We start from the raw sequence: 144179 nt of genomic DNA, 5'->3' as shown, positions 1-144179 counted from the left end.
AAATAGGGGATAGTTTTATTGCATTTTTATAATGTTATTATTTTTTTTACTACTAATGGCGGCGATCAGCGATTTTTTTCGTGACTGCGACATTATGGCGGACAATTTTGACACATTTTTGGGACCATTGTCATTTTCACAGCAAAAAGTGCTATAAAAATGCATTGGCCCAGATTCAAGAAGCAATTGCGCCCGTGTAACCATAGGTTACACGGCGCAATTGCTTACTTGCTCCGGTATAACGAGTGCTCCTGATTCAGGAACATCGCTACGCCGACTGCAGCCTAAAATCTGCGCGGCATAAGGCTCTTATGCCACGCAGATTTTAGGCTGCATTCTAGCGAAGACCGCTAGGGGGCGCTCCCATTGTGATCTGTGTATAGTATGCAAATTGCATACTAACACCGATTCACAAACTTGCGCGGGCCCTGCGTACGCAAATTACGTAATTTGCGTACGTCGGGTTTCGCGTAACGTTACACATCCTAATAGCAGGCGCAGCCAATGCTATAGGATGGGCACGTTCCCGCGTCGCGACGTTCAAATTTTACGTCGTTTGCGTAAGTGGATCGTGAATGGCGCTGGACGCCATTCACGTTCACTTAGAGGCAAATGACGTCCTTGCGACGTCATTTGCCGCAATGCACGTCGGGAAAGTTTCCCGACGGAGCATGCGCTCTCCGCTCGGCGCGGGAGCGCGCCTAATTTAAATGATTCCCGCCCCCGGCGGGATCATTTAAATTGCGCTCGCTTACGCCGGGCAATTTTGCCGGCGCGCCCTCGCAAGTCACGGAGCTACTGCTCCGTGAATCGAGGGCAGCGGCGCTAATTTGCACGGGCGCAGGGCAAAATCGTTGCCCTGTGCCCGCGCAAATTAGGAGCAAATCTACCTGAATCTGGGCCATTGTGAATACTGTACTTGCCTCTCTGATTTACGTCGGCGTATTTGAGATGCGCTACGCCGGTATAAAGATGCGCCAATCTACCTGAATCTACCCCTATATTTTTTGGCGTTTGCTACTGCTTGAACCCTGGCGCCATCTCATGGTCAAAAAGAGGAGCTACACCACACATATCTGTGCCCCTACCCTGCAGCATAATCAGGATTGACTTCCAGGACTTGGGACTGTCCCAACCAGTCCTATTAAGGCAGTCAGCCTTCTCAGGACACCAGCGACAACCTCCGACAACTTTCCTAGCGGGTTCCCTTTAAGAAAAGCACAATTGAATTGAACATAATGGGATGTGATGATCAGGGCAGGACTTAGGGTGGTGGGGGCCCCTGGGCTTGAGTGTTGAAGGGGCCCCCTGGAGCCGAGAATTGGGGGGGATCGAAGTTGTTGAGCGGGGGGGGGGCGAATTGAAGTTGTTGAGCGGGGGGGGAGCGCATTAAAGTTGTTGAGCGGGGGGGGATTTTGCAGTTGTTGAGGGGGGGAGTGCCTCTCACCTGTGCCAACAGCCGGGGCCACAGACTGTCATTAGCCCGGCTCTCGGCTATCTTCCCTTCAGCAGCCACAGTCCTCCACACACCGCTCCGGTTCCTCCTGCTTCCGTGCTGCCTCCTCTTGCAGTGCGGGAAAATTAACCCTTTTGCGGGACTGCGGGAAGAAGCTGTCTGTGCGGGAAAGTCCCACAGAATCCGTGCGTGTTGGGAGGTATGCGCAGGGCCGCCATCAGGAATTTTGGGGCCCCTTGCACAGCTTAAGGCATGGGCCCCCTGAAGCAGAGAACCTAGGGGGGTGGGGGTGCTGCCGCCTGAAATTGAGAAGCGTGGGGGCTGCCGCAAATTGAGAAGCGGGGGGGCCTTTACAAAAAAAAGAAGAAATAAAGAAGAAAACAAATATATATAAATATATGTAGCCATCCGGGGCCCTGGGGATCTCTGGGCCTTTTAATAAAAATAAAAAATAAACCTCTGGGCCCTTTAATAATAAAAAAAAAACATTTATAAAAAATACATAAAAAAAGGGAGGTTGCCAAACCCGGGGGCCCTGGGGACCTCTGGGCCCCTGGGAACCTCTGGGCCTTTTAATAAAAAATAAAAAAATAAACAAAAATAAAAAAATAAACATTTATAAAAAAAATAAAAAAGGGGGGGTTGCCACATGGGGCCCTGGGGACCTCTGAGCCCTTTAATAAAAAAAAATATATATATATATATATATATAAAAAAAATTAATTTTTTTTATAAAAAAATAAAAAAGGTGGGTTGCCATCCGGGGGCCCTGGAGACCCCTGGGCCCTTTAATAATAATAATAAAATATATATATATATATATATATATATATATATATATATATATATATATATATATATATATATATATATATATATATATATATATATATATATATTATATATATATAAAAATAAAAAATATATAAAAAAAACATTTTTTTACAAAAAATAAATAAAAAAAAGGGGGGTTGCCGTCCGGGGCCCTGGGGGCCTCCGGACCCCTAAAAAAAAAAAAAAAAAAAAAATTTTTTTTTTTTTTTTTTTTTTAAAGGGGGCCCCCTATTGGGTGGGGCCCCTGGGCTTGAGCCCAGTCAAGGCCAATGGTAAGTCCGGCCCTGGTGATGATGTATCATTTGTGTCACACGTTTATTACAATAATGGAAATGTTTTAAAAAAAGATTATTATTATTTTTTAAATCTGCTCTCCGGCAGACAATTCTTTGTGTTATTCAACAATCAGCGCAGGAGTGCGTCCTCCACCTCCTCGCCATTCAGCGCGGTTGGGGGGGGGGGGCAAATAATCAAATCTCTTTTTTAGAAGTGGCAGAGATTCGATAAATATTCATCGGCTCTAATTATTCTGACGAGAGACAAAGGCGCCTTACAGATGTAAATGGAGAGATTACACTACAAGTGAGTCACTTCGCGGGCCGCCGCTAAATCCAGAGATTTCAGGAATTATTTTTACGGAATCACGCAGCCCAGACACTTGTGAAAACATGGAGGGGGGGGAAGGTGGGGGGTTGTTTGGACAGGAAGACTTCATTCTCTGCCCGGCTGTTGTTATATAATACAGAAGTGCCAGAGCGACCGCGTTGCCCTATTAGATATAAAGCAATAAGGAGATCGAAGGTTAGTGACGCGCTGATTTCTACTGTTGTCTGCAGCCTTGGAGGCTCCCCCAGATCAGCTCCATAGGACATCTCCTGCCAGGATGACCGATGTGTTCTAAAGACTTAGGGGCGACTTCAGTGGCGGCTGGTGCTCAAAATTGCGGCTGGCGCAAACAAACTGAAAAATTCTGGAAAAAAAAAAAAAACATCCTCACTGTGCCCATCAAATGCAGCCACTGTGCCCTTCAAAAGCAGCCACTGTGCCCTTCAAACGCAGCCACTGTGCCCTTCAAACGCAGCCACTGTGCCATCAAACACAGCCACTGTGCCCTTCAAACGCAGCCACTGTGCCATCAAACACAGCCACTGTGCCCCAAATGCTGCCACTGTGCCCCAAGTGCTGCCACTGTGCCACAAATGTTGCCACTGTGCCCATTAAATGCTACCACTGTGCCCCAAATGTTGCCACTGTGTCCATTAAATGCTGCCACTGTGCCCCAAGTGCTGCCACTGTGCCCCAAATGTTACCACTGTGCCCATTAAATGCTGCCACTGTGCCACAAGTGCTGCCACTGTGTCCCAAGTGCTGCCACTGTGCCACACATGTTGCCAATGTGCCCCAAGTGCTGCCACTGTGCCCAGGTGCTGCCACTGCGCCACAAATGTTGCCACTGTGCTCATTAAATGCTGCCACTGTGCCCATTAAATGCTGCCACTGTGCCCCAAGTGCTGCCACTGTGCCTATTATATGCTGCCACTGTGCCACAAGTGATGCCACTGTGCCACAAATGTTGCCACTGTGCCCATTTAATGCTGCCACTGTGCCCCAAGTGCTGCCACTATGCCACAAATGTTGCCACTGTGCCCATTAAATGCTGCCACTGTGCCCCCCGCCTGCCATCTGCCTGGCCCTTACTTTGTCTCGGGTGGGCAGTGGTGTCCGGTGTCCTCCATTTCTTCCTCGATGTCTGTTCTCCCGCCCCCCTCCTCTCATCCTCTCCTATGATTTGACGCCGCCTGTCGTTTCAGCCAATCAGGTGACAGGTAACACAGACCTGGTGCACCTGATTGGCTAAGAGGCGGGTCAGTGTTAGCAAAGCGAATACCTTTGCTTTGCTAACACACAGCTGAGTAAACAGCGAGCGCATAGCCAGGGGCGGACTGACCATTGAGTCACTCGGGTACTGCCCGAGGGCCCCATGCCACTAGGGGGCCCCATCAGGGTTGCCAGGCTCAGTAAAACCAGGGACAGTATGTAAAAATCTATGTTTTTTTTAGATCTGTCCCTGATATGTCCGAAACCCAGAGGCGTTGCTAGGGGGGTGCGGGGGGTGCGGTCCGCCCCGGGTGACACCCGCTAGAGGGGTGACACCATCCCGATTTAAAAAAATAATATTTTTTTTTAGCTGACATGTGGGGGGGGGGCGGCTCCCCCGCGTGACTGCAGCGATGAGCGCCGCGGTACAAGAGGAGGGGGGTTGCGGGGTGACACCACAGCACCATCCATCCCCTCCTCTCACAGCCACGGGCTGTTAGCGGTGGTCGGCAGTTGGCACACAGGCACAGCCCCCTCCTCTCTGTTTGTGTGTACAGAGGGGGAGGGGCCAAGGGGACCTTCTGTCCATGTGCCGTGGCGCTGCCTGCGATGATCTGAGGTACTGAATGGGGAGGGGGGGTGTTTGCACCTGAGGGGATTTCACTGAAGGGGTGGGGGGTGTACTGAGGGGGGATTTGCACTGAGGGGGGGTTGCACTAAGGGGGGGGTGTCTGCACTGAGGGGGGGTCTGTGTAACATGCAGGGGTCCAGAGGTGCAGGTGACTGTGTAATGTAAAAGGGGTGCAGTGATGCAGGCGGCTGTGTAATGTAAAAGGGGTCCAGAGGTGCAGGGTGCTGTGCAATGTAAAAGGGTCCAGAGATGCAGGGTGCTATGAGATGTAAAGGGGTCCAGTGATGCAGGGTGCTGTGTAATGTAAAGGGGTCCAGTGATGCAGGGTGCTGTGTAATGTAAAGGGGTCCAGAGATGCAGGGTGCTGTGTAATGTAAAGGGGTCCAGTGATGCAGGGTACTGTGTAATTTTAAAGGGGTCCAGTGATGCAGGGGGCTGTGCAATGTAAAGTGGTCCAGAGGTGCAGGTGGCTGTGTAATGTAAAGGGGTCCAGAGGTGCAGTTGTGGAGAGGGGTACACAGTAGTAACAAAAAGATATTGAAGGATGCAGAGGTATGCAGGGGGCACAGTGGGGTGTTTTTACATTTTAACGTGGGGGGTGCCAGATATTGGATCCGCCCCGGGTGCCAAATGCTCTAGGTACGCCCCTGCCGAAACCGACATGCTTTTGATGTGAAAATCCCGAGATTCTTCCTGAACCATACCAGACCACATACCTTCAGAATACTTTGTCGGGGGGGGGGGGGGGTCTGTGTCCTGGGCCATGCAAAGGGGTCACAGCATCAACCTTGTTTGAGTTACTGTGCATGAAACTGAAAAAGGCGTAAGTGGGACCAACCCTGAAAGGGAGCACCATTTGGGCTTTCACCTATAATTTGCAGGGATTGGGGTTGTAAATGGGCAGCCCATGCAGATTTAGGCTGCATTCACACCAATCCATAAAGTGGGCATAATGGGCCTTCAAGGCAAATTTAGAGATGGGGACTGGGGAGGACCAACCCATAAAGTGGGTGTAATGGGTGGTTCCTACATATTTACAAGCTGGCTCTGGGTGAGACCAACCAATAAAGTTGGCATAATGGGTGTTCAGCCCATAATTAGAGATGTGGCCTGGGGAGGACCCCATAAAGTGGGTGTAATAGGTGGGGCCAACCAGTAATGTGGGGTTAATGGGTGGTCCCTAGGCATGTGCAATTTTTTAAGTTACGAATACGTTTTCCATCATTTTTCGTTATTTTAGTTGATTCGTTAACATACGAATGAACGAATGGTTTAGCGCAATTAATAACGAATAACGATATTTTCAAAATAACGAATATGGAAAACAACGAAGATACGAAAGAAGAACGAAACGAAAACATAGAAACAACGAAAATACCGAACCCAAAAAAAAAAAAAATTACGAAAAACAAAATGAACGAAAATGCAAACTTACTAATATTCGAAGACCGAAAAGAAAACGAAATGCCGAACAAGGAATAAAAAACGAAAATCAAAACTAACGAAAAATAAATTACGGATCTTCGGAAAACGGAAATGAAAACAACGAAAATACGAAATAATGTAAATTAGCTTTCGTTAGTACTGAAATATTTCTGGACGTTGACCAATAGCCACTGAGCGCTGTCCCTTTCCTCTGAAGAGGTTTGTTCCTTCCCCCAATAAGCTTCTTTCTCATTACCTCCTGGCTCCTTGTGTCTTTTTCTGTGTTAGACTGCAGTGCATCTCATTTCTAGATTTGTATTTGTAATATCTGACATATTTTAGTTTTCTTCTACGTCAGACTTCATTCTAGACAGGGTGTGTGTGCTAACTAAGACAGTCAAGTCAATCACAGTAAAGTACGAATTACAAAATTACGACGAGTAGTGTGTCGAATAAACGTAAAATGTATTCTAACAGAATTACGAATGCAATAAAATCTGCAAAAGTACGTTTTTACAATCAAAGGAAATTAGACATGAAAATACGAATGATCATAAAGCAACGAAAATATATTTCTTATGAAAATACGAACGCGGCATGATGGAAAATATAATGTAAATACGAATAGCAAAACAACGAAAATTAAACCAACGTAAAAACGAAGGAACGAATAAAATCATTTTAAAAATACGAACGCGGCAGAATACAAAATATAACGAAAATACGAATCTCGATTCAACAAAAAATAAACTAACAGAAAAAAACGGAAACGGAAAAAAGAGTGTTACGAAAATACTAAAGAGTACGAATACGATAACTAACGTCTTACGAAATTACGACTCGTTACGAATCACGATAAACGAACAGAAACGAAACAGAAATAAACGAAAATTTTTGCTGTGCACATGTCTAGCACTGGTCCCTGCATATTTAGAGACTGGGCTTTGGTGGGACCAGCCCGCAAAGTGATACTTCATATTGCCATCGCACACGTTCTTGGATAAGCTCTCAAAGTTTGGGTCCTGCAGCAACAACCAGCTGGATACTGGATACACATGCCTGACTGAAACTTTTCACTCTTCTTATGTTGTAATAATGAAATAAACTATCCGTTTTGGACGTTACTTTGTGTCGATCCATGGTGCGCTGGCAAATATCAGCTCGCAAAGTGGGAGCGGTTTGGGCACATCAAATGCAAAACGTGGGCGGGGTTAGCGGTGTCTTGGTATCTAGGACCACATTGTTGGATATTACGTGGATTATGAGGGGTTATTGAAAATGTAGGAGTGAATGGATCATACAAAGCTGAGTGGGAAGACCCACAACCCAAGAACAGAATCAGAAATTAAGCCAGGGAGATCTCTATATCCAATCCCACTGGGCTCCGCCTATCACTTTTCCATGGACTGGCCCTTTAAGGCCCTGAATTATGTGTTGCTGCTAGATCAGTATGAGGAATAAAGAATAAATACCTCCCAACGATTAAATATATAAAGTCTTGTTCTATTGTCAATGTGCTTCTATAACAGCGACCCCAAGGCAGTAACGGGCTGGTTATAATGGGTAATGAGCGTCTCTTTTCTCTAATACTGTTACCACTCGCCGACCACCGAACAAACATTTACGTTGGCAGAATGGCACGGACAGGCAAACGGGCGTACACATACGTCCCTTTAACCACTTAAGACCCGAATCCTTTAGGCAGCTAAAGGACCCAGCCAGTTTTTGCGATTCGGCACTGCGTCGCTTTAACTGACGATTGCGCGGTCGTGCGACGTGGCTCCCAAACAAAATTGGCGTCCTTTTTTCCCCACAAATAGAGCTTTCTTTTGGTGGTATTTGATCATCTCTGCGGTTTTAATTTTTTTGCTCTATAAACAAAAATAGAGCGACAATTTTGAAAAAAATGCAATATTTTTAACTTTTTGCTATAATAAATATCCCCCCAAAAAATATAAATAAAAAAAAAAAAAATCCTCAGTTTAGGCCGATACGTATTCTTCTACCTGTTTTTGGTAAAAAAAAACGCAATAAGCGTTTATTGATTGGTTTGCGCCAAATTTAAAGCGTCTACAAAATAGGGGATAGTTTTATTGCATTTTTATAAAAAATATTTTTTTTTTACTACTATTGGCGGCGATCAGCGATTTTTTTCGTGACTGCGACATTATGGCGGACACATCGGACAATTTTGACACATTTTTGGGACCATTGTGATTTTCACAGCAAAAAATGCATTGTTTACTGTGAAAATGACAATTGCAGTTTGGGAGTTAACCACTAGGGGGCGCTGAAGGGGTTAAGTGTGACCTCATATGTGTTTCTAACTGTAGGGGGGTGTGGCTGTAGGTGTGACGTCATTGATCGTGCTTCCCTATAAAAAGGAACACACGATCGATGACGGCGCCAGAGTCAAGAACGGGGAAGCTGTGTTTACACACAGCTCTCCCTGTTCTTCAGCTCCGGGGACCGATCGCGGGACTCCAGCGGCGATCGGGTCCGCAGGTCCCGCGGTCACGGAGCTTCGGACCGGGTCACGCGCGTGCCCGTGACCCACGGCTGGGCACTTAAAGAGGACGTACAGGTATGTGCATGTGCCCAGCCGTGCCATTCTGCCGACGTATATGTGCAGGAGGCGGTCCTTAAGTGGTTAAAATTGCCGTTGTGTGGAGCGCGCATGCCGCCGGCGCCCCTCCTGCGAGCTCCATGATCGTGCCCGCGGGACCCCCGGATTCGATGTCCACCGGTGTCCCACGATTGTGTGTCACGAAGCTGCAGAACGGGGGGATACCTGTGTAAACAAGACATCTCCCTGTTCTGCCCAGTGACAGGACACTGATCGTCTGTTCCCTGTCATTGGGAGCAGTGATCAGTGTCGTGTCACAGTAAGCCCCGCCCCCACACAGTTAGAATCACTCCCTAGGACACACTTAACCCCTTCATCACCCCCTAGTGGTTAACCCCTTCACTGACGGTCACATTTATACAGTAATCAGTGAATTATTATAGCACTGATTGCTGTATAAATGTCATTGGTCCCAAAATAGCGCCAAAAGTGTCCGATGTGTCCGCCGTAATGTCACGATAAAAATCGCAGATCGCCGCCATTGCTAATAAAAAATATATATATTAATAAAAATGCCATAAAACCATCCCCTATTTTGTAAACGCTATAACTTTTGCACAAACCAATCAATAAACGCTTACCGCGATTTTTATTTTTTTTACCAAAAATATGTAGAAGAATACGTATCGGCCTAAACTGAGGGAAAAAAATAAATATATATATATTTTTGGGGGATATATATTATAGCAAAAAGTAAAAAATATTGCATTTTTTTTTTCAAAATTATTGCTCTATTTTTGTTTATAGCGCAAAAAATAAAAACCGCAAAGGTGATCAAATACCACCAAAAGAAAGTTGTGGGGAAAAAAAGGACGCCAATTTTGTTTCGGGTACCACATGGCACGACCGCGCAATTGTCAGTTAAAGCGGCGGAGTGCCGAAATCTCAAAGAAGTGCTCCGGTCTTTGGGCAGCCAAATGTTCCGGGGCTGAAGTTATATGCAACTGCTAGATGTTGTCTGTGATATATATACAGTGTAATGTTTCATGTGTCCAGCAGGGGCCGCTGTGCTGCACTTTCAGTGCCTGTCTTGGAAATCTCCGTAAAGTGTAACAGGCGTGCAGTATCCATGTGATCCAGCAGATGGCAGTCTCGGATTCCCGGAAGATGGAACGGTTCATGCAGTTTCTCGGACATCCAGCAGGTGGCGCTCTCCTCCCTCCCTGGTTCCCGCTCGGACTCCGGGCCGCGTCCCTAGTAACAGGCGGCGGGAGAGGAGAGGAGGGAGCCGGGAGGACAGTGCGCAGGCGCTGGGGAGAGACCGAGGAGAGACGGAGATGGAGGAGGCGGAAGGAGCAGAGGAGGTGAGAGATATACAATATAACAAAGTGTATAGAGAGGGGATACAATGTATCAGTGTGTATAGGGGGGAAAATGTATACATACAGCCTGTGATTATGTATATATGACTCATGAGGGGTGTACAGTGTATACATGTGTGTGTGTGTATATGGGGGAGAGATACAATGTATTCCTCTATAGGAGACATATACAGTACATCAATGTGTATATGGGGGAGGGGAGAGATACAAGCAGTGTCTACTTCTCTGTATATAGTGTTCTTCTATGAGGGTCTTCCAGGAGTCCTTCTATGAGGGTCTTCCAGGAGTCCTTCTATGAGGGTCTTCCAGGAGTCCTTCTATGAGTCCTTCTATGAGGGTCTTCCAGGAGGGTCTTCTATGAGGGTCTTCCAGGAGTCCTTCTATGAGGGTCTTCCAGGAGTCCTTCTATGAGGGTCTTCCAGGAGTCCTTCTATGAGGGTCTTCCAGGACTCCTTCTATGAGGGTCTTCCAGGACTCCTTCTATGAGGGTCTTCCAGGACTCCTTCTATGAGGGTCTTCCAGGACTCCTTCTATGAGGGTCTTCCAGGACTCCTTCTATGAGGGTCTTCCAGGAGTCCTTCTACGAGGGTCTTCCGTGACTCCTTCTACGAGGGTCTTCCGTGACTCCTTCTACGAGGGTCTTCCGTGACTCCTTCTACGAGGGTCTTCCAGGACTCCTTCTACGAGGGTCTTCCAGGACTCCTTCTACGAGGGTCTTCCAGGACTCCTTCTACGAGGGTCTTCCAGGACTCCTTCTACGAGGGTCTTCCAGGACTCCTTCTACGAGGGTCTTCCAGGACTCCTTCTACGAGGGTCTTCCAGGACTCCTTCTACGAGGGTCTTCCAGGAGTGCCTTCTACGAGGGTCTTCCAGGAGTGCCTTCTATGAGGGTCTTCCAGGAGTGGCCTTCTACGAGGGTCTTCCAGGAGTGGCCCTTCTACGAGGGTCTTCCAGGAGTGGCCCTTCTACGAGGGTCTTCCAGGAGTGGTCCTTCTACGAGGGTCTTCCAGGAGTGGCCCTTCTACGAGGGTCTTCCAGGAGTGGCCCTTCTACGAGGGTCTTCCAGGAGTGGCCCTTCTACGAGGGTCTTCCAGGAGTGGCCCTTCTACGAGGGTCTTCCAGGAGTGGCCCTTCTACGAGGGTCTTCCAGGAGTGGCCTTCTACGAGGGTCTTCCAGGAGTGGCCTTCTACGAGGGTCTTCCAGGAGTGGCCTTCCACGCGGGTCTTCCAGGAGTGGCCTTCCGCGAGGGTCTTCCAGGAGTGCCTTCTATGAGGGTCTTCCAGAAGTGCCATCTATGAGGGTCTTCCAGGAGTGGCATCTATGAGGGGCGTAACATAGGCAGGCTAGTTTCTAATCAGGACTCCAAAAGAATGCAAACATGTAATGAAAACATTATCAGTGCCGTGTGCAATACATGGGCAAAGCAGACAAAACGGTTTTATACAGAATTTACTATTTCTTTTACAAGGGCCTTCTACAGACTCTCACAAAAGTAAGTACACCCCTCACATTTCTGTACATATTTTCTTCTATCTTTTCATGTGACAACACTGAAGAAATGACACTTTGCTACAATGTTGTGTAGCAGTGGCGGCTGGTGCTCAAAATTTTTGGGGGGGGGCAAAGGAAAAAAAAAATTGCAGTCTCACTGTTACATGCCATCAAACGCAGCCACTGTGCCATCAATTTGCACCACTGTGCCATGCCATTAAACGCAGCCACTGTGCCATACATTGTCACCACTGTGCCATGCCATTAAACGCAGCCACTGTGCCATACATTGTCACCACTGTGCCATGCCATTAAACGCAGCCACTGTGCCATACATTGTCACCACTGTGCCATGCAATTAAACGCAGCCACTGTGCCATCCATTGTCACCACTGTGCCATCCATTGTCGCCACTGTGCCATGCCATTAAACGCAGCCACTGTGCCATCCATTGTCACCACTGTGCCATACATTGTCACCACTGTGCCATGCCATTAAACGCAGCCACTGTGCCCTTTAATGGTCGCCGCTGTGCCAATTGTCCCCACTGTGCCCTGTAAATTGCTTTCTTCCCCCCCCCCGCCCGGCACTTACCTTACTGGTTTTAGGCATCCACGTCCCACAATGTCTTCTCCCGCCCTCGATGACTGACAGGCGTCTCAGCCTATTAGGTTACCGGTAGCCAGAACTGGCCAACCTGATTGGCTGAGACGCCTGTCATTTTATTCAAGGGGCGTACAGTCTGTGCGCTCCGAGAATAAGCTTCCGGGACCCGAGGGCTGTATTGGGAAAGCCTATCAGAGCTGTTGGCTTTGATAGACATTTCCCTACAGCCAACCAGCTGGCGTTATTCAGATGGCCGGACATTGAGCGCCGACCATCTGAATAACAGCGGCGAAAATAACATAGATTTGTGCAATGCATTGATCTATGTTATTAGACTCAGTGGCGGTGAGAGCCAGAGGGGGCGGCGCTCCAGCGCCCCCTTATGGACGAACCGCCACTGTTGTGTAGTGAGTGTACAGCTTGTATAACAGTGTAAATTTGCTGTCCCCTCAAAATAACTCAACACACAGCCAATAATGTCTAAACTGCTGGCAACAAAAGTTGGTACACCCCTAGGTGAAAATGTCCACATTGGGCCCAATTAGCCATTTTCACCCCCGGTGTCATGTGACTCGTTAGTGTTACAAGGTCTCAGGGGTAAATGGGGTGCAGGTGTGTTAAATGTGGTGTTATCGCTCTCACTCTCTCATACCGGTCACTGGAGGTTCAACATGGCACCTCATGGCAAAGAACTCTCTGGGGATCAGATTTTTTTATTTTTTTTGCTCTACATAAAGATGGCCGAGGCTATAAGAAGATTGCCAAGACCCTGAAACTGAGCTGCAGCACGGTGGCCAAGACCATCCAGCGGTATAACAGGACGGGTTCCCCTCAGAACAGGCCTCGCCATGGTCCACCGAAGAAGTTGCGGTCACGTGCTCAGCGTCATATCCAGAGGTTGTCTTTGGGAAATAGATGTATGAGTGCTGCCAGCATTGCAGCAGAGGGTGAAGGGGTGGGGGGGTCAGCCTGACAGTGTTTAGACCATACGCTGCACATTGTCTGGGGCTGCATGAGTGCTGCCTGCACTGGGGAACCATGAAGTACTGTGACATACTGAAGCAGAGCATGATCCCCCTCCCTTTAGAGACTGGGCCGCAGGGTAGTATTCCAACATGATAATGACCCCAAACACACCTCTAAGATGACCACTGCCTTGCTAAAGAAGCTGAGAGTAAAGGTGATGGACTGGCCAAGCATGTCTCCAGATCTTAACCCTATTGAGCATCTGTGCGGCTCCTCAAAGGGAAGGTGGAGGAGCGCAAGATCTCTAACATCCACCAGCACTGTGATGTCATCATGGAGGAGTGGAAGAGGACTCCAGTGACAACCTGTGAGGCTCTTGTGAACTCCATGCCTAAGAAGAGGGTTAAGGCAGCGCTGGAAAATAATGGCGGCCACACAAAATATTGACACTTTGGGCCAAATTTGGACATTTTCACTTAGGGGTGTACTGACTTTTGTTGCCAGCGGTTTAGACATTAATGGTTGTGTGTTGAGTTATTTTGAGGGGACAGCAAATTTACACCGTTATACAAGCTGTACACTCACTACACAACATTGGGGTAGATTCAGGTACCTTTGCGCTTTTTTTACAGAGGCGCAGGGCAACGTTTTTGCCCTGCGCCCCCACAAATTTTCTGCGCTGCCCTCGATTCACGGAGCAGTAGCTACGTAAATTGCGTGGGTGCTCCGGCAAAATGCCCGGCGTAAGCGCGCGCAATTTAAATGATCCCGTAGGGGGCGGGAATCATTTTAATTAGGCGCGTTCCCGCGACCATCGTAGAGCGCATGCTCCGTCTGGAAACTTTCCCGACGTGCATTGCGGCAGATGACGTCGCAAGGACGTCATTTGCTTCAAAGTGAACCTGAATGGCGTCCAGCGCCATTCACAAATTACGCAAACTACGTAAAATTCAAATTTCGCGACGCGGGAACGACGGGTATACGTAACATTGGCTGCCCCTGCTAATAGCAGGGGCAGCCTTACGCGAAAACCGCCGTACGCAAACGACGTAAACTGCGTACGCAGGGCTCGCGCAACGTTGTGAATCGGCGTTAGTATGCAATTTGCATACTATACGCTGAGCACAACGGGAACGCCACCTAGCGGCCATCGCAAGAATGCAGCCTAAGATATGCGGGCATAGGAGCCTTTTGCTGGCACTATTTAAGGCTGCAGTCGGCGTAACGAGGTTCCTGAATCAGGAGCATTCGTTATGCCGGCGCAAGTAAGCAATTGCGCTGCGTAACTGCTCTTTGAATCCAGGTTAGTGTAGATACAAAGTGTAATTTCTTCAGTGTTGTCACATGAAAAGATAGAAGAAAATATGTAAAGAAATGTGAGGGGTGTACTGACTTTTGTGAGATACTGTATGAGGATCTTTCTATGATTGTAGATGTGATATGATGTGTATATGATGTGTATGGCAGTGATAGGACAGTGAGATCAGAGTACATTGCACCCCTCTGACAGTTTGGGGCGTCCCCATGCTGTGACCTCATAGGGTGAGAGTATTGGTAGGGGGCGGGTCTGAGGAGTCGTACATACAGATGATCCCTGTACACGGCGCGCGTTGTTTGTCCTCCGATGGAAGCCATTGTTGGTGATTAGCACACAGGAGTGTTTGCTTTGTGTCTAATCTCCGGTTGTTTTCCTCCTCTGCCTGTTAATTAACCTGCAGGGACATCTGAACGGTGCTGTCCACAGGGGCCTCATCGGGGCCGGCCTCCTGTTCATGCCGTATCCCGGCGACCAGCCTCATTGTTCCCATTTCCAGGAAGCGCAGAGATTTCTGCCTGAGATACGTGAACCCCTTTCTTTTTAAAGGAAACCTGTGCTAAGGGAAGACGTGGTTGATGATTATTATTTTATTTTTAATTTTTTACAACTCGGTTAATCTGGCTGTCATGCTGATCCAGTGGCTTCATGAAAGCAGAACTACAGCTTGCCCTCCCCCACCCCTGATCTATTTGAAAACGAAAAAAACATAATGTACTTATTACCTGGAGTCTTAGGAAGCCCCAGTGATGTCATGAGGCCTTCATCTTCTCCCTTGGTGACAATGACAATCCTTCCTCTTCTTCCTCTGTGTCGGTGACGATCTTTCCTCTTCTTCCTCTGTGTCGGTCTTTCCTCTTCTTCCTCTGTGTCGGTCTTTCCTCTTCTTCCTCTGTGTCGGTCTTTCCTCTTCTTCCTCTGTGTCGGTCTTTCCTCTTCTTCCTCGGTGTCGGTCTTTCCTCTTCTTCCTTGGTGTCGGTCTTTCCTCTTCTTCCTCGGTGGCGGTCTTTCCTCTTCTTCCTCGGTGGCGGTCTTTCCTCTTGTTCCTCGGTGGCGGTCTTTCCTCTTCTTCCTCTGTGTCGGTCTTTCCTCTTCTTCCTCTGTGTCGGTCTTTCCTCTTCTTCCTCTGTGTCGGTCTTTCCTCTTCTTCCTCTGTGTCGGTCTTTCCTCTTCTTCCTCGGTGTCGGTCTTTCCTCTTCTTCCTTGGTGTCGGTCTTTCCTCTTCTTCCTCGGTGGCGGTCTTTCCTCTTCTTCCTCGGTGGCGGTCTTTCCTCTTCTTCCTCGGTGGCGGTCTTTCCTCTTCTTCCTCGGTGGCGGTCTTTCCTCTTCTTCCTCGGTGGCGGTCTTTCCTCTTCTTCCTCGGTGGCGGTCTTTCCTCTTCTTCCTCTGTGGCGGTCTTTCCTCTTCTTCCTCTGTGTCGGTCTTTCCTCTTCTTCCTCGGTGGCGGTCTTTCCTCTTCTTCCTTGGTGGCGGTCTTTCCTCTTCTTCCTTGGTGTCGGTCTTTCCTCTTCTTCCTCGGTGGCGGTCTTTCCTCTTCTTCCTCGGTGGCGGTCTTTCCTCTTCTTCCTCGGTGGCGGTCTTTCCTCTTCTTCCTCGGTGGCGGTCTTTCCTCTTCTTCCTCGGTGGCGGTCTTTCCTCTTCTTCCTCGGTGGCGGTCTTTCCTCTTCTTCCTCGGTGGCGGTCTTTCCTCTTCTTCCTCGGTGGCGGTCTTTCCTCTTCTTCCTCGGTGGCGGTCTTTCCTCTTCTTCCTCGGTGGCGGTCTTTCCTCTTCTTCCTCTGTGTCGGTCTTTCCTCTTCTTCCTCTGTGTCGGTCTTTCCTCTTCTTCCTCTGTGTCGGTCTTTCCTCTTCTTCCTCGGTGGCGGTCTTTCCTCTTCTTCCTTGGTGTCGGTCTTTCCTCTTCTTCCTTGGTGTCGGTCTTTCCTCTTCTTCCTCGGTGGCGGTCTTTCCTCTTCTTCCTCGGTGGCGGTCTTTCCTCTTCTTCCTCGGTGGCGGTCTTTCCTCTTCTTCCTCGGTGGCGGTCTTTCCTCTTCTTCCTCGGTGGCGGTCTTTCCTCTTCTTCCTCGGTGGCGGTCTTTCCTCTTCTTCCTCGGTGGCGGTCTTTCCTCTTCTTCCTCGGTGGCGGTCTTTCCTCTTCTTCCTCGGTGGCGGTCTTTCCTCTTCTTCCTCGGTGGCGGTCTTTCCTCTTCTTCCTCGGTGTCGGTCTTTCCTCTTCTTCCTCTGTGTCGGTCTTTCCTCTTCTTCCTCTGTGTCGGTCTTTCCTCTTCTTCCTCGGTGGCGGTCTTTCCTCTTCTTCCTTGGTGTCGGTCTTTCCTCTTCTTCCTTGGTGTCGGTCTTTCCTCTTCTTCCTCGGTGGCGGTCTTTCCTCTTCTTCCTCGGTGGCGGTCTTTCCTCTTCTTCCTCGGTGGCGGTCTTTCCTCTTCTTCCTCGGTGGCGGTCTTTCCTCTTCTTCCTCGGTGGCGGTCTTTCCTCTTCTTCCTCGGTGGCGGTCTTTCCTCTTCTTCCTCGGTGGCGGTCTTTCCTCTTGTTCCTCGGTGGCGGTCTTTCCTCTTCTTCCTCGGTGGCGGTCTTTCCTCTTCTTCCTCGGTGGCGGTCTTTCCTCTTCTTCCTCGGTGGCGGTCTTTCCTCTTCTTCCTCGGTGGCGGTCTTTCCTCTTCTTCCTCGGTGGCGGTCTTTCCTCTTCTTCCTCGGTGACGGTCTTTCCTCTTCTTCCTCGGTGTCGGTCTTTCCTCTTCTTCCTCGGTGTCGGTCTTTCCTCTTCTTCCTCGGTGTCGGTCTTTCCTCTTCTTCCTCGGTGACGGTCTTTCCTCTTCTTCCTCGGTGACGGTCTTTCCTCTTCTTCCCCGGTGTCGGTCTTTCCTCTTCTTCCTCTGTGTCGGTCTTTCCTCTTCTTCCTCTGTGTCGGTCTTTCCTCTTCTTCCTCGGTGGGGGTCTTTCCTCTTCTTCCTCGGTGGGGGTCTTTCCTCTTCTTCCTCGGTGGCGGTCTTTCCTCTTCTTCCTCGGTGGCGGTCTTTCCTCTTCTTCCTCGGTGGCGGTCTTTCCTCTTCTTCCTCGGTGGCGGTCTTTCCTCTTCTTCCTCGGTGGCGGTCTTTCCTCTTCTTCCTCGGTGGCGGTCTTTCCTCTTCTTCCTCGGTGGCGGTCTTTCCTCTTCTTCCTCGGTGGCGGTCTTTCCTCTTCTTCCTCTGTGTCGGTCTTTCCTCTTCTTCCTCGGTGTCGGTCTTTCCTCTTCTTCCTCGGTGTCGGTCTTTCCTCTTCTTCCTCGGTGGGGGTCTTTCCTCTTCTTCCTCGGTGGGGGTCTTTCCTCTTCTTCCTCGGTGGGGGTCTTTCCTCTTCTTCCTCGGTGGGGGTCTTTCCTCTTCTTCCTCGGTGGCGGTCTTTCCTCTTCTTCCTCGGTGGCGGTCTTTCCTCTTCTTCCTCGGTGGCGGTCTTTCCTCTTCTTCCTCGGTGGCGGTCTTTCCTCTTCTTCCTCGGTGGCGGTCTTTCCTCTTCTTCCTCGGTGGCGGTCTTTCCTCTTCTTCCTCGGTGGCGGTCTTTCCTCTTCTTCCTCGGTGGCGGTCTTTCCTCTTCTTCCTCGGTGGCGGTCTTTCCTCTTCTTCCGCGGTGGCGGTTTTTCCTCTTCTTCCGCGGTGGCGGTCTTTCCTCTTCTCTCTCGGGGATAGTTTTCCCCGGGTGGCAGTCCTTCTTCTTCTCCCTCAGGTGGCAGGCCTTCCTCTTTTTCCTTGGAGTTGATCACAGTCCTTCCTCAGTGGTGGTTCTTCCTCTTGGGTGAGCTGCACATGCAATGTCATCTGAATGGTGCTCTGTTCAGCTGTTCAGGAGGTCTGTGATCCTAGGCTGCTGTAGTGATGATGCCCCCCCCCCCCCCCCCCCGCCAGGCAGCCAGGACTCAAACGGAGGAGTGATATTCAGCCCAGAATACAAGGATACAAGGTCCACTGGACATCGGAACATGGAGTCTGTTGGAGACACTACCAGGAATAGGATCCAAGGAAGTGAGCCAATGAGGAGATAGCGGGAGAGGGGGCGAGCCGGGGCATTGTGTCTTATGATCACATAGAGTGGGGCTCTGGAGCGAGCATACATCAGTGCCCCCAGAGCAAGGAACACCAGCGGGGGACCCAACAAGAGGAGGATCGGGGCTGGACATAGTTTGCAAAATTGTATAGCAAACTATATTGTCTGTGTAGCAAAAAAAACAAGACCCACTGGTGATTAACCACTTCCCACCCGGCCACTGCACATATACGGCCGGGTGGACGCTTCCTCATTCTGACTGGACGTTCAGGAACGTCTCTCAGAAGGAGGGGCATTGCGCGCGTGCACGATGCGCTCGTGTCACCCAGACACGGCGCATCTCCGTTAGGCAGGAGGGCTCTCTGACTGGCCCTCCTGATCACATGACGGCCGTGTCCAATCACAGCCATCATGTGACATAAATACAGAGGGCCAGATTCTCAAAAGAATTACGCCGGTGTATCTACAGATACACCGGCGTAATTCGAAAATCCCGCCGGCGTATCATTGTTTTGTATTCTCAAAACAAGATACGCCGGAATTCGGCTAGGATCCAACTGGTGTAAGTCACTTACACCGTCGGATCCTAAATGCAATACTACGCTGGCCGCTAGGTGGCTTTTACGTCGATTTCAGCGTCGCATATGCAAATGAGCCGATACGTCGATTCCCGAACGTTTTTGCGCCGCTTCGCCGTAGTTTGCACGCCGCCGCAAATTACGGAGCAAGTGCTTTGAGAATACGCCACTTGCTCCACTAAGTTGCGACGGCGTAGTGTAAATAGCTTACGCTACGCCGGAATCTACGTGAATCTGGCCCAGAGTCGGTTGCTAGGCGATTGGCTCTCCTCTCTTCACATGGAAGTTGTCAGTGAGGAGAGAAGAGCGGATCTCTGCAGCCGCGGCTGGTGATCAGGGAGTATGAGCTTTCTTTTTTCTTTTTTTTTTTTTACAGCTTTTTGCACACTGATCACCAACCTAGTGTCCCAAAAACAATGTAAAGATACAAAGTCCCCAAAATAGTGTCCCCAAGACACTATCCCCACACACATGTCCCCACACAGTGTAACAGTAAAATCACATGTCTCAATGATCACCTGCGCACATCTGTACATGATCACCTGCGCACATCTGTCTGCGATCACACAAACCAATTATTATACACTTAACAGGATTTTTTTTTTTTTTTACCAAAGAAATGTAGCAGAATACATTTTGTCTTAAATTTATGTCAAAATTGGATTTTATTGGATTTCTTTTAAACTAGAATAAAGAAAATATTGTGTCCCCCCCCCCCCCCCCCCCAAATTTTGGCTCTTTTTTTCGCTTATAACGCAAAAAATAAAAATCAGGAGTTGTGAACAAATACCACCAAAAGAAAGCTCTTTGTGAGAATTTTTGTTCATAAAAATGTCATTTGGGTACAGTGTTGCATGACCGCGCAATTGTCATTGAAAGTGCGAGAGCGATGAAAGCTGAAAATTGGCCTGGGAAGGAAGGGGGCGACAGTGCCCAGTATTATTGTGGTTAAAAGTAAATCAACACTGATAACTGGAGCACTCCCACCAGTGCCGCCAATCAGTGTCACCTATCAGTGCCTCCTCATCAGTGTCACCTATCAGTGCTGTCTATCAATTCCCAATCAGTGCTTCCACATCCGTGCCTCCTCATCAGTGCTGCCAATTGGTGTAATCTATCAGTGCTCATCAGTGTCACCTATCAGTAGTGTCCATTAGTGCCTCCTCATCAGTGTCACCTATCAGTAGTGTCCATCTGTGCCTCCTCATCAGTGTCACCTATCAGTAGTGTCCATCTGTGCCTCCTCATCAGTGTCACCTATCAGTAGTGTCCATTAGTGCCTCCTCATCAGTGTCACCTATCAGTAGTGTCCATCTGTGCCTCCTCATCAGTGTCACCTATCAGTAGTGCCCATCTGTGCCTCCTCATCAGTGTCACCTATCAGTAGTGTCCATTAGTGCCTCCTCATCAGTGTCACCTATCAGTAGTGTCCATTAGTGCCTCCTCATCAGTGTCACCTATCAGTAGTGTCCATTAGTGCCTCCTCATCAGTGTCACCTATCAGTAGTGCCCATCTGTGCCTCCTCATCAGTGTCACCTATCAGTAGTGCCCATTAGTGCCTCCTCATCAGTGTCACCTATCAGTAGTGTCCATCTGTGCCTCCTCATCAGTGTCACCTATCAGTAGTGTCCATCTGTGCCTCCTCATCAGTGTCACCTATCGGTAGTGCCCATCAGTGCTGCCTATCAATTCCCAATCGGTGCCTCCTCATCAGTGCTCACCAGTGCAGCCTCATCAGCGCACATCAGTGAAGTAGAAAAATGACCTGTTTTCAAAATTCGTTTTTTTTTTTTTTTTCCGTTTGTGTAGCAAAAAAACCCCCCAGTGGTGAGTAACTACCACCAAAAGAAAGCTCTATTTGTGTGGAAAAAAATGATAAAAATGTCACAATATGCCCATATGTCCCATTTTTACCGTATTGAGTACTGTAGGTACATGGGACTCCATTTCCAACGGGCAACTCCAAAAGTTGTGTCATCCCACCTCAATGGCCATCGGCGTTCCTCAATGCAAAGCTCTGAGAGCCAATCTACCTTTTGCTTACCTCTTCTCCTATGCAGCCAGCGAGTTGAGGGGCTGAAAATTACTTCTCACCAGACAGAGAGACGGGGCCTCTAGTAATTTGGGGGGCCCTCCGCAGCTTTGCGGGGCCCTAAGCGGCTTGCATAGTGAGTTTATAGGGCGGATCGGCCCTGGCTGTCAGCCTTGCAATGCATCATGGGACTTGTAGTTTTGCAGCAGCTGGAGGGCCGCAGGTTGGGCACCCATGCTCCTAGTAGTACTGGAGGACCCCCAGCATCAGATAACTGAGGCTTTTCTAATATCATTCCTTTTTTTTTTTTTTTTTTAAGTTGACATCCGGTTTTCGAGTTTCTCACACTTTCCCCATCTGTCATGCTCTACCTCGAAAACATATACAAAAAAAGTTATTAATGATTTGCTCTTTGACATCGTCGGCGCTGCAGCACCGCAGCACCGCCTGCCTCTTGTGTTCTCCCCAATGACTCATTAGCGATATTTGATTAAAACTCTGAAAGACTCTTGGCAGCTGATGCTTCTGTTTTCCTATCATAGAAGGAGACGGTTATGTCATACAGAAAAAGAAAACGGCCCCTCGTCGTCGTTTTTTTTCACCGCTCCTTACGCTAACGAGCGTCTAAGAATAGCCGCACAAAAGGCGAGATGATCGGATTCTGACACGGACCGCGCTGATTGTAGGACACTTGACTGAAGAAAAAAAATAATAAAGTATGGAGATGGCTTTTCAATTAAAATCTGTTTTGATGACACCGGCGGCGGCGCTGACGTCACCCGGGCTTTTGTCTTTTTTGATTTTTGACATTCGCTTTTTTTATGTAATCCTTAGACGATTAGGCGCTGGGAATTGCGGCGGTCTCTTGTGTTCTAATCAATACGTCGGATCCGGTGAGAAGTACTCGCCACCGACTTCCTGTTGTTTTTTGCAGATTAATGTAATCCACTTGTTCAAAAAAAAAAACGTTCTGCATCAAGGGTGTAATGCCCGCGGAGATGCCAGGCGTGGCGGGGGGTAATTCCCTAATGAATGGCACTTGTAAACTTTTCATAGTTTGTGTTTTTTTTTTTTCCTTTCATCGAAAGATTTGCCACTTCAATACCAGACACTTACCCCCCTTCCTGCCCAGGCCAATTTTCAGCTTTCAGCGCTGTCGCTGTTTAAATGACAATTGCGCGGTCGTGCTACGCTGTACCCAAACAGAATTTTTAGCATTTTGTTGCCACAAATAGAGCTTTCTTTTGGGGGTATTTGATCACCTCTGCGGTTCTTATTTTTTGCTAAACAAATAAAAAAAAAGACCAAAAATTTGGAAAAAATAAATATTTTTTCTTTTGTTTACGTTTTTTTGTAAATTTTGAAAATAAGTACGTTTTCTCCTTCACTGATGGGCACTAATAAGGCTGCACTGACAGTGGCGGCTGGTGCTCAAAATTTTTGGGGGGGGCACAAACGAAAAAAAAAAAAAAACAATTGCCGCCTCACTGTGCCATGCCATCAAACGCAGCCACTGTGCCATGCCCTCAAACGCAGCCACTGTGCCATGCCATCAAACGCAGCCACTGTGCCATGCCATCAAACGCAGCCACTGTGCCATGCCATCAAACGCAGCCACTGTGCCATGCCATCAAACGCAGCCACTGTGCCATCAATTGTCACCACTGTGCCATGCCATCAATTGTCGCACTGTGCCCTTTGTTACCACTGTGCCCTTTAATTGTCGCCACTGTGCCCTTTAATTGTCGCCACTGTGCCCTTTAATTGTCGCCACTGTGCCCTTTAATTGATGCCACTGTGCCCTTTAATTGATGCCACTGTGCCCTTTAATTGATGCCACTGTGCCCTTTAATTGATGCCGCTGTGCCCATTGATGCCACTGTGCCCATTGTCGCCGCTGTGCCCTGTAAAAAGCCCCCCCCGCCCGGCACTTACCTTTCTGGGGGTCAGCTATCCTCCTTCCACGTCCCTCAATGTCTTCTCCCGCCCTCGATGATGCTTCAGTCAATCAGGTTACCGGTAAACCAGAACCGGTGAACCTGATTGGCTGCCTCTTGTGTTCTCCCCAATGACTCATTAGCGATATTTGATTAAAACTCTGAAAGACTCTTGGCAGCTGATGCTTCTGTTTTCCTATCATAGAAGGAGACGGTTATGTCATACAGAAAAAGAAAACGGCCCCTCGTCGTCGTTTTTTTTTCACCGCTCCTTACGCTAACGAGCGTCTAAGAATAGCCGCACAAAAGGCGAGATGATCGGATTCTGACACGGACCGCGCTGATTGTAGGACACTTGACTGAAGAAAAAAAATAATAAAGTATGGAGATGGCTTTTCAATTAAAATCTGTTTTGATGACACCGGCGGCGGCGCTGACGTCACCCGGGCTTTTGTCTTTTTTGATTTTTGACATTCGCTTTTTTTATGTAATCCTTAGACGATTAGGCGCTGGGAATTGCGGCGGTCTCTTGTGTTCTAATCAATACGTCGGATCCGGTGAGAAGTACTCGCCACCGACTTCCTGTTGTTTTTTGCAGATTAATGTAATCCACTTGTTCAAAAAAAAAAACGTTCTGCATCAAGGGTGTAATGCCCGCGGAGATGCCAGGCGTGGCGGGGGGTAATTCCCTAATGAATGGCACTTGTAAACTTTTCATAGTTTGTGTTTTTTTTTTTTTCCTTTCATCGAAAGATTTGCCACTTCAATACCAGACACTTACCCCCCTTCCTGCCCAGGCCAATTTTCAGCTTTCAGCGCTGTCGCTGTTTAAATGACAATTGCGCGGTCGTGCTACGCTGTACCCAAACAGAATTTTTAGCATTTTGTTGCCACAAATAGAGCTTTCTTTTGGGGGTATTTGATCACCTCTGCGGTTCTTATTTTTTGCTAAACAAATAAAAAAAAAGACCAAAAATTTGGAAAAAATATTTATTTTTTCTTTTGTTTACGTTTTTTTGTAAATTTTGAAAATAAGTACGTTTTCTCCTTCACTGATGGGCACTAATAAGGCTGCACTGACAGTGGCGGCTGGTGCTCAAAATTTTTGGGGGGGGCACAAACGAAAAAAAAAAAAAACAATTGCCGCCTCACTGTGCCATGCCATCAAACGCAGCCACTGTGCCATGCCATCAAACGCAGCCACTGTGCCATGCCATCAAACGCAGCCACTGTGCCATGCCATCAAACGCAGCCACTGTGCCATGCCATCAAACGCAGCCACTGTGCCATGCCATCAAACGCAGCCACTGTGCCATCAATTGTCACCACTGTGCCATGCCATCAATTGTCGCACTGTGCCCTTTGTTACCACTGTGCCCTTTAATTGTCGCCACTGTGCCCTTTAATTGTCGCCACTGTGCCCTTTAATTGTCGCCACTGTGCCCTTTAATTGATGCCACTGTGCCCTTTAATTGATGCCACTGTGCCCTTTAATTGATGCCACTGTGCCCTTTAATTGATGCCGCTGTGCCCATTGATGCCACTGTGCCCATTGTCGCCGCTGTGCCCTGTAAAAAGCCCCCCCCGCCCGGCACTTACCTTTCTGGGGGTCAGCTATCCTCCTTCCACGTCCCTCAATGTCTTCTCCCGCCCTCGATGATGCTTCAGTCAATCAGGTTACCGGTAAACCAGAACCGGTGAACCTGATTGGCTGAGACGCCTGTCAGTCTTATCCAAGGAACGCACCGCCGGTACGTCCCAAAGATAAGCATTTGGAAGCCCATGGGCTGTACTTGTGTACACTTCCCCACAGCCAACCAGCTGCTGTTATTCAGGTGGGTGGCGCTCACCATCCGGCCATCTGAATAGTGGGCGGCAGCGGCGAAAATACATAGATTCATGCAATGCATGAATCTATGTATTTCAGTGGCTGTGCGAGAGCCAGAGGGGGCGGCGCCCTCTATGGACGAACCACTACTGTGCACTGATATGCAGCACTAATGGGCATTGATAGGCGGCACTCATGGGTAGCACTGGTTGGCACTGATGGGCGACACTGATGGGCACTAAAAGGCTGCACTGATGTGTACTTATGGGTGGCACTGATAGGCGGCACTGATATGCCTCACTGATAGATGGCACCGATTGTCATCCCTTGTGGCACTAGCACGCATTGTGGGTGGGCACTGATTGGCAGTTGATTGGCAGCTGCTTGAGTACAAACTGGCATTTCCCTAGTGATCTAGGGGGGCATACTTGGTGGTCCAGTGTGGATGGCCATCTCTGCTTCCCTGCTGGGCTGGCATCCTAGGGGGGGCTGCGCTGATAAACAATCTGAGCACTTCCCCCCTCCCCGTGAGGAGAGCAGCTGATCGACTCTCCTCTATTCGCGTCTGTCGGACGCGAGTGAGGAGAAGCCGATCAACAGCTCTTCCTGTTTTTATCGTGATCAGCCGTGATTGGACCCGGCTGATCACGTGGTAAAGAGCCCCCGATGGAGGGTCTTTACCGAGATCTGTGTCAGACCGATCGCCACGTTGTGCGCCCCTATGGGCGCGCAGCGGCTGTTGTCCTGCTGGACGTCATATGACGGCCAGTCAGGATAACGCAACGACTGCCCGCTGCCCGGCCATCATTTTGCTATAGACCGGGTGGTAAGTGGTTATTTAACCTCTTGCCTATCTGGGACTTTTACCCCCTTCCTGCCCAGGCCATTTTTCAGCTTTCAGCGCTGTCGCACTTTGACAATTGCGCAGTCATGCAACACTGTACCCAAACTGAAATGTTTTATAATTTTATTCACACAAATGGAGCTTTCTTTTGGTGCTATTTAATCGTTGCTGTTTTTTTTTTTACTAAAACAAAAGAAAAAAGACTGAAAATGTTGAAAATAACGTTTTTTTTTAGTTTCCATCTGTAAATTTTGTGAATAAGTAATTTTTCTCCTTCACTGATGGGCGCTGATGAGGCTGCACTTATGGGCGCTGATGAGGAGGCACTAATAGGTGGCACGGATAGGCGGCACTGATGAGCAGGCACTGAAAGGCAGCAGTGACTGGTGGCTTACTCCGCATGGTGATTGGCCTCATTTAAAGTCCCGCTGACCAAACCCTCTTTTTTTCGGTGTCACTGATGGGCACTGATTGGTGGCACTGGGGGTCTTTAATAGAATCAGGGTACTGATGATCAGTGCCCTGATTACATGTCTGGGTGTTGCCTGCGAGGAGATGCAGCTGATCGGCTCTCCTCACCACACACTCTGTCAGTGTGAGGCGATGAGAGCCGATCACCGGCACTTCCGCATTTACATGTGACCGGCTGCGATTGGACACAACCGATCACATGATTAAAGAGCTGCGTGTTCGGCTCTTTACAGAGATCGGGGTCGCGCTGTTTCCTAGCACCACGGGGTGGGGACGATCGCTGCACGCCCATGTAGTGCGCGTGAGTGTGGCCGTTCTGGGTGCCGTTATATGACGTCCACCCAGAACGAGATTCGCACTGTCCCTCCGTTATTTGACGTTAAGTGGGCGGGAAGTGGTTAAAGTGGTTGTACTTCCATGTGCTGCCCCCCCCCCCCACCTGAGCCCTAGCTCGATCCATCGATGCGCATATTTATTTATTATGCGCAAACCAATCAAAATATATATATATTTTTTTTTTTTGTGAGCTGGCACCATCTGGTGGTGAGCCGTTGGTATTACAAGTTGAACAGCAATTCTAATGTCATTTTTCACTATTTTCACTGACATCTTCTTCCCTCCAATTAGAACCCCCAAACAGTATATATACATTTTTTATCCTAACACCCTAGAGAATAGAATGGCAATCGTTGCAATACTTTCTGTCACGCCGTATTTGCGCAGCGGTCTTGCAAGCGCACTTTTTTGGGGAAAAAAATTACACTTTTTTTAATAAAAAAATAAGACAACAGTAAAATTATCCCCATTTTTTTTTAATATTATGAAAGATAATGTTACGCCGAGTAAATTCATACCCAACATGTCACGCTTCAAAATTGCGTCCGCTCGTGGAATGGCGTCAAACTTTTTTACCCTTTAAAATCTCCATAGGCGACGTTTTAAAAAAATCTACAGGTTGCATGTTTTGAGTTACAGAGGAGGTCTAGGGCTAGAATTATTGCTCTCGCTATACTAATCGCGGCGATACCTCACATGTGTGGTTTGAACCCCGTTTACATATGCGGGCGCTGCTCGCGTATGTGTTCGCTTCTGCGCGCGAGCTCGTCGGGAGGGGGCGCGTTTTCTGGCTCCTAACTTTTTTAGCTGGCTCCTAGATTCCAAGCAAATTTGTCAACCACTGATATAATATATATTTAGCAAAAAGTAAAAAATATTGTTTTTTTTATTTTATGTTTTAAAATTGTCCGTTTTTTTTTTATTTTTTTATTTTTATAAAGCAAAAAATAAAAACCGCAGAGGTGATCAAATTTCACCAAAAGAAAGCTCTATTTTGGGGTAAGGAAGGACGTCAATTTTGTTTGGGTACAGCGGCGCACGACCGCGCAATTGTCAGTTAAAACGACGCAGTGCCGAATTGTAAAAAATGGCCTGGTCAGGAAGGGGGTAAATCCTTTCGGGGCTGAAGTATTTAATAAAGTTGGGTATTTTTGAAGTGTAGCTGCCTGGATTTTTTGGGATTTTATACCAGGACTAAGAGAGGGTGTAATCTCCCTAATGGAGACACGGACAGGAAAATTAACCCGACAGGGGTTCTAACCCCTCTCCACTCAATCCCAAAAAAAAAAAAGAAAAAGCTTTTCCTTTTTGTTATACTTTAGTGTTTGTTTTTTGACTGTAGCAGACTGCAAACAAATATAACAAAAATGTAGAAATTGTGTTGTCGGGAAGTGTACAGTGCATTCTTTATCCTATTAACGCCTGTGATCCTTTCAGGTGACAGAGATGTGGTACCAGCTTCCAGCAGAGGAGGACGGCAGCACCTTCTTTCCCACGCTGAGTGAGACAGGGATGCGAGGAGAGCAGACTTCATTCCCCAGCATGGAGGAAGGAACCATCCAATCGGAAGCCGATCTGCAGAGCAGGATCCCTGGGGGCCGGACGCTCCCTTTACAACTCGGTACAGACTTCTTACTGCACAAAGCTGCAGCCATGACTGTCCGGTGCGGTTAGTGCGTGACATCTTCACCACGCAGCGACCGCACCGTGACTTCACATTTGTGCAGGTTGTATTTCAGAACCCCCAAAAGGGGCTCCCAAAATAACTCAACAACTTTTGGGTGGTTATATAATTGTGGTATTATTATATAGGAGGTGTGACGGTAGTAGAAAATATCCCCGTCAAGCATTCCCTTCTTCCCATAAAAGACCACACATGAGCCAAAGCTTAATGCTGGAACAAGACACACTTTATTGGCAGCATGCTGCTAGTTATATACAGTTTACAAGCTAATCATCAATCGAAGAACAATGAAATCTCCACCCCCTTTCCACACACTGGGCTCCCATACAGATTATAGGTAGACACTTTGGAGCCGACCCTGACAAGGCACATTTCTTTAGATAATGACATCAGTGAAGTTAATTACTACAACGAAGCAATCAGAATAATTAACATGAGCCAATTATCTAATCATTTAGCCTGACGATACAATACACATCTCTTAAGGGTAAACACAGGTCTTCTTCACACACACAATAGATCAATTACCCTTTAGAATAGAGAGCTGGCTGGGGATGGGACATTAACATTTCAACAGTCTGTTATGCAGAGGAATGAGTCATTCGGGTCCCCATGAAATCACCTTCTACACATAACACACAGACATTAAAATAGCAGGGAGAGAATTAAACTGAAGCATATAGGCAATTGCATAAAAGTCCTTCACAGGAGGTATGACACTGTGTTAATGAGTGGCGGTAAAGTCCACTGTATTTTACTTGCAATCCTTTGAAGGCAGATTTAGCAGGCTTTGCACACTGCTTCTGGTTTAGTCTTTAGCCGATTGGCACTCAGTCCCGTTGTGCAGGACTGCAGTGGGTGGTGGTGGGTACATGGAAACAGATGGAGGAGGGAGGACCTCTGACCTTCCCTTTAGTCTTGCACAGTTGTACAGACCGTTCCTGGACTGAAATTGCTCACTTTGATTCCCACTGGAGACCAGTGGCGGCTGGTGCTCAACATTTTTGAAAGGGGCGCAAACAAACTGAAAAAAAAAAAAACATCAAACGCTGCCACTGTGCCCATCAAACGCTGCCACTGTGCCCATCAAACGCTGCCAGTGTTTGCGCCGTCAAACGCAGCCAGTGTGCGCCATCTGTTTGCCCCATCAAATGCTGTCTGTGTGCCCCCCCCCCCCCCATTGCCCAGCACTTACCTGTCTCGGGTCATGGCACTGTCCTCTGAGTCATCGATGTCTTCTCCCGTCCTCTTCCATCTTCTGCTATTGATTGATTGATTTTTGAGCTTAGTTAGGCGCCAAATGCCCACTGTGAAGACACAGTGATTCTGTGGCGCTGTGATTGGATGCCTTATAGGCGTCCAATCACAGCGCCTGTCGCTTCAGCCAATCAGGTGACGGGTAACCAGACCCGGTGCACCTGCATTTGGCTGAGTGGCGGGTCAGTGTTAGGGAAGCGATTGTATTTGCGTCCTTAACACAGCACTGTGTAAACGGCGAACGCACAGCAGTGCGCCCGCTGCTTACCATTTTGGAAGCCTTTGGCTCTAATCGTGTACTTCGAAAACACACCCGCCGCTGTAATTCATATGCCCGGCGCCCGACAAGTGGTCGGGCACATAAATAGGGGGCGGCAGCAGTGACAATAGATAGATTCATGCAATTGGTAATAGAGCAGTGTAGGAGAGAGGAGGCGGCGCTCCTGCGCCCTCTATGGACACACCGCCACTGCTGGAGACCACCTATGAGTACCCATCAGTGCTGCATATAAGCATGGCCATAGCTAGACAATTTAGCACCCTAGGCAAAACCAGCTACTTGCACCCCCCAGCCCCCCCATCAGCAATGATAAATCTGTGAAGAAATATAGGAGATAAAATAAACTCCCCTGAAGGAACAGGCTTACCAGTCCAACTGCACCATCCAGGGAAAGGGAAAAAGGGTAGTACCACCAGTGCCACTACAAGGCCAAATGACCTACCAAACCACCATATATACTCCCCACGGGAAAGAACGCACCTCCTCCACCCGGTGCGCAGTGCTCACCCGGATCAAGACCCACCGCAGAACCAATGACCGCTGTTGCCATCTTAAAAGAGGGCTGGGCGGCGGCATACCAAGCTCCAGACATTGGAGCCAACAGGGAGTGTGTGACAACCTGTCTACATGACCCCCAAGACCCAGGCAGCCAAAAAATAAAAATATACAACGATGTAAATGAGCACTACTACAAATGCGCAAACTGTTGGCGCTGTATAAATCCTGTATAATAATCTAACAAAAAAGGTCTGTATGCAGGCTCTTTATGGCTTTAGCACCACACAATATTATTTTTCTACATCCCTTCAAAGTGATGAATTTTCAAACTTGTCTGAACGCTCACATAAAAGGGGGCGGAGAACTGAAGCTACACTCTGCAGAGCTCCGTGTGGAGAGTTCTGAGAGCTGATTGGAGGGAAGAGACACACCTCTTCACACAGGAACAGAGCTGTAGCTGTCAATCAGCTGGAGGTCCCTCCCCTGGCACCATTTTTCTCTTGGTGTCAGGAAAACTTGTCATAAGTGACTCATGCTGATAGCAGAGGAAGGAGGCAGTGAAGAGAAATTATACTTTGTGCTTCTAATTGAGACAAGTACATACTATTGAGGGATATGCTTTGTTCATATTTCTTGTGTGAGGTTTACAACCGCTTTAAGACAACATAAAGTGACCCAGCCTTACCTGACAATAGAAGTAATCATTTCTATTTTCTAACTTTCCTTTATTGCAGACTTCCAGGACAGCCGTTTGTCCCCGTGCCTCCCTCTTCTCACCTCCGGATCTATTCCGGGACACAAGTTTTTTGAAGACACTTTGTTCCAGCAGACAGAAACTGAATTTGCTTCACTCAGGTACGGCTCTTGGCATTATACATGTTTTATTGCTTTGATTTCTTCTCAGGAACTGAAAGCCATTGCGAAATTAGAGCACAAGTTTTCGTCAATGCTTATAGCCATTCTACAAAGTTAAAATGCTAAAAACTATTCATAGTACGTATGTGTTCTTTAGTGTTTTCCAGCCAGTGACCATGCTGTTTTTCTCTCACCAGGGCTTCCCTGGACATGTCTGAATTTCCAGGCCCTGGATCTATGTCTTTGCAAATGACTGACGCATTAAGACTGGCCAGTAAAGAAGTGTTGATGGTCCATGAGGAAGACACCTTGTCCTCAACACAGCATTATCAAAAGAGTCCTGATGGACACCTTGACTTGAGTAGTCCTGATGGACACCTTGACTTGAGTAGCGATCAGTACCTGTCAGAACATCCTCTGAATGTTAGTCACGGGGAAAAAGAAGATGACACCATCACAGAGAACGTTCATTCTGATTCGGGAGTCTTGAAGACGATGGGCCAGCCTTCTGTTGAGGACCTCATGGCAGAAGATGGCGCTTTTCTGGGTAGCAATGTCCCAGCCCCCGTGTTGTTAGAGCTTCTAGAGAAAGAAGTTGGTCTGTCAGCTGGCAGTGGTTCGTCTTCTAGACGTTCTTCACAAACTGTTTCCACCAGCGAGGCTGACAATATTGACGTTCTATCACAAGAACCTAGAGAGGACAAAGTCGGCATTCTCAAGCCTCAAGCTCGAACAAAAACTCCAACCGGACTAAACTTGGAAGAAGAAACATTCAGAGATTCGAGTGAAATACATTTTGATGACCCCGAGTTGGAGAAAGCCAATCTCAGTGTACCTGGTCACTTAGACCAGTCTGGTATTACCTTACGGCAATCTTCTCCGGGGCTCAGAGATGAACTTCAGAAGCAGCTGTGCGTTGAGATCCAACAAGAGAGAAAAAAGAGGGAGATGTCCAAATTTCATAAGAGCAGGATTGACAGCAGTCCATCTTCACAGAATGCACTTGATTTCCCTGAGAACGTCACAAAGCCTTCCTTTAGTGGAGAAGATACAGTGGAAGAGCAGCTAAGGGGCGAGTTCACTAGGTCCTCCCATTGTATAGAACGTGGCCATAAAGAGACGGACTTGTCTCAGGCTGTAAACACCCCCATAGATGAGGCTTCTTTTATCGGGCGCCTAGCTTATCCCATCTCGCAGTCGACCCCCGGAACTTTTTCTATGAATCGGAAACAACTTTCCGGCAGAATCCAGCAAATAAAAGCCAAGCTCACAGGATCTGACATGTCTTTAAATGAAGAGCCAAATAGCAGTTCTTCAAACCCTAATGTGGCCTCTAGTGGGGTACACCAATCCGTTCAGAGCAGCCAGGGTTATCCCGAGAGCAGTGATTCTCAAAGGTCACCATCGCCCCAAAGAAAAAAAATCCAATCCTTGCCTAGCTTGAATTACATCGAAAAGGTCGGATCTTGGAACACAAACCAATCATTCGACACATTGGTCCTACGTGGTTTAACTGGTGTGTCTCCTAAAAAGCTGGCTTATAATGCCGTGGCAGATTCTTTGAACCGCATGTTGTCCAAACAAACTGACAGCAGCACATCGAAGAAAGGACTGGATGCCTCAATCAAAGGCACATCTTCAATGACGAACTTGAACGTAGAACATATAGAGTCTTCCAGTGCCTCTAAGTTGACTCGGTCTCAATCATACAACTCTGTGATAACTGCAGTGGGAGGAAACCAGGCTTCGAAGAGAACAGAGGAGAACATAGATCCTGTGGCTGAAGAAGGAGAAGAGGCAGCCAAGTTAAGCACCGTACAACCCTTTGAATCTCTACGAACACACACGATTCTAAGCCGAGATAATTCTGGGAATGAGACCAAGCACCCCAACAAGGGGGCAAGTATGGGAAAGAATGATACAGCTCACAGTCCTCCTGACTATGTTGAACATCTAGAAAAATCAAACCATGAACGAGAGAAAAGGCTTGATGAATCCAGCAGACCTCTGAATAAGAGCCTGATTATGATGGAACATTTTAGCGACGTCTCTCTTGACCAGGAATTTTCAGGAAGCTCTCATACGAGTGATCATCTTGGAGATGTCCTCCAGGATTCTGTAGGATCTTCAGTACTAGGAATGAGCCACCACCAAGGAGAACCTTTAATGCAAGTGTGGTCAGGAGAAGGAGCAACTCGGGAGAAGGAGTGGTCAGGAGAAGGAGCAACTCGGGAGAAGGAGTGGTCAGGAGAAGGAGCAACTCGGGAGAAGGAGTGGTCAGGAGAAGGAGCAACTTGGGAGAAGGAGTGGTCAGGAGAAGAAGCAACTCGGGAGAAGGAGTGGTCAGGAGAAGGAGCAACTCCTGAGAAGGAGTGGTCAGGAGAAGAGGCAACACCAGAGGACGAGTTCAACATTGAAGAAAGAATTCCTGTAAGTTTTATTGCTTCCTTGTTTATTTTACTTGTATTTTATCTCGCCATTAATACTAGGAGATGTTATTATATTTCTATAGTCGCCAAAGTTTTCGAGGGTATGCTAGCAGAAGGGTTTGGGACTTTAAATGAGGCAGATGATCAATAATCAAATACAAAAGGTTATTCAAATCAAATAAAAACGTTTAGCACATTACAAAAATGGAAAAGTGTTGGAAGCACTTTCATGTGTGTATGTGTGTATATATATATATATATATATATATATATATATATATATATATATATATATATATATATATATATATATAGTAGGGGGTTAGCTCGGTAGCGGGGTGTGTGACCCCCTGGATGGGTTCACTACACACTGAATTTATACAGAAAGGCAGTCAAAGACGGTTGAAAACAAAGATATTCTTCCATCTTGCTGGAAACAAGTGCAAGCATCCAAACAGCATAAACAAAATCAAACATAAAACAAACCCTGGCAACTTGGGGCGTCTACCTTCACCACACAGGAACCTATCTATGGAGTCTGGCACAGCCTAGTGCTGGGCAGACACTGCTGGTCCTACAGCAGAAAACAATAGTCTCTTTTTGATTTTTATCACACAGAAAGATCAACAGCACCTCACCTCTTCAGAAGTATTTCTGCTAGGGCTGGGGAAATGAAAGATTAATTCCTCGATTAATCTTTAATTTTTTTGATCGATCAAAATTCTTGACGTCACCGGACAGCCTGGACAGTGAGACTTACCCTGCTGGATGCGAGCAAACTGCACCCATTGGATTGAGGTACCTTTGCATCTGTGGAGCAGGAGGATGCATCAGGCTCCATCAGAGGAAGGGGGCAAAAATTACACTCTCGCTCGCTCGCTCGCTCGCTCTCTCGCTCTCTCGCTCTCGCTCTCTCTCTCGCTCTCTCTCTCTCTCGCTCTCTCTCTCTCTCTCGCTCTCTCTCTCTCTCTCTCTCGATTAAAAATTTCCTTTTTCAAAAAAAGGAAAGGGCATTCATTGTTGTTGCTATCAGAGTGCACATGTCAGTATGTTGTGGTCTGCAACTGTAATACCATGTGCATGTACATATTCAAATAATTACACAAAAAGAAGACACCATAAATCGTGAATAAAAAACATTTTTATTGTGTGGATTTGTAGTAGGGTCACCAAAATGACTGAAACTTTTATTTTTTTTTAGAAAAAAATACAAAAATATTGAGACACATATATATTTATATGTAGTGTACAAGACACAACAAAATACAAACAGTGCAAATTTGCTAGATGAGAAGTGCTACAGTGCTTCCTAAAAAAGACTGATTAGTAGTCATGATATTGCTTTGTTATTATTTTTTTAATATCCTTCTGCTGTCTTGAGTAATGGCAGTCTCAGAATGGCCATGAGACAGCCGCTGGCCACCCCTCCACAGCTTATCGCTCCAATGATCATGGAGGATCAGAAGAGTTGAGATGCTGACTGTCAGGCAGCATCTCTCCACTTGGGTAGGGGGTGAACAGACCTTGTTCGGTGGGCATTTTTACAGTGCAGAGACGCCAGCAAACAGCTGCTCCCCACCAAGGTAAACAAAATATAAATAATTTTTGGGGAAAAAAAATGAAAAAAATATGAAAAATTAGAGAAGAATCTCTAGAACATGTGCACATTTTTTTAATCAAATTTTTTTAATATAAATCCGCACTAATATGCATTGTTATCCATAAAACAGCTGTTTGAAGATGCTTCCATAATAAGATTTTGTTACTGTTATAAAACATTAGAATACCGCACATTGCAAAATGCCCAACATAAAACATCCTAACGATGAAAACAAAACTAGACAATATTTAACATGTCCACACATTCCTTCAGATAGCGGTGAGTTAACTTTGCATGTCTTCAATAAATGCACCAAATTTCTGCAGGTGAACACTGAGCTTGGCTGCAGTATCACTATCCAGCATATGACCTAATACAGGGATCGACAAATCCCGGGCGCCAGGTCGCCATGGCGACTAGAAATAGTGTCCTGGCGGCTTGGCTTGGAAGGTGGGGAAAAAAAAAAGTTTTATTTTTTTTTGTGAGCTGGCGCCATCTGGTGGTGAGCCGTTGGTATTACAAGTTATTACCACCAGATGTGTGAGCTGGCGCCATCTGGTGGTGGCCGTTGGTATTACAAGTTAAGCATTACAAGTTAAACAGCAATTCTAATGTAATTTTTCACTATTTTCACTGCCATCTTCTTCCCTCTAATTAGAACCCCCAAACATTATATATATTTTTTATCCTAACACCCTAGAGAATAAAATGGCGATCGTTGCAATACTTTCTGTCACGCCGTATTTGCGCAGCGGTCTTACAAGCGCACTATTTTGGGAAAAAAATTACACTTTTTTTAATTAAAAAATAAGACAACTGTAAAGTTATCCCCATTTTTTTTAATATTGTGAAAGATAATGTTACGCCAAGTAAATTCATACCCAACATGTCACGCTTCAAAATTGCGTCCGGTCGTGGAATGTCGACAAACTTTTACCCTTTAAAATCTCCATAGGCGACGTTTAAAAAAATCTACAGGTTGCATGTTTTGAGTTACAGAGGAGGTCTAGGGCTAGAATTATTGCTCTCGCTCTACCAATCGCGGCGATACCTCACGTGTGGTTTGAACACCGTTTACATATGCGGGCGCTGCTCGCGTATGTGTTCGCTTCTGCGTGCAAGCTCGTCGGGACGGGGTGCGTTTTCTGGCTCCAAACTTTTTTAGCTGGCTCCTAGATTCCAAGCAAATTTGTCAACCCCTGACCTAATGAAACAAATAATCAAATTTATTAATGGTATATAACATAATATATATTAAAATAAAAAAAATATTGATCAACATCTCTACAGCGAACATAAGAGTACACCACATTTGATTTGCAGGGCGTTCATTTCACACAGGTAGAATTCTTAAATACTGTTGATAGACCATATAATATAAAAAAGGTGTTTATTCTCAGCATTATTAGTATTACATTGGTAAACAGATACGGGTTCTATGCTATGCAGATAGCATGTACAAATTTATCTATGTCCAACAAAACATGTATATTTATTCAATAGTATGCGTGTTGCCAGCTGTTATGATATAAGAATAGTACCTGTGGGTAATGACCGCACTGTCTATAGCTCAGATTCAAAGTTCAATAACATTAAACATGTTTTTTAATTTTATGTATTTCTTGGTGAGATACTTACGAGTGCTTGACACTGCATTTCTTGATACCTCTTCTGATCCCGTGTCAACTCTGGTATCACTGCATTGGATTTCTTGTTCAGTGATATCAATGTCAAAGTCCAGTACAAATAGGATGGTCAATATCCTTGTGGAATCTGGGTTCGTCGTAGTCCTCTTCATCTTGTATGTTCTGTGTGTCTAAACAAACACAAAAATAATTACCGTATTTATCGGCGTATACCGCGCACTTTTTTCCCCTCAAAATAAGGGGAAAATCGTGGGTGCGCGCTATACCCCGATACCCACTTCCCGCGCTCAGTTTGAATGCCTGCGCCGACATATACCGAGTGCAGTACACTCGGCTACATTCGGCTAGGCTCGGCTTCGCTCGTGCTCGAGCATGGCCGAATGTAGCCGAGTGTACTGCACGACGGTATATGTCGGCGCAGGCATTCAAACTGAGCGCCGGAAGCCGCGATTCGACGGGTAACAACGCGGGGCGACACCACCGAAGCCGCAGACGGACGCCGGACCCGACGAGGAGAACACCACCGAAGCCGCAGATGGACGCCGGACCCGACGAGGAGGACACCACCGAAGCCGCAGACGGACGCTGGACCCGACGAGGAGGACACCACCGAAGCCGCAGACGGACGCTGGACCGACGAGGAGAACACCACCAAAGCCGCAGATGGACGCAGGACCTGACGAGGAGAACACCACCGAAGCTGCAGACGGAAGCCGGACCCGACGAGGAGAACACCACCGAAGCCGCAGATGGACGCCGGACCCAACAAGGAGGACACCACCGAAGCCACAGACGGACGCTGGACCCGACGAGGAGAACACCACCGAAGCCGCAGACGGACGAAGGACCCGACGAGGCCGCCGATGGACGCCGCGCAAGACACCAAAACTAAGTACTAAAAAAAAAAAAATTCTAGGAATGCGGGTCCACATTAGGGGTGCGCGCTATACGCCGGAGCGCGTAATTCCCCCCGATAAATACGGTAACGTCTAGCATATACTATGTAGTCAGGTCCTGTGCTACAACTACAATTGATGGGTGCTGGTGGTGAGGCTGCATTGATGGGCACTGGTGAGGCTAAATTGATGGGCGCTTTATTCATAATAAGGGCTATAAATAGGCAGGGTAAAGGTGGTGGAGTTTGGGAACGAGCCAAGGGGGGCAGCAAAATGAGGTTTTGCCTAGGATGTCAAATATCCTTGCATCAGCCCTGCATGTAGTGTACCAGAAACACTTCACATAATTGCATACATTTCATAAGACCACATTTTAACACCGGCCTCATTTTGGTTAGTGATTAATAAGTACATTGCAATTTACCTGCATCATTAGGATTCTGTGCTTGAGTAGTTGAACTACCAGGCATCTGTTGATCAGACTGAAGAACTACTGTCTTTTCCTTGTTGTTTGGATCTACTGTAGACTCCTCTGATTCAGAAGTACTGGATATTTTTTTCATGAAGATTGCTCGCTTCTTGGCCTTTTTACCTTAGAAATAAATAAATATCTATTATAAATATGAAAGTAATAATTAGTAATATTAGTATAGCATTATAAATTAGTGCATGGTGTATAATAGAAAAGCATGTATTTATTATTATTACTTACCGTATTTATCGGCGTACACCGTGCACTTTTTTCCCCTTATGAAGTAAGGGGAAAATCGTGGGTGCGCGATATACGCCGATACCCGCTTCCCGCGCTCAGTTTGAATGCCTGCGCCGACATATACCGAGTGCAGTACACTTGGCTACATTCGGCCAGGCTCGTGCTCACGCATAAACGTCACAGAGCGTGAGCACGAGCGAAGCCGAGCCTGGCTGAATGTAGCCGAGTGTACTGCACGACGGTATATGTCGGCGCAGGCATTCAAACTGAGCGTGGGAAGCGGCGATTCGACGGGTAACAGCGCGGAAGGACACCACCGAAGCCGCAGACGGACGCCGGACCCAACGAGGACGACACCACCGAAGCCGCAGGCCAACGCCGCACCCGACGAGGAGGACACCACCGAAAGCCGCGGACGGACGCTGGACCGACGAGGCCAACGATGGACACCGCGCAAGACACCAAAACTGTAAGTACTAAAATGTTTTTTTTTTTTACAGGAATGCCGGTCCACATTAGGGGTGCGCCCTATACGCCGGAGCGCGCAATACCCCGATAAATACGGTACTTTTTATGATTATCTTTTGGATTTCATCAAGTTGTTGATGCTCCCTGTGTTTAAGATCTGACCACCTCTTTCATACTTGATCTTTGGAACGTTCAATTCCATGCTTTTGTGAAATAACAGCAATGACCTTTTCCAGTATCTTGTCCTTTCTATAGTTTGGCCTATCATCGTTTTCCAATTTGCCATCATAATCCATTTTCTCAAAGATGCGCACAAGGTCGATCATTTCTTCTCTTTTCATAGGTGTGGCTTTCGTTTTCTTCCTATTGGCCTTTTTTGTTTCTTGGCTGTTGCTCTCTCTATCACCCATGCTGTGGCTTAACATGCGGAGCAGCGGCGGAACTAATGTGTCGCAGTTCTTGGCCGTGACGTCTACGCAGGACAGCACTGCTGAAAAAAGAGGTGGAGGCACGCATGTGCACTAAACAGTAAACACAATTTTACTGTACGGCCTGCTGGAAAAATGTTGTTCCCGCGCGCAGAAATTTCTTTGTGACGATTATTCTCACGAGGTGTAGGGCGTGCTGTAGAAACAACTCGTTCACGTGGACAGGAAAGTTTAAAGATTATTCTCACGAGGATCCTATGCATCCGGAAAATAATTGGATTTAAATCCCAGGTGGACTGTGGAAACAACAGCTGGTGAGATATTAGGAAAATTCGTAGAGTGAATGGTTTGAACTTTGCTAAAATATGTTTTGTATTTTTTTTTTTCAGAGTGATGACAGATAAATTTTACTTCACGGATTTCCTACCGCAGTTTATAGACATGTATAGGGAAATGCCATGTCTATGGAAGACTAAAACCAAAGAATATTCTGACAGAAATAAAAAGCATGAGGCCTATGTAAAGCTGGCTGAGCTATGCACTGCAGTAAATCCACATGCAAATGTGAAGTACCGTATTTATCGGCGTATACCACGCACTTTTTTGCCCTGAAAATCAGGGCAAAATCATGGTGCGCGGTATACGCCGATACCGCTTTCCCGCGCCGAGTTTGAATACTGCGCCGACATTTACGGAGCGCAGTACACTCGTGTATTGTCGGGCAGTCTCGGCTCCTCTCGCGCTGACGTCCTGTACGTACAGGACGTCAGCGCGAGAGTAGCCGAGCCTTCCCCGACAATACACGAGTGTACTGCGCTCTGTATATGTCGGTGCAGTATTCAAACTCGGCGCGGGGAGGGACGCCGCAGAAGGACGCCGGACCCGACGAAGAGGACACCCGAAGCCGCAGACGGACGCCGGACCCGACGAGACCGCCTATTGCGCCGCGCAAGACACCAAAACTGTAAGTACAAAACAACTTTTTTCCACAGGAATTCGGGGAAACTTTAGGGGTGCGCGCTATACCCCAATAAATACGGTATGTAAAATCTAAAATAGAAAATTTAAGAACAGTTTTTAAAAAAGAACTCAACAAAATAAAAGAATCACAAAAGTCAGGAGTAGGTGCTGATGATGTTTATGTTCCAAGACTGTGGTATTATGACAGTCTTCTTTTTCTGACTGATCAGACTGAGATGAGAAGCTCCATCAATACATTGAATTTAAATGGTGAAGAAGATGAGGATTTTGATCCAGATGCATCGCCATTGATCCCAGTAAGCATTTATTTCTTAATTGCATCTCTTTACTGGCTAATTATAACTGTTATTTATTAGTTATTCCCTATTTAGTAGAGAAAGTGGAGAACGAACCGCTGAACAATATCACTAATTAGAATCATAATTACACAATTTTTTTTACACTTTATATTAATAATTTTTTCATGTTTTTTTAGGAAAGCTCTACCAACAATTCTGTGACTACATCTCCCACAAGACTGTCACAAAGCAGGCCCCGTAAACGTAAAAATATTGAGGACTCCACAAATAAATTCTTAGCACAGGCTACAGCTGCTCTGCAATCCAAAACGGATGACTGTGATGCCTGTGGAATTGTTACTGCAAACAAGCTAAGGAAGATGTCAGAGGAGCAACGTCGGTTCTTTGAACCTTTATTGGTCCAACTACTCAATAAAGGCGTCAAGGGAGAACTTAACATAAATACATTTATTGGAGAACATCCTACAACAACGATGTTCCATACTCCTCAGCATCGTGCCACTCCTTCCACATCCTATCCTCAACAGCAGCAGGGTACCCCACCAACAACCCATCATCAACAACATCAAGCTACGCCATGGTCTTATCCTACATCTGATAGAGCTGTGTCCTCATGGGGTTCAGATTTCCAGTTCACTAACCTTTAGTTTTTTTTTTTTTTTTTTTATTTGTTCATCGCCTGTTTAGAAAGAATGCTCTGTCCCTAAAGCATTGTTTAGTGAGTGAAAAACGTATATAGCGCTGCACATGCGAACTAAATCGCCTCTGGGCGCTTGTTTGACCATTTCTCCTTTGACCTCAAAAGAGATGGGCTTTGATCTTTCTCCTAAAGGCCAAGTGGTTCTCCTCCAACCGAATGGAGGTTGGTAAAGTGTTCCAAAGATGAGGGCCTTGGACAGAAATTCTTCTTTCTCCTTTTGGACTTGTATCTGGTTTTGGGGATTTGGAGTGGATTTTGGTTGGAGGATCGCAGCGCGCGATTGGGGTTATATGCCTTTAGTTTTTCGCATAGATATTTGGGAGCATTTCCCAAGATACATTTATGCGTCAGACAGAGTGCTTTGAAGGTGATTCTGTCTTTCACTGGCAGCCAGTGAAGGCTTCTCAGTAAGGGGGAGATATATTCCCAAGGTTTTTTCCCAGTCACAAGACGCGCGGCCGTATTCTGAATGGCCTGCAGGCGAGTGATTTGGTACTTTGAGAGTCAGAGGTAAACGGCATTTGCATAGTCAAGTCTGGAGTTGACAATTGTTCCCACCATGACTGCTATGTCTTCTTTGGGGATAAATTGAATAAGTCTGCGTAGTAGGCGCAGCAGATGATGGGATCCGCTGACTACTGACCCTAATTGTGCATCCATTGTCATGTAGGTGTCAAAGATGACTCCGAGACTTTTCACTTGGTGCTAGGGGTGAGATTTTTCCCAGAATGGGTGGAGGTATCCATGGTGTTGCTGGTTGATTCTTTCGATTGGCGTGAAACAATTTAGGCCCGTAAACTATTTCTATAGAGCCTTGTTATTTGAATATTAACAGTTGGATTTTCATGAATCCTTAAAAATTAATTTGGAGGATAGTGTTTGACTATTTCAACCTGAAGTATATGTGTTTTGTTATATTCGAGAATGTAAGTAATAAACCATTTCTCGAATGTTACATCATGTGAGTGCTTGTTTTATTTATGATCTGCAAGAAACAGTTGACATGGATGTGTATGCAAATCCCAATAGATCTGCATTTTTTTTTTAAAACTCAAAGAAGCCTGTGTGTCACCAAAATAATATATTCAAAAAGATGGTAACATACTCATGCTCATCAAAATAAGTACCATTACATAACACATGTTTATCTGCTTAAAATTATCTGCATGCAACTATATGTCATCCTGCCAGTCCACCGCACCGCTACCAACAAAGTAATTCATGTAATTGATTCTGTTTTGCCTAGCAGCTTGTGTTGATAATCTCGGTGAGTGTAACGTTACGCCGGAAATGATTTGAGAGTTAGGATCTCAACTGCGGAGACTTACTCAGTTTCGGACCCAGGTTTCACTCTCTTGTGGCAGAGAGTTTGGAATCCTACCATTACAGTCTCAGTCAAGAAACATGGCGCATATTCCTTCATAGGCGCCAGTGAAACTCAAACAAATAAGTATAAAGTCCAGGTAGGGCAGTTCACAGGATAGGAATGCATAACAACATCAGGGTACTTGCGATACTGAAGTTGATGATGCAGGCATAAGGTCAGGCTCCAAGGGTCCAGACGGTATGGTGTGAAGTAGGCAGTGGAGACTCCTGGTCCAGGTCAGGAAGCTGAAGTTCAGAGCAGTGCGTCTGGATAGCCAACCGACAGAGGCATTGTCTCAGCCAAAATAAAGGAACACTTCCTGGTTAGTGCTAGGAGCTTAAATAGGCCACCCAGCAGCTTAACAGGAAGGCACAGGCTAATTAGAAAGAAGGAGTAACTATAGTTGAACTTCGAGTGAGAGACTCTTCAGGAAGAAGTTTGGGAAGGAAGTAACGAATGAGAGTTAACTGGGAAAGAAGCACAATTGTATTTAGTGCAAAATTGTTCGGGAGACATTACAGTGAGAATTTCCAATTGGTGTCAGGATATCTGGGAGATCACGTAGATCTGTTCGGGCAGAAGAAGTTGAAGGAAATTCCAATCTTTCTGTATCTGATCCTGTATTTGCTCCAAATAGATACATACTTTGTTGCATTACGTCACAGGAAATTGTGAGGGATGCAACAACAAAGCACTACCTTGATCTATTTTAGTTACAGTTAAATTAATAGTGGTAAGGAAAATGCGGAATCTGTTAGCCAGGATGCCAAGAGCATTTTCCACTAGTCTGCGAGCCCCTTGAGAGTCGGTAATTGTAAAATTCTTTGTTCTCTAGTTAAATTTCGAAAAGGAAAAGGCTTCAGAAGATGCTCTCCCAGAAGCAAATGCATCATCTGCGAGAAACGCAAAGTTTTTAGGTTTTCAAAGCGTTTCCTGGGATATCTTTTAACCACTTAAGCCCCAGACCAATATGCTGCTAAATGCCCAAAGGCGTTTTTACAATTCGGCACTGCGTCGCTTTAACAGACAATAGCCGCGCTCGTACGAACGTGGCTCCCAAACAAAATTGGTGTCCTTTTTCCCCAAAATAGAGCTTTCTTTGGTGGTATTTGATCACCTCTGTGGTTTTTATTTTTTGCGCTATAAACAAAAATAGAGCGACAATTTAAAAAAAAAATCAATATTTTTTACTTTTTGCTGTAATAAATATCCCCCAAAAACATATATATAAAAAAAAAAATTCCCTCAGTTTAGGCCGATACGTATTCTTCTACCTATTTTTTGGTAAAAAAAAAATTGCAATAAGCGTTTATCGCTTGGTTTGCGCAAAATTTATAGTGTTTACAAAATAGGGGATAGTTTTATTGCTTTTTATAAAAAAAAAATGTTTTACTACTATTGGCGGCGATCAGCGATTTTTTTCGTGACTGCGACATTATGGCGGACACTTCGGACAATTTTGACACAGTTTTGGGACCATTGTCATTTTCACAGCAAAAATGCATTTAAATTGCATTGTTTATTGTGAAAATGACAGTTGCAGTTTGGGAGTTAACCACAGGGGGCGCTGTAGGAGTTAGGGTTCACCTAGTGTGTGTTTACAACTGTAGGGGGGTGTGGCTGTAGGACTGACATCATCGATCGAGTCTCCCTATAAAATGGATGACTCGATCGATGCAGCCGCCACAGTGAAGGACGGGGAAGCCGTGTTACATACGGCTCTCCCCGTTCTTCAGCTCCGGGGACCGATCGCGACGGAGCGGCTATAAACGAATAGCCGCGCGTCCTCCGGATCGCTCCCCGCAGGAATCCGACCGCCGCGTGTACGGGGGGGGGGGTCCCGATCGGACCCACGTCTAGCAGGGACGTACAGGTACGCCAACGTGCCATTCTGCTGGACGTATATGTACATGCGGCGGTCCGGGAAGTGGTTAAATGGTGTTATTATTACCTTAATGTACTCCTTCTGAATGACCTTGATGATTGCGCAGCAGGTCTCGGGGATTATCCTTCCTAGAGATTGAGAGGATATTCCGGTACTGTATTTCAGATCCTGTAGGCTTCTTCCTGTTGCTAAGAACCTCAGAGTGGCAATGAGTCTTTGCTCAGCAGTTATGGAGTCACGCATAATTGTGTCTTGTTTTCTAATATGTGGAGCAACCACAGATAATAGCTTTTGAAAACAGGCATCAGACATCCTCAAGTAGTTCTTGTAGTCATCTGGATTGTTCTCTTTCAACTCTCGAATTAGTTGCATATGTGAATATTGATCCCTGTTCTGCAGCCACTGTTTGGTCCACATTCTTTGTTTTCTTTTTTTTTTTTTTTGGTGATATTTATGGATGACCAAAACACCAAGTCCAATAATGCAAGTTTTGGACCTCTGTCCCTCATCCATTTTGATCAAAATCGACGTTCGTGAACACACTATGAACGTTCGTTGATGCTTCTACCTCTATAATTTGTGGATATTTTCGTGCCGATATTTCGGTTTTGATGCCGTTCATAACTACAACGGGTTGCGTCGGAATTTTTCGTGCTTGGCGGAAAGGTGGGGCTACAAGGTCACACGCACACTACATCACATCCACTTGTGCGTGACGCGTCAACAACTAGTATTACATCGATTGCTCTTTGAATGATTTTTTTCGAGGGTTAATGTTTGCAACGATTTGGACGAACGACCGTGTTTCGTAGTCGGGTGGTCTAGCGATCGGCCGATTTTTCTATTCGTGTATTTTCGCACTTTATAAAGAGTTGCAATGCAAGGAGATCGGCTAAAAGTAGTTGAATCTGTATGTGTGTTATAATTAATCAAAATTAGTCGATTAATCGATTAAAAAAAAAACGATTAATTGAACATGAAAATTGTAATCAGTAACAGCCCTAATTTCTGCTACTGCTCTCCTTCACTCAGCCTCAGGATGCAGCATCAGTAGTAATCTCTGGATTACTTATAGAGGCCTTAATTGCCTCATTCAGAACAGCTGAAGTTTTCCAACGCCCTTAAAACCTTTCTGGCTACTTCTGCAGCCGACACCCGATAATAATTGGTGTATTGTCTAAACAAGGCAGAAATGTATCTCCCATCTGTGACAACACCCACAGATTTACCTGACTTCCTGTCACAATCCTATCTATCTATCAATCTATCTATCTATCTATCTATCTATCTATCTATCTATCTATCTATCTATATCCTTGCTATGGTAGATACAATGTGTATGCTTGCATCTTGTTTAACATAGTAGGTGTATGATACTTTATACATTGGCGTATCATACTGGGGTGATATGTGGTGGTCATGTGTTTGCAACCTATATAGCTTGACGCGTTTTGTGGTTCAAACCGCTTATCGGGAGCGGATGCCTTGGTATGTCTAAAAAGAACATATTGGTAAGTCGGGTATAATGGCATGGAAAACCACAGGGAATTTTTAAACAAAGGGGAGAGGGGTGTCCAATCCCAGTCACTTACATAACATGCGGATGGGAAAAATGTGCGGCATGATGGAATGGAGACTGCTGGATTGTCTCTCATGGGAACTGAGGTGGCAAAAACCGATGCACAAGCGAACACGCACACAATGTCCCTAAGAAGGGGGCCACGTCAATTCCCTATGGATTCCTACAATGGCTACAAGATAGAAAGTTATTTGCTGCAAGGTCTAGCAATGGGCATAAAAGGGATATTACACTTTGTGCAAGTCTTGGAGCTTCCACCATGGGACATATCCTCTTCTTCCTGCAAGCTGTGCCCGGACCAGTGTCTGGCTTTTAAAACTAACAAGGGTCAGGTTTTTGCCCTTTCTTTTTCAGAGGCTGTTTGTGTTCTTGGTATGGGGGTCACCCATGTAACTCTCCTACACGAGGTCATTGTCTGAAACTTGTGGATTTATCCTGCAAGGAACTCTTTCTGATTTTGCATAAGAACAAGGTGGTCTTGAATCCCAGGGCTTCCTTCTGTCCTATGGCATTTTCTGCCTTTCCCCTCAACCATGACGTTGGTCTCCCACCCCTCTGTCCAGCTTAGTTCACCAAAAGGAAATTTCCCTCCATTGTCTGGAATGTGGTTCAGGCTGTCTATTCTATCTTTCAGCCATGCTACTTTTAAGAAAAACTGATTTGTCATCCTGAATGGACCCCCAAAGGATACACAGGCTTCTCGTTCCACCATCTCTAAGTTGCTTAGGTAGACCCTCATCTCTAAGTTGCTTAGGTAGACCCTCATCTCTAAGTTGCTTAGGTAGACCCTCATCTCTAAGTTTCTTAGGTAGACCCTCATCTCTAAGTTTCTTAGGTAGACCCTCATCTCTAAGTGGCTTAGGTAGACCCTCATCTCTAAGTTTCTTAGGTAGACCCTCATCTCTAAGTTTCTTAGGTAGACCCTCATCTCTAAGTTGCTTGGTAGACCCTCATCTCTAAGTTGCTTAGGTAGACCCTCATCTCTAAGTTGCTTAGGTAGACCCTCATCTCTAAGTTGCTTAGGTAGACCCTCATCTCTAAGTTGCTTAGGTAGACCCTCATCAAGGATCGGGTTCCACCCTTTCCTGCCAAGGTGCACTCTGCTAGATCTGGAGTGCTTCTTGAACTGCAAACAGTATAACACGAAGATTTCAGACTTCCTGTGTCCCTCAATGGACTCCAAGAAAAGGATTTTACAGTGAATACAAAAATCCTGTATATCTTACTTTTGATGAAGTGTGGCAGTATTGGAACCTCTTCTCAGGCTTTCTTGTTGTCGGTGCCCCATAAGGGAGATTTTTCACACACTATCCTGGTGATCTCTGTCCAAAATTTAGATCGAAGCCCCTGAAGCCATCCTCATCTCCCCCCTCCGGCCACAGACATCTCTCCGGAAGGTTACTTCCGGGTATCGCCGCTCTGGCGCTGTGATTGGATGGAGCGGCGATACCCGGAAGTAACCTTCCGGAGAGATGTCTGTGGCCGGAGGGGGAGCCGCTCATGCGCGCGGGAGAAACGGCTATTCTCAGTGCGCCTTTGTGGCATGGATACATTCTTTGTGGCAAATATCTGCTAAACCATGTAGGTTTAGGAGATATTGCAAACACCTACCTTTAACCACTTAAGGACCGCCTCCTGCACATTTACGTCGGCAGAATGGCACGGCTGGGCACATGCACGTGCAGGTACGTCCTGTGCTAGTACCCAGCCGTGGGTCGCGGGTGCGCGCCCGCGACCCGGTCCGAACCCCTGGGACCCGATCGCCGCTGGAGTCCCGCGATCGGTCCCCAGAGCTGAAGAACGGGGAGAGCTGTGTGTAAACGCAGCTTCCCCGTTCTTCACTGTGGCGGCGTCATTGATCGTGTGTTCCCTTTTATAGGAATACACAATCAATGACGTCACACTACAGCCACACCCCCCTACAGTTAGAAACACATATTAGGTCATACATAACCCCTTCAGCGGGGCTTGTGGGTTAACTCCCAAACTGCAATTGTCATTTTTACAGTAAACAATGCATTTTTTTGCTGTGAAAATGACAATGGTCCCAAAAATGTGTCAAAATTGTCCGAAGTGTCTCAGTCACGGAAAAAATTGCTGATCGCCGCAATTAGCAGTAAAAATTTTTTTTTTATAAAATGCAATAAACTATCCCCTATTTTGTAAACGCTATAAATTTTGCGCAAACCAAACGATAAACGCTATTGTGATTTTTTTTTTTTTTTACCAAAAATATGTAGAAGAATACGTATCGGCCTCAACTGAGGAAAGAAAATGTTTTTTATATATTTTTGGGGGATATTTATTATAGCAAAAAGGTAAAAAAATATTGAATTTTTTTCAAAATTGTCGCTCTATTTTTGTTTATAGTGCAAAAAATAAAAACCGCAGATGTGATCATATACCACCAAAAGAAAGCTCTATTTGTGGGGGAAAAAAAGGACGCCAATTTTGTTTGCGAGCCACGTCGCACGACCGCGCAATTGTCTGTTAAATCGACGCAGTGCCGAATCGCAAAACCGGGCCGGGTCCTTTAGCTGCCTAAAGGTCCGGTCTTAAGTGGTTAATCTAGGCTTACCTGTAGGTAAAACAGGTCAGAGAGGGTTTCTACCGCTTACAAAGGGTTTAAAACACAGAGGTATCCATATTTTCAGTGAGCGGTCCTGTTTACGATAATGGTGGTCTCTGCAGCGGATTCGCTGAAGATCACCGTTATCGGCGGCGGGAGAGGGTTTACATTCTATCACCCGGTAAGTCAACTGGTACTTCTTGATGAGAGCACATCCAGGCAGCAATACGTATCTCCTCTGTTATTTGGGAGAATGCTAGCTTTGACTTAAAGGGGTCGTAAACCTTTTGTGTTTTTTCACCTTAATCCATCCTTTGCATTAAGGTGAAAAAACACCTTGCAGTGTCCGGCCCCCCCCAGCCGCTCCGTTTTCCTTACCTGAGCCCTGAATTTGCGTGGCCGTGATCCCGCGTCGCTCTCTCCCTCCGGAGCCGTCGGTAGTGGCTGGAGGCGATCGGGTCTTGTGTCCTGTTAGGTATGGATAAGAGTGAGGGCAAGATGGCCCTTACCTGACTCCATACCATACCTTCTAAAGTGACATTTTTTTTGTTGTCATTTTTTCAAATGACAACTTTTTTTTTTTTTATTGCATTTAAAGTCCAAATATGAGATGTGAGGTCTTTTTGAACCCCCAGAATCTCATATTTAAGAGGACCTGTCATGCTTTTTTCTATTACAAGGGATGTTTACATTCCTTGTAATAGAAATAAAAGCGACTCAAATTTATTTATAAAAAAAAAAAAAATGTTTTAAACTCAAAATAAATAAGAAAAAAAAAGCGCCCCGTCCCGACGAGCTCACGCGCAGAAGCGAACGCATACGTGAGCAGTGCCTGCATATAAAAACGGTGTGTTCAAACCACATGTGAGGTATCGCCACGATCGTTAGAGCGAGAGCAATAATTCTAGCCCTAGACCTCCTCTGTAACTCAAAACATGTAACCTGTAGAATTTTTTTTTTTAACCACTTAAGGACCGGACCAATATGCTGCTAAATGACCCAAGGGGTTTTTACAATTCGGCACTGCGTCGCTTTAACAGACAATTGCGCGGTCGTGCGACGTGGCTCCCAAACAAAATTGGCGTCCTTTTTTTCCCACAAATAGAGCTTTCTTTTGGTGGTATTTGATCACCTCTGCGGTTTTTATTTTTTGCGCTATAAACAAAAATAGAGCGACAATTTTGAAAAAAATGCAATATTTTTTACTTTTTGCTATAATAAATATCCCCCAAAAATATATATAAAAAACATTTTTTCCTCAGTTTAGGCCGATACGTATTCTTCTACCTATTTTTGGTAAAAAAATCGCAATAAGCGTTTATCGATTGGTTTGCGCAAAATTTATAGCGTTTACAAAATAAGTATAGTTGTATTATTTTTTTTTTACTACTAATGGCGGGGATCAGCGATTTTTTTCGTTGACTGCGACATTATGGCGGACACTTCGGAAAATTTTGACCATTTTTTGGGACCATTTTCACAGCAAAAAAATGCATTTAAATTGCATTGTTTATTGTGAAAATGACAGTTGCAGTTTGGGAGGTTAACCACAGGGGGCGCTGTAGGAGTTAGGGTTCACTTGTGTGTGTTTACAACTGTAGGGGGGTGTGGCTGTAGGAGTGAGTCATCGATCAATCGTCGCCTATGGGATTTTTAAAGGTTTAAAGGGAAAAGTTTGTCGCCATTCCATGAGCGGCGCAACTTTGAAGCGTGACATGTTGGGTATCAATTTACTCGGTTGTAACATTATCTTTCACAATAAAAAAATAAATTGGGCTATCTTTACTGTTGTCCTATTTTTAATTAAAAAAAGTGCACTTGTAAGACCGCTGCGCAAATACGGTGTGACAAAAAGTATTGCAATGACCGCCATTTTATTCTCTAGGTTGTTAGAAAAAAATGGATAATGTTTGGGGGTTTTAAGTAATTTTCGAGCAAAAAAAAATGTTTTTAACTTGTCTGAAAAACAGGCTCGGTCCTTAACCTCTTGACGACCGAGGACGTCCCTGGGACGACGTCCTCGGCTTTGTGCGGTGATATCTGAATGATGGGTGCAGCTACAGGTATCATACAGATATCACCGTCTTCAGCCGCCGATTCTGTGCACAATAAGAACGATCAAATCGGCAGTTCCGCCGCTTGATCGTTCTTATAGGCAGCGGGAGGGGACGTCCCCCCTCCCGCCGCCATCCAGTGCTTCTCCGGGCTCTCCCGGAGAGTGACGTTATGACGTCACTCCCGGTACACGGAAGTAAACAAAGCCGCAATCGCGGCTGTCGGCATGTGATCGGTGATTTTTTTTTCCCACCGATTTCATGCTTGTAAGCCTGGAGGAGAGATGTGGGGTCTTATTGACCCCGCATCTCTCCCATAAAGAGGACCTGTCACACTGATTCCTATTACAAGGGATGTTTACATTCCTTTTAATTGGAATAAAGTGATATAAAAAAAAAGGTAAAAAAAGTGTAAAAAATAAAAAAAATTAAGTAAAATAAAATTAAAGGGGTGGTTCACCCTAAAAACTACTTTTTTTGTTATTACAATGGCCCCCCACATTACAATACGATTAAGGCTCTTATTATTTTTTTGAAGCTGTACATACCTTTGTACAGCATATATTCACCCGTTGCGAGTCCCGCGGGAGTGGGCGTTCCTCACATGTCTGTGATTGACATTTTGACCAAAAACGAGCTCCCCCCGTCGCGTAAGCCGCGTCACGGTTGGCGAAAGGAGCCGAGGGGGAGCTCGTTTTTGGTCAAATTGTCAATCACAGACATGTGAGGAAACGCCCACTCCCGCGGGACTCGCAACCCGGATGCACGGGTGAATATGCTGTACTAAGGTATGTACAGCATGAAAAAAATAATAAGAGCCTTAATCGGATTGTAATGTGGGGGGCCATTGTAATAAAAAAAAGTAGTTTTTAGGGTGAACCACCCCTTTTTAAATGTTTTTTATTTATTTTTTCAAACACGCCCCTGTCCCGTAATCTCGCGCGCAGAAGCGAACACACATGCAGGTCCCGCCCACATATGTAAACGCCGTTCAACCCCACATGTGAGGTATTGTCGCGTGTGGTTAGAGTGTGTGCAACAATTCTAGCACCAGACCTCCTCTGTAACTTGAAAATAGTAACCTGTAAAGTGGTTAAGTGGTTGAAATAACTCTCCTACATTTAAAAAAAAAAATTCGAATGTTGAATGAAGTTACTATTTACCGTATTTATCGGGGTATTGCGCGCTTCGGGCATATAGCGCGCACCCCTAAAGTGGACCTGAATTACTGTAAAAAAAGATTTTAGTACTTACAGTTATGGTGTCTTGCGCGGCGGCCTCGTCGGGCTCGGCGTCCGTCTGCTGCCTTCGGGTGTCCTCTTCGTCGGGTCCGGCGTCCTTCTGCGGCGTCCTCCCCGCTCGATCCCTGCTTTCCCGCGCCGAGTTTGAATACTGCGCCGGCATATACCGAGCGCAGTACACTCGTGTATAGTCGGGCAGGCTCGGCTACTCTCGCGCTCACATCCAGGACGTGAGCGCGAGAGGAGCCGAGCCTGCCCGACTATACACGAGTGTACTGCGCTCGGTATATGCCGACGCAGTATTCAAACTCGGCGCGGGTATCGGCGTATACGCGCACCCTCGATTTTTCAGGGCAAAAAAGTGCGCGGTATACGCCGATAAATACGGTATGTAACAGCATTGCTGTAAAAGTGATGGTGACCAGCTAACTATAATTATGGATTTTATTTATTTTCTCAGACGTATCTCCGGAATCTTGGCATTAATAGTCACCCACAACTATTCTCATGCCGTTCAATCCTAAAGGACAATCGGGGACCTGAATTCTCCCCTTCAGACCTGAGGACTATCAAAAGTTCAAATGCAACGCCAAACCGCAGCATGGAGCTGTCGGAAGGTAAACGGAGAGGCCTCACTACAATGATGTGTGTGTGTGTGTGTGTGTGTGTGTGTGTGTGCGCACATTTGTGTAACTGAACATTTCACTGTGATCTTGTTTTGCAGCAGTGCAGTGTTTTTTACATTCTATCACCCGAGTAAGTCAATTGGTACTTCTTGATGAGAGCACATCCGGGCAGCAAACACGTATCTCCTCTGTTAGGCTCCATGCACACAGAGCTGATAAACTGCAGTTTTTTGGCGTTTTTGGCGTTTTTTTTTTATAAAAAAGCCCATAAACTGAACTCTATGGCCCGGATTCAGAAAGAAGTTACGCTGGCGTATCTATTGATATGCCGCGTAACTTCTAGGATGCGCCGGCGTATCTTTTTTCTGTATTCATGAAAACAAGATACGCCGGAATTTTGCTAAGATCCGACTGGCGTAAGCCTCTTACGCCGTCGTATCTTGGTTGCATATTTACGCTGGCCGCTAGGTGGCGCTTCCGTAGATTTACGCAAGGAATATGCAAATTTAGGTAGATACGCCGATTCACAAACGTACGTACGCCGCATTTTTTTACGTCGTTTACGTAAGGCTTTTCGGCGTATAGTTACCACTCATAAAGCAGGGGTAAGTCATGTTGGGTATGGACGTCGGAAACGTACGAACAGCGTCGTATTTTACGTAAGTCGTCCGTGAATGGGGCTGTACGTAAGTTACGGTCACGTCGAAAGCATTGACTATATGCGGCGTAATTGGAGCATGCGCACTGGGATACGTCCACGAACGGCGCATGCGCCGTTCGAAAACCGCGTCAATTACGTGGGGTCATGATAGTTTAAAGCGGGATTCCACCCGCAATTTTTTTTTTTTTTAAAGGTCAGCAGCTACTAACAGTGTAGGATGCTGACTTTTAATAAGGACACTTACCTTGTCCTACGTGCCCGCGCTGATGGCCCCCCCGATTGCCGATCCCACGACTGATGCAGGTCCCGCGCCGCCATTCACACTAGGGGAAACAGGCAGTGAAGCCTTACGGCTTCACTGCCCATTTCCTCTACGCCTGTGTGAGTCTCGTGCCGGCTTGTGAATGGTCGGCTGCTCTCTGAAGAACACACACAGTTCCCAGAAAGCAGCGCGCCCCATTCACAAGGAGAAGGAGAAGAAGAAAACATTCCGCGGTGCCGAAGAGGCAGATTACGGGACTTCCGCATTGCAACAGGTATTTCGGGTGAGTATAATTTTTATTTTTTTTTTCACTTTTTTTTATTAAATTTTTTTTAGGAATTTTGGCCAAATGTTGTTTTCTGGGTGGAAACTCCGCTTTTTAACATAAAACACACCCAACTACCAGCCAAATTTGAATTAGGCGGGCTTACGCCGACACATTTACACTACGCCGCCGTAACTTAGGCGCAAGTTCTTTCTGAATACAGAACTTGCACCCTAAGGTACGGCGGCGTAGTGTATCTGAGATACGCTACGCCCGCCGATAGATACGATAATGTATCTGAATCTGCCCTATGTTAGCCTATGTGCACACATGGGCGTTTTTTAGTGTTACTGAGCATTGGCGTTTATTGGCTTTTTTCTGAACGCCCGAAATTTGCGTTCAAAGTGCAATAATTTGGATAAAAAAAAACTTGGCGCCAGCGTTTCTTAGCATTTTTTTTATCCATTGAAAAAAAAGAAAAAACGTTACACTGAAAAATTGCTAATAAAAGCTATTGCAAAAATGCAAAAAAACGTTTGAAAGGCTCCCTACAAAGCTACTGGCGTTTTTTTTTTATAGCTTTTTTTTTTTTTTTAGCTTCTGTGGGCATATTTTGCTTATTTGGAGAATGCTAGCTTTGACTTTAAGGGTCGTAATCCTTTGTGTTTTTTTCACCTTAATGCATCCTTTGCATTAAGGTGAAAAAACTCCTTGCAGCTGTCCGGCCCCCCCCCAGCCGCCTCCGTTTTCCTTACCTGAGCCCCGAATTTGCGTGGACGTGATCCCTGCGTCGCTCTCTCCACGGCTTCTTGGCTCCTCATCCGGATAGATTGATGGCAGCGCAGCCATTGGCTCCCACTGCTGTCAATTAAATCCAATGATGCAGGGGAGGGACTGAGTCATTCACTCAGCGGCCTGTGGACGCCAGAGGTGTATGACACAGGAGCGCGCCCGCTACGGTAACCCCCTCGGTAGAGTAGCTTCCCCAGAGGGGGGCTATCGCGGGGAAGGAAGCCGCGAGCAGTGCCGATCCTGACCTCCCTGGGCCCTAAGCCAAAATTGCATGTCACATTAAAGTTGCAGAGAGCGGGGGTGGGGGGGGGGGGGGGCGCTGCCGGCAGCAGTGACGGGGGGGGGTGTTCTGCTGATCGGGGGGTGCTGGCTTCTACCTCTGTTCCCATGCAGCCAGCGAGTTGAGAAGCAGGGTGAGGGGCCCTGGCTGCGAGAGCTCTCCCTGTTCTTCAGCTCCGGGGACCGATTGCGGGACTCCAGCAGCGATCTGGTCCCACGGTCACAGAGCTTCGAACTGGGTCGCGGGCGCGCGCCTACGACTGGGCACTTAAGAGGACGTACCTGTACGTGCTTGTGACCAGCCGTGCCATTCTGCCGATGTATATGTGCAGGAGGCGGTCCTTAAGCGGTTAAACTAGCTGCTAGCAGGCTTCAACAGGCTTTAAAGTGGTTGTAAACCCATTACAACCACTTTAACCTACAGGTAAGCCTAGATTAAGGCTTTACCTGTAGGTGCAAGAAATATCTCCCAGACCTAAAATGTTTAGGAGATATTTGCAGAAAATAGCGGCACCGATGCCTACAGCGCATGTGCACCGAGTGACGTTTCTAACGCCGTTAGTGGCGCAGGAGTGACTTCATCGCTGCTCCGGCCAGTCACAGCGCCGGAGCCGCGCTACCCGGAATACACTCCGTCTTGCAGGGTGTTTTTTATTTTTTAAGAGAGGGTTTACTTCCTCTTTAAGTAGTGCTGAAACCTGCTAGCAGCTTGTTTAACGTGGCAATGAGCACTCCCATTGGGGTCTGTGTCAATATTAGAAAACTGGAGCTAAATGGTACTTTTAAAAGCTTCAACAATGCTTGCTGAAAGCTCTGCACATGCTTTGTCAAAGCTCACTCTACACTGCTCTTATACAAGCTGAAGTTCATGAGAAACAAGCCTTACGGGCAAGAGAAAGCAAATCCACTTTCACGCCCGGTCAATAGTAAATTGACATCCGGAAAGTGGTTCTGTAATCCTGACTGGTCGTCCATTGACGTCCTGCAGGATTAAATGCCGGCGGGGGCGCGCATCGCGGCGATCGTGATGCGGGGTGTCAGGCTGCGGAGGCTCTTTACCACGTGATCAGCCGTGTCCAATCACGGCTAATCACGATGTAAACAGGAAGAGCCGTTGATCGGCTGACAGACGCGAGTAGAGGAGAGCCGATCGGCGGCTCTCCTGACAGGGGGGGTTCACGCTGATTGTTTATCAGTGCAGCTCCCCCTCGGATGCCCACACTGGACCACCAGGGAGGGCCCCCTGGTGCCCAATAGAAATAATCGGCAAAAAAAATAACACTAAAAATTAAAAAAATCTATGCCAATCAGTGCCCACAAATTGGCACTGACTGGCTACATGGGCACTGACTGAAGTGATGCCCAGCAGTGCCACTTCTCAGTGTCCATCAGTGCCACCTCGGTGCCCATCTATGCCCAGTGCCCACCTATCAGTTCCCATCTGTGCCACCCATAAGTACCCATCAGTGCCGCCTATGAGTGCCCACCAGTGCCGCCTATCACTGCCCACCAGTGCCGCCTCATCGGTGCCCATCAGTGCCACCTCATCGGTGCCCATCAGTGCCGCCATATCAGTGCCCGTAATTGAAGAAGGAAACTTATTTACAAAAAAGTTAACAGAAAAAAATTAAAACTTATAGCTAAATTCAGAAAGACTTAGGCTGGCGTAAGTCTGAATCTGCGCCAACGCTAATTTAAGCGTATTCTGGTAACCAGATACGCTTAAATTAGGCTTAGATACGAGCGGCGTAAGTGTCTTACATCGTCGTATCCTAAAGTGTAATTTTTAGGCTGACCGCTAGGTGGCGCTTCCATTGCGGTCGACGTATAATATGTAAATCACTAGATACGCCTATTCACGAACGTACGCCCAGCCGACGCAGTACAGATACGCCGTTTACGTAACGCATCATCAGGCCTAAAGTTATTCCATCAAATAGCTGGAATAGTAATGTTAAGTATGGCCGTCGTTCCCGCATCGAAATTCGAAAATGTTACGTCGTTTGCGTAAGTCGACCGTGAATAGGGATTTACGTCCACATCTAAACCAATAGGACCGTGCGGCGTACTTGGCCGCAATGTACACGGACGGCGCATGCGCCTTTCCAAAAAAACTTCAATCACGTCAGGTCAACCCAAATTAACATAAAACACGCCCCCTCAGCCTATTTTGAATTAGGCGCGCTTGCGCCCACCGCATTTACGCTACGCCGCCGTAACTTAGCAGGCAAGTACTTTGTGAATCATGTACTTGCCTCGCTAACTTGCGGCGGCGTAGTGTAAACACGATACACTACGCCGCCGCAAAGTTAAGGCGGGCTTTCTGAATCCAGCTATTAATTTTTTTCAAAATTTTCGGTCTTTTTTTTTAGTTGTTGCGCAAAAAATAAAAATCGCAGAGGTGATCAAATACCACCAAAAGAAAGCTCTATTTGTGGGAAAAAAAGGACATCAATTTTATTTGGGTAGCGGAGCTGGCAGGACGGGCTGGTGGGCATCAGTATGCTTCCCCCCTAAAAGTGCTGCCTGGTACCCATGGTACCACCTGGTCCCATCATAGGGCCGGCCCTGATCCTATTGTACTGGACTTTGACATTGATATCACTGAATAAGAAATCCAATGCAGTGATACCAGAGTTGACACGGGATCAGAAGAGGTATCAAGAGATGCAGTGTCAAGCACTCGTAAGTATCTCACCAAGAAATAAATAAAATTAAAAAACATGTTTAATGTTATTGAACTTTGAATCTGAGCTATAGACAGTGCGGTCATTACCCACAGGTACTATTCAGGTACAGTGTAGCATGACCGCGCAATTGTCATTCGCTGAAAGCTGAAAATTGGCTTGAGCAGGAAGGTGCGTAAGTGCCTGGTATGGAAGTGGTTAAACTTTGCAAAATCAACTTTTACTGCATGAGTCAAAAAAGAAACAAAAACTTTACCCAATGAACCATAAACAAAATAAATTCAACTGTACCTAAACAAAATTTTGCATGTTTAGTCCGTATCTGACCAAAGAATGTTCTCTTCTTCTAAACTTCTGTCGTCTTCTTGTTTCAGGTGAATCACAAAATGGAGCAAACATCTCGCAGTCCAGTCTCTATTCACCACGTCACCACCAGCGTCTCTATTCCGATGGGGGTCCGAGGTTGGGCCAGGGTCTCCCTCTAACCCACTGAACTTTCTCCTCAGTTCAGCTCCAGGTCTACAAACGACAGACCAATCACCAGGATGATACAGCCACACGGGGCATTAGTGGTAATCCAGAAGTCTACTCTGTCCAGGAGTTGGGACGGTGAGAGAAGGCAGGGGTCACCTGATGCTGAGGGATTTGAATGAGCTTGGCGCCACCCCGTCAAGTTTTACATGACATTCTAGAGGTGGCCGAGACTCAACGCGCGTTGAACAGATAATCGAACAGTTTGAGTCTGCTGGCCCTGAGGTCGGTCAGGCTAATTTGAACACCTCAACCTTGGTTCTTTGTCAAGTTCTTGGAAAAAGCCACATCACATGGACTCCACCAACGACTCCTTCGTTGGGTCTAAAACCTCTCAAAGAGATCCGAAAACTTCTGGAAGAAGCAGATGATGTCAATCTTGACAGGACCACCTCTGATTTCAACACAAAGTCTTCATTGAGGGATCCATCCATCACCTCTCCAGCAATGAGCCAGAGTTTCCGAGACTCTTTAAAGTCTGGTGCTTCAAACAGCAGGTCTGCAAGGTCCGCTGGATCTGCAGTTAAATAACCTGTCATTGGGGCACTTCATTTAAACAGCAGCGTGACAAGTGACAACTTTCTATATAATAGATCTTCTGCCAAGGCTGACTTGAAACTGGAAGGATCCCATTGCTGGCTTTTACTTGAAGGACATTTCTAAAGATGGGCTGCACCTGCCTGCACCGTTAGTCTCCACCAACATGGCCGTTCGGAACCAGAAGGCTCTAGTGAAGCAAACGGCAATCAGAATGGCGCCAGCTAGTGGCCACCTCCAGGATAGCCGCGCAAGGAGAACGGTTAATTTGCGGGAAGGACTACGCAGCGAACAGCTTTTAAAGTAGCGTTACAAGAGCCGTCGGGGTTTGAAGCAGGTGTTAGATGTGACGGGGTCTAGTAACCTGAGGAGCACTGGAGAAGAGAGCAACGCAAGCAGTGGAGACACTTTGGCTGCCCAGGTCAGGAGTCTACTGAAGAGTGGTAAAGTGAGGAGCACAGGAGAAGAGAGTGATGCAAGCAGTGGAGACACTTTGGCTGCCCAGGTCAGGAGTCTACTGAAGAATGGTAAAGTGAGGAGCACAGGAGAAGAGAGTGACGCAAGCAGTGGAGACTCTTTAGCTGGCCAGGTGAAGAGTCTACTGAAGAGTGGTTAAACCAAGGAGCACAGGAGAAGAGAGTGATGCCAGCAGTGGAGACTCTCTAGCTGCCCGGGTCAAGAGTCTGCTGTAAGAGTAATACTTTGTCATCCACATCTCAGGTCAGACAGACAGCAGAGGATGAGAACCAGAGAAGCCGTGGTAAGTACAGACCATATTATGAGCTGTAGTGCAGTCTTTGCTGAACATTGTCAGGCCTTGTGCCACCATCATGACCTTTGTCTGGTATAAGTACCATTATATGCATAAGTGCAGCGCTTAGAAATAATATATATATAAAGACAAATGAACACATTAAGTATTATACAGGGGGGGGGAGGGTGGAGTGAGAATGCAATCAAAGAAGAAAGTCCATATTCCCCAAGTATCCCTGCAAACAGTGCGTCGCTAGGGGGTGGCTTCTGGGGCTATAGCCCAAGTCTCTGCTGGGGTCCCCAACCACCGGTCCGCGGCTGGGCCTCATGACAGGGCCGGAGAGCCGGCGGGCAGAACGAGAGAGCCAACCAGCAGATAGCATGGGAAAGGAGGCAGGCAGCACTGGAGAGCCGGCTGCGGCGGGTGGACGAGAGAACAGAGAGATGAGATTACGCCCGTCCTGCATCACCCGTTGTTTTGCCCTCACTCTGCAGCTGCGGGCAGCAGAGAAATTACATCATTTCTCATTGCCCGCCCTCTCTCTTGGGACCCTGATGTAAGTAGGGAGGCTCTCTGGGGACCCTGATGTAAGTAGGGAGGCTCTCTGGGGACCCTAATGTAAGTAGGGAGGCTCTCTGGGTACCCTGTTGTAAGTAGGGAGGCTCTCTGGGTACCCTGTTGTAAGTAGGGAGGGCTCTCTGGGGACCCTGATGTAAGTAGGGAGGCTCTCTGGGGACCCTGATGTAAGTAGGGAGGCTCTCTGGGGGACCCTGATGTAAGTAGGGAGGCTCTCTGGGGACCCTGATGTAAGTAGGGAGGCTCTCTGGGACCCTGATGTAAGTGGGGAGGCTCTCTGGGGACCCTGATGTAAGTGGGGAGGCTCTCTGGGGACCTGATGTAAGTGGGGGAGGCTCTCTGGGGACCCTGATGTAAGTGGGGAGGCTCTCTGGGGACCCTGATGTAAGTAGGGAGGCTCTGTGGGGACCCTGATTGTAAGTAGGGAGGGCTCTGTGGGGACCCTGATGTAAGTAGGGAGGCTCTGTGGGGACCCTGATGTAAGTAGGGAGGCTCTGTGGGGACCCTGATGTAAGTAGGGAGGCTCTCTGGGGACCCTAATGTAAGTAGGGAGGATCTCTGGGGACACGCAAGGTACCTTACTGAAAAACATGTGATCATGGAGGAGGATATGGTCATACAGCGCTCTGAACATGCAGCTGTTAAGCCCCCCAAAAGACCTTTGAATAGGTGACACGATCGTGCTTCAGAGATCCAGGAAAAATTGATCGTATAGAATGAAGAAACTCTCATAGTGTTAGAAAGCCAATTCCCAAATTTACTAAAAACATACCAGAATGCACACCTACATTGTCATGAATGTAAAAAAGCGAGCATCAATACCATTCCATCAGCCACTGTCTCTTTTGGTAAGCCACTTCTGGGTGTCGGCATGCGGGATGACATCACTTCTGCTGGCCCAACCCAACATGTTTTGTCACAGCAGCCTTCATCAGGGGGAGTGGTCTAAGTACCACCTGTGCTCGCAGGTCTAAAAGGTGGCTGCGATCAGCCACTAAAAAATGGATTGAGTAACCCGCTATGGATCTGGTGCCCCTAACCTGTGGTGCAACAGCCCCATGCAGCCCTTTGGTACTTAGTGTGCAGCTATTAGGCCTCGGCATTCTACCTTACTCAGACCTGATCAGCAAAGAGTGTACTGCTCATGTCCTTTTTCTCTTTCTATAGTTTTTCCTATCACCAAATTTATTTTATTACCAAATTCACCATGCAGTCTGATAAAGAAAGACCTGAGAATGACTGACAGATTACCTGTTGCCCTATCGCATGGTCACTCCAGCAGATGATACGCTGGAGATGCCGGCCTCTTGTATTCCCCCGCTCGATCGGCGTCTGACGTCACCGGATCGAGCAGGGATGAAAATCGTCACTGCGCGTGCGCCAGTGACATGAACCCCCCAGCCAGCCTACAGGACCCAGAAGACATTGCGGGCAAAGGAGAGCGGAGGTGCCCAATATCGTAACAAGGCCGGCAGGTGGTCAGTATTCGCTCCATAAGACGCATAGGCATTTCCCCTCCTTTTTTTGGGGGAAAAAAGTGCGTTGTATGGAGGTGAAAAATATGGTATATCACCATAACATGCAAACATAGTGTAGCCTATACCATAGAGCAGGCGGTTGTCCCTGACCTCACCAAAGGGCCACACATAATTTTCATATATGCAATACTTGAGAGGACTGTCAAAAACTGCAGAGCTAATAGAGGAAATGAGGGTCAGAGAGTGTGGACATTGGATACATTGTTGGCTGGGATGGTGCAGAAAAAATACAAAACTGGGAACATCTTACTTGAGGCTAGTAGAGATCAATGCTATTACCTTAATCAGTGTTCCCTCTACAGACTGCTGAAGTTCGAAGGCTGCACATTGTATACCAAATAGCTGCATGCGGCCCTTAGGCCGCAGGTAGGCACCAGGGCCATAGAGCCAGTAGTGGCCTCAAGTGGTTCTGACATCACCAAACATATATTTCATGCTACAAAACAGTTTCACAGCCTGAAACTATTCTGCAGCTGGAAATACACCTTTTGTGACATCAGGGACCATCACTAAGGCTACTACTGGCTCTATGGTATAGAGTACACAAGTAGCTTATGCCTGATAGCACAAGGGGTACTTGGACAAGACGCAGGAATCGCCCCATCAAATATTTTGGCCCAAAAGCAATTACCTCTCGATTTTTTTCAGTGTTTAGGTCCTTTGGGGAAATAAAGGCCACATTTAGGATTCCTACCACTCCGTCTACGTAAAGGAGAAGTCCAGCCAAAGCTTCTCCTATGGATCATGGAAGTGCAATTCGTTTTGCCCCCCTGTGACCTAGAGAGCAGACAGAAGTCCGCACTCTGCTGATGTCACAGAAATCAGTCCAGGCACCGCGTCATTCCGACAACGGAGTTTTGGATCCACCAGGGTGCCTGGACTAATTGCCGTCTCAGCCTCTCAGCGAGGCTATGGCTCAAATACAAGTTCCCATTTTGTTAACTGCAGTCTCTGTTTTGATAATGGAAGAGACCACTCTTCAGAACTGAACTCAATCCTCTCCATTGTGTCCCCAGGCTCTGTGAAGTTGAAATTGGCTGGTCAGCCCACTCCAACAGATGGTGATCTCAGTGAAGAGGACCGCAGGCGAATTGAGGAGATCAAGAGAGAGCTGCTGGATCATGCAAAGGGAGCAGAGAAGGTGAGGGGGTCACACTATGGGGCCATGATAGGTCATTGTTGGCAGGGAAGAGTTGGGCTTTAGCTAAGACAGAGGAGGAACTCTGGTAAAGGGAAAGTATTGCTTTGATGGGAGGGTGGGCACGGTTCTGCAGACCACGTATGAGACAGGAGGTCATGGAGCGTGCTTGGTCACTGGTTAAGGAGGGGATAACAGATCACCTCTAAAATGGAAGGCATGACTTTTCTGGCCACTTATGATGAGAGGCGGTGAGTTCTAACAGGCCGGTTATGGAAAGGAGTGGCTCTTACAGGTTAAGTCAGCCTTTCTCAACCTTTTTAACACGGAGGACCTCTTGAAATAACTTTCAGGTCTTAGGCAACTCCTGACATAGTTTCTATTTCCACAACTCGGGTGACGGCATGGTGATCAGTAATAAGAATGCTCATTACATCTGTGGTCAGTGGAAAGAATGACCCTTGCATTGGTGGACAGTGGAAAAAATGTCCCTTACATTGGTGGTCAGTGAAAGAATGCCCCTTACATTGGTGGTCAGTGGAAATAATGCCCCTTACATTGGTGGCCAGTGGGAAGAATGCCCTTACATTGGTGGCCAGTGGAAAGAATGCCCCTTACATTGGTGATCAGTGGGAAGAATGTCCCTTACATTGGTGATCAGTGGGAAGAATGTTCCTTACATTGGTGATCAGTGAGAAGAATGTCCCTTACATTGGTGGTCAGTGGGAAGAATGTTCCTTACATTGGTGATAAGTGAGAGAATGTTCCTTACATTGGTGATCAGTGGGAAGAATGTCCCTTACATTGGTGATCAGTGGGAAGAATGTCCCTTACATTGGTGATCAGTGAGAAGAATGTTCCTTACATTGGTGATCAGTGAGAAGAATGTCCCTTACATTGGTGATCAGTGGAAAGAATGTCCCTTACATTGGTGGCCAGTGGAAAGAATGCCCCTTACATTGGTGATCAGTGGGAAGAATGCCCCTTACATTGGTGATCAGTGGGAAGAATGTTCCTTACATTGGTGATCAGTGAGAAGAATGTTCCTTACATTGGTGATCAGTGAGAAGAATGTTCCTTACATTGGTGATCAGTGGGAAGAATGTCCCTTACATTGGTGATCAGTGGGAAGAATGCTCCTTACATTGGTGATCAGTGAGAAGAATGTTCCTTACATTGGTGATCAGTGGGAAGAATGTCCCTTACATTGGTGATCAGTGAGAAGAATGTCCCTTACATTGGTGATCAGTGAGAAGAATGTCCCTTACATTGGTGATCAGTGGGAAGAATGTCCCTTACATTGGTGATCAGTGGGAAGAATGTTCCTTACATTGGTGATCAGTGAGAAGAATGCTCCTTACATTGGTGATCAGTGAGAAGAATGTCCCTTACATTGGTGATCAGTGAGAAGAATGGTCCTTACATTGGTGATCAGTGGGAAGAATGTTCCTTACATTGGTGATCAGTGGGAAGAATGTCCCTTACATTGGTGATCAGTGGGAAGAATGTCCCTTACATTGGTGATCAGTGAGAAGAATGCTCCTTACATTGGTGATCAGTGAGAAGAATGTCCCTTACATTGGTGATCAGTGAGAAGAATGGTCCTTACATTGGTGATCAGTGGGAAGAATGTTCCTTACATTGGTGATCAGTGGGAAGAATGTTCCTTACATTGGTGATCAGTGGGAAGAATGTCCCTTACATTGGTGATCAGTGGAAGAATGTCCCTTACATTGGTGATCAGTGGGAAGAATGTCCCTTACATTGGTGATCAGTGGGAAGAATGTTCCTTACATTGGTGATCAGTGAGAAGAATGTCCCTTACATTGGTGATCAGTGGGAAGAATGCTCCTTACATTGGTGATCAGTGGGAAGAATGTTCCTTACATTGGTGATCAGTGGAAGAATGTCCCTTACATTGGTGATCAGTGGGAAGAATGTCCCTTACATTGGTGATCAGTGAGAAGAATGTTCCTTACATTGGTGATCAGTGAGAAGAATGTTCCTTACATTGGTGATCAGTGAGAAGAATGTCCCTTACATTGGTGATCAGTGGGAAGAATGTTCCTTACATTGGTGATCAGTGAGAAGAATGTTCCTTACATTGGTGATCAGTGAGAAGAATGTTCCTTACATTGGTGATCAGTGGGAAGAATGCTCCTTACATTGGTGATCAGTGGGAAGAATGCTCCTTACATTGGTGATCAGTGAGAAGAATGTCCCTTACATTGGTGATCAGTGGGAAGAATGTCCCTTACATTGGTGATCAGTGGGAAGAATGCTCCTTACATTGGTGATCACTGGGAAGAATGCTCCTTACATTGGTGATCAGTGAGAAGAATGTCCCTTACATTGGTGATCAGTGAGAAGAATGCTCCTTACATTGGTGATCAGTGAGAAGAATGCTCCTTACATTGGTGATCAGTGGGAAGAATGCTCCTTACATTGGTGATCAGTGAGAAGAATGTCCCTTACATTGGTGATCAGTGGGAAGAATGCTCCTTACATTGGTGATCAGTGGGAATAATGCTCCTTACATTGGTGATCAGTGGGAAGAATGTCCCTTACATTGGTGATCAGTGGGAAGAATGTTCCTTACATTGGTGATCAGTGAGAAGAATGTTCCTTACATTGGTGATCAGTGGGAAGAATGTCCCTTACATTGGTGATCAGTGAGAAGAATGTCCCTTACATTGGTGATCAGTGGGAAGAATGCTCCTTACATTGGTGATCAGTGAGAAGAATGCTCCTTACATTGGTGATCAGTGGGAAGAATGTTCCTTACATTGGTGATCAGTGAGAAGAATGTCCCTTACATTGGTGATCAGTGGGAAGAATGTTCCTTACATTGGTGATCAGTGGGAAGAATGTCCCTTACATTGGTGATCAGTGGGAAGAATGTTCCTTACATTGGTGATCAGTGGGAAGAATGTCCCTTACATGGTGATCAGTGGGAAGAATGTTCCTTACATTGGTGATCAGTGGGAAGAATGTCCCTTACATTGGTGATCAGTGGGAAGAATGCTCCTTACATTGGTGATCAGTGGGAAGAATGCTCCTTACATTGGTGATCAGTGAGAAGAATGCTCCTTACATTGGTGATCAGTGGGAAGAATGCTCCTTACATTGGTGATCAGTGGGAAGAATGTCCCTTACATTGGTGATCAGTGAGAAGAATGTCCCTTACATTGGTGATCAGTGAGAAGAATGTTCCTTATATTGGTGATCAGTGGGAAGAATGTCCCTTACATTGGTGATCAGTGGGAAGAATGTCCCTTACATTGGTGATCAGTGGGAAGAATGCTCCTTACATTGGTGATCAGTGGGAAGAATGCTCCTTACATTGGTGATCAGTGAGAAGAATGCTCCTTACATTGGTGATCAGTGGGAAGAATGCTCCTTACATTGGTGATCAGTGGGAAGAATGTCCCTTACATTGGTGATCAGTGAGAAGAATGTCCCTTACATTGGTGATCAGTGAGAAGAATGTTCCTTATATTGGTGATCAGTGGGAAGAATGTCCCTTACATTGGACAGATGGAAGAATGCTCCTTACATTGGTGATCAGTGGGAAGATTGCTCCTTACATTGGTGATCAGTGAGAAGAATGCTCCTTACATTGGTGATCAGTGGGAAGAATGCTCCTTACATTGGTGATCAGTGGGAAGAATGTCCCTTACATTGGTGATCAGTGAGAAGAATGTCCCTTACATTGGTGATCAGTGAGAAGAATGTTCCTTATATTGGTGATCAGTGGGAAGAATGTTCCTTACATTGGTGATCAGTGGGAAGAATGTTCCTTACATTGGTGATCAGTGGGAAGAATGTTCCTTACATTGGTGATCAGTGAGAAGAATGTCCCTTACATTGGTGATCAGTGAGAAGAATGTCCCTTACATTGGTGATCAGTGGGAAGAATATTCCTTACATTTGTGATCAGTGGGAAGAATGCCCCTTACATTGGTGGTCAGTGGAAAGACTGACCTTACAGTGCCTCAGCTGTCTGGTTTTCTAAACCAGACAGCTGTGTGAAAAAGGTGCAGTCCATCAAAAATGAAGCATGATAGAAGACCACCGATGGCTTTAGAGGGTGTGGCTCGTCGGGGTCAGTTGGGCGCACGGCTGGTTGCTAGAAAATTGCTTGGCTTTATTGATTATTGATCCTTATCAGTTCCAGGTAAGAAAATATTAATCTAACATTATTTGGTGATATTCACACTTCCTTGAGCATTCTTGGCACTGTATTTCGCTGTTTTCTGGCCTCTTCCATCTCGCCACCCATGTGGCATCACCCTTACTAATGTGTTTCTAACTGATCAATGCAGCAGAGAGCTGAAGGCTGAGCAGAGCACAGGTAAGACCATGGTGTGACGTGGAGGCATGTCTCTTGTGTGACCCCCCCTCCCTGTAAATGACATTACAGTCCGCCCTGGTGACACAACTTAGAGAGTTGACACATAACCCAGATGATGGTTCCTTCTGATATTCCTTCCAGCCCTGTTGCTAATTCACTCACTATCAGTATAGGAAGAAATATTGTAGTTGTGGAATGCCCCGTATCACATAGGCAGTGATAGCAAAATCGGTAGGCAAGTGTATAAGAAATCTTTACTGTTGCAGCCAATATTCAGAATTAACATTACTAAAATAAAGATTTGCTCTTGTGGGATCAGAAAGGAATTTCTGCTGTTCCATGATTGTATATTATACCAAACTGTCAGGTGTCTTATCAGTTGTAAAAATGAATTGGCATATAAAGGTCCTATCCTCCAAAAGCACTGTGCTAAACTGATGACAGCAAACAAATAACATCCCAGTCTAGATACGCTATATTGTCAAAAGTATTGGGACACCTGCCTTTACATGAACTTTAGTCCGTAGGGTTCAATTTTGAGTTGGCTCCGCCCCTTTGCAGCTATAACATCTTCAACTCTTTTGGGAAGGCTGTCCACAAGGTTTAGAAGAGTTGAAGCTGTTATAGCTGCAAAGGGCGGAGCCAACTCAAAATTGAACCCTACGGACTAAGACTGGGATGCCGTTAAAATTTGTGTGTAAAGGCAGGCGTCCCAATACTTTTGACAATATAGTGTAGTTGTGGCTTTTTTTAATCTGATCACATTGATAGACTTGTACTGAGCTGGAAGTAGAGCTGCACGATTCTGGTCAAAATGGGAATCACGATTCTTTTGCTTAGACTAAAGATCACGATTCTCAAAAACTGAATGCCAGAACCCCCCCCCCCCCCAAATAAATAAATAAACCTGTGATTTATCTGAAAATATGAATATATAAAAAATAGACCAGTGATATGTCTATAATGTTAAAGACCATATAACTCCTATGAAAAAAGCAGAATCAAACTTTTTTCTGCTTTTTTCATAGGAGTTATATGGTCTTTAACATTATAGACATATCACTGATCTCTTTTTTATACATCAGAAGCAGTACCGCCAGCAACCATTGGGTAGCGCATGGACACACACAGTTGTACAGAACTGTGAGAAAGATTAATACATCAGAAGCAGTACCGCCAGCAACCACTGGGTGGCGCATGGATACACACTACAGTTGTACAGATCTGCAAGAGAAGCCCAGGCATCCATCCAGCGGTGCAGGCTGCTGACGTCGGTCCTGATATCGGCGCCATTTGCGTTCCACGCTGGTTACCTGGAACCGGCCATGAAACAGAAGAATCGCGGGTCATCCCGCGGGGAGATCGCGGGTGGGGAGAATCGAGATCGCGATTCTCTCCGCGATTAATTGTGCAGCTCTAGCTGGAAGTCTATTGTATATCTAACAGTGAAATAAATGTGGATTCCTGCAATGTCTTGGGATGCCGTTCCTCAGCGATTACCTTGTTTGATGTGTGTGCAACGTGTGATCCCAGCATTTTGCATGGTGAGTGTGCAGTGTGATCTCTGGTCCTCTTCTTTTTTTTTTTTTTTTTTTTTTATGGTGCCCCTGCATGTATGTTTGGTTTAAAAGTCTCTCTACTCCAGACCTTTCCAGTGCTTTTATGGTTCTCCATTTTCACTAGTGAAGTATAGTGGTCACGGGAACCAACAAGAATCCGTCCATAACTCTTTCTCCTGTATGGTAAATTCTGATTGGTTGCTGGGAGTTGCATTGTTTAAAAATTGTGACCACATCGTGTCTCATATTGAAAGGGTAGGATAAAGGTTCATGGATAATGATATCCAGGGTTGTACACATCTGGGCGCCTGCCCGGTAATGTCATTCTTCCGGTGATTCCTTCTTCAGAGTTATATTTGCGCTGGGGGGGGGGGGGGGATTGCTATTTATGGCCCCATGTTGGGGAGGCTCCTCCCATTTCCTGTGATATCATTGTGACAGGAAGTGAGGGGGAAATCTCCAACTAAGGAAACATAGACTGGAAACAACCTGCCGGAGTTAGAACCTTTCCCTGTGCTATCAACACAATAACATCAAAAACTTGGCCAGAGTTCTAATTTAATGCTTGAAATGCCCTGGCACTGCCCCAACCCCTATCATGTTTGTCTGTGTTGGAAAGTTTGCTCCTAATATAATGTAAAGAGAATTTTAAATAAAATAAAAATATATATTTTTTTATATATATATATATATATATATATATATATATATATATATATATATATATATATATATATATATATATATATATATATATATATATATATATATATATATATATATATATATTGTACTTAAAACGTAACTGTGTGGGGAGGAGGGCTGTTGACCACCAAGTATGCACATTTTGGACCACTTACCTCACTCGGTGCCCTCCTCCCATGATGTGAAGTCCAGGCTCAAGTCACTGCTCAATTCGCTGCCATCTCCTTTGCCACTGCTTGTGGGTCCCACAACATTCATCTTCCTCCATTGGTCAGCCACTCATGATGTAAACTTGTGAACAGGAGTTACATCGTCCCCGGAAACCTGGGTCCATTCTCAGTATCTTAAGGATGACCTTAATGAGACAAGACCATACACTGCATGGCATCTAACACACATCGGTCAAATGTGTATGGATCCCAGACCATCACAACTAGGTGAACCCATTCCAAAACCATGGCCATTAATGGAGTTGGCCCCACCTTTTTGTGTCTGTAACGGAATGACCCGGGACACCCAGAGACTTTGTGACGATGGGGGATACTCCTGTGTCAGCGTCACTGATAACTCTTGGGTCTGAGTCCACCCTGTGCCCTTTGGGCATGGGGTGGCAAGTGAATCATAATTCATGTATTACATGAGATTTGACATCACTGATAGTTCGTATTGCAGGATTTTGAGATACTGCAAGATGTTGGCCCAACCAGTCAATAGTGACTCATTCTATAATTAGCCCTGACTAGTCATGCTAATTGAGTCAGGGCCTGGAAGACATTTCATTGTCCTTGTGTAAAGGTGTTGTAACGGACAGGTGTTAATCCAGGTCTGCTCCCGGACCTCTAATTATATATGCTAAATACTGTTTATGTGTGGAATATACTTGTTGGAGAAAGAACATCTGTCTGGGGATGTGGATTAGAAAGAGAGCATTGTGTGATGGTGTTTTGTTTGTAATGCTGTTAATGAAGGAATGTTTAGTAATTAGCCTTAGTGTGTGGGTGGGGAGTTGATTGTTCCTTTAATGCCTTGTACTGTATATAAGCTGAGAAGAAACCATTAAATTGTCTTGATTTGAAACCAGAGAACATGGAGCAAGTCTCGTTATTCTGGGAAATGGGAGGCCTGCTGGTTTGTCTGTGTGTCAGATGAGCTGTCGTAGTTGATGGAAGGTCGTAAACGGTGGCGACCGTTACAGTGTCTTTAACACGTTTACCATGAGATTTTGGAGGGTTTCTGTGGGAATTTGTTCCCATTCAGTCATGAAATGGGATGTTGGATGAGAAGACTTGAATTGTAATTGGCATTCCAGTTCTTCCTAAGACCCCTATTCACACCTGAGCCATTGGAAGCACTTTGACACTCAACATCAAGAGTCGCACATATTTGGCCCTATTGACTTCAATGGATGCTCATACAAATGCGTGTAATATGGGTTTTTTTCCTCTCCTCCTGGTAACTAGCATTGCATCAGCAAAAACAAAAACTCCCAAGCCTGAAAATGTACAAAAGCACAATTTTTTTTTCCAAAATTATTTGAAAATATTCACACTCAAGTGTTGTTGGGGCTAGTAGTGTTCAGTACGGTTGTGGTCTGGGCTGTGTGAAGGCCACTTGAGTCCCTCCGCATCAAACTCCTCAAATTATTTCCTTATGGAGCTGGCTTTCTGCACAGGGGCACAGTCACATTTGACATCCCATACCAAATCCCTTAGATTTTGGTATGGCTTCCTACAGTATAACAGCCCCCACCTTTTGGGGGAATCTCTAGGAATTTGTGAGATCAGGCATGTTTGATGAGAATGCCTGGCTCACAATCAATGTTCTAATTCATGGGTCTTCAAACTACGGCCCTCCAGTTGTTCAGGAACTACAATTCCCATCATGCCTAGTCATGTCTGTGAATGTCAGTGTGTTACAATGCCTCATGGGATGTGTAGATCTACAACAGCTGGAGGGCCGTAGTTTGAGGATCCCTGTTCTAATTCATTCAGGAAGTAATCTGTGGGGTTGAAATCAGGGCTGTGTGAAGGCCACTTGAGTTCTTCTACACCAAACTTATAAAACTATGTCTTTATGGAGCTGAATTTGTGCACAGGGGCACAGTCACATTGGACATCCCATTCCAAATCCATGGGTAGTCACATGTCCCTCCTAATAACGGCATCCAGGTCTCTAGGGGGAGATTCCACAAGATTTTTCTTTTGGGGGGGGGGGGGTGTTTGTGCCCATTTGTGAAGTCAGGTGCTGATGGGAGAAGACCTGGTTCACAATCTGTTCCAATTCATCCTGAAACTAGTCAGTAGGGTTTAGGTCAGGACTGTCAGCTGTGTGAAGGCCACTTGAGTTTCTCCACACCAAACTTATCAAACCATGTCTTTATGGAGCTGGATTGGTGCACATGGGAACAGTTACATTGGATATCCCATTCCAAATCCATTGGGTATTATTATGGCCTCCTATACCTGCCTTCATTCCTCTGGGAAGACTTTCCACAAGATTTTGGAGGATATCTCTGGGAATTTGTGTCCATTTGTGCAGTCATGTTTGATTAGAAGACCTGGCTCACAATCTGTGTTCCAATTCATCCCCAAAGTAGTCAGTAAGGCTGAGGTCAGGGCTCTGTGTTCTGTAGTTTTGAGGTCAGGCCTCTGTGTTCTGTAGGGTTGAAGTCAGGGCTCTGTGTTCTGTAGGTTTCAGGTCAGGCCTCTGTGTTCAGTCGGGTTGAGGTCAGGCCTCTGTGTTCTGTAGGTTTGAGGTCAGGCCTCTGTGTTCAGTCGGGTTGAGGTCAGGCCTCTGTGTTCAGTCGGGTTGAGGTTAGGGTTGAGGTCAGGCCTCTGTGTTCAGTCGGGTTGAGGTTAGGGTTGAGGTCAGGCCTCTGTGTTCAGTCGGGTTGAGGTCAGGGCTCTGTGTTTAGTAGGGTTGAGGTTAGGGTTGAGGTCAGGGCTTTGTGTTTAGTAGGGTTGAGGTTAGGGTTGAGGTCAGGGCTTTGTGTTCAGTAGGGTTGAGGTCAGGGCTCTGTGTTCAGTCGGGTTGAGGTTAGGGTTGAAGTCAGGGCTCTGTGTTCAGTCGGGTTGAGGTCAGGGCTCTGTGTTCAGTCGGGTTGAGGTCAGGCCTCTGTGTTCAGTCTGGTTGAGGTCAGGCCTCTGTGTTCAGTCGGGTTGAGGTCAGGGCTCTGTGTTCAGTCGGGTTGAGGTCAGGCCTTTGTGCAGGCCATTTGAGTTCCTCTGCACCAAACTCATCAACCCATGTATTTATGGAGCTGGCACAGTCATGCTGGAACAGAGAAAAGGGGTCTTCATCAGGCTGTTACTACAAGGTTGGAAAAGCACAGTTGTCTAAAATGTCTTTGTATACTGTAGACTTATCGGTACCCTTTAATGGAAACACCCAGACTCAGTCATTTGGAGGGTGTCCACATATTTCTGACCATATACCAAAGAAAGGTGTGATGGTTGGGTATCAACAATTTTTTTTGGTTTGGCCATTCAGTGTACAGTTTATTCCATTCCCGAAGATGGAGAATTAAAGGGAAATCGGATTAGGATCTTCGTCTATGCCCCAATTTCCTTGGATCTGAACCTCGTCATGATGTAATATATCCATGTCTTCAGATTTTAGCGAATCGGGTCCATGCAGTATTTACTCCGAACCCGATGATTGCACAAAGCTCTTTTTATTTTTCGCTCTGTTTGTAGTAGAAGTTCATTGACAGGAAACGGATTGCAACGTTCTTTGTAGTTGAAGTGACCCTGATATTTTCTGCCTGACGCTCACCATTTTTCTTTGTATCCTCAAGGTGAATACATTTTATTTTTATTTTTTTCTTATTTCTGGATCCGGCACCCATGAAAGGCCTTGCATCCTCCACCACGCTTCCGACAACAATGCTTCATTTCAGGCTGAGCGCTCCCTGACCTCGACTCCCCGGAAGTGTTGTTATTAATAGCCGGTCCATTCATAGTGCTCCCTTTTATCTCTACATTCTTATTTGTACGATGAGCACAGAATCAAAAGCCTTTTTGTTGGTATGATATTTATACCTGGCGATGCGAAAATAGGCAGCGAATGAAACGGAGCGGAAAAGGAGCCGGGCGTAGGCGGCTTCGGTGGAAGCCATGTTTATGAAGAAACGTCTGGCCTTCAAATGTCATCAGATCCAGTAAACAAGATAAAATTGACACTTTTTATCTATAAATATATAGGTGAATAGGAAGAAACGAGAATAATTCGATAAAAGGAGGCTTCGACCAATGGGGGACTGTCAGAATCCTGTTAGTTGGTAGCCCCACCGAAACCAGCCCCACCAGACCGGAATGTGTTCTGAAAAAGGAACAACTTCCTGTCCACTTAACCACTTCAGCCCCAGACCATTTGGCTGGCCAAAGTCCAGAGCACCTTTTGCGATTCGGCACTGCGTCGCTTTAACTGACATTTGCGCGGTCGTGTGACGTGGCTCCCAAACAAAATTGGGGTCCTTTTTTTCCCCACAAATAGAGCTTTCTTTTGGTGGTATTTGGTCACCTCTGCGGTTTTTATTTTTTGTGCTATAAACAAAAAAAGAGCAACAATTTTGAAAAAAGCTATATTTTCTTTGACTTTTTGCTATAATAAATATCTCCAAAAAATATTGGGCTAGATTCAGAGACAGTTACGCCGGCGTATCAGTAGATACGCCGTCGTAACTCTGAATCTACGCCGTTGTACATTTAAGAGTATTCTGGAAACCAGATACGCTTAAATTAGGATAAGATACGAGCGGCGTAAGTCTCCTACGCCGTCGTATCTTAGGGTGCATATTTACGCTGGCCGCTAGGTGGCGCTTCTGTCGATTTCAGAGTATAATATGCAAATGAGCTGGATACGCCGATTCAGAAACGTACGTGCGCCCGGCGGATTTTTTTTACGTCGTTCGCTTAAGGCTTTTTTCCGGCCTAACGTTACTCCTGCTATATGAGGCATAGCCAATGTTAAGTATGGACGTCGGGACAGCGTCGAATTTTGCGTCGTTTGCGTAAGTTGTTCGCGAATAGGGCTTTGTGTAAATTACGTTCACGTCGAAAGCATTGACTATTTGCGACGTGATTAGGAGCATGCGCACTGGGATACGTTCACGGACGGCGCATGCGCCGTTCGTGAGAAGCGTCATTTACGTGGGGTCATGTTTTATTTACATAAAGCACGCCCACCTCTTGACAATTTGAATTCGGCGCGCTTACGCCGGCAGATTTACGCTACGCCGCCGCAACTTACGGAGCAAGTGCTTTGTGAATACTGCACTTGCCTCTCTAAATTGTGGCGGCGTAGCTACGCCCGCACAAATTTACGTCGCCCTACCTGAATCTAGCCCATAGTTTAGGCCGATACGTATTCTACTACATCGGTGGTTCTCAACCTGTCTAGTGCCGTGATCCCTTGATAAATTTTCCCCAGTTGTGGGGACCCCTAACGGTAAAATTATTTTCCTATCGTGGGTTGTCAGCACCCAAGGTAAGACAAGTAATTTGCGCCCCTAACCCACGGACATTTAGCGCTCCCTGAGTCCCTTCCACTCGTACAATATTACGAGTATGTTCCTCTCTTAAGCCTCATTCAAACGATCAGATTTTGTCTGAAGGGCGTTGGCCGTGAACTTGTTCTGCATACAGACTGCAGAACTTTTTTAGTCAACATTTACAAAACCACATGGTTTTTCTGCTCTTTAGCGCCACCCTTTGGGCAACTTCTGCTAATGTTGTCTTATGCTTAGCATTGGTTCGGAGCATGCGTGTTTGTACTTTGGATTTTAGTCAGACGGACTTGTGGACACACGATCGGATAATCAGACGGAACACATTTGTTGTCGGACAATTTGAGAGCATGACCATCCAACATTTGTTGTCGGAAATTCCAACAACAGTTATGCGCTGGAGCGTACAAACGGTCGAATTATCCGTCAATACCCTTCCATCACACAATTGTTGTCGGAATATCCGATCGTGTGTACGAGGCTTTGGAATTAATTATACAAAATGTTTATGGTGGAACCTACAAGTGATATATGGATACAATAAAGATCCTTATCCTTGTGGTAAAGCTTTGTGAATTGAGGCTTTTGCCTTAGTGGGGTAGATTCAGTAACATTTGCGCAGTTTTTTTGTAGGCGCAGGGCACCGTTTTTGCCCTGCGCCCCCGCAAATTTTCTGTGCTACCCTCGATTCACGGAGCAGTAGCTCCGTAAATTGCGTGGGCGCTCCGGCAAAATGTACGGCGTAAGCGCGCGCAATTTAAAATCATTTAAATTAGGCGCGTTCCCGCGCCAAGCGTAGTGCGCATGCTCCGTCGGGAAACTTTCCCGACGTGTATTGCGGTAAATGACTTCGCAAGGACGTCATTTGCTTCAAAGTGAACGTGAATGGCGTCCAGCGCCATTCAGGATTCACTTACGCAAACGACGTAAGTTTCAAATTTCGCAGGCGCAATTGCTTTTTGAATCTGGGCCAATGTGTATAAAGAATTGAGTCATTACCACATGACTTCCAAATCTGGGATTCCAGCAACAGCTCCACTCCAGGTGCTTCATATCACACTGAGCTACAGGGATGGACTGGCCATTGGGACTACAGGGAGTTTCCCGGTGGGCCGGCTTCAGTGACAGCGGACCGCCGCCCCCCTCCGCTCCTCTGTCTCTCCCTTCCGCAGCGCTCACGAGGGGGGAACAAAGAAGCAGGGGGAGGAGCAGGGGGGACGACAGAGGAGCATGGGGGAGGGGACAGACAGCTGACTCAACAGCTATGGCCTGGGAGTTTCTCACTTCTGCCTAATCTTGTCCCATAAGGGGGGGCACCAAACTGATTCTTTGCCCCGGGTGAAATAATGTCTAGCTTCCCCACTGGTACTGCCTATAAGAGTACCAGCTGTTCTACTCTAATAAAGTAGAACAGCTAGTGGCTAGTGAAGGGGGAGAGGGGGCTTGGGGGGGGGGGGGGGGTTCGGGAGTTGTCCGGCCACCATGGGAGAGACCTGTCAAAGTCGGCCAGTCTGGATGAAGTCCAGGGCCAAATTTTTGTCCCAGTCCAGCCCTGCTGAGCTATGTGTCCAGCTACTGTTAATTTAATTTCTCTGTTAACCACTTAAGGACCGCCTCATGTAAATATACGTCAGCAGAATGGCACGGACAGGCACATGCACGTACCTGTACGTCCTCTGCTTGACGTGGGTCGGGGGTCCGATCGGGACCCCCCCTGCTACATGCGGCGGTCGGTAAGCCTCGGGGAGCGATCCGGGACGACGGCGCGGCTATTCGTTTATAGCCGCCCCGTCGCGATCGCTCCCCGGAGCTGAAGAACGGGGAGAGCCGTATGTAAACACGGCTTCCCCGTGCTTCACTATGGCGGCGCATCGATCGAGTGATCCTTTTTATTAGGGAGACTCGATCGATGACGTCAGTCCTACAGCCACACCCCCCTACAGTTGTAAACACACACTAGGTGAACCCTAACTCCTACAGCGCCCCCTGTGTTTAACTCCCAAACTGCAACTGTCATTTTCACAATAAAGAATGCAATTTAAATGCATTTTTTGCTGTGAAAATGACAATGGTCCCAAAAATGTGTCAAAATTGTCCGAAGTGTCCGCCATAATGTCGCAGTCACGAAAAAAGTCGCTGATCGCCGCCATTAGTAGTAAAAAAAATAAAAATGCAATAAAACCACCCCCTATTTTGTAAACGCTATAAATTTTGCGCAAACCAACCGATAAACGATTATTGCGATTTTTTTTTTACCAAAAATAGGTAGAAGAATACGTATCGGCCTAAACTGAGGAAATTTTTTTTTTTTATATATATGTTTTTGGGGGATATTTAATATAGCAAAAAGTAAAAAATATTGAATTTTTTTCAAAATTGACGCTTTATTTTTGTTTATAGCGCAAAAAATAAAAACCGCAGAGGTGATCAAATACCACCAAAAGAAAGCTCTATTTGTGGGGAAAAAAGGACGCCAATTTTGTTTGGGAGCCACATCGCACGACCGCACAATTGTCTGTTAAAGCGACGCAGTCCCGAACTGTAAAAACCCCTTGTGTCTTTAGGCAGCATATTGGTCCGGGGCTTAAGTGGTTAAGCCAGCCATAGATGGTTTTGAATATCTGCCGGTTCACAGCAGCAGAGACCGGCGGAGATTCGAACCATCTATGGGCAGGCTGATTGTACCCAAATCGATCAACTTGGGTGCAACCAGCATGTTAAATTTGTCATGCGATTTTATTGCCAGCGGCTATAGGAGCTGGCAAAAATCAATGTGCATTCCTCCCCGCAGGAATGGCTTCCTGATGCCCCCCCCCTGCTGGGAGAATACAATAGTGGGAGGCATGCCCCCATCAACACTGACTGTGTTTGTCTATGGCTGGCTTTAGACAGTCTCTGTAATGCCTAGTACACACGATCGGTTTTCCCGGCGGTCTAAAGACCGCCAGGAAAACTGAGGGGGGAACCGGCTCGGTCCCTTTTCCCCTGTACACACGGCCAGTTTTCCCAACAGGAAAACTGCCAGGAGAATTTGGGTCGGGAAAACCGGCTCTGTGTAAGCTCCCTCCCAGTGTTTCCCATAGGAAAACTGCAAGAAAAAAACGCAGCGATTCGCGGTGAGAAAAAAGAGAACATGCTCTCATTTTTTATTCCGCAGTTTTCCTGTCGAGAAAACTGCCAAGGAGCATACACATGTCCAGTTTTCCCGGCCAAAGGAAAACACAGCAGTTTTCCAGATGGCAAAAACGATTGTGTGTACTAGGCATTAGAATTCTATTCCTGTTTGTAGGGCAGTTCAAGCCTAATAACGTGATATAAAGATTAGATATTAATCTGTGATCCACTTTCTCCCAAAGACCACTAATCGGGGGCGTTGCTAGGTCTGCAAAAGATCTAGAGCCCATAGCAGCGGTCGCCAACCTTTTTGCGGACCGGGGGGGGGGGGGTGCACGCCGGTGGTAAGCAATTTTTTGCGGGCAATGACTGGTGTTGGTGCTTCAATCATCACGGCCGCACTTCCAACATTAAAGAGGCCCGGCTGTGAGGGGGGAAGAGCAGGGATGCAGGGCGGGGTGAGAGAGATGATACCATCCCTGCTCTTTCACCCGTTGGCTTCTCTCATTCAGCCCGCCTGCTCGCCGCCTGGCTGCAAAGAGGCCTTGGCTTGCTGGTTAGGCAGGGACCCCTGCGGTAAGAGACTCTGGGCTATGGGCCCCAGATTCGGGGCTATAGCCCCAATAGCCACCCCCTAGCGACGCCACTGCAACTAATTAATCATTATTCTTTATAAGGGAGTCTAATGCTGCTGTAAAGAGGACGTTTTTTCAGGATGAGATGGAAAGGAATTATATGATATACCCGGATAAAGAGAAGTATTATACATGACATTAGGATCAGTCCAATTTTTGCGAATTGATGCTGTGGTTTGTAGCATGCATTGAACATACATTTTAGCAAGACTATTTAGGTATACAAGTAATCACATTTGCTTTTTTTTTTTTTTTACAGAGTCGCCAACACTCAACTTTCGAGCCTGGTCCTTCAAGAGGCAGTGAACACTTTAGATTGCAGCTGACCCCATCGCCTCAACTTGACCAATACCATGTCACAGATGCTCAGGACTCATCAGAGGACCACATAATTCCACTACCTGCATCTACCAGGTGTGGATCTTCTGATGTCCATCCAAGCTCTATGACTGTTGGGAATATTAAAGCCGTGGCAACTGTTACCTTACAGTCTGATGAGCCTACGTTGATCTCCAGTCAACTTCAACAAGGTTTAATACCAGACCTTCACACTCCATTAGCTGATAGATCTGCTTCTGATCTGGACAAAAAAACTGCATATGCCAATAAATATGGAGAAGAGGCCACAAAACCAATAGCTTCTATCACATTTTCCTCACGAAAGCGTTCCTCCCCTCTCCCTACTTCTACCAGACTTGAAACTGCTGAATTGTCATCTGCTACAAGACATTTTGACTATGCTAAGTCACTTGCTGACCCATACGACAAAGACAGGCCACGTGCTGACCCATACGACAAAGACCGGTCATGTGCTGACCCATATGACAAAGACAGGTCACGTTCTGACCCATACAACAAAGATCGGTCATATGCAGACCCATACGACAAAGACAGGCCACGTGCTGACCCATTCGACAAAGACCGGTCATGTGCTGACCCATATGACAAAGACAGGTCACGTTCTGACTCATATAACAAAGATTGGTCATGTGCTGACCCATACGACAAGGGCAGGTCAGGTGCTGACCCATACGACAAAGACCAGTCATGTGCTGACCCATATGACAAAGACAGGTCGCGTGCTGACCCGTACGACAAAGACAGGTCGCGTGCTGACCAGTACGACAAAGACAGGTCGCGTGCTGACCCGTACGACAAAGACAGGTCGCGTGCTGACCCGTACGACAAAGACAGGTCGCGTGCTGACCCGTACGACAAAGACAGGTCGCTTGCTGACCCGTACGACAAAGACAGGTCGCGTGCTGACCCATACGACAAAGACTGGTCATGTGCTGACCCATATGACAAAGACAGGTCGCGTGCTGACCCGTACGACAAAGACAGGTCGCGTGCTGACCCGTACGACAAAGACAGGTCGCGTGCTGACCCGTACGACAAAGACAGGTCGCGTGCTGACCCGTACGACAAAGACAGGTCGCGTGCTGACCCGTACTACCAAGACGGGTCACGTGCTGACCCATACTACCAAGACAAGCTACATGCTGACCCATACTACAGCTATAAGCCACGTGCTGACCCATATGACAAAGACAAGTTACAAACAGACCCATACTACAAAGATAAGCCAGGTGCTGACCCACATGACAAAGGCAGGCCACGCGTTGACCCATACTACAAAGACGGGCCTCCTGCTGACCAATACGACAAAGACAAGTCACAAGCAGACCCATACTACAAAGAAAAGCCATGTGCTGACCCATACGAAAAAGAAAAGCCACATGTTGACCCACAATATAAAGAAAAACAACTTGCTGACCTTCTTTACAAAGACCATCAACCTTCTGAAACCAGCAGATCAAATTGTATCCAATGTCCATCGCCAATGCACAATATGATGCCTCAAAATCCCACCATTTTAAATCTTACCGATAACGGTGGAGTTCCTAGTCAGAGCAAAACTGTTGTTTCTGAACACAGAGGACAGTCGGAGGTATTTAAACCAGATCCCTCATCAATGGTGGTCAGAAACTCTTCAATGAATGAGGACAGTTTTGTTCCACCAGTTGCAAGACCAAGTAAGCCTATAGGTCTTCAGGAGGATATTGCTGGTCCTAGCCTCAGTGCCTTAGTAGCAGGACGTCCAATGATTGAACTACCTCCGCAAATATTGAATGTTAGTACAAAGGAATGGAATATTTATCCAGAACCAATTTTTACTGCAAAGATTCAAAGAGATGGAACTCATGAATTCCCTTCACAGGAATTAAAAACAGAACCAACTTCTCCAACCCGGAAGGCTCTTTCCTGCATCCGAGTGACCATCTCTCCAAAAGAAGACCTGAATATATCTTCTGTAATGATGGCAACAGGGACAGGTGATGATGCACAGACGTTTAGATCATCATCTGCAATGGCAAAGAACGAGCATGTCTCAAGTCATGGCCTGGCATCTGTCCCAGGCAGTCCCTACTTCCTACATTCTCCTCCTAGCGCAAGTCAAGGAGAGGGTAGAAGCAACAGTGAAGGTAATGTCTACATGGAAGATAAAGAGAACATTCCAGACAAAACAGCCACGAAGAAGCAAAGACAAGTGCCATTGTATGATGCCACTACACAGATAACAACAGAAAGTCCAGAGAAGACCACCTTTTCTGCCGAGATTTACATTGATGGTTCATTGAAAGAAGCCTCCAGCTCTACTGTCGTACAGACCCAGAAGACTCCAGAGGGGCGGTCACGCACCCCTTTCTTCTCAATTTCCCGAGCAACTGGTGAGCAAGATCTTATTACACGTTATAACGACTTGTGTGATAGATTCATGGTGCTTAATGGATTACATTGATTATTACCTTTTCCAGTATTTGTAATAGGGTTGTCCCGATACCATTTTTTTTTTATGACCGAGTACAAGTACTGATACTTTTTTTCATGTACTCGCCAATACCGATACTTTTTTTAAATGTGTCCCCAAATGCAGCCATGTCCCCCCACATATGCAGCCATGTCCCCCCACATATGCAGCCATGTCCCCCCACATATGCAGCCATGTCCCCCCACATATGCAGCCATGTCCCCCCACATATTGCAGCCATGTCCCCCCACATATTGCAGCCATGTCCCCCCACATATTGCAGCCATGTCCCCCCACATATTGCAGCCATGTCCCCCCACATATTGCAGCCATGTCCCCCCACATATTGCAGCCATGTCCCCCCACATATTGCAGCCATGTCCCCCCACATATTGCAGCATGTCCCCCCCCCATATATCCAGCCATGTCCCCCCACATATATCCAGCCATGTCCCCCCACATATATGCAGCCATGTCCCCCCACATATATGCAGCCATGTCCCCCCACATATATCCAGCCATGTCCCCCCACATATATCCAGCCATGTCCCCCCACATATATCCAGCCATGTCCCCCCCACATATATCCAGCCATGTCCCCCCACATATATGCAGCCATGTCCCCCATATATGCAGCCATGTCCCCCATACCTAGATGATACCGCCGCTGCCACGTTAATCAGCGTGCAGAGAACATTACAGCTTTCGTTTGAATAGCGTGTATAGACACTCCCCCTTGCTCGGGATTGGACAGATCACCATAAGGACCAGGAATTTATACCAAGCCAGCAGAGCTTGTTAGAGTGCAGGAGCTCTGTGGCTTATTGCAGATTGTGAGGGGAGACCCCGTGGAACCCAGAATCCCTTGGAAAGGTTGGGAAACCCTTGTTTCAGCTCCCCATACACCTCTTATGTCTAAGTCACTCTGTGCCATTCTGGCACAGGGTGACTGAGAAAATATATCTGGATTACTTAAAATGGCACAATAAAGCCCTGTACACACGATCGGTTTGTCTGATAAAAACGGACCGATGGACTGTTTTCATCAGACAAACCGATCGTGTGTGGGCCCCATCGGTTTGTTTTCCATCGGTGAAAAAAAAATAGAACATGTTTTAAAATTTTCCTATGGCTAAAAAAAACGATAGAAAAAAACGAACGTCTGTGTGGAAGTCCATTGGTCAAAAATCCATGCATGCTCAGAATAAAGTCGACGCATGCTCGGAAGCGTTGAACTTAATTTTTCTCAGCACGTCGTGGTGTTTTACGTAACCGCGTTTGGACACGGTCGGATTTTTGACCGATGGTGTGTAGTCAAGACTGATGAAAGTCGGCTTCATCGGATATCCGCCCAAAAAAATCCATCGGATTAGATTCCATCAGATATCCGATCGTGTGTACAGGGCTTAATATTTATCCACAATATGTCCCAGGATATATGTAAAGACTATTCTTGGTTTGATTCTAAACTCAACATGTTAATTGAGAGAGCTGATCACATTGACCTTTGTACAATGTAGGAGACAAACCGACTCCTACTGGAGCTCCTGCTATTGTGGGAAGGTGTCCTGCGTTTATACTTATGATAATGTATAATCTACTGTGTGAAGCTTAGTGACAACGAGTCTGATCTGTAGTGAAATCCTGACGGTTACGGAGTCACATCGGCTGCTTTAAGGGATTAGTTAATTGGCTCATGTTAATTTATGTTTCTGGTTACAGGTGTATTGTTAGAGTAATATGAGCAGGAGGGCGGAACCTCCTCTTCTACTGTATATAAGACTTGTATTTTGGTTCTAATAAGCAGTCCATGTTCAGCAATCAAGCAAGTATCGTCTTTTTTGTAGTTGTCAGCGGTTGGAATATCTGATATCTATATTCAGACTGGGAGGAAGTGGTATATGACAAAAGCACTCAAGCGGAGTTTCGTTACACAGATGTTAAACTGGAAGTAAACCCTCCTATTGTTTTCAGCCAAGGAAGCTGCCATCTTGGCTTCTGTTTAATCTTCAACTGCTATGATGCTGCACATGTGATCAGTTATGACACCAGTCATTGGATGGTTTGACAGTTTGGTTGAGAGCACATCCAATGGGACAGTTGCATTCCTGGCATGTGCCGCAAATGTATCGTTTTTTTTTTTTTAAAGCGGGATTCCACCCGCAATTTTTTTTTTTTTTAAAAGTCAGCAGCTACTAACAGTGTAGCTGCTGACTTTTAATAAGGACACTTACCTTGTCCTACTTGCCGGCGTTGATGGCCCCCCGATGCCGATCCCACGACTGATGCAGGTCCCGCGCCGCCATTCACACTAGAGGAAACAGGCAGTGAAGCCTTACAGCTTCACTGCCCATTTCCTACTGCGCCTGTGTGAGTCTCGTGCCGGCTTGTGAATGGGCGGCTGCTCTCTGAGAACACACACAGTTCCCAGAAAGCAGCGCGCCCCATTCACTAAGAGAAGAAGAAAGCACACCGCAGTGCTGAAGAGGCAGATTACGGACTTCCACATAGCAACAGGTATTTCGGGTGAGTATAAAAAAAAAATTTTTCACTTTTTTTTTATTTCATTTTTTTAGGACTTTTGGCCAAATGTTGTTTTCCTGGGTGGAACTCTGCTTTAACTCTTAAATCTATGGGTTTACTTCCACTTTAAGTGGTGAATGAAGGGTGGTAGCAATGGTGTCATCAATGTTAATTAAAATACAGACCTTCTCCAGGCAGAAGCTATTGTAAACAGATGTGAGACTACCTTGTCACACTTTATATGGGCAGCAGTAATGGTGCTGTCAGATATCCAGACCTGTCACTCCATGTGGGATCCTTTGGACATGTTATCTGCCTCCCGTTAATGCACTTTAAGTCACTTGTCCATTGCTGGATGGGAGCCAGATTTGGTGTATTGTGCTCTTCAATGTATTTGTTTTATGTATATTATGTTGTCTTCTTCTCTCTGTAGATCAGCCTTTGTTGCTGCCATACAGACCACCTGGAAGCCCAGAATTGTTCTATACACCAGCTATGAATGGCGGTTCTAGGATGTCTCCCGTCAGCACTATTGAGAGCTCCCACCCAGGTAGAACTTTTATTTTTATTTTATTTTTTTGCCTAGTTATTTATCTTTTTCTTCCAGACCCTGCGTTCTACTTTTAAACTCATGTGGCCAAACAATTTTTGCCAATTTTCCATTGTTTTACTTGCAGCTTTCAGAGTTTGTAAAAGACCGCCCACCCAACCATAAATTTACAGAAAGCATAGGACAAGTAGAAAAAAAAGAAGGTGCTACTGATTCTTTAGGTCCCACTATAATTGTGTAAATCTTTTTGCCAAAAAATGCACTAAAATCCAATAAAAATAATTCCTGGCAAATTCCTACTAAATCTATAAGCTAAAACTGTATTGAGGTAATAAAAAACAAATGTTTCTAATTTTTTTTTTCTTTTTTTAATCGCATTCTGTTTAATGTAAATACAAAATGACGTAAATTTTAAATTGCACCTTTTTCCGAAACTGAGAAAATCGAAGGTACGCAAAATGTAAATAAGTAAATCGCTCTAAAAATCTGGAGGCTATTATTTTTTCACTTACAGCTTTCGGAGTTTGTAAAAGACCCCCCAAACCATACATATTCTGAGCAGACGACCTCTATAATAAAAAAGGAGCTACTGATTTTTTTTTAGGTCCTGCAAAGATTCATCAAAACAATATTTTCCAAAAAAAAAAACACTATTGGCTAGATTCACGTACCTGTGCCTAACGTTAGGCAGGCGTAGCGTATCTCATATACGCTACGTCGCCGTAAGTTAGAGAGGCAAGTGCTGTATTCACAAAGCACTTGCGTCCTAAGTTACGGTGGCGTAGCGTAAATCGGCCGGCGTAAGCGCGCCTAATTCAAATTGTTAAGAGGTGGGTGTGTTTTATGATAATGAATCGTGACCCGACGTGATTGACACTTTGAACGAACGGCGCATGCGCCGTCCGTGGACGTATCCCAGTGCGCATGCGTCGGATAGAATGCCTAAGATACGTCGAACACTGCTTACGACGTGAACGTAACTTACGCACAGCCCTATTCGCGTACGACTTACGCAAACGACGTAAAAAGATACGCTTGTTCCCGACGTCCATACTTTGCATGGGATGCGCCACCTAGAGACCAGCTTTATCTTTACGCCGGTGTATGTCTTACGTAAACGGCGTAACTAATTGCGACGGGCGTAAGTACATTCGTGAATTGGCGTATCTTGCTCATTTGCAGATTCGACGCAGAAAAACTACGGAAGCGCCACCTAGCGGCCAGCGTAAATATGCACCCTAAGATACGACGGCGTAGGAGACTTGCGCCGCTCGTATCTTAGCCTAATTTAAGCGTATCTGGTTTCCAGAATACACTTAAATTTATGACGGCGCAGATTCAGAGTTACAACGGCGTATCTACTGATACGCCGACGTAACTCTTTGTGAATCTGCCTATATAATCGTTATTATCAGCCACAAACACAGCAAAACTTAAAAAAAAAATCCTGCTAAATTCCTACAAAAATCTAGAAGATAAAACTGTATTGAATTAATAAAAAAAAATTATATATATATATATATATATATATATATATATATATATATATATATATATATATATATTTGTAAATGTAAAATTGTAAAAATGTTTTCCTTTTTTTTTGCAAAATGATGAAAAGTAAAGGTACGCAAAACGAAATTTGGAGTTTGGCTTTCGCGCATGCATTGTGCTAATACCCAATTACTGCAATGGTGTACGTTGTGATAAAATGATACAGCCGTAAATTTTCTTGCAACACAGTGTTACAATGTTCGGCCTGTTTTAGACCTCTCATTCACACGGCCACAAAGGGTTTATTTCTGGGCCCAGGAGTCAATGGAATTTGTTTTTGAGCTGTGAGAAGCAGCTTGAGCAAATCAATGACAGGCTGACAGACATTGTGACTGCACACGTGTAACCGAACTTCCAAGCGGTCACATTCATATAGAGATTTATGAGCAGTACAATCTGCGTCCAGCATGTGAGATTGCATGCATACAGCCGCAGTCTCTCTCCACCTGTCGTTGTACTATTTTCCCCAAAAATATTGCGTTTGTAAGACCGCTGCGCAAATACGGTGTGACATAAAGTATTGCAATGACCGCCATTTTATTCTCTAGGGTTTCTTAAAATATATATAATTTTTGGGGGTTCTAATTACTTTTCTAGCAAAAAATATTTTAACTTGTAAACAACAAGTGTAAAAAATAGGCGTGGTAAAGCTGTAGTAAATAGCGGTAAAAACAGATGAAATTTGTAGCTTAATTTAATGATAATTAAACAATTCTGCTGATGTGTAAAAGGATGATGATCTTCCCTCCTCCTATTCCTCCTCCTCTTCCTCCTCTTCCTCCTCCTCTTCCTCCCGCAGGCTCCAATGATGCCGTTTCACCAAAGTTCCCAGCCGAAGTTTTGGGCTCCGCCGCAGAGAAGATCTCTGACACCTCCATCCCCCACCACAGTGATGGCATCTACAGCAAGGATCAAAGTCCGAAGACCGCATGGGAGGAGCGTGCAACAGAGAAGAGGAAGACGCCGGTCACAGGTGGGAGGGACTGTATATATCAAAGCTTCTACTATGTATCAAAAATATGTTAACCACTTCAGCCCCGGAATGTTTTACCCCCTTATTGACAAGGCCATTTTTTTACGATACGGAACTGCGTTACTTTAAGGGCCCTTTCACACTGGGGCATTTTTCAAGCGCTTTAGCGTTAAAAAAAGCGCCTGTAAAACGCCTGAAAGAAGCTGCATCTGCAATCCCAATGTAAAAAGCTCGAGTGCTTTCACACTAAAGCGCCTGAAAAACACCCCAGTGTGAAAGTGGTCTTAGCGTTAAAAAAAGCGCCTGAAAGAAGCTGTATCTGCAATCCCAATGTGAAAGCCTGAGTGCTTTCACACTGAGGCGCTGAGCTGGCAGGGCGTCAAAAAAAGTCCTGCATGCAGCTTCTTTGCAGCGCTTTAGGAGCGGTTAATACACCGCTCCTAAAGCCCCCTTCCCATTGAGGAAGCTTTTTTTAATGCCAAAGCGCCTGAAAAGCGCCTCAGTGTGAAAGGGGTCTTAGCAGCGCTTTACCAGCGTTTTTCGGGCGCTGGCAGTGTGAAAGGCCTCTGAAAGCACTTGGGCTTTCACATTGGGATTGCAGATGAGGCTTCTTTCAGGCGCTTTACAGGCTTTTTTTAAACGCCAAAGCGCCTAAAAAACGCCCGAAAAACGCCCCAGTGTGAAAGGGGTCTAACTGACAGTTGGTAAAATATCAGGGTTCTAAACAGACCCCCTGTTGTCCCACATTTGAGACGGAGAAAGGGACATACAGTGGATTCATCAGTCCCTTTCTCTGCAGCCTCAACTGCACTTGACAGTGAATGAATAGGAAGTGCTCTAAAGGCTTCCTGTTCATTTACAAACTGAAGCAGGGTAAACAGTTTACTATGCTTCAGTGATGAATGGACACAGGAGCCATCGATACTGATTGCTCACACTGTGTTCATTCAGGAAAGGAAGGGGCCGGTAAATATGACATTTCCACTCCCTAATCCTCCCAGCACTTTCCCTGACTTGTTCATTTCCCCGGCTGCAGGAGATTAGCAGGATGGAGATGCAACAAAAGATGTAACAAAACATCTTTGGGACATTGACATAGCGTTATCCATATTGTGTATGCATAGAACAGACTTTCTACAGATACCTCTGATACTGATATATCAGAAGAAAGGTCCTAATAGACAATACTAGTTCCCCAAAATGAGCCTTAGCCGGCACTATCTGTGGGCCAGGCCCCTGTTAAAATTAGACCATGGCCTCAATAGGCACATTTCGGGCAATATGGGCATTAGGAAGGAAGAAAAAATCCTTGACGGCCGCACACCGTTGAAGGCATCATTATTGATATCTTGTATAGCAGATGAAATCCAATACAGTCACTTCATGTTGCATAAAAACAGGAACAGCTACTGACGCGTTTCACACCGTATGAAGGTGCTTGATCATAGCTGTGATTAAGCACCTTCATACGGTGTGAAACGCGTCAGTGCTTTTCCTGTTTTCTGTAACATGAAGTGATTGTATTGGATTTCATCTGCTACACAAGATATCAATAAAGATGCCTTCAACGGTGTGCGGCCGTCCAGGACTTTTTTCTTCCTTCCTAGTTCGTTGCAGAGCCAGCACCTGTAAGTTCCTAAAAGGGCGTGTGCTTTAGAGCAGTGGTCATCAACCCTGCCCTACAGGGCCCACTAACAGGCCAGGTTTTATGTATTACCATGGGGAGATGCTGTTATATCCTCTGTGTTGTGAGGGACACAAGACTCTGGTCTGGAACAATGGATGTTTATTCAGTACAGGCTGTACACTGCAACATGCATCTCAGGACAATACATATCTCTGCTTTCTACATGTGGTCTCTCTAAGATGGCTACTATGCCCCTTGACCCTTGTCATCACTGCTGGGTGGAGCCAGCCTTAAAGTGCCAGTACATGTGAAACCCTTCAGGTATAACACCTTCAGTCTAGAATACTGCAATCACTGAGCAGCAAATGATATCACCTGTCATGTATTTCGGTTATCTTGCAAACCTGGCCTGTTAGTGGGCCCTGTAGGGCAGGGTTGATGACCACTGCTTTAGAGGACTGGGGCTTAGACTGGGGCTTAGAACGGCAATCCTTCAGCATAGTGGTGTAGTGGTTAGCACTTTCACCTAGCAGCAAAAGGGTCGCTGGTTCAAATCCCAACCACGACACCATCTGCCTGGAGTTTGCATGTTCTCCCTGTTCCTGCGTGGGCTTCCTCCGGATACTCCAGTTTTTTCCCACACTCCAAAGTCATGCTGGTAGGTTAATCAGATCCTGTCTATAAATTGGCCCTAGTATGTATGTGTGTGTGTGTGTTAGCGAGTCGGGACCCTTCGGGGTAAGACCGCGCTATATCAAGATACCTCTCAACCCAACTCAACTATCAATATGGGCATATTGGATTCCAGGTGACCAACTCTTAAATGTTTGAAGTTCAATAATGAAATTGTCCAACAGTTGCAGAAATGTTTTTGTTCTTTTTATACACATTTAGGACCATTTCACGATGACAATAAAGCATCATACTGCAGTCTCCAGCACAAAGTCTCCCGTCCTGAGCCAGTATCAAAAGACTTTCAGAGAGAGAGAAAAGACCCGCGTTCAGCACGGGAGGACGAGGAGTTTTTTCCATTGAAACCGGAGGTTGATTTTGCTCCAGCACAACAGTCAAGTATGGGATCACTAAAGAAAACTGGCCATCATGACATCACTGATTATCCTAGAAGACGAGACCAGCAGGAACAGACACGTGGCACTCCACTTCATTCACCCAATGGCAGTTGGGACTTCAAAGTTGGTGTGAGAGAAAAACACGTGCGGTATGAAGATCGTAGCTTCTCTAGTGATCAACCCACCAATCCCACCAAGAGTTTCCAAAAGACAGAGTCCACGCTAAGTCAAAGCGCCATCTCCAACCACAGCCTAGATGACCTCTGGGCACGATATACCGACCGGCGGAGAAGCCATTTGTCAGAATCGAATAACAATCTGGAGGTCTCCCTGGTTGAGCGGCTGGACCGTCTCGCTAGACTTCTACAGAATCCAAAGCCATACTCGGCTACAAAAGATGACAAGGATGGAGAACAAGTCCTAAAGGTCAACAAGAAAGACCATGAGAAAAGTCGAGAGACCAGAAAAGAAGAGAGGGAGAAATTCTATCTTCGAAAATTTGGAGTTGATGCTCGGCCAGTTAATGGGACTTCAGAAAACCAAGATGGCTCCGTAAGCCGGTTATCGGAGAGCGCTTCTTCTGAGAGGGTTCTTCGTGGTGACTCGTATTCTGATTTCTCCTCTGAGGTAAGGAGTAGTGCCACAGAAGAGAGCGCCGGTGGGTCAGAAGCTGCCACTCAAACAGATAGTGCATCAACGTTTACCACCAATAGTACCATATCCACTATAGACACTGTCAGACTCATCAATGCTTTCGGACCAGAGAGGGTTCGACCTTCTTCAAAGCTCTCACGGCTATACAACACTATCGACCTCCAGAAGAAACGCTCAGAAGGGACCTCGAAAAAAGCCAGCCGGTTGTCTGCAAGTCGGGGACACTCCACGATGGAGATAAAAGATCTTCATAAAAGCCTCAATAAGGTAGGTGCAACTTGGTTTCCTACATATTTTGTTCCCTCATTACACTTTATCTATAAACTAACTTTTCTTGTTTGCTCCCTTTTTGGTTCTGCCAGAAAGCCAGTTGGCGGATAACTTTTTGTAGTGAGCTTGACAGAGATGTACTTACCGTATAAGCTGACCCGAATATAAGCCGAGGCACCTAATTTTACCACAAAAACCTGGGAAAACGTATTGGCTCGAGTATAAGCCTAGGGTGTCCATCTGCATGCCTCACTGTGCCCGTGCCTCACTGTGCCCGTGCCTCACTGTGCCCATGCCTCACTGTGTCCGTGACTAGACTTACGTATGGGAGTATATAGAAGGGGTGCCCGACTTTGAAAAATCGGTGCTCCTCGGCCGTAGGTCCCCCAGACAGCAACTTTACACACTTGTAGAGGAGAACAGGGGCTACATGTGTGCCAAGTTTGGGGTACCAGGTCCCCAAATTCCAGGAGATCAGGCGCAAAAATGTGACCCGAGTATAAGCCGAGGGGGGCATTTTCAGCACACAAAAAATGTGCTGAAAAACTCAGCTTATACTCGAGTATATACGGTAAATCTCAAAGATTCAGCCCTGCCCAGTTCACCTAAGTGGTCTGCAGAATCACCAAAAAAAGATGGCGAGGATAAATGTTCCAATGGGGGGCACCTGTCCAAGAGGGGGATTCCTCTTCTCTTGCGAGAAAATTCCTCCAACTTCCTGTTGTGTCTCCAGGACAGGAAGTAAAATACTTTTTTCATAAAAACCAGAACAAAATGCTGGTTATGGTATCAGGCCAAAAGGGAGCAAATAAGAGAAGTTCATTGTTGGTTTATATGGGCTTTAACCCTTGGAACTCGGGTGCCATGGGACAGAGGACAGGTTCTCTTACCTATGTTGCTTTTTAGGGGTTTAGATCAGTCATTCTCAACAAGGGCTCCTCTAGAATAGGGGTATTGAATTAAAAATCATAGAGGTCCAGTCAGTAAATATTTTTTCTAGTAGGGGTCTGGATCTCCTATTTGTGCTAATACTCGTCCCTCCTTCACGTCACAGTCCCTCCATTTACATCACAGCCACCTATACAATACAGGCCCCTCTTTACATTGCTTCCCCCTCACAGCCTCCTCTGCATCACAGCCTATAGGGCCCCCAACTTTTGTATCACAGTCCCTTACTTTGCATCAGTCTCCCCCCTTTAGATCACAGTCCCCCCTTTGCATCAGTTTCTCCTCTTCAAATCACAGTCCCCCCTTTGCGTCAGTCTCCTTTCTTTAGATTACAGTCCCCCCTTTGCGTCAGTCTCTCCCCTCTTTAGATCACAGTCCCCCCTTTTGCGTCAGTCTCTCCCCTCTTCAGATCACAGTCCCCCCCCCCCCTTTGCGTCGGTCTCCTTTCTTTAGATCACAGTCCCCCCTTTGCGTCAGTCTCTCCCCTCTTTAGATAACAGTCCCCCTTTGCGTCAGTCTCCTTTCTTTAGATCACAGTTCCCCCATTGCATCCGAAACCTTGTGGACGGCCTTCCCAGAAGAATTGAAGCTGTTATAGCTGCAAAGGGTGGGCAAATTTAATATTGAACCCTACGGACTAAGACTGGGATGTAATTAAAGTTCATATGTGTGTAAAGGCAGGTGTCCCAATACTTTTGGTAATATAGTGTGCTTTATGTATGTATGCATGTTATATATAGGGTTGTCCCGATACCGATACTAGTATCGGTATCGGGACCGATACCAAGCATTTCCCCGAGTACTTGTACTCTGGGAAAATGCTCCGATACTTTACCCGATACCTGACTTTCCCTGTATCCTGCTCTCCCCCTCCATGCTCCGTGTCCTCCCTCCGTGCTCTGTGTCACCCTCCATGTCCTCCTTCGCCCCCTCTGTCAGGATGGAGAGCGGCGGTAGGAGCCGCTAAATCCGGCTCCTACCTTTTCCGAATGAACAGAGTCTGTGATCACTGACTCTGTCCAGTCATGTAACTGAAACATCGTAACCCGTGTTTACAATGCTTCAGCTTATGAATGGAGAGAAGCCTCTGTCTCCTGTCCATTCATTTTCAGTGCAGCTGAGAAAGGGACTGGGGAATCTGTGTCCTTGGTCCCTTTCTCTGTCTCAAAGGGGAGATGTCAGAGGTCTGTTAAGACCCCTGATATCTCACCAAAGCCCCCCAACAGGGCAAAAAAAAAAATTGCAATAAATGATAAAAAAAAAAAAAATTGTAAAAAAAATGTAAATAAAAAAAAAAAAAAAACACTGACGCCATCCACTCCCCCCCATCCCCCTAAAAAAAAGAAAAGAAAACATTGTAAAAAAAAAAAATTATTAAAAAATACTGACACATGTGCCACTGTCACATGACATAAAAAAATATATATCGGTAATTGGTATCGGCGAGTACTTGATATAACGTATCGGTACTTGTACTCGGTCTTAAAAAAGTGGTATCGGGACAACCCTAGTTATTTTTTTATATATCTATATATATATATATATATATATACATATATATACTCTCATGTATATGTAAATCTCCATACATTGTCTATATACATATAGGTGGAGATTTACTAAAGCTGGAATCTTCAGAATCTGGTTTGGCTGTGCATGGGAGCCAATCGGCTTCTAACTTCAGCTTGTTCAATAAGCTTTGACAATAAAACCTGGAAGTTTATTGGCTACCATGCAGACCTGCACCAGATTTTGCACTCTCCAGTTTTAGTAAATCAACCCCATAGTCATAGGTGTGCGCAGCCTATTGCATTAGGGTGTGCACCCCAAAGCTCCAACACATATGCATTTTGCATATTTACCGGCCTCTTCCCCACACTCCATTCTGAAACAATTGGAGGAAGGGGGAGCCAGGGAGCACACAAGGGGACCCGGGCAACAGGAAGAAGACTAATAGGGACGGGGGGGGGTGGAAGGGCATATATCGGTTCCTATCCCCTGTATATTCCTACTGTGGCAGCTGAATGTCGACCAGAGGGAGAGGAGGAGAGAAGCCTACTTTCGGCTGCTGCAGGAGGAAAATACAGATCAGTTCCACTAAGTTTCAACCCCAACGCTTTTCCTGTCCAGGTTATGAGGGTTGGCAAGGAAATATTGTGTCAATATGTACACAGTTATTAATTTATACTTTTTTGGAGCCCCTAATGCAGTGGTTTGGCCCCCAAGACACGGCTGTTTTATGTGTGAACCCCGTAAATCTATTTGACCTCCCTATCCATTTGGTCTGGTGCTCCTTCTGTTGGTTTAGGCTTTGAGAGACTCTCCAGGGGACCATTGGGGGGGGGGGATTATGGGGGCAGTTGCCTTGTTTCATGTCTAACCTGAGCCAGCGAGCTCTTTGATTATTTTGCCTTTACCACTTTGCATTAATAAGTATTGGAGACTCAGCTCCTCATGGGTGTGTCCTGTGGGGATCTCCTTTATTCAGTCATGGATATCCCTTGTGTTTTTTGTCTCACAGATGGCAGATACAGACTCCGTCTCTTCGGGCAGCTTGTGGGAACCGGTGATGAGGAGCAAAAAGGGCTGCAAAGTGCTGAACAAAGGCATCCAGACAGGTAGGTCACCTCCACCACGACAGATTAGAAATGGAGCCAAACCTGAAACACAGTATGTACCTGTGGATGGAGGTTTGTATGTCCAGCATGGAGCTCATAGGAGACCAGCATCAAGTCTCTGCTATGGAGATGAGAGAGCAGGGAGAGCATATCTCAGGTCAAGTACAGGTTTCCTGGGAGCCAACCAATGATCCTTGTCCTTTGAGGAGCCACTGAAAGTGAACCTCTCCTACATCGGAATTATAAAGAGACGCCACGCCTTTTACAAATCTTTCCTAAATTTTATATGTACAGAGGAACCTCGGATTACGAGCATAATCCTTTCCAGGAGAATGCTTGTAATCCAAAGCACTCGCATATCAAAGCGAGTTTTCCCATCGAAGTCAATGGAAAGAAAAAAAAAATTCCGCATTGACTTCAATGGCATGCAATACCACATGCGGCCAGAGATGAGGGGGCACCGGAAAGCCTCGGAAACGTCCGGAAAGGCCTGAGGACACCTCGGAAAGGCACAGGAACTGAGTATTTCCGTGTCTCTCCGAGCATTATCGAATGGCGCCGATCGGCTGCGATTGGCTAGGGCACCCCCCCCCCCCCCCCCACCTCAGGCCAAACGTGGTATTTTTATTAACCACTTAAGACCCGGACCTTTAGGCAGCTAGGCCAGGTTTTGCGTTTCGGCACTGCGTCGCTTTAACAGACAATTTCGCGGTCGTGCGACGTGGCTCCCAAACAAAATTAACGTCCTTTTTTTTCCCACAAATAGATCTTTCTTTTGGTGGTATTTGATCACCTCTGCGGTTATTATTTTTTGCGCTATACACAAAAATAGAGCGACAATTTTTGAAAAAAAAATGCAATATTTTCAGCTATAATAAATATCCCCCAAAAATATATAAAAAAAATATTTGTTTCCTCAGTTTAGGCTGATACGTATTCTTCTACATATTTTTGGTAAAAAAAATCGCAATACGCGTTTATCGATTGGTTTGCGCAAATTGTATAGCGTTTACAAAATAGGGGATAGTTTTATTGCATCTTTATAAAAATGTTTTACTAGTAATGGCGGCGATCAGCGATTTTTTTCGTGACTGCGACATTATGGCGGACACATCGGACAATTTTGACACATTTTTGGGACCATTGTCATTTTCATAGCAAAAAATGCATTGTTTACTGTGAAAATGACAATTGAAGTTTGGGAGTTAACCACAAGGGGGCGCTGAAGGGGTTAAGTGTGACCTCATATGTGTTTCTAACTGTAGGGGGTGTGACTGTAGGTCTGACTTCATTGATTGTGTTTCCCTATATCAGGGAACACACGATCGATGACGGCGCCACAGTGAAGAATGGGGAAGGTGTGTTTACACACGGCTCTCCTCGTTCTTCAGCTCCGGGGACCGATCGCGGGACTCCAGCGGCGATCGGGTCCCGCGGTCACGGAGCTCCAAAAGACTGAGACTGCCGCTGAGCATGTCAGTTAAGTGATACTAAATCTTTCATTTGCTTCTTTCCCAGCAGCTATATAAAATGCTATATAGGGAAGTGAAGGGAGGAGCTGGGCCAGCACAAGCAGTGATTAGACACTCCCAGAAAAAGAGGGGGCTATGACAAGGAGAGAGAGAGGATTGTGCTAGGGTATTGACTCTTCCTGAAGAAGCCATGTTTGCCAGCAAGCTCAGAGGCACATTGCAAGTGAATACAAAATAAAAAAATACACTTAAAAAAGTTCCGCAAAAAAAAAAAAAATATTGAAAGCCAGCAGCTACAAATACAGCAGCCGCTGTCTTTTAATAAATCGGACACTTACCTGTCCAGGGTGCCCGCGATGTTGGCACCCAAAGCCAATCTCGCTCTCGGGTGCCATCTTCGATAAGGGAATCGGGAAGTAAAGCCGCAGCGACTTCACTTCCTGGTTCCCTACTGCACATGCACGAGTTGTGCTGTGCGATCCCACTGGTCCCTGCTGTCTTCTGGGACTTGTGTGTCACTCAGAAGACAGCAGGGGGGGATCGGAGTGAGCGCCGGATGTGGCGTAGCTCACTTAGGTGATCTATGCCCGGAAGTGGGAGAAAATACCTAGATTACACAGGTATCTGCTCCTTCCTCCCCCCTGAAAGGTGCCAAATGTGACACGGGGAACGCGGGAACGACGGTCATACTTAACATTGGATACGCCGCATATAGCAGGGGTAAGTATAAGCCGGAAAAAGCCGAACGCAAACAACGTAAAAAAAAAGCGACGGGCGGGCGTTCGTTTCTGAATCGGCGGAAATCGGAATTTGCATATTCGTTGCGTAAAAACCCGAAGTGCCACCTAGCGGCCGGCGGGAGATTGCAGCCTAAGATCCGACGGTGTAAGTCACTTACACCTGTCGGATCTAAGGGAGATCTATGCGTAACTGGTTCTTATGAATCAGTCGCATAGATCCGACCGTCGGATCTCAGAGATTCGACGGCGTATCAGGAGATACGCCGTCATATCTTCTTTCTGAATCTCCCCCACTGTCTCTCTTTTACTTTTCATTCCACCATGTAGATTAATTAACTGGCTCCACGCTCCCTTTCTCATATTCTCATAGGGGATCTGGAAATTGTGACCAGTGCCACCAAGAGACACACCCGAGATGTTGGAACAACATTCCCGTCCCCGGGAGGAGAGATGCTGAAGCCTTCGGCGGAGCGGGAAATGCCTGCACACAGCGGCAGCGGTGTCAGAAGACCAAAGACCAAGCAGTATATTCCACCGGGTGAGTGAGATCAGAGGGGTTGTCATTTTTATTTATTGGGCCTGTATTAAGGAAAGATCCATTGAGTGGCCAATCACAGGTGCTGATTTTATGAATGCTTCCAAGTGTGGCGCCTGTTGGAAGCACATGGAAACGTTAACGGTGACATTCAGTCACATCTAAGCTGGTCTGTCCAAGTTTTATGAACTCCAGAATTCAGTAATAACATGAAGGTGGCACATTCTTTAAGACCCGGTTCACACTGGGGCGACTCGTCAGGCGACGCAGCCGCCTGACAAGTCGCGTCCCATTCTAGTGAATAGAACCGTTCTAATAGTCCCGACGCAAGTCGCTCTGACTTAGAAAAAGGTTCTTGTACTACTTCGGGGGCGGCCTGCATTGACTTCTATACAGAAGTCATTTTGCAAGTCGCCTTGGAAGTTGTCTTCATGTCGCCTGGCCGAGTCGCCCCCGAAGTCGTGCCGCCCCTGTGTGAACCGGCTCTAAGGGTTTATTTAACCACTTCAGCCCCGGACCATGTTGCTGGTAAAAGACCAGAGCACTTTTTGCGATTCGGCACTGTGTCGCTTTAACTGACAATTGCGCGGTCGTGCGACGTGGCTCCTAAACAAAATTGGCATCCCTTTTTTCCCACAAATAGAGCTTTCTTTTGGTGGTATTTGATCACCTCTGCGGTTTTTAGTTTTTGCGCTATAAACAAAAATAGAGTGACAATTTTGAAAAAAATATATATTTTTTACTTTTTGCTATAATAAATATCCCCCAAAAATATATAAAAAAAAAAATTTTTTTTCCTCAGTTTAGGCCGATACGTATTCTTATACCTATTTTTCGTAAAAAAAATTGCAATAAGCGTTTGGTTTGCGCAAAAGTTATAGCTTCTACAAAATAGGGGGTAGTTTTATGGCATTTTTATTAATATTTGTTTTTTACTAGTAATGGCGGCGATCAGCGTTTTTTTTTTTGGTACTGTGACATTATGGCGGACACTTCGGACACTTTTGACACATTTTTGGGACCATTGGCATTTTTATAGCGATCAGTGCTATAAAAATGCATTGATTACTATAAAAATGCCACTGGCAGGGAAGGGGTTAACACTAGGGGGCGAGAAAGGGGTTAAGTATGTTCCCTGGGTGTGTTCTAACTGTAGGGGGGGGGACTCACTAGGGGAAATGACTGATCGCTGTTCATACATTGTATGAACAAAAGATCAGCATTTCTCCCCTGACAGGACCGGGAGCTGTGTGTTTACCCACACAGCTCCCGGGCCTCGCTCTGTAATGAGCAATCGCGGGTGCCCGGCGGGCGATCGCGCCCGCCGGGCACGCGCACGGGAGTCAGGGACGAGTGGGGGGCGTGCGCGCCCGTATTGGCTGCTGGGCTACGGGCTCTCTCCCAGCAGAGCCGACCTGCCGCCGTAAAACTGCGGCGGCTGGTCGGCAAGCAGTTAAAACAAAAGCTGTCATTTATTTTTATTTTTTTTAGTTGACTGGCTTAGGTTTTATACGCATCAGGTGCAGCTTGTGTTTTGTGCAGGCTCAGAACAAGGACATTCTAAAAACAGTTGTCTATTTTGCGCTCCCTTCACACCACACTAGAACAACAATGCAACGCACCTATTAAAATAAAATAAAATCTAGCATTTTGTATCCTCTGAGGGACACAGGTGTTCAGAAAGAGTCTGCTTATACTGCCACCTACAGTAAGGTGACCAGATTTTAAAAATTAAATCCGGGGACCCTTTTTTTTTTTCTAGTAATGGTGGCAATCGGCGACTCTCTGCCCGCCGCCGCCCTCCTCACAGCCTGTCGAGTCTCACTCTCTGGGCCCCCGGTTACTACTGGGTGGGGAGTGGAGGAAGATCACTCTGCCAGGGAAGGCAAGGAGATAAACAGGCAGGTGGCTTGCCGAGACTTGAGCCAAGGCGGAAGAACTTGCGAGCGGAGCTGAATGGGCATGCGCCCGAAACTGAAGAAATATTCCCTCCGCTCCGACCAGCACATGATCATCAGAAAGTGGCACAGATAATGGAAAAAAATACACCCCCCCCCCCTAAGCTGGTAGGAGTAGGGGGGTGTAATTCAGATTTATGTTTTTTTAATTCTGCACTGACTGTCTTTGAAATGGCCCCAGCCCCTGTTCAAATCCAATCTGGGGACAAAACCCGGGACAGACTTGATCCGGGGACAGTGTCCTCACTCAGGGGACTGTCCCCGGAAACCGGGGATGTCTGGTCACCAGTGCCGATCCTGACCTCCCTGGGGCCCTAAGCAAAATGACATGTCACATTAAAGTTGAGAAGTGGGGGGGCGCTGCCGACAGTGACATGTGACATTAGAGATTAAAGTTGTGGAGGGGGTGTTCTGCTGTCGAAAATGACATCTTACATTAAAGTGAGAAAAGCGAGGGGTGCTGACTTCTTACCTCTTCTCCCATGCAGCCAGCGAGTTGAGAAGCGGGGTGAGGGGCCGAAAACGACTTCTCACCAGGCCGGGCCTTTAGTAATCTGGGGGGCCCTCCGCAGCTTTGCGGGGCCCTAAGCGGCTTGCATAGTGAGCCTATAGGGCGGATCGGCCCTGCTGGTCACCCTAACCTACAGGACACTAGCAAACAGAAAAATCATAAGCCAGCCTCTGTACAACCCCTTCTCCTCCCAGCATGCCTCAGTTTCGTGCCACTTAAATTAGTACACCAAAGACTGGATCCCAGAGCCCAGACCTTTGAAGAGAGATGTTGCAGGCAAAGCCTAGTTTCTTCTTTCCACAAGGCCCGGGTACCATCCATCTTAGGTGTTTAGTATTGGCCCAAGGTATGGATCCGGTTGTAGAGCTCCTAGGCCTCCGCAGAGACCATCAAACAGAGCTTTCTTCTTGGCACATGTTCAACGTGACCAACCACCTTAGACACTGGTGAAAAAACTGAGGCGCTCTTCATATGGGAGGGGTTATATAGGGGAGGAACTCGCCTTGTAATTAGGGTTGCCAGTGTCCAATCACCTGATGGTGACTATCTAACCCACTAAGTAATTATCTAAGTCTCTGTGTCCCGTGATGTATGATCAAGAAATTCGATTTTCGGGAGAGCTGTGTACACCAGGGGTAAAACAAGAATGCCTCCAGGATGCCATATTGCAACGAAAGTCACAACTGAGTTTTTTGAAAGTCTTGGCAAAGTACAGTAGAAATGTCGGTTTTAATACCATAAAACCGTTTTTGTAGCAATTATTGTATATTATTTTTATTACGTTTTTTTGTCTATAGACTCTGATGGTTGTGCTTATCGTTGACAGGGCTGAGCTGGTTTGTCCCAGCTGATGGTACGAAGTGTGACTCTCCGAAGGAGAATAAGCTAAGCGGTCCCGGCCCCGCCTGGTACGAGTCCCCGCCAAACGCCAAACCGTGGAGAGAACCGCTGCGGGAGAGAAACCAACAGGGCCCAGCCATCAGAAGAGGGGAGAGCCTGAATGTCGGATCAGAGCCTGGCAAAGATAATAAAATGGTCCAGCCGTTTGTCAGGGCCACTCTACAGGTGAGGACTGTGTCCATTATCACTTCCATTGGTGGCCTCCAAGACCTGGCCATCGGCTTGAGGTGACACAGGGCGCCAGACACTGAACGTGGCGGCTGGAGCGCCGGGGACACAGAGAATTAAATTTAGGAGGAGGCAGTCAGTACTGACACACACTGGCCCAGATTCAGCATAGATTGCGCTTTATTTGCGCGGGCACAGGGCAACGATTTTGCCCTGCGCCCACGCAAATATTTTGCGCTGCCCTCGATTCACGGAGCAGTAGCTCCGTGAACTGCGATGGCGCGCCGGCAAATTTGCCCGGCGTAAGCGCGCGCAATGTAAATGATCCCGCCAGGGGCGGGAATCATTTAAATTAGGCGCGCTCCCGCGCCAAGCGTACTGCGCATGCTCCGTCGGGAATCTTTCCCGACGTGCATTGCGGCAAATGACGTCGCAAGGACGTCATTTGCTTCAAAGTGAACGTGAATGGCGTCCAGCGCCATTCACAAATCACTTACGCAAACGCCGTGAAATTCAAATTTCACAGCGCGGGAGCGGCGGCTATACTTTAGCATTGGTTGCCCCTACTATTAGAAGGGGCAGCCTTGCGCTAAAGTAGCCGTACGGAAACTCCGTACCTGGCTTGCGCGGGGCCCGCGCAAGCTTGTGAATCAGTGGTAGTATGCAATTTGAATACTACATGCTGATCACAATGGGAGCGGCCCCCGCAAGATTGCAGCCTAAAATCTGCGAGGCATAAGAGCCTTATGCCGCGCAGATTTTAGGCTGCAGCCGGTGTAACAAGGTTCCTGAATCGGGAGCACTCGTTACACCGGAGCAAGTCAGCAATTGCGCTGCGTAACCTATGATAAATTGCTTTCTGAATCTGGGCCACTGGCTCCAAATTTGGCCCTACTAAATGTCGTGCCTGGGGCCATGGCACCCCCTGCACCCCCTAACGCTACACCACTGACTGTGGTCCAGTGTACATGTTTGAGGTCTTGATTTACATATCCAACCGTGCAAAGCTTTTTTCCATCCTGAAAAGCCAACTTGGCAGTCACTGTGTATTTCTTGTGTTAGGAGTTACTGAAGGCTCACCGGCCGGATTTCATCTTCCAATCGGGGGAGAGGGTGAAACGTTTACAGCTGCTCACCAAGGAGAGGAAACTGCAGGACATCTTCCAGAGTGAGAGAGAAGCACTCTTCAACCAACCAGAGAGAAGAGGGAGGCACCCCTACCACACTTCATATAAAGGTGACCGGAGGGTTGTACCTGATGTATCATATGATAAGAAATGGCAACTTAGTAATGAAGGGCTCCTGCTTGTACCATGTTCATAAAAGCAAATCAAGGAAAAAATATTATATTCTGATTCAGCCCTCAAAAATTCCGCTCGCATTTTGCGAGTGGAATTTAGTGCAGGGCGAGTGAGGTGCAGGGACAGACCAGGCTGACCATTTCCTGGCTAAAGCGATCAGCCGGAGGACACAGAGCAGCAGGGCTGGACTGCCCTTGCGCCGCTTTGAGCAGAGGCTGCAGCGCTCCCCTCCCTCTCTCTCCTCTTCTTGTATCGCACATAGCGGGCATCTCCCGATGTGTGTCACGGAGCTGGGTCTGTGTTTGGCGCGGTGTAACAAGGTCCTGCCCCCCCCTAGACTCGTGTGATAGTAGATTGATTCAGTGTTCCGCCTATGAAACAAGCCGGTCTAGGGGGGGCGGAACCTTGTAACACCGCGCCACCAAACACAGACCCAGCTCCATGACACACAGCGGGAGATGCCCGCTGTGTGTGTGTGTGTGTATATGAGATCCATCAACTAGGCCAGGGGTCTCCAAACATTTTAAATAAAGGGCCGGTTTATTGCCCTTCAGACTTTAGAAGGGCTGGATTGTGGCCAGCAGGAGTAGAAATTGTCCTAGCATCAGTGGGAGTAAAGTGGGGGCACTGTAAAGCTGCACAGCGAGACTGCATTGATGAGGCACAGCAAAGCGACATTGATGGGGGCAAAGCAACATTGATGGGGGCACAGCAAAGCGACATTGATGGGGGCACAGCAAAGCGACATTGATGGGGGCACAGCAAAGCGACATTGATGGGGGCACAGCAAAGCGACATTGATGGGGGCACAGCAAAGCGACATTGATGGGGCACAGCAAAGCGACATTGATGGCGGCACGGCAAAGCGACATTGATGGGGCACGGCAAAGCGACATTGATGGGGGCACGGCAAAGCGACATTGATGGGGGCACGGCAAAGCGACATTGATGGGGCACGGCAAAACGACATTGATGGGGCACGGCAAAGCGACATTGATGGGGCACGGCAAAGCGACATTGATGGGGCACGGCAAAGCGACATTGATGGGGCACGGCAAAGCGACATTGATGGGGCACGGCAAAGCGACATTGATGGGGCACTGCAAAGCGACATTGATGGGGCACAGTAAGGCTACATTTAAGAGACACAGTGAGGCTGCATTGATGGGGTACAGCACAGCTACATTGATGGGGCACAGCAAAGCTACATTGATGGGGCACAGCAAAGCTACATTGATGGGGCACAGCAAAGCTACATTGATGGGGCACAGCAAAGCTACATTGATGGGGCACAGCAAAGCTACATTGATGGGGCACAGCAAAGCTACATTTAAGAGACACAGTGAGGCTGAATTGATGGAGCACAGCAAAGGCGACATTGATGGGGCACGGCAAAGCGACATTGATGGGGCACGGCAAAGCGACATTGATGGGGCACGGCAAAGCGACATTGATGGGGCACAGCAAAGCGACATTGATGGGGCACAGCGAGGCTGCATTTGGGGGCACAGTGAGGCTGCACTGATGGGTACTGATATGCTTTATGTTAATATTTATTTTTGGAACTTAATTCTGCATAAAACATTTAACACACTCATTTCATGAGATGATTTACAAGGGCGTGTTTAGGGGCGGGCATAGGGGTGGGGCAGGGACGGGCATAGGGGTGGGGCAGGGGCGGGGTTTGGTGGGGCAGGGGAGGGGTTGGGTGCATCAACTGGTGGCGAGTAACTCTTAAGGCCTGGCTAGTGGCTCAGGACTTGAAATTTGAAGCCCTGTTCTGATTACTGTATGTGGTTAAAGCCCTATCAAACTTTTTTTTTTTATTACTATTATTTTCTAAATACATATTGGCTACATTAAAATGAAAGGTGTCTTACAGTTCTCCTTCTTTTTTCTTTTTTTTAGAAAGGAGCCATAGACAGAGTAGAAAAGCCTGTCTCCCCTGCCAACGTGCTGCTGAGAAGGACCCTTGCTTTCTGTGTGGAAGCAGTGATCTCTCTGCAGAGGTCTGACAACACCCCCAACTGAGTCAGAGCTCTCCAATGCATGGCTATAGGTCTGACTTAGGACGTGTGTCAGGACCTGGATCACCTGCTAATAATGGCAGAGGGTTGTAGTTCCAGTGTCCACTAACGGGTGTCTCCCAGCAGCCAGCACTAGGTGGGAACTGCTGGCTGCTGTGGACACTGAAGCTACAACACACCGCTTAGGGAACCACAGTGCCACCAGCAGGTGATTAAGGTCATGACATTTGTGTCAGGCCTCTGCAGAGAGGCCACTGCTTCCACACAGAGAGCAACCATTTTGGCAGGGGACAGGCTTTTTTTAATCAGTCTGCGGCTGCTTTCTAAATGTTTTCTTTTCATGTATCCCGGAATGTGTTTAGCTGATTTAAACTGAAAGTTTAATTGGGCTTTAATAGATGCAAGGATGTTAATTTGTAACAGTCACAGGGATTGCAACTGTCCACTCAGGAGGAGGAGGGATGGCTTGCAACAGTTACCTTTTATTCCCAGTCTTTAAAAAGGAATTTATAGGTGATACTTAATATTTTTAGTTTTGAATTGCTGTGGCCATGTTCCTGCATAATGTCATCTTAATTCGTAGTATTCACTTTAGTGTCTCTCCCCAGTCCAAAGCTGTGGTAGTCGCCTTTCCTGACCCCGTCCCTGAAGACTCACCTCCCGGTGTGAGTGTGCTTTGTGCAGCACACCTGCTGTACCCATTATGAGGGGTTCCCACCATCCCTGTGCTGAGTTCCTGGGTCTGTACACCTGCTGTGCCCATTATGAGGGGTTTCCATCATCCCTGTGCTGAGTTACCGGGTCTGTACACCTGCTGTGCCCATTATGAGGGGTTCCCACCATCCCTGTGCTTAGTTCCCAGGTCTGTACACCCGCTGCGCCCATTATGAGGGGTTCCCACCATCCCTTTGCTGAGTTCCCAGGTCTGTACACCTGGCTGTGCCCATTATGAGGGGTTCTCACCATCCCTGTGCTGAGCTCTCGGGTCTGTACACCTGATGTGCCCATTATGAGGGGTTCCCACCATCCCTGTGCTGAGCTCTCGGGTCTGTACACCTGATGTGCCCATTATGAGGGGTTCCCACCATCCCTGTGCTGAGTTCTCGGGTCTGTACACCTGCTGTGCCCATTATGAGGGGTTCCCACCATCCCTGTGCTGAGTTCCCGGGTCTGTACACCTGCTGTGCCCATTATGAGGGGTTCCCACCATCCCTGTGCTTAGTTCCCGGGGTTTGTACACCCGCTGTGCCCATTATGAGGGGTTCCCACCATCCCTGTGCTGAGTTCCCAGGTCTGTACACCTGATGTGCCCATTATGAGGGGTTCCCACCATCCCTGTGCTCAGTTCCTGGGTCTGTACACCTGCTGTGCCCATTATGAGGGCTTCCCACCATCCCTGTGCTGAGTTCCCGGGTCTGTACACCTGCTGTGCCCATTATGAGGGGTTCCCACCATCCCTGTGCTGAGTTCCCAGGTCTGTACACCTGCTGTGCCCAATATGAGGGGTTCCCACCATCCCTGTGCCGAGTTCCCAGGTCTGTACACCTGCTGTGCCCAATATGAGGGGTTCCTGCCATCCCTGTGCCGAGTTCCCAGGTCTGTACACCTGCTGTGCCCAATATGAGGGGTTCCCACCATCCCTGCGCTGAGTTCCCGGGTCTGTACACCTTCTGTGCCCATTATGAGGGGTTCCCACCATCCCTGTGCTGAGTTCCCAGGTCTGTACACCTGATGTGCCCATTATGAGGGGTTCCCACCATCCCTGTGCTTAGTTACCGGGTCTGTACACCTGCTGTGCCCAATATGAGGGGTTCCTGCCATCCCTGTGCCGAGTTCCCAGGTCTGTACACCATTATGAGGGGTTCCCACCATCCCTGTGCTGAGTTCCCGGGTCTGTACACCCGCTCTGCCTATTATGAGGGGTTCCCACCATCCCTGTGCTGAGTATCTGGGCCTGTACACCTGGCTGTGCCCATTATGAGGGGTTCCCGGGTCTGTACACCTAGCTCTGCCTATTATGAAGGGTTCCCAGGACTGTATACCTGTTGTGTCCATTTTGAGGGGTTCCCATCATCCTTGGTGGGAGGAGCTAGGTGGGAACACACAATACTTTCAGCTGGACAGAAACAAAGCTAGGACTTTAGGTTGGGAGATTTTACTGATATAGTGCCCCCCCCCCCCAGCAGACCCTTCCGTTATGTACAGTAGGTGGTGTGGGCACCAGTCCAGGGCTATATCTGACTTGTTTTTCTTCATTTAGAATCCAGAACATCCCAGAAGATGAAGAACATCCCCCGGGGTGAGATGGTTAAGAGATCCAAGAGGTGAGCAGACCCAACAGTCACCCTAAATTAAGCAATCTACCTCCTTGGAGTTTGCATGACCACCACAATTCAGTCGATTGCGAAGTCAACAAAATGAAAGAAGTACAGCAAAAGCTTGCCTGGCTTTACTTCTCCTGTGGATCACAGGAGTTTGTTCTGCACTCCTGTGATCTGTTTTCAGCAGACAGCGGGCTGAATCTGATCTCACTGAGCCGGTCCAGGCTGAAGAAAGATTGTGACCACATGGTGGGGATCCGCCCAGATCCCTAGACCATCACCCGACTCGGCCTCTCAGTGTGCCACTAAGAGCCTGACCCTGCCCTCTCCACAGCCCAGTGCCCCAGAGACAGACAATGACTGACCGTCACCAGCTCTCTGCTCCCGGAGCTCTGAGAATCGAGCAATCAGCGGTGTTAGATCGCTCAGTTCTCAGTGTTAGAGCCAGGGGGGGACAGATGCAGCATCAGAACAATTCTGCATCCACCTAAGGTAAGTATGAATCTAAAAATAATCCTCAACTTCTTTTTTTATTAAATCGAGCACCCTCAACCCTCAGACTAAAAAAATAAATATAAATATATATACAGCGGAAACCTTGGATTACGAGCATAATCTGTTCCAGGAGAATGCTTGTAATCCAAAGCACTCTCATATCAAAGTGAGTTTCCCCATAGAAGTCAATGGAAACAAAGATAATTTATTCCACATTGACTTCTATGGCATGCAATACTACATGTAGCCAGAAGGGGGGGGGGGGGCGCCGGAGAGACTTCAAAAAAGAAGTGTCAGGCTGCAGGTCTTCTGCTCCTGCTGTCCTGTCCTACCCCCCCCCCCTTCATTATTTATGCAGGGGGTGTACACAGGACTTAACCACTTAAGGACCGCCTCCTGCACATATACGTCAGCAGAATGGCACGGCTGGGCACAAGCACGTACCTGTACGTCCTCTTTAAGTGCCCAGCCGTGGGTGCGGCGCGCGCCCGCGACCCGGTCCGAGGCTCCGTGACCGCGGACCCGATCGCCGCTGGAGTCCCGCGATCGGTCCCCGGAGCTGAAGAACGAGAAGAGCTGTGTGTAAACACAGCTTCCCCGTTCTTCACTGTGGCGCCGTCATTGATGGTGTGTTCCCTGATATAGGGAAGCACGATCAATGACGTCACACGTCCAGACCCGCCCCCCTACAGTTAGAGACACAGATGAGGTCACACTTAACCCCGTCAGTGCCCCCTAGTGGTTAACTCCCAAACTGCAATTGTCATTTTCACAGTAAACAATGCATTTCTATCTAATTTTTTGCTGTGAAAATGACAATTGTCCCAAAAATGTGTCAAAATTTACGCTCTATTTTTGTTTATAGCGCAAAAAATAAAAACGGCAGAGGTGATCAAATACCACCAAAAGAAAGCTCTATTTGTGGGAAAAAAAGGGCGCCAATTTTGTTTGGGAGCCACGTCGCACGACCGCGCAATTGTCAGTTAAATCGACGCAGTGCCGAATCGCAAAAACTGGCCAGGTCCTTTACCTGCATTTTGGTCCGGGTCTTAAGTGGTTAAAGAAGTTGTCTGACCCATTTCCTTCATCCTGTCCTCCGGGAAAAAAAAATGACATCACTATCTGATCACTCAGCTCTGTAGGAGAGCAAAGACAAATTGGCTCTGACTGACGGCACTCGTCCCAGGGAAGGGGCCAGATCGGATCACAACATAAGGACTTGCAATAGTAAAGGATCAGTTAGCACTGGTGGGACGGCTACTAGGAGCTAAACAAGGGCTGTGCTGTTGCTCTCCCTTAGGCACACCCATAAATTGGGATTCAGTCTGGGGTGAACCTGACAGCCAGCACAAACAAACATAAAGGGGGGTGCTTTTAACACAAAACCACAGCACAGATGAGAACAGCACCAAGTGCTGCCCCCTAGAGGCAAATGCTGAGCCTAAAGTGAAATAGAGCACCAAAGTGGTTGTAATAAAGCTTCAAGGGGGGCAATATTAAGCCTACTAAGGGCCACAACTAATTCTAGAATAGGATTATAGAACTTTGGCCACCGTTATAGCAATAATTGTAGCCTGCAACAATTTTTCTCAGAGAAACGGCAATAAAACATTTTTTTATCTAAAGAAGTCTTCATCAACTGGAGAGGTGCATTAACCACTTAAAGCGGTTGTAAACCGCATAAACTTATTTTTTTCAAACCTGCAAGGCAAAAGGCATAATCAGCTATTATGCGGTGCATACTAGCCGATTATGAAATACTTACCTCGGAACGAAGTGAAGAACACTTACCTGGTCCACGCCGAGCAAGATGTCATCTTGCTCCGGCGTGTCTTCCGGGTATCGCCGCTCCAGCGCTGTGATTGGCTGGAGCGGCGATGACGTCACTCCCGCGCGCGTGCGCGCGGGAGATTTAAAATCGCCAGGGTTCGGCGGATGCCGGGCCTTTCGCCGTGGATTCCCCCCTGCGCATGCGCCACTGCAATCAGCGGCGCATTGCGAGGGGAATATCTCCTAAACCGTACAGGTTTAGGAGATATTCTTTATACCTACAGGTAAGCCTTATTATAGACCTTATTATAGGCTTACCTGTAGGCAAAAGTGAAAAAAGTTGGTTTACAACCACTTTAAGACCCGGACCATTATGCAGGTTAAGGACCTTGCCCCTTTTTGCGATTCCGCACTGCGTCACTTTAACTGACAATTGCGCGGTCGTGCGACGTGGCTCCCAAACAAAATTGGCGTCCTTTTTTTCCCACAAATGACGGCAATCAGTGATTTTTTTCCATGACTGCGACATTATGGCGGACACATCGGACAATTTTGACACATTTTTGGGACCATTGTCATTTTCACAGCAAAAAGTGCATAAAAATGCACCGATTACTGTGAAAATGACAATTGCAGGTTAGGAGTTAACCCGTACATCGCCCCCTAGTGGTTAAGTGTGACCTCATATATGTTTCTAACTGTAGGGGGCGGGGCTGGACGTGTGACATCAGTGATCATCGTTTCCTATATCAGGGAACAGACGATCACTGACATTGCCACAATGAAGAACGGGGAAGCTGTGTTTACACTCACCTCTCCCCGTTCTTCAGCTCCGGTGAACGATCGCGGGACACCGGCGGCGATCGGCTCCTGCGGCCACGGAGCTGGGCACTTAAAGGGGACGTACCCTTACGTGATTGTGCCCAGCCGTGCCATTCTGCCGACGTATATTGGCATTGGGCGGTCCTAAGTGGTTAAAGGGGTTGCGAAGGAAATTTTTTTTTATTTTTTAAAAATAACAAACATGTTATACTTGCCTCCACTGTGCAGCTCGTTTTGCACAGAGTGGCCCCGATCCTCGTCTTCTGGGGTCCCTCGGCGGCTGTCTCTGGTCCTCCCCGCAAGAACTCCGCACATTCATGCGAGTCCTTGTGGGCGCGCTCCCGTGATACAGCCGACGGCCATAGCCGCCGACTGTATCACTCGGCCCCGGCGCACCGCGTCATTGGTTGTGATTGACAGCAGCGCGAGCCAATGGCTGCGCTGCTTCAATCGACCAATGAATGAGCCGGGAAGCCGGCCAAGATGCCAGTGCATTCATGGCGCGGGACTTTTGAGGGGTCAGGTAAGTAAACGGGGGGGGGGGGGGCGGTATTGTCGGAAGTTTTACCTTTACAACCCCTTTAAATCATTGAACTGGTTGAAGAGCACCAAGAAGAACCAGAGATATACACATGGGGCCCAAATATGCCAGTTTTACACGTCTGTGCTAGACATGTAAGTGATAAGGTCACAGAACTTATTCCAGTCCTCCCGTTCTATGGACTGGTGGGCTGTGGGTTATTTGTTTCTGGTCATGAGTTTATTTTCCTCTCTTTGTTGTCTAGGATATACGAGCAGCTTCCAGAAATAAAGAAGAGGAAGGAGGAGGAGAAGAGGAGGTCGGAGTATGAAACGTACCGGCTGAAAGCTCAGCTCTTCCGCAAGGTTTGTGCCAGTAACATGTAATACACAAAAATGGCCACAAGATGGCAGAAGTTCTGAACCTGTTTTATATATAATACATTACACTTCAACTTTAACCACTTAAGGACCGGACCAATATGCTGCTAAATGACCCAAGGGGTTTTTACAATTCGGCACTGCGTCGCTTTAACAGACAATTGCGCGGTCGTGCGACGTGGCTCCAAAAACAAAATTGGTGTCCCTTTTTCCCCACAAATAGAGATTTCTTTTGGTGGTATTTGATCACCTCTGCGGTTTTTTATTTTTTGCGCTATAAACAAAAATAGAGTGTCAATTTTGAAAAAAATTCAATATTTTTTACTTTTTGCTATAATAAATATCCCCCAAAAACATATATAAATTAATGTTTTTTTCCTCAGTTTAGGCCGATACGTATTCTTCTACCTATTTTTGGTTAAAAAAATCGCAATAAGCGTTTATCGGTTGGTTTCCGCAAAATTTATAGCGTTTACAAAATAGGGGATAGTTTTTATTTGATTTTTTTACTACTAATGGCGGCGATCAGCGATTTTTTTCGTGACTGCGACATTATGGCGGACACTTCGGACAATTTTATCACATTTTTGGGACCATTGTCATTTTCACAGCAAAAAATGCATTTAAATTGCATTGTTTATTGTGAAAATGACAATTGCAGTTTGGGAGTTAACCACAGGGGGCGCTGTAGGGGTTAGTGTTCACCTAGTGTGTGTTTACAACTGTAGGGGGGTGTGGCTGTAGGTCTGACGTCATCGATCGAGTCTCCCTATAAAATGGATGACACGATCGATGCGCCGCCATAGTGAAGCACGGGGAAGCCGTGTTTACATACGGCTCTCCCCGTTCTTCAGCTCCGGGGAGCGATCGCGATGGAGCGGGTTACCGACCGCCGCATGTAGCGGGGGGGGTCCCGATCGGACCCGCGGAAAGGCGGGGACATACATGTACGCCCATATGCCTGTACGTGCCATTCTGTGGACGTACATATACATGCGGCGGTCGGCAACCGGTTAAAGGGGTTGTAAAAGTAAAAAAATAAAAAATCCCTAAATATCTTCCTTTACCTTAGTGCAGTCCTCCTTCACTTACCTCATCCTTCCATTTTGCTTTTAAATGTCCTTATTTCTTCTGAGAAATCCTCACTTCCTGTTCTTCTGTCTGTAACTCCACACAGTAATGCAAGGCTTTCTCCCTGGTGTGGAGAGTCGTGTTCGCCCCCTCCCTTGGACTACAGGATAGTCAGGACGCCAACTAACACACAGCTCCTTTCTCTATCTGCAATGTAGAGAGCGTCATAACTCTCCTGTAGTCCAAGGGAGGAGGGGAGCATGACACTCCACACCAGGGAGAAAGCCTCGCATTACTGTGTGGAGTTACAGACAGAAGAACAGGAAGTGAGGATTTCTCAGAAGAAATAAGGACATTTAAAAGCAAAATGGAAGGATGAGGTAAGTGAAGGAGGACTGCAGGTGAAGGAAGCTATTTAGGGAAAACATTTTTTATCTTTACAACTCCTTCAACATTCCCCAGCATGTTCAAGTGTAACGTATACTTAAAGCGGAGTTCCACCCAACCCACTTGTTGTACTCCTCCCCCCTCTGGTGCCACATTTGGCACCTTTCGGGGGGAGGGGGGCAGTATTTCTGTCTTTCAAAGGTATCCTGTTCCCACTTCCGGGAGCCTCAGGAACAGGTATTGACGTCACCGCCCAGGCTCCTTCCTCCTCCCTCGGAGACGGGAGGAGCGGAGCGCATGCGCAGTAGGGTTTCCGGCGTGAAGCCGCAAGGCTTCACTGCCGAGTTCCCTTACTCACAATGGAGCTCCAGCGGCGTGTACCCGACAAACTGATGGAAACATCCGCTGCGGTGCCGACATCCGTGGACTCCAGGACAGGTAAGTGTCTGATTTATTAAAAGTCAGCAGCTGCAGTATGTGCGGCTGCTGGCTTTTAATTTTGCAGTGATGGGCGGACCTCCGCTTTAAAGTGCATAAATCCTGTATAATAATAATAATATGTAGAACATGTTTCCCTTGTCCCCTCTTCCTCTCCTTTCAAACTCTTTTGGGACCCAGTAATGTTCATGGTCAGGGTTTTTTTTTTCCTCAGACAATAGGTGCAGGAACTCCCACTTTCCGAGTCACCCCTTTTCTCCGCCCCCTACCCACCTCCCAGTACCGCCCCTTTTAGACAATATAGAACCAAGTATCATTTTGTGGTGCTAAGTAATTTATCTGGAATTTGGTTATGATATCAAGAAAAGCAGTAAAATAGATCCCCTGCAGCCAGCAGCAATAGATCCCTCTAACAACAATGGACCACCCACAACAACATTTCCCCCGCCAGCAACAATAGACTCCCGGCAGCATCAACAGATCTCCGTACAGCAAGCATTAATAGACTCTCTGGCTGCCATCAGCAATAGACCCCTCCCCCAACAGTAGATCTCTTTCAGCAACAACTGACCCCACCCCCCAGAAACAATGGGCCAGATTCACAAAAGAGATACGACGGCGTATCTCCTGATACGCCGTCGTATCTCTGTGATCCGCCCGTCCTAACTATGCGGCTGATTCATAGAATCAGTTACGCATAGCTAGCCCTAAGATCCGACAGGTGTAATTGACTTACACTGTCGGATCTTAGGATGCAATTCTAGGCCGGCCGCTAGGTGGCGAGGCCATTGCGGTCGGCGTAGACTATGCAAATGACTAGTTACGCCGATTCACGAACGTCCGCGATGCCCGTCGATCTAAATTTACGTCGCTTCCGTCGATATACGCCGCGTAAAATTAGGGCTGAGCCCTAGGTGTTCTAAGCAATGTTAAGTACGGCCGTCGTTCCCGCGTCGAAATTTAAAAAATCACGTCGTTTGCGTAAGTCGTCCGTGAATGGCGCTGGATGCCATTTATGTTAACGTCTAAACAAATGACGTCCGTGCGACGTCATTTAGCGCAATGCACGTCGGGTAATTTTCCCGACGGAGCATGCGCAGTACGTTCGGCGCGGGAACGCGCCAAATTTAAATGGTGCCCGCCCTATTTGAATTAGGCGGGCTTGCGCTGAGCGCATTTACGTTACACCGCCGCAAGTTTACAGGCAAGAGCTTTGTGAATCGGGCACTTACGCTGTAAACCTGCGGCGGGTGTAACGTAAATGGGATACGTTACGCTGCCGTGGAGCAACGTAAATGTATCTGAATCTGGCCCAATAGGTCCCCCTGCAAAAATAGATCCACAGCAGTGAGCATCAATACCCTGCAGCACACCCCAGCATCCCTTGCCATTACATACAGTCAGTCCAGAAGGTGCCGGAACTGCGTCCCCCCGCGTTCCCGCTGAATAAAAGCCATGTTCATGGTCCTCCCTGTTGGGCCCTTGGGTGCTTCAGACTTTAGCTGTGCAATCTGCTGATCAGTAGTGTTGCTCACGAATATTCGTATTGCGAATATTCGGCTCGAATATGGCATATTCGAGTATTCGCGAATATCTCGAATTTCGCGGCCAATATTCGCTATTCCGAATATAAAAAAAAAATTGCGAAATTTCGCTAATGCGAATTTATTGCGAACATTTTGCGAATTTTTTTTTTTTTTTTTCTGATTGGCTCTGATGCAAAAGAAGGGCGGAGAAAGTATTCGCGAATATTTGGAAATCGAATATTGGTGATATTTTATCGAAATTTCGCTAATGCGAATGTGAAATTGATTGCGAGATTTTGACAACTCTGATTGGCTCTGATGCAAAAAAAGGGTGGAGAAAGTATTCCCAAATATTCGATTTCCGAATATTCGCAAATACTTTCTCCACCCTTCTTTTGCATCAGAGCCAATCAGAGTTCTCCTACCACAGTTGTCAAAATATTTCACAACATTTTTTTTTTTTTGATAAAATATTCCGAATATTCGATTTCCGAATATTCGAGAATACTTTCTCCGCCCTTCTTTTGCATCAGAGCCAATCAGAAATAAAATAAAAAAAAAATTCGCAAAATGTTCGCAATAAATTCGCATTAGCGAAATTTCGCAATTTTTTTTTTTTTTTTTAAATATCACGAAATATTTGATTTTAGCGAATATTTCACGAATATTCGGCTATATCGCGAAATCGAATATGGCGTATTCCGCTCAACACTACTGATCAGTTGCTTGAGCATGCACATCTAAAGGGATGCCAGGGAGGTGTTCTTTCATAAAACACTTAGGAACAAATTGATTAATGTTGGAGAAAGCTACTAGCTGTGAGAGGGAGGTCAAGGGACTTTTGATTGAAGCTGTTCAGACAGGAAATGAAGGTGGGCTCGGCTGTCTGCTGTAGCTTCAAGGGGTTTATATCCTAGAGATGCAAGTTTACATTGAGAGAAGTAGGGAGGACTTGCTACAAATGTGGGGAAAAAGATAAGAGTTCAGCTTTATTACACAGATCGCGGGGGGAGGGGCTTAAAGGGGCACTACATGGAGGAGCAGAATATAGAACTCCTCTGGATCCCAGAATAAAACGAGATGGATGAGGCTTTGGTTTTTTTTTTTTTGCTTTTTTTGTTGTTGTTTTTTTTTTTACTTTTCTATCTTCTCTTATAGAAAGTGACCAACCACATCCTGGGCAGGAAGACCCCCTGGAACTGACCTCCGGAGGAACCCCGCTCCTCATCCTCACCGCAGTTTGCCTTAATCCCTCTTATGTGAATCTAGAACCCGGCACAACGTCTGTCTGTTTTTATCACTGTGACCCGAGAGTTTCTACATTATTTATTGGTGTGTAGGTTGTACATGTATTTATAACACAATGTATTTTTCTAAGAATGTAGAGGAACGTTTTTTTTAGTTTTTCTATTTTTAATATTTGTTTAAAAACAGATTTAATTTAAAATGTTACTTAAAACCGAAGTGCAATGTTAGAATGTAACGCCTCCTCCCCGGGGTTCTCTTACTCCCTTCCTAATTAACACGCAATAAAACATTTTTTATCAATAAGATGTTCGCGTTTGAAAAATATCCGTCCAAGTTCACAACGCCCCTCCCCAGAGACTTCTACGAGCGCCGCTTCTTCCCGTCCCATCAATCTTGTTGCTGACTTTCGGGTGTAGATTTTTGTCGCAATGTTGGATTTGATATCTGCATTAGAAGGACGTGGCGGTGTTGGTTATAATTTTGAATTTAGTGCAGTATGGTACTTTATAAATAAGAAAACTGCGCTAGATGCTGTAGGGAAATACCGTATTTGCCGGCGTATAAGACGACCCCCTAATTTTCCAGCTAAAATGTTGGTTTTGGGATATACTCGCCATATAAGACGAACCCCCTTCCTGGCAGGAACAACCGCTGACAGGAACAGGCTATATTCAGCTTTTTTCAAATCTCACTGTGCCCATTGCATGCCTCACTGTGCCATTGCACGCCTCACTGCGCCATTACATTCCTTGTTGTGCCATTACATTCCTCACTGTGCCATTGCACACCTCACTGTGCCATTACATTCCTTGTTGTGCCATTGCACACCTCACTGTGCCATTGCACACCTCACTGTGCCATTACACGCCTCGCTGTGCCATTACACGCCTCGCTGTGCCATTACACGCCTCACTGTGCCATTACATTCCTTGTTGTGCCATTGAACACCTCACTGTGCCATTGCACGCCTCACTGTGCCATTACACGCCTCGCTGTGCCATTACACGCCTCGCTGTGCCATTGCACGCCTCACTGTGCCATTACACGCCTCGCTGTGCCATTGCACGCCTCGCTGTGCCATTGCACTCCTCGCTGTGCCATTACACGCCTCGCTGTGCCATTGCACGCCTCGCTGTGCCATTGCACTCCTCGCTGTGCCATTGCACTCCTCGCTGTGCCATTACATGTCTTGTTGTGCCATTAGATGCCTTGTTGTGCCATTGCACTCCTCGCTGTGCCATTGCATGTCTTGTTGTGCCATTGCACACCTCGCTGTGCCATTACATACCTCACTGTGCCATTGCATACCTTACCTCATAGATCACAAACCTTATCCCTGACATGCAGAGTCTCAGTCAGACTGCGGGCGTCCATTGTTCAAAAGCCGCCCCTCCTCCTTGTGCTGTTTGGTGATAGGCGGAACACTCGGTTTCCCAGCAGAGCCTCTGTTTAGTGTTCCGCCTATCACGGATGTCCTCTCGTCCAAGGCGGAGAACGAGAGGACATCCGTGATAGGCGGACCCCCGAGTTTTGAGGCATATTTTTAAGTATAAAAGGTTGTCTTATACGCCGGAAAATATGGCATGTAAAACATAAACCATAATGTGTTATGGTGACTTAAAATAGTCGCTAAAAAGATGAAAGTCCCAATAAAGTGCTTAACCACCTCAATACCGGGCACTTTCACCCCCTTCCTGCCCAGGCCAATTTTCAGCGCTGGCACACTTTGAATGACAATTGCGCGGTCATGCAACACTGTACCCAAATGAATAGAGCTTTCTTTTGGTGGTATTTGATCGCCTCTGCGGTTTTTATTTTTTGCGCTATGAACAAAAGAAGAGCGACAATTTTGGAAAAAAAGCTATATTTTTTACTTTTTGCTATAATAAATATCCCCCAAAAATATATAAAAAAACAAATGTTTTCCTTAGTTTTGGCCGATACGTATTCTTCTACATATTTTTGGTAAAAAAAATCACAATAAGCGTTTATTGACTGGTTTGCGCAAAAGTTATAGCAGCTACAATATAGGGTATGGATTCATAGTAATTTTTTTTTTTTTTTTTTTTACTAGTAACCACTTCAACCCCGGACAATTTTGCTGGTCAATGACCTTGCCACTTTTTGCGATTTGGCACTGCGTCGCTTTAACTGACTATTGCGCGGTTGTGCAACATGGCTCCCAAACAAAATTGGCGTCCTTTTTTCCCCACAAATAGAGCTTTCTTTTGGTGGTATTTGATCACCTCTGCGGTTTTTATTTTTTGCACTATAAACAAAAATAGAGCGACAATTTTGAAAAATAAATAAATATTTTTTACTTTTTGCTGTAATAAATATCCCCCAAAAATATATAAAAAAATATTTTTTTCCTCAGTTTAGGCCGATACGTAATATTGATTGGTTTGCGCAAAAGTTATAGTGTCTACAAAATAGGGGTTATTTTTATTAATATTTTTTTTTTTTAATAGTAATGGCGGCGATCTGTGATTTTTATCGGTACTGCGACATTATGGCGGACACTTCGGACACTTTTGACACATTTTTGGGACCATTGGCATTTTTATAGCGATCAGTGCTATAAAAATGCATTGATTATTATAAAAATGGCACTGGCAGGGAAGGGGTTAATTATGTTCCCTGGGTGTGTTCTAACTGAAGTGGGAGTGGGACTGACTAGGGGAAATGACAGATCGCTGTTCATACATTGTATGAACAGACGGTCAGGCATTTCTTCCCCTGACAGGACCGGGAGCTGTGTGTTTACACAGACCGCTCCTGGTTCTCACTCTGTAACGAGCGATCGCAGGTGCCCGGCGGTCATAGCGCCCGCCGGGAGCACGCGTCAGGGGCGAGCAGAGGGCACGCACGCGCCCCTAGTGGCTGAAATGCGAGAAGACGTAATATTACGTTGTTTCGCGCAGCCGACCTGCCGCCGTAAAACAACGGTGGCTGGTCAGCTAGTGGGTAATGGCGGCGATCAGTGATTTTTATCATAACTGCGATATTGCGGCGGACACTTTTGACACTATTTTGGGACCATTGTCATTTATACAGCGATCAGTGCTATAAATATGCACTGATTACTGTGTAAATGTGACTGGCAGGGAAGGGGTTAACACTAGGGGGCCATCAAGGGGTTTAATGTGTACCCTAGGGAGTGATTCTAATTGTAGGGGGAGGGGACTGACTGTGGGAGGTGACCGATCGGTGTCCCTATGTACAAGGGACACACGATCGGTCTCCTCTCCCTGACAGGACGTGGATTTCTGTGTTTGCCGGGCACGCGCATCGGGTCCCCAGTGACACGGCGGGGGCGCGCCCCCTAGTGGCTCCGGAAGGCGAAGACGTCATATGACGTCCTCTCAGAACGAGAGGCTTATCGTCCCGCCGTTATATGACGGTGGGCGGTAAGCTAGTGGTTAAAGATTCGATTTGATGAAGAATTCCGTGCTTCTTAAGTGCTCATACAAGGTGCCCCCACATAGATGTAAACTTACCCCTCAAAGTGGACCAACTATCGCTAGTGTGGTCAAACGCACGTGTGGGGCAACCCCTATGGATATCCTTTAGACTGGCAGTTCCTGGGATGGATGTTCCTCATATAGATAGATATGACAGAAAAGATTTTATTGTGCAATATCGTTTAAAAAGATTTAATCCAAGTTTAAAATCATAATATCAACTCACATGTAAGGGTGCCTATAGCCTGCCACCCGGTCTGAATAGCAGGTAATTATCCAGGAAATCGGCCCACGGTGGTAGACCGCTGCCGTGGTAGTTGCTCAATTTCCGGAAGCGGAAGGTATGTCGCAATGACGCGAATCAACCTCAACGCGTTTCAGCCTATCAATTGGGCCGTCATCAGGAAGCTGTCAATATACAGTATGGTACTTTGTTGGCTTGTTTTGGAAAGGGGTGGACTTGCTACCCCAGGCTCCCCAGAAAAAAAAATTTGGGGGAGGGGTTACACCAGGTGCAGTTACTTTTTAACCATTATGTGTATGGTGGCATCTGGCTATGATATTCTCCTAACCCTCCCCCCTTCCTTTGAGCGATGTATGAGGGAGGTTGGCTATCTATAGGACAAGATGGAAAAGCTCCACAGATCTGAGGAGACTTCAGTTGAACGCACTTCATCCGGGCTGATGGACCTTTAGAAGACGATGACCTCAAGCCTACGGAACACTTTTGAGATAAACTGGAAAGCCATTCCCATAGACGCCCTACAAAATCGTAGAGGATGTTATTGCTACAAAGGGAGCTCCATTATAATGACCATGGTTTTTCACTAGGATGTCCAACCCCCTCATTTATTTGTGATGGTCGGGGGAGGGTCCACAAAGCTTGGACATGTGTCGGTGCAAATTCGTTTTCGGGGAGGAGGTTACCGGGTGCAGTGCCTTTGTGACCGTTTTGTAAAGGAAGGGTCAGGGTGACATTTTGAAGGGCATTTGCCAAGAAATGTATCCAATCAAACCAGGTTCTCCTAAAGCAAAGGAAGACGACCTTTCCGAGGTTAAGATCCACATGGACAATATGGAGGAAATACAAGACAAAGACAGCGTCACTTCACGTCACCACCCACAGTAGTGTCCTGTGCCCCCTTCACATCACCCCTACCACAGTAATGTCCCTCGCCCCCCTAAATGTGTGTCCACTGCCACCCAAAGTCCTCTGCCCTCTTCACATCTCAACACCCCCCCCCCCCCCTAGCAGTGTCTTCTGCCCCCTTCACATCACCCCCCCCCATAGTTTATTTTGGCCTTCCAGCTGTAGTGTTCTCTGTCCCCCCCATCACCCACACCACAGTAATGTCCTTCTCCCCCCTAAATGTGTGTCCACTGCCACCCAATGTCCTCTGCCCTCTTCACATCCCAACACCCCCCCCCCCCCCCAGTAGTTTATTTTGGCCTTCCAGCTGTAGTGTCCTCTGCCCCCCCATCACCCCCCACAGTAGTGTCCTCTACCCACCTTTACACCATCCCCACCACAGTAATGTCCACTGCCACCCAGTGTCCTCTGCCCCTTCACATCACCCCCACTGTAGTGTCTTCTACCCCACCCCCCTCCTAGCAGTGTCCTCTGCCCCCTTTACACCTCCCCAACCCACTGAAGTGTCCTCTGCCCCTCCTCCCCACCACAGTAGTGTATTGTGCATCCCCCAACTGTAGTGTCCTCTGCCCCCCCCCCCTCATTACCCCCTACAGTAGTGTCCTCTACCCACCTTCACATTATCCCCTCCCACAGTAATGTCCTCTGCCCCGCCTCCCCACAAATGTGCGTCCACTGCCACCCAGTGTTCTCTGCCCCCTTCACATGCCCCCCCCCACGTAGTGTCATATGCCCCCTCCCCCCCCCCCCCAACGTAGTGTCTTCTGCCCCCTTCATATCCCCCCCCCCCCCAACGTAGTGTCTTCTGCACCCTTCATACCCCCCCCCCCCAACGTAGTGTCTTCTGCCCCCTTCACATCAGCCCGCCACCCACTTAAGTGTCTTCTGCCCCTCCCCCCCCCCCACACACAGTAGTATATTGTGCTCCCCCATCACCCTCCACAGTAGTGTCCTCTACCCACCTTCACATCATCCCCACCAAAGTAATGTACTCTGCCCCCCTCCCCCCAGTGTCACCTTCCCATTTCCTCCTCCACATTGTAATGACCTCTGTCCCCTTTACATCACCCCCCCCCCCCCCCCCGCTCCTCCTACCTTCCATAGGTGTACTGCAGAGCGGAGTGCCGGAGGCAGCACAGCACTGGATGGAGGGCGGGAGCTGCCAGAGTTAACTTTACAAATTAACAAGCTGGTGATTGGTTGCTAGCAGGGCCGTCTTTAATATGGTTTGGGCCCTGGGCAAACATTTTTTTTGGGCCCCCCTCCAGCTTATTTTGGGCCTGGCTGGTTCACATGTATGTTTTGGCGGTCCTCATTTGTGCAGGTACAGCAGCCCATTGATTTGAATGGGCTGCCATGCCTTCGTTTCCTGCAGAAAAAAGGTGCATTCAGCATTTTAAAAATACAGTTGCCTTGAAATCCATTCTGCTTTTGCACCATGCTACTTACCTGCAGTTCCTGCACACACAAACGCACTGTGTTTTTAAAAGCGTGACCTAAACATCTAAAAATGCAGCAAGTTTGACAGTGCGGGAACTGCAGATAAGTCACAGCAGAATGGACAGACAGTGCTGTATTTCAGTGCTTGATGGGCATAGCCGTGCAGTGTGCGCAGCCTATTACATGAGGCATGCGCTTTTCTTTGCAGGAAACGCAGGCATGGCGGCCCATTCAAATGAATGGGCTGCTGTGCCTGCGCAAATGTGGGCCGCCAAAACACATACATGTGAACCAGCCAGGCCCAAAATAAGCCCATCAAGCAGTTAAATACAGACAGTAATGCCATGTGCTCTGAGGCTTTACTCAGCCTGGACTGCAGGTCTGGTCTGTGATTTAAAGAGTTCCTCTATTTTACACATGGCATGGCATGGGGTCCCATGGTGCTAAAGCAGAATGGACAGACGGTGCTGTGACCCCCATGCCATGCCATGTGTAAAATAGAGGAACTTTTTAAAACACTGACCAGACCTGCAGTGAATCATCAATATTATAAAGACTTTGGGCACACTCTACAGAAAACTTCTATTTACAATATAGATTAGCAAACAGTGACATACCTTGAGGAGCAGGACATGAAGAAGTCAGCCTCGGGAAGAGCAAACTGGGGATGTTATAAAATCACATTCTAATTCACTTTTATATACAAGCAGCATCCAGTGGCAGGAAGGGAGAAGTGCGCGTCTAAAGGGAAGCCAGGGGTGCTGTACATTTTAAAACACTGGGAAGGGAAGCAGTACTGTCACTGGCTGCGTGCCGCTGATGATTTTCAGCCTGATTTGTGGGCAGCACAGGGGCTTAACGGGCGGCAGGGCCGCCATCAGGAATTATGGGGCCACTTACACAGATTCAGGCATGGGCCCCCTGGAGCAGAGAACCCGGGATGGGGGGTGCTGCCGCCTGAAATTGAGAAGCAGGGGGGGGCTGCCGCAAATTTAGAAGCGGGGGGCCCTTTACAAAAAAAGAAATAAAGAAAGAAATAAAGAAAAATATATATAAAAAAGGGGTGTAGCCATCCGGGGCCCTGGGGACCTCTGGGCCCTTTTAATAAAAATAAAAAAGAAATAAAAAATATATTTTAAAAAGGGGGTTGCCATTGCCATCTGGGGCCCTGGGGACCTCTGGGCCCTTTAATATTTTTTTTTTAATAAAAATAAATTACTAAAAAAAGGGGGTTGCCATCCGGGACCTCTGGGCCCTTTAATAAAAAAAATATATATAAAGAAACATTTATAAAAAAAAAGGGGGGGGGTTGCCATCCAGGGCCCTGGGGACCTCTGGGCCCTTAAATAAAAAATAAATAAAAAAATATATAAACAAAAATAAAAAAATAAACATTTATAAAAAAGATAAAGGGTGTTTGCCACATGGGGACCTCTGAGCCCTTTAATAAAAATATATATATATATATATATATATAAAAAGAAAAAAAAGAAATAAAATATATTTAAAAAATGTTTTTTATAAAAAAAAGGGGGTTGCCACTCGGGGCCCTGGGGACCTCTGGGTCCTATAATAATAATAACAAACATTTATATATATATATATATATATATATATATATATATATATATATATAAAAAGATTTTTTTTAATAAAAAAAGGGGGGTTGTCATCCGGGGCCCTGGAGAACTATGGGCCCCTGGGGACCCCCAGACCTCTGAAAAAAAATTGGCCCTTTAATAAAAAATAAAATAAAAATATATTAAAAAATTGTCCCTTTAATAAAAATATATAATTTTTTTTATTTAAAAATAAATAAAAAAAAGGGGGGTTGCCATCTGGGGCCCTGGGGTCCTCCGGGCCCCGGGGGGCCTCCGGACCCCTAAAAAAAAAAAAAAATTTTTTTTTATTTTTTTTTTTTCAAAGGGGGATGCTTTGGGCCCACAACAGTGACAGGGCCCAGGGCACCTGCCCCATTTGCCCTGCGGTAAAGACGGCCCTGGTTGCTAGGACCGCCCAGGACTGCTGGTTAACTGAGGCAGCTCGCCGCCCTCCATCCAGTGTTGTGTTGCCTCCCGCTCTCCGCTCTGCAGTGAAGAGGAAAGAGGCTGGGGGCAAAGTAGGGCCGTGTTTTCTTGAGCAGCCCATGGTCAACGACTTGCCGACCCCCATCCTACAGGCTTCTGTCTTGACTTCTGAGTAAGGCACTCAAATCCTCCATTAGCTGTTATTTGTTACTATAACAGATGTGAGACCAAAATCTGTCCAGTTCAGGACATTCCCAGAAGATGTGAAGGACGGTGCCCTTGGCAGAGCCACATCTCCAGCACTTCCCATCTACATTCAGAGAAATGCTATTTATTACCAACAGAGGCAATGGACACTCCCCCCCCCCCCTTTCACACAGAAACAAAGCTGAGGCTGTCAATCAGCTGGAGGTCCCTCCCCTGTCACCATTTTTCTCTTGGTGTCAGGAAAACTTGCCAGAAGTGACTCACGCTGATAGAGGAAGGAGGCAGCAAACAGAAATGACAATTAGTCACAAGATCTGCACACAGCCCACTCCTGAAAGCATGTATACCTACCCATCCACGCTCCCTTACCCCCCCCCCCTGCACAGCTGGAACCCTCATGGGGGTGAGGCTCAGTGGCGGTGCGTCCATAAAGGGCGCAGGAGCGCCGCCCCCTCTCTCCTGCACCGCTCTATCACCACAGATAGATTCATGCAATGCATGAATCTATCTATGGTCGCTGATGACACCCCCTATTCAGGTGTCCGGCCCCTTTTCGGGCGCAGGGCACCTGAATTACATGTGCGGGGGTCTTTTTTGGAAGCACCTGATTAGAGTCGTAGGCTCTAATAGGCGCCCAAAACAGTGAACAGCGGGCGCAATGCTGGACGTTCGCTGTTCACTTAGCTGTGTGTTAGCAAAGCAAAGGAATTTGCTTTGCTAACACTGAATCCGCCTCTCAGCCAATCAGGTTTCCACGTCTGTCACCGGTCACCTGATTGGATGAAACGTCAGGCGCTGTGATTGGACGCCTGAGAGAGGACGGAAGAAGACATGGAGGACGTGCAGGAGACTGCACCGCTGACCCGCTGCGAGACACGTAAGTGGCGGGCAGCATCTGATGGGGCACAGTAGTGGCAATTGATGGGCACACTGGCAGCATCTGATGGGGCACACTGGTGGCAATTTATGGGTACAGTGGCTGCGTTTGATAGCACAGTGGAAGCAATTTATGGGCACAGTGGCTGCGTTTGATGGCACAACGGCAGTAATTTATGGGCACAGTGGCTGCGTTTGATGGCACAGTGGCAGTAATTTATGGGTACAGTGGGTGCAATTGATGGCACAGTGACGGCAATTTATGGGCACAGTGGCTGCGTTTGATGGCACAGTGGTGGCAATTTATGGGTAGAGTTGCTGCATTTGATGGCACAGTGGAAGCAATTTATGGGCACAGTGGCGGCAATTTATGGGCAGAGTGGCTGCGTTTGATGGCACAGTGGTGGCAATTTATGGGTAGAGTGGCTGCGTTTGACACAGTGGCGGCAATTTATGGGCACAGTGGCTGCATTTGATGGCACAGTGGAAGCAATTTATGGGCACAGTGGCGGCAATTTATGGGCAGAGTGGCTGCGTTTGATGGCACAGTGGCGGCAATTGATGATTTTTTTTTTTTCAGTTTGTTTGCGCCCCCCAAAAAAATTTGGAGCACCAGTCGCCACTGGTAGGGCTTCTGGGTTTGTGAGCATGCATGACCGTCCCCATGTGGCCGTGCCTTTACATTACCTAGTTGTTGGTGGATCTAAAGGAGATTGTACAGTCTGTAGTCAGCATAAAGCTCGTTACACTCTCATATTATAAATCGGATTGTACCATCTCTGTTGCATTACTATGTAATGTAAAGGCGTGTGTGATTGGATAACAATGTATTGGGTAGGGAGATCTGATATTGCATAGTTTTGGTAAACCTAAAGTTGATTGGAACGTGTTTGGCGACCCTTACTCTGGCACTCAACCCTCCTATGCTCCGGAACAGAGGGAGTAAAGGGTAGGCTGGCATTACCCAAGAACCGGTTCATGTAAAGCAAGCAAGACCCACCCTGTGTGATTAGGCCACATTTATATTTATTTAAAAAAAAAAAGAATCTAGATTTCTAGAAGTGCTGTTTGTGTCGCTGTACATCATCCAACCAGATTGGAATTGGTGAGATCTGAAGTCTGGGTTGGATTGGTCGCCCTGCAGCTTCAGGTCCTACAAAGAGTAAGAACCAGGATGTCTTCTGGTGGATCTTCCCTGGTCAGATCCCAGTGTAGGTCCGTCTATCGCCCACCCTACAGGGTCATGGAGTTGTTCAGCTCCTTCTCCAGCGCCTGGCTGGCCTGGTGGTTGAGGAACAGTAGGTGCCCCTGAGGAATGAACCTGTCCAGACTCAGGTGGATCTTGTCCGCTCGGAGGATGACATTGGTGCTGTTGGTGAGGAGCTTCAGGGAATCCACCAGATACCTCACCAGCATCCTCAGCGTGCTCTCCGCCAAGGTCAGGTTGTCCAGGGAGTCGCAGATCAGGGAGAAGCCCAGAGAGAAGCACCCCATCCAGAGGACGGTCATCTCCTGGGGGAAGGGATCTCCCGCTACCAGACCATACATCCCGACCTCCTCCTCATGAAAGGACACTGGCTCGTCCACTGACTGGATGATGAAGTCACTGGCTGGCCGACCGGACACCTGGCGCCTCAGAAGACACATCGACTCAGTCTGCCTGCAAGAGAGAAGAAGATTTCTCAATAATCGATGGAGTTGTGTCTTCACCCACGGCCCCTCAACCAAGGCCAGCCTTCACCCACGGCCCCTCAACCAAGACCAGCCTTCACCCACGGCCCCTCAACCAAGACCAGCCTTCACCCACGGCCCCTCAACCAAGACCAGCCTTCACCCACAGCCCCTCAACCAAGACCGGTCTTCACCCACGGCCCCTCAACCAAGACCGGCCTTCACCCACGGCCCCTCAACCAAGACCGGCCTTCACCCACGGCCCCTCAACCAAGACCCGGCCTTCACCCACGGCCCTCAACCAAGACCGGGCCTTCACCCACGGCCCCTCAACCAAGACCGGCCTTCACCCACGGGCCCCTCAACCAAGACCGGCCTTCACCCACGGCCCCCTCAACCAAGACCGGCCTTCACCCACGGCCCCTCAACCAAGACCGGCCTGCACCCACGGCCCCTCAACCAAGACCAGCCTTCACCCACGGCCCCTCAACCAAGACCATCCTTCACCCACGGCCCCTCAACCAAGACCATCCTTCACCCACGGCCCCTCAACCAAGACCAGCCTTCACCCACGGCCCCTCAACCAAGACCAGCCTTCACCCACGGCCCCTCAACCAAGACCATCCTTCACCCACGGTCCCTCAACCAAGACCATCCTTCGCCCACGGTCCCTCAACCAAGACCATCCTTCGCCCACGGTCCCTCAACCAAGACCATCCTTTCGCCCACGGCCCCTCAACCAAGACCATCCTTCTGCCCACGGGCCCCTCAACCAAGACCATCCTTCACCCACGGCCCCTCAACCAAGACCATCCTTCACCCACGGTCCCTCAACCAAGACCATCCTTCACCCACGGCCCCTCAACCAAGACCATCCTTCACCCACGGCCCCTCAACCAAGACCATCCTTCACCCACGGCCCCTCAACCAAGACCATCCTTCACCCACGGCCCCCTCAACCAAGAGCCATCCTTCACTCCACGGTCCCTCAACCAAGACCAGCCTCACCCACGGCCCTCAAACCAAGACCAGCCTTCACCCACGCCCCTCAAACCAAGACCAGCCTTCACCCACGGCCCCTCAACCAAGACCAGCCTTCACCCACGGCCCCTCAACCAAGACCAGCCTTCACCCACGGCCCCTCAACCAAGTCCAGCCTTCACCCACGGCCCCTCAACCAAGACCAGCCTTCACCCACGGCCCCTCAAACCAAGACCAGCCTTCACCCACGGCCCCTCAAACCAAGACCAGCCTTCACCCACGGCCCCTCAAACCAAGACCAGCCTTCACCCACGGCCCCTCAAACCAAGACCAGCCTTCACCCACGGTCCCTCAACCAAGACCAGCCTTCACCCACTGTCCCTCAACCAAGACCAGCCTTCACCCACTGTCCCTCAACCAAGACCCAGCACAGGGATGGTGGAACCCTTCATAATGGGCACAGCAGGTGTACAGACCAGGAACTCAGTGCAGGGATGGTGGGAACCCCTCATAATGGTAACATGGTACAAAAAGTGGAGTTACAAACCAACATTGCTGACCTCTTTCTTTAAAAAAGCTGGTCATGCTGACCCACCAAATGACTGACCTGGAAGAGGTCAAGACAACAATTTGACTTTGCTTGCTGCATGCTTGTCCCAGATCGGGGGCTCCAAAGTCAGCCTGGCATGTAGAATTTTCATAAGGCTATGTGTTTCTCTCTGATAAGATATGGACATGCTCTGGTCACCACACGGCACAACCAACTCACCTGGCTACCACGGCGATCTGATCCATCCTCCTGGCTCTGTCCTTCTCCAAAGCCACCTCATCCGCCCTCAGCTTCTCCTCCAGGAGGTTGCAGCCGAACAGGTGAGAGTAGAGAACTCGGCAGAGATCGGGGCCCTCCCCGGGACCGGCGCCCACCGTGTGGATGACAAAGCCGTGCACCATCACCGCGCCCTGAGAACAGAGGGGACACCGGTCACATATATCCAGATTTTATACATAACGGAAATTCTATGTACAATCTTATTCCAACCAATCAGAAAGATCAAATAATCATTCGATCATTTCAGTGCGACTGATTTCCTACCATCAGATTTCTACATCCAAAATCATTTACATTATTTTGTTGAGTTTTGCTTGGGATCGATCAATGACGGGGGATTTTTTCTGTTTTTGGACCATTCATAGATCTGATCGTATTACAGTATCTGATTCTTTGAGAGGTCACCACACACTTTACAATCTGATTGTACAATCTGCTTTAGATCAACAAAAACTCTACCGATTGGATGCAATGTGATTGGATAATTAGGTTGGTCCTCATATTACATGTTTTTTTGGTAAATCAAAGTTTGATTGTGCAGAGATTATAAGGATGACCATACAGGTTACAATCTGATTGTGCAATTTACTTAGGAGCCTCGATCAACAATGCAGTGCCATGATCGGCTAGATTTGTCATTAATTACATAGATCGATCGTTTAGGTATGTTCTCATACAACCCCAGCCCCCCCGCGATCATACAACCCCCCCCAGCGTCCTGCAATCATACAACTCCAGCCCCCCCCACGATACTAAAAAACTCCCAGCGCCCTGCCATCATACAACCCGAGTGCTCTGCCATCCTGCAACCCGATGCCCTGCGATCATACAACCCCAGCGTCCTGCGATCATACAACCCCCCAGCTTCCTGCGATCATACAACCCCCCCAGCATCCTGCGATCATACAACCCCCCCAGCGTCCTGCGATCATACAACCCCCCCAGCTTCCGCGATCACACAACCCCAGCGTCCCCCGCGATCACACAACCCCAGCGTCCCTCGCGATCACACAACCCCAGCGTCCCCCGCCATCATACAACCCCAGCGTCCCCCGCGATCACACAACCCCAGCGTCCCCCGCGATCACACAACCCCAGCGTCCCCCGCGATCATACAACCCCAGCGTCCCCCGCCATCATACAACCCCAGCGTCCCTCGCGATCACACAACCCCAGCGTCCCCCGCGATCACACAACCCCAGCGTCCCCCGCGATCACACAACCCCAGCGTCCCCCGCGATCATACAACCCCAGCGTCCCCCGCCATCATACAACCCCAGCCCCCCACGATCACACAACACCAGTGCCCTGCCACTATACAACATGGGGCTCATCTCTTCCATTGATAACATTTCCCATTCTGATATATGAAAATCTGACCTATTCTCTTCCAGCCCAATATATATATATACAGCCTGATCCTCCCCTCCCCCTTCTATATATAAATATATATTATATATACAGCCTGATCCTCCCCTCTCAATATATTGTACATACATTGTATCCACTCTGCGATCACATGACTTCCTCCCTCCGCTGTACTCTCCCCCAATGTATGTATCCGCTCACCGGTCACGTGACCTCCCCTCCGCTCTACTTCCGGGTCCCGTCCACCGCCACAGGAATCCTGACTGACTGCAGCGCGACATCTAGCGGAAGACCAGCAGGAACTACAAGCAGCCGAAATCTTTGTGTGTCCAGAGCGCCACCTGCTGGTGAATTCTAAGAAATGCACGTCCTGAGATGTTGGTTTATGAAGCGCACAGTTAGCGCCACCTTGTGGTCAGTCTTTATAACAGCAGGTGGTGAGCATATGAATGCTGCAGAAGAAGGTCCATAATGACGGTAGAAGGATGTAAATGATATTATATATTATCCACTAATACATGAAGTGATAGAGTAAGGTTGTTCGGGATCAGAATACAAAAATGTACAAAATTAAGAATATAAAATAATGAGAATTCCTGGTGACAAATATATATATATATTATTAAAGGGCTCAGAGGTCCCAAAGGCCCCATGTGGCAAACCCCCTTTTTATTTATTTTTTATAAATGTTTATTTTTTATTTTTATTAAAGGGCTCAGAGGGTCCCAGGGCCCCGGATGGCACCCCCCCCTTTTTTTATATATATTTTTCTTTATTTCGTCTTTTCTTTTTTAAAGCCCCCCCCCCCCGCTTCTCAATTCGCGGCAGCCCCCCGTCCCCCCCCGCTTCTCAATTTCAGGTGGCAGCACCCCCTCCCCCCCCAGGTTCTTTGCTCCAGGGGGCCCATGCCTGAAACAGTCTAAGGGGCCCCATAATTACCGATGGCGGCCCTGGATGGACTAGCAGATTTAGATGTACTAACAAATGAAGCCGAACTCCAGCGATTTACTTTATAATCGGTCAATTTTCCTTTTGGGATACAGATTTTACATCAATAAATGAAAGCTGATCATTGTTAGCACCCCTGTCAGCGGTTTGACTCATCTCTGTAACTGATACATTCTGCAGGAGAGCTTGTTCTATTGAAAAAAAAAAAAAAAAATAACAACAAACTTACAGGCCGGATCACCAGATGAAAATAGAAGAAAGAAAGCTTAAAAAAAAAAAAAAAAGAAAACTAATGCAGCCACCATATCTAAGAATTGGGGAGCTGCAATGTAATAAATGTTTGATTTTCGGGTTTAATATCGCTTTAGCTCAGCAATATTCCCTCTAACGCTCTCATCTTCCTTCAAATCTCGAAAACTCTTTTATTTTTTATTTATACTGTGTAAACTCTAAAAAAGGAATAAAGTTTTTTGAAAGCGGAGACACTGATATTCTTCATCCCATTGACTCCAATGCAAAATCGCGTCTCATTGACGGCAATGCAAAAACGCCCCCTAGTGACAACATTTCAAAATTGCTTTCCCATTTACTTCAATGCAAATCACATCCTATTGACTTTGGCCCGGATTCAGATAGAATTGTCTATCTATGGGCGGGCGTAACGTATCTCAGATACGTTACGCCGCCGTAACTTTGGGCGCAAGTTCCGTATTCAGAAAGGACTTGCGCCCTAAGTTACGGCGGCGTAACGTATGTGCTCCGGCGTAAGCCCGCCTAATTCAAATCTGGATGATGTGGGCGTGTTTTATTTAAATTTCAGGTGACCCCGCGTATTTGACGTTTTTTACGAACGGCGCATGCGCCGTTTGTGAAAGAATCCAAGTGCGCATGTTAGGAATTACGCCGCAAATCGTCATTGCTTTAGACGTGAACGTAACTTACGTCCAGCCCTATTCACAAACGACGTAAAATTTTCAAAACTCGACGCGGGAACGACGCCCATACTTAACATAGGGTACGCCTCATATAGCAGGGGTAACTATACGCCAGAAAAAGCCGAACGTAAACGACGTAAAAAAATGCGCCGGGCGCATGTACGTTTCTGAATCGGCGTATCTGCCTAATTAGCATATTCCTTGTGTAACTATACGGAAGCGCCACCTAGCGGCCAGCGTAAATATGCAGCCTAAGATACGACGGTGTAAGACACTTACGCCGGTCGGATCTTAGGGAAATCTATGCGTAACTGATTCTCTGAATCAGGCTCATAGGTACGAACGCTGCACACTCAGAGTTACGACGGCGTATCTCCTTTCTGAATCCGGGCCACTGACTTCTAGTTCCGTATTATTGACTTCAATACAAAAACGCCCCCCGATTGACCGCAATGCAAAATCGCGTCCCATTGACTGGGTGAGCTGCAACGTAATAAATGTTTGATTTTTCAGGTTTAATGTCGCAATATTCCCTCTAACGCTCTCATCTTCCTTCAAATCTCCAAACTCTTTAATTACTTTTTTTGTTTTCTTTTTGCTAGAATATACTGTAAACTCTAAAAAGGAATACCCCGCCGCCCTGTGATCATACAACCCCAGCGTCCCACTGACTTCACTGCAAAATCTCGTCTCATTGTCTTCAATGCAAAAACGCCCCCTAGTGACCGCAGTGCAAAATCGCCTTCCCATTTACTTCAATGCAAATCGTATCCTATTGACTTTGACTTCTAATCGCGTCCTACTGACTCCAATGCAAAAACGCCCCCTAGTGACAACAGTGCAAAACCGCGTCTCATAGACTGCAATGCAAAATCGCCCCCTAGCAGTGACGATCCTGACCTCCCTGGGGCCCGAAGCAAAATGACCTGGCACATTAAAAATGAGAAGAGGGGGGGGGGGCGCTGATGACAGTGACATGTCACATTAAAGAAAGTTGAGAAGCGGGGGGAGGGGGTGTTCTACTGTCGGAAATGACATCTTACATTAAATTGAGAAGAGGGGGGTGCTGACTTCTTGCCTCTTCTCCCATGCAGCCAGCGAGTTGAGAAGCGGGGTGAGGGGGCGAAAATGACTTCTCACCAGGCGGGGGCCACTAGTAATTTGGGGGGCCCTTTGCAGCTTTGCGGGGCCCTAAGCGGCTTGCATAGCGAGCCTATAGGGAGGATCGGCCCTACCCCTTAGTGACCGCAGTGCAAAATCGCGTCTCATTGACTGCAATGCAAAAAACGCCCCCTAGTGACCGCAGTGCAAAATCGCGTTCCCATTTACTTCAATGCAAATCGTATCCTATTGACTTTGACTTCTAATTGCGCCCTACTGACTCCAATGAAAAAACGCCCCCTATTGACTGCAATGCAAAATCGCGTCCCATTGACTTTAATGAAAAAATTGCGTCCTATTGACTTTTAGGTGGATTCAGAAAGACTTAGGCCGGCGTATCAGTAGATACGCCGGCCTAAGTCTGAATTTGCGCCGGCGCTAATTTAAGCGTATTCTGGTAACCAGATACGCTTAAATTAGGCTCAGATACGAGCGGCGTAAGTGTCTTACACCGTCGTATCCTAAAGTGTAATTTTTAGGCTGACCGCTAGGTGGCGCTTTCATTGCCGTCGGCGTAGAATATGTAAATCACTATATACGCCTATTCACGAACGTACGCCCAGCCGACGCAGTACAGATACGTCGTTTACGTAACGCATTATCAGGCCTAAAGTTATTCCATCAAATAGCTGGAATAGTAATGTTAAGTATGGCCGCCGTTCCCGCGTCGAAAATTCGAAAATGTTACGTCGTTTGCGTAAGTCGTCCGTGAATAGGGATTTACGTCATTTACGTCCACGTCGAAACCAATAGGACCGTGCAGCGTACTTTGCCGCAATGCACACTGGGATATGTACACAGACTGCGCATTGCGCCGTTTGTAAAATACGTCAATCACGTCAGGTCAACCGCCATTAACATAAAACACGCCCCCTCAGCCGAATTTGAATTAGGTGCCCTTACGCCCGCCCGATTTACGCTACGCCGCCGTTAACTTAGCAGGCAAGTACTTTGTGAACCATGTACTTGCCTCGCTAACTTACGGCGGCGTAGCGTAAATGCCATACGCTACGCCGCCGCAACTATGTGCTCGCCATCCTGAATCTAGCTATTTGACTTCTAATTGCGTCCTATTTACTTCAATGCAAAAAAGCCCCCTATTGATCACAACGCAAAATCGCGTCCAATTGACTTCAATGCAAAATGTCCCCTTTGCTTCCTATCTATACCAGGGATGTTGGCAACACCATACAGCTTGCACCTGTGATCACATTATTTTATAATTTATTTTCTAGGGCCTCTGCTTTTAAAAAAATATATATATATACACAGTGGAACCTCGGTTAACGAGCGTTTTGAAAAACAAGCAATACTTTTTTTTTAAATCCTGATTGTCTCACAAAACTAGCAGGATTCAAGCCAATGGGGTGTGCAGTACCGCGTTCGGCCAGAGGTGCGGGGGCGCCGGTGACACTCGGAACGGTTCGGACCCGTTCAGAAATAATCGGAATCACTCAGAAATACTCAGTTTCTGAGTGTTTCCGAGTTCAGCCGAGCTATCCTAGTATTTCCAAGGCTCTCTCTGGCAACCCCCCACCTCTGGCCACATGCGGTATTGCATGCAATAGAAGTCAATGTGGAACGAATTATCTTTGTTTCCATTGATTTCTATGGGGAAACTCGCTTTGATATGCAAGTGTTTTGGATTACAAGCATTCTCCTGGAACAGACTATACTCGTAATCCAAGGTTCCACTGTGTCTATATATATATAAAATGTTTTGGGGTTCTACCTAATTTTCTAGAAAAAAATACTGATTGTTACCTGTAAATAAAAGTGTCAAAAAGAGGCCTGGAGCTGGAACGTGTTGTGATGATGTCACATTTATTTTTCAGCACACCGGTTGTTTTTTTTATTTTATTTTTGTGGTTTGCTGTAAGGTTGCTTGCGCGACACTATTTGAATATTAAGTGATTCGTTGTGGTGTGTTAATGCGTGCGCAGTAATTGGTGTTTTGTATGGAAGAGCCCTGGGGCCATAATAGAAAAAATACAGAATTCTGAGTTGTTTTTTTTACAGAATTCTAATTTTTCTTTTTTTTATTTTAAGTTTGAAAGTCAGAATTCTGAGATTAAAAGTCAGGCTCTTCCATAGTTTTGCATACGATGAACAGACGATAAACAGCTTTGTTGGTGTGTTAATGCATGCGGAGTAATTGGTGTTATGGCGCGCATTAAGGTGTTTTGTATGTAAGAGCCCTGGGGCCATGATAGAAAAAGTTTGAAAGTCAGAATTCTGAGATTAAAAAGTCAGAATTCTAGAGATTCAAAGTCAGAATTCTGAGATTAAAAAGTCAGAATTCTAGAGATTCAAAGTCAGAATTCTGAGATTAAAAAGTCAGAATTCTGAGATTAAAAAGTCAGAATTCTGAGATTAAAAAGTCAGAATTCTGAGATTAAAAAGTCAGAATTCTGAGATTAAAAAGTCAGAATTCTGAGATTAAAAAGTCAGAATTCTGAGATTAAGCCCTGGTTCACACTGGGTACGATTTGGTACGATTTGAGATGCGATTTCACATGTCAAATCGCGTCTCAAATCGGCGGCAATTGTCGGCAATGGCACCGTCCTAATCGATGCGACGCCGCATCTGCGACGCTGCACCGATTTCAAAAAGTAATTCCTGTACTACTTTTTGCGATTTTGGGCCGCGATTTACATTAAACCCTGCACAGATGTCTCTTAAATCGCGGCTGAATCGCGGAAAAATCGCGGCAAAATCGATTTTACCGCGATTTTGAATTCGCAGCAGTGTGAACCTAGCCTCAAAGTTAGAATTCTGAGATTAAAAGTCAGAATTCTAGAGATTCAAAGTCAGGCTCTTCCATAGTTTTGCATAACGGCAGACGATAAACAGCTTCGTTGGCGGAAACGGAAAAAACCAAGGCGTCCGTCACTGGCTTCAATGAGGAAAAGGTTGCTGCCCCCTGGTGTCTGTTATAGAGAACTGACTGCAGACCGGTCAGGAATGTGGAGCTGTGATGTTATCAGTCTCGGAGTGTCAGGGGAATGCAGGTAACCTCCTTCTAAATACTGATAAAGCCCGGCTGATATGTAAGAATAGACAATACAAACCCCCCAGATATGCGCAGAACTCCGGGGGCGTGAAGGACGGGGATTAGGACTGATCTCCAGCCGGATAGGAGAACACAGAGAGGTTATTGATGATTACAGGTATTTGTAGAGAACCAACAATGTACACGGCACTCTACATCCTGTACATCAGTCCCTGTCCCCAGGAGCTTACACTCTAAAATCTAGGGCCAATGTAGGCTGGGGTTGCCACGTTTTCTTCAAGCCAAACCTGAACACTTACATTGTTTTTATTTATTTTTTAGCATACACTAGTGACTGGAGGATTGTAATAGGCCTGGGACACCTTTGTGCACTCCAAAGGAAACAGTAACGTGGTGTGCATAGTGCCCCCCCCCCCTCCTATCAGGCCCTGTTCTGAGCCACATTCCTGTCTGACAATTGTGTCCGGGTTTCAGGAGGACTGTAACCCGGACACATGATTCAAAACCCGAACTGTCCGGGCGAATCCTGGACAGGTGGCAACCCTGATGTAGGCAGGAGACGATCCAATTAGGAGTGTGGGAGAAAACACGCGCAAATACAGGGAGGACATCATGCAAACTCCATGCAGATGGTGAATACAGTTATATATTCATTCTATAATATATAGGGCCTGTGTCAGAGAGATTTTTTATTTTTTTTTATTTTTTATTGTTTTGCATGTCCCTTAGAATGTATGCAAATGCAAAATCTGCTGAAAACGTGTCAAAGCAAATAGAAAACCCCAAGCCGCACATTTCTGCAATACAAACACATTTCTCAAAGTTGTATCCCTGATTAGACCCTACAAGTGCAAAACATTACCTTTCATCTGCCAGAAATGCACTCAGCTATTAGCCAAGGTGATTCCTTATACCATTGCGTTTTGCAGTGCGTTGTGAGTTTTTGAACCCGTGTTTTTAAAGTTTTTTTGAATGACGTTTTTGTGCATTTTGGGTTTTTGAACCCACGTTTTTGATTTTTTTTGCATGCAGTTTTTGTCAGTTTTGCAGTGCATTTTGAGTTTTTTGAACCCCCCATTTTATTTTATTTTTTTTGCATGCCGCTTTTTGTGCGTTTTGTAGTGCATTTTGAGTTTTTGAACGAGTTTTTTTTTAAATATTTTTCTTGCATGACGTTTTTGTGCGTTTTGCAGTACGTCTTGAGTTTTTGAACCCGTGTTTTTGATAGTTTTTCTTGCATGCTGTTTTTGTGCGTTTTGAGTTTTTGAACCCGCGTTTTTGATGGGGTTTTTTTTTTTGCATGCCGTTTTTGTGCGTTTTCGAACCCACGTTTTTGCGTGCAGTTTTTGTGCGTTTTGCGTCTTTGAACTCACGTTTCGCTTTGTTTTCCCTTTTAAAGCGGAGTTCCGCCAAAAAAACAAAAATATTGGCCCGGATTCACAAACAGCGGCGCATATTTATGCCGCCGTAGCGTATCTTCTTTACGCTACGCCGACGCAGCGCAGAGAGGCAAGCACTGGATTCACAAAGCCAGTGCTGTCAAATCTGCGCTGGGTTTCCTAGGCGTAAGCCGGCATATGTGGAAGTGGGTGTGAGCCATGCAAATAAGGCGTGACCCCATACAAATGATGGGCTGAGTCTCAGACAGATACATATAATGAACGGCGCATGCGCCGTCCCGTGAACGCATCCCAGTGCGCATGCTCAGAATCACGTCGGAACTACTCCCTGAGATACGATGGATCACTGCCTACGGCGTGAACGTAACCTACGCCTAGTCATATTCACGTCCAATGTAAACAATGTAAAATACGCCGGCTTGTGTTCCCTGGTGCAAACCTTTGCATGGATGCTGCTGAGTTACACCTCCTTTATGGGGCATAACTTTACGCCGGACGTATGACTTTACACGCACTGCGTCGTACAGACGTACGTTCGTGAATCGCCGTATCTCCCTCATTTGCATATGTGCATAGAAAATCAATGGGAGCGCCAAAGCGTAAATATGCGCCCACTCTATGCCAGCGTAGGCAAGTTACGTCGGTCGGATGAAGCCCCCCTGAAAGATGCCAAATGTGACACCGGAGGGGGGAAGGATTCCAAAAAGCAGATATTCCATTTTTGGGTGGGACTCCACTTTAACAAACTGTGAATAGCTGGTTGTTAGGGAGCGGGCCCGCGCGTCCTTAACAACTGATGAGTCATCAGCTGTTGGCGGGGTTCCCCACTGATAGCTAAATGTGAAAAAAAAAAAAAAACGCTGGCAATAAAAAAAAAAAACCAGGAAAAATATGGCGTGGGGTCTCACCCAATTTATATCAGGCCCTTCAGGTCTGGTATGGATTTTGAGGGGAACCCCTATGTCAATGTTTAAAAAAAATGTAGTGGGGTCCAGGGCTGTCTTAACCTCTTGACCACCGCCCCATGTCAAAAAGACGTCCTCTTTTTAAAGTTGAATATCTCGATAACGGCAGCAGCTGCTGCCACAACCGAGATATTCATCTTTTCAGGGGGCGGTGGTGTACACGATAACGGCGGTCTCCGCGGCGGATTCGCCGCGAGATCGCCGTTATCGGTGGCGGGAGAGGGGCCCCCCCCCTCCCGCCGCTCTCCCGCGCCCTCCGCCGCTTACCGGAGCCGTCGGTAGCGGCGGAGGGGATCGGATGTGTCCGGCAGCTGAGCGGGGACGGGACTAAAGGAGAAATCTCCTTCACCCGTCCTCATAGCTCTGCTGGGCGGAAGTGACGTCAAAACGTCAGTCCCGCCCAGCCTCTTAAAGAAACATTTTTTTTTTTGTCATTTGAAAAAATGACATTTTTTTTTTTTTTTTGCATTTAAGTCTAATTATGAGATCTGAGGTCTTTTTGACCCCAGATCTCATATATAAGAGGACCTGTCATGCTTTTTTCTATTACAAGGGATGTTTACATTCCTTGTAATAGGAATAAAAGTGATCAATTTTTTTTTTTTTTTTTCAGTGTAAAAAATTATAAAACGAAATAAAAATAAATAAGAAAACCAAAAAAAATTTTTTTAAAGCGCCCCGTCCCGACGAGCTCGCGCGCAGAAGCAAACGCATACGCGAGTAGCGCCCGCATATGAAAACGGTATTCAAACCACACAAGTGAGGTATCGCCGCGATCGTTAGAGTGAGTGCAATAATTCTAGCCCTAGACCTACTCTGCAACTCAAAAAATGCAACCTGTAGAATTTTTTAAACGTCGCCTATCGAGATTTTTAAGGGTAAAAGTTTGACGCCATGCCACGAGCGGGCGCAATTTTTAAGCGTGACATGTTGGGTATCATTTTACTCGGCGTAACATTATCTTTCACAATATATAAAAAAATTGGGCAAAATGTATTGTTGTCTTATTTTTTAATTCAAAAAAGTTATTTTTATCCAAAAAAAGTGCGCTTGTAAGACCGCTGCGCAAATACGGTGTGACAAAAAGTATTGCAATGACTGCCATTTTATTCCCTAGGATGTCTGCTAAAAAAAAATATATAATGTTTGGGGGTTCTGATTAATTTTCTAGCAAAAAAATTGTGATTTTCACATGAAGGAGAGAAGTGCCAGAATTAACCCGGTGGGCAAGTGGTTAATGAGAGGGCACTGCCCAGGGGCCCCAGCTGCATGGGGGGCCCTGCATTTTCCCCAAAGCAGCTGGTCCTTGAGCCCACGCTGCCCCGAAAATGGGTGCCCCATGATGGCACTGAGAGTGATGGATACACAGGGGAGGCAGTCTGCCTCCTACCTACTTGATGTCTGTTTACATGCACTGTCACCATTGTAGGGGCCCCAGAGCATTTCTTTGCCCAGGGGCCCGTAATGCTATTAAGACGGCCCTGGTGAGGTCCCTCCAGAATAAATACCAGACCCTTATCTGAGCATTGTGCCTGGCAGGTCAGGAAAGGGATGGGACGAGCCAGCGGCCATGGTTGTGGGGAAGAGGCCCATCAACAAGAGGGGAGGTGCTTTGGGGCGGGGGGGTCATGTTGATGGGGACAAGGGCCTCTTCCTCATAACCCTGGGTGGTAGTTGTGGGGGGTCTGCATGCAGGAAGCTTATCAGAATCTGGAAGCTCCCTTTAACAAGGGGGCCCAAGATCCGACCATCCCCCTCCCCTATGCCTCCCAACATTTTGAGATGGTAATGAGGGACACCTACCAGCAAACGTATGTAGGCATGGGACACGCCCCCTGCCACACCCCCTTAAAGGAGAATTAACCCCAAAAAAAGGTTAATTAAATCCACAAGTGCTTTTTTTTTTTTACCACTACTATTCCTTTATATTGGTTTTTAAAAACAAATGCAGCAATTTAGAATTTGAATGAAAGGTTTAGCACTGGGAAATACTTTTTGACAGATAAAAAGTGCATTTTATATACAACTATATGGATCAGACCAAAATGAGGGACCAATGGGGGGGGGAAAGAGGGACATTGTTCCAATTCGGGGACAGTCCCTCCAAATCAGGTACAGTTGGAAGCTATGCTCCCCCCTATGTAAATGAGTATGGGGTACACCTACTTATTTATCCCCCCCCCCACAAAAAAAAATGACAGTAGGCAGTTCTTGACAAGTCCTTTATTTAAAAAACAAACATAAAAAACAATTAGGTAGATTCTGGTACGTTGGCGTAACTTTGTGGCGGCGTAGCTTAAGGAATTTCAGCTACGCCGCCATAAGTTAGCGAGGCAAGTACATGATTCACAATGTACTTGCCTGCTATGTTACGGCGGCGTAGCCTAAAGCGGGCGGGCGTAAGGGCACCGAATTTAAATGTGTTTGAGGGGGGTGTGTTGTATGTTAATAGTGCTTGACCTTACGTTTTTTAAGTTTCTTGCGAACTGTGAATGCGCCGGGCGCCTACATTTCCCAGTGTGCATTGCGGCTAAGTACGCCGCACGGGCCTATTGATTTTGACGTGGACGTAAACGACGTAAATCCCGATTCACGGACGACTTACGCAAACGACGTAAAAAATTCGAATTTCGGCGCGAGAACGGCGGCCATACTTGACATTACTATTCCACTAGAGCCTAGCTCTAACTTTACGCGGCCTATCTCTTACAGGTACAAGTACTGCGTCGGCCGGGCGTACGTTCGTGAATCGGCGTATCAACTCATTTACATATTCTATGCCGACCGCAATGGAAGCGCCACCTAGCGGCCATCCGAAATATTGCAATCTAAGAAAGGACAGCGCAAGCCGTCGTATCTTAGATATGTTTAAGCGTATCTCTGTTAGAGAATACACTTAAACATAAGTCGGCGTAGATTCTGAGTTAGGTCGGCTTATCTACTAACTCTTACTGAATCTACATAATAGTCCCCCGGTGTAGATTCATCATCAATCACGACGCCCGCCGCCAACCCGAAAAAAATAAATAAAACGCATCGAAAATACAACACTTGCGTTTTTGGTATGGGTCTATTGAAGTCTATTACACGCAAAACGCAACCTGCTGTGGGGAAAAGAAGTCCCTGACCCTTTCCATAAACGATCCGGCGTAAAAACTCATAGATGTGACCTTGTATCATAGGAAACCATGTTAGATGGACTGTAGTGTGCAAACTGCAAAACGCATAGGCGCCGCCAGCACAATATGGGTCTATTAAGAAAACATTAACTGGACGAATGTCACACACGTTCGTGTACGCTCAATGAATTTTGGCTGTAAGTTCTGTAATAGATTATTTCCTTTTTTTGGCAGCTCCCTCTAGTGGCAAGATGCAGTATCATTTTCTGAAATACCGCAATTAGAAAAATATACCACATTTTGGCCACTAGATGGAGCTGATGCTCATGTAATACATTTGTACAGCTGCAAAGAAAGTGGGCTTTAGTGCTCACATGCTGCACATATGCATCCGTGGACTGGAGAGCTTTCTGTGTTAAGCAGCAGCGGTGCGTCCATAGTGGGCGCAGGAGCGCCGCCACCATTCTCTCCACTGCGCCATCAGGCCTTCAGGTGTACAATACATAGAGATTTATGCAATGCACGAATCTCTATGTATTGTCTCCGCTGCCGCCCACTATTCAGATGGCCGGCCCCCTGGTGAGCGCTGGCCATCTGAATAACAGCAGTTTGTTGGTGTTTGGAAGTGCCTATCAGAGCCATCATGTGCAACAAGCGTGCCAAGGAAGCTCCTGCACCATTTTGGGAGTGAAACAGGCCTGGACTGGCCATAGGGCATACCGGGCATATGCCCGGTGGGCTGCGGCGGGTCGCAGGTCACGTCTCTGTAATGTGTGGGGGGGGGTCTGTATGGGCTGTATTGTAGAGGGGGTCTGTAATGTAAGGGGGTCTGTACTGTAGGGGGATCTGTACTGTAGGGGGGTCTGTACTGTAGGGGGATCTGTACTGTAGGGGGTCTATACTGTAGGGAGGGGGTCTGTACTGTAGGGAGATCTGTGTAGCATGCAGGGGGTCCAGAACTGTTAGGGGGTGTCTGTGTAACAAACTGTGGGGGGCTGTGTAATGTAAAGGGGTCCAGAGGTGCAGGGTGCTGTGTAATGTAAAGGGGTCCAGAGGTGCAGGGTTCTGTGTAATGTAAAGGGGCCCAGAGGTGCAGGGTGCTGTGTAATGTAACAGGGTCCAGAGGTGCAGTGCTATGTAATGCAAAGGGGTCCAGGCTGCTGTGTAATGTAAAGGGGTCCAGATGTGCAATGTGCTGTGTAATGTAAAGGGGTCCAGAAGTGCAGGGTGCTGTGTAATGTAAAGGGGTCTAGGCTGCTGTGTAATGTAAAGGGGTCCAGAGGTGCAAGGTGATGTGTAATGTAAAGGGGTCCAGAGGTGCAGGGTGCTGTGTAATGTAAAGGGGTCCAGAGGTGAAGGGTGCTGTGTAATGTAAAGGGGTCCAGAGGTGAAGGGTGCTGTGTAATGTAAAGGGGTCCAGAGTTACAAGGTGCTGGAACCCCCCCACACACACACACATCCCATCAGTAACTTCCGGCGCAAAGTTTGGGGTGCTATTAACAAAAGATGGCGCTTCAAGTGTGACACAATTTTTATTTCACATCTCACAAATACATGCATGGAATGTTTAGATATGAATGGAGCTTAAAGGATTACAGAGCTGCATTATTAGTGTCTTTGAAATCTGCCCAGAGGCCAATCATAACCCCACTCTATATACATAAAAAAAAATACAACTTTTTCCATTACTTTAAATGTAAGTGAAACATTGGAACAAGGATTGCAGTGCAAAGCTTCTCTTATGCTGATGCAGGACAAGATTTTGCACCCTTGTTGTTTGTTTCTCCTTTCTCTCTTTCCTTCTCTTTATGTTTTCTTTTAAACTCTTGTCACATGTCAGTATCCTCGGCGGCGGCGGCGGCTCTTGTGGGTGGAGGAGGATTTCACTTCCTTTGTTTTGGGGAAAAGTAGAAAGCAAGAAGAAAAGAATCTTCTTGAAAGTCTCTTCAGACGGTCGGCCCGTGTAATAGAAGGAGCCCGCCGTCCGCCCACATCAATACCGCGCAAATGAAGCAGAACCAGAAATACCTGAAAATAAGAGGATAAAGGGTGGAATTCCAACAAATACCTCTTGTACTGGGGAGAAGGGTTGCTAAAGGGTCACTCCGACTTGGCCGGGTGGGTGTTGTTGGGTCCAGTCATGCTATGGTGAGATAGATTTCCCTTCAGCCTCTCCTACTTTGAAGGTGACACTCCCTTATATTATTGGTGGAGGGGAACATCACCATTTGAAAGGGTCACAGCAGATGGACAGAACTGGGAATTCTGTGGAATCTATTACCAGCTGAGCATGCAGTCATTAGGGCTCCCCCAATGTATTTTGTGTGGCTTGTTGGCTATGTTGGCCCCAATACATAGATTATGGCTGGGGCGTAACTTCATGGGGGGTTAAGAGGATCCAACCTCTGGGGGAGCATCTAAGTACTAGAGCATTGCTGACCCAGGTAATGTTGCCCCTGCATGGAACTGGCCTACACTAGAAGTAACTTTACTACAACGCCCCTTTAGTGAGTTGCATTCAGTCAAGTACAGTCCCCATGTTGTTGACCCAGGTAATGTTACTAACTGCTGTTGCATGGAAATGGCCTCCACTAGAAGTAACTTGACTACATCGCCCCTTTCAGTGAGTTGCGTTCATAGTGCAGTCCCAATGCAAAGACTATGGCTGGGGTGTAGAGAGGGTGTAGGGAGTTAAGGGCATCAACCCCCCCCCCCCCCCAGGGAATCTACTGTTATTACTAGAGTGTTGTTGACCCAGGTAATGTTACTATCTGCTGTTGCATGGGAATGGCCTGCACTAGAAGTAACTTGACTACATCGCTAGGGCATATAAACGGGGAGGTTAAGGGCATAGATAAAGGGTGGAGGGTTAAGGGGGTCCAAACGCCCCAAGAGAGTCTAAGAAATAGTAACAGTACCTGGGTCAACATCGCTCTATTTCTTAGACTCTCTTGGGGTCTTTGGACCCCCTTAACCCTCCACCCTTTATCTATGCCCTTAACCTCCCCGTGTATATGCCCTAGCCATAGTCTTTGCATTGGGACTGCACTATAAACACAACTCACTGAAGGAGGCGATGTAGTCAAGTTACTTCTAGTGCAGGCCATTTCCATGCAACAGCAGATAGTAACATTACCTGGGTCAACAACATTTTAGTAATAACAGTAGATTCCCTGGGGGGGTTTGATGCCCTTAACTCCCTGTATCTACGCCCCAGCCATAGTCTTTGCATCAGGACTGCACTATGAATGCAACTCACTGAAGGGGCAATGTAGTTGAGTTTTTTCTAGTGTAGGCCATTTCCATGCACCGGCAGATAGTAACAGTACCTGGGTCAACAACGCTCTATCTGCCGCTGCATGGAAATGGCCTACACTAGAAGAAACTCAACTACATTGCCCCTTCAGTGAGTTGCATTCATAGTGCAGTCCTGATGCAAAGACTATGGCTGGGGCGTAGATACAGGGAGTTAAGGGCATAAAACCCCCGAAGGGAATCTACTGTAATTACTAGAGTGTTGTTGACCCAGGTAATTTTACTATCTGCTGTTGCATGGAAATAACCTGCACTAGAAGTAACTTGAGTACATCGCCTCCTTCAGCGAGTTGCGTTCATTGTGCAGTCCCAATACAAAGACTATGGATAGGGCATATATACAGGGGGATTAAGGGCATAGATACAGGGTGGAGGGTTAAGGGGGTCCAAACATCCCAAGAGATTCTAAGTACTAGAGCGTTGCTGACCCAGGTACTGTTCCTATGCGCCGCTGCATGGAAATGGCCTACAATAGAAGAAACTGAACTACATTGCCCCCTTCAGTGAGTTGCATTCATAGTGCAGTCCCGATGCAAAGACTATGGCTGGGGTGTAGATACGAGGGGGTTAAGGACATCACCCCCCCCCCCCCCCGAGAGCATCTAAGTACTAGAGCATTGCTGACCCAAGTAATGTTACTATCT

The 144179-nt window shown here is 46.8% G+C and overlaps 3 protein-coding genes across 4 annotated transcripts; 2 read left to right on the top strand and 1 right to left on the bottom strand.

The window, feature by feature from the left end:
* The first annotated feature begins 9974 nt into the window (after window positions 1-9974).
* LOC120924595 lies at window positions 9975-41240 on the top strand. Its single transcript, XM_040335585.1, has 5 exons — window positions 9975-10094; window positions 27968-28151; window positions 30984-31104; window positions 31302-33534; window positions 40740-41240. The coding sequence occupies exons 1-5, from the start codon at window positions 10068-10070 to the stop codon at window positions 41208-41210; spliced, it is 3036 nt and encodes a 1011-aa protein (XP_040191519.1). The 5' UTR covers window positions 9975-10067; the 3' UTR covers window positions 41211-41240.
* An 11318-nt stretch (window positions 41241-52558) lies between these two features.
* Window positions 52559-114968, top strand: ALMS1 (ALMS1 centrosome and basal body associated protein). Its single transcript, XM_040358552.1, has 17 exons — window positions 52559-52574; window positions 52682-52713; window positions 57904-57991; window positions 58036-58138; window positions 58222-58557; window positions 62414-62606; window positions 78736-81208; window positions 84245-84361; window positions 86715-86888; window positions 89404-90506; window positions 93979-94075; window positions 96658-96825; window positions 100118-100356; window positions 101422-101596; window positions 105948-106011; window positions 109881-109980; window positions 114576-114968. The coding sequence occupies exons 1-17, from the start codon at window positions 52559-52561 to the stop codon at window positions 114618-114620; spliced, it is 5523 nt and encodes a 1840-aa protein (XP_040214486.1). The 3' UTR covers window positions 114621-114968.
* A 9865-nt stretch (window positions 114969-124833) lies between these two features.
* On the bottom strand, window positions 124834-128958 carry AP5S1 (adaptor related protein complex 5 subunit sigma 1). 2 transcript variants are annotated; one of them, XM_040335584.1, is made up of 3 exons: window positions 128880-128958; window positions 127251-127441; window positions 124834-125489 (listed from the first exon to the last, which is right to left on the bottom strand). In XM_040335584.1, the coding sequence occupies exons 2-3, from the start codon at window positions 127430-127432 to the stop codon at window positions 125063-125065; spliced, it is 609 nt and encodes a 202-aa protein (XP_040191518.1). In that variant the 5' UTR covers window positions 127433-127441; window positions 128880-128958; the 3' UTR covers window positions 124834-125062. The 2 variants fall into 2 exon arrangements, with proteins under 2 accessions (XP_040191518.1, XP_040191517.1); XM_040335583.1 differs by having other exon boundaries at window positions 128808-128896.
* Window positions 128959-144179: the final 15221 nt, after the last annotated feature.

This window comes from Rana temporaria, chromosome 1, assembly GCF_905171775.1.
Source record: "Rana temporaria chromosome 1, aRanTem1.1, whole genome shotgun sequence".
Taxonomy (NCBI): domain Eukaryota; kingdom Metazoa; phylum Chordata; class Amphibia; order Anura; family Ranidae; genus Rana; species Rana temporaria.
The sequence above is the reverse complement of the archived record's forward strand: the minus strand, read 5'-3'. Positions and strand labels throughout refer to the sequence as shown.

Coding starts and splice junctions, on each gene's coding strand:
- LOC120924595 (XM_040335585.1), top strand. CDS start 10,068: ATGGAGGAGGCGGAAGGAGCAGAGGAG. Junction 10,095..27,967: donor AGGCGGAAGGAGCAGAGGAG/GTGAGAGATATA, acceptor TGATCCTTTCAG/GTGACAGAGATGTGGTACCA. Junction 28,152..30,983: donor GACGCTCCCTTTACAACTCG/GTACAGACTTCT, acceptor CCTTTATTGCAG/ACTTCCAGGACAGCCGTTTG.
- ALMS1 (XM_040358552.1), top strand. Junction 96,826..100,117: donor CAAGCAGTATATTCCACCGG/GTGAGTGAGATC, acceptor TATCGTTGACAG/GGCTGAGCTGGTTTGTCCCA. Junction 100,357..101,421: donor TTGTCAGGGCCACTCTACAG/GTGAGGACTGTG, acceptor TTCTTGTGTTAG/GAGTTACTGAAGGCTCACCG.
- AP5S1 (XM_040335584.1), bottom strand. CDS start 127,432: ATGGTGCACGGCTTTGTCATCCACACGGTGGGCGCCGGTCCCGGGGAG. Junction 125,490..127,250: donor CAGATCGCCGTGGTAGCCAG/GTGAGTTGGTTG, acceptor TCTCTCTTGCAG/GCAGACTGAGTCGATGTGTC.